General features: G+C 43.1%; 8 protein-coding genes across 9 annotated transcripts; 4 read left to right on the top strand and 4 right to left on the bottom strand.

Annotated features, from left to right (window-relative positions):
* The first annotated feature begins 7,076 nt into the window (after nt 1–7,076).
* Or2ab1 (olfactory receptor family 2 subfamily AB member 1) lies at nt 7,077–8,024 on the top strand. Its single transcript, NM_001000778.1, has one exon. The coding sequence runs from the start codon at nt 7,077–7,079 to the stop codon at nt 8,022–8,024; it is 948 nt and encodes a 315-aa protein (NP_001000778.1).
* Nucleotides 8,025–16,640: 8,616 nt separating this feature from the next.
* On the bottom strand, nt 16,641–21,689 carry Lypd8l2 (LY6/PLAUR domain containing 8 like 2). The gene is made up of 6 exons (NM_001109638.1): nt 21,619–21,689; nt 21,003–21,092; nt 20,694–20,807; nt 20,164–20,319; nt 19,273–19,404; nt 16,641–17,327 (listed from the first exon to the last, which is right to left on the bottom strand). Exons 2-6 carry the CDS (start codon nt 21,073–21,075, stop codon nt 17,140–17,142), a joined length of 663 nt encoding a protein of 220 aa, NP_001103108.1. The 5' UTR covers nt 21,076–21,092; nt 21,619–21,689; the 3' UTR covers nt 16,641–17,139.
* Nucleotides 21,690–34,729: 13,040 nt separating this feature from the next.
* On the bottom strand, nt 34,730–35,701 carry Or11l3 (olfactory receptor family 11 subfamily L member 3). The gene is given in 1 exon segment (NM_001000012.1): nt 34,730–35,701. A coding segment is annotated over 1 exon segment (972 nt).
* Nucleotides 35,702–49,867: 14,166 nt separating this feature from the next.
* Nucleotides 49,868–63,091, top strand: Trim58 (tripartite motif-containing 58). Of its 2 annotated transcripts, none has more exons than XM_087571743.1 (6): nt 49,868–50,491; nt 52,476–52,571; nt 55,567–55,797; nt 56,622–56,644; nt 56,738–56,838; nt 60,949–63,091. In XM_087571743.1, the coding sequence occupies exons 1-6, from the start codon at nt 50,075–50,077 to the stop codon at nt 60,996–60,998; spliced, it is 918 nt and encodes a 305-aa protein (XP_087427869.1). In that variant the 5' UTR covers nt 49,868–50,074; the 3' UTR covers nt 60,999–63,091.
* An 8,637-nt stretch (nt 63,092–71,728) lies between these two features.
* Olr1433 (olfactory receptor 1433) lies at nt 71,729–72,712 on the top strand. The gene is given in 1 exon segment (NM_001000525.2): nt 71,729–72,712. A coding segment is annotated over 1 exon segment (984 nt).
* A 14,656-nt stretch (nt 72,713–87,368) lies between these two features.
* On the top strand, nt 87,369–88,289 carry Or2ak6e (olfactory receptor family 2 subfamily AK member 6E). The gene is given in 1 exon segment (NM_001000013.1): nt 87,369–88,289. A coding segment is annotated over 1 exon segment (921 nt).
* Nucleotides 88,290–108,062: 19,773 nt separating this feature from the next.
* On the bottom strand, nt 108,063–108,980 carry Or2ak5e (olfactory receptor family 2 subfamily AK member 5E). The gene is given in 1 exon segment (NM_001000777.1): nt 108,063–108,980. A coding segment is annotated over 1 exon segment (918 nt).
* Nucleotides 108,981–134,794: 25,814 nt separating this feature from the next.
* Nucleotides 134,795–135,715, bottom strand: Or2ak4 (olfactory receptor family 2 subfamily AK member 4). The gene is given in 1 exon segment (NM_001000014.1): nt 134,795–135,715. A coding segment is annotated over 1 exon segment (921 nt).
* Between the last annotated feature and the right edge of the window lie 8,464 nt (nt 135,716–144,179).

Consider the following 144,179-nt stretch of genomic DNA (forward strand, 5'->3'; position numbering starts at 1 on the left):
CTTCAGCAAAGTGGCCAGATATAAAATTAACTCAAATAAATTTGTAGCCTTCTTTTATAAAAATGATAAACAGGCTGAGAAAGGAATTAGGGAAACAACTCCCTTCACAATAGTCACAAATAATATAAAATATCTTGAGGTAACTCTAACCAAACAAGTAAAAGATATGTGTGACAATAACTTTAAGTCTCTCAAGAAAGAAATTGAAGATCTCAGAAACTGAAGAGATCTCCCATGCTCATGAATTGGCAGAATTAACATAGTAAAAATGGCCATCCTACCAAAGTCAATCTACAGATTCAATGTAATCCCCATCAAAATCCCAACACAATTCTTCAAAGACATGAAAAGAGCAATTCTCCAATTCATCTGGAAAGGCAAAAAGTCCAGAATAGCAAAAACAATTCTTAACAATAAAAGAAAGGCTGGGGGAATCACCATCCCTGATCTCAAGCTCTACTATAGAGCAATAGTGATAAAACCTGCATGATTTCAGTACAGAGACAGACAGGTTGATCAATGGAATAGAATTGAAGACCCAGAAATAAAACCACATACTTGATCTTTGACAAAGAAGCCAAAAATATACAATGAAAAAAAAGCATCTTCAATAAACAGTGCTGGTCTAACTGGCTGTCCGTATGTAGACAAATGAAAATAGACTCATATTTGTTACCATGCACAAAGCTCAAATCTGAGTGCATCAATGACCTCAACATAAAACCAGATACACTCAATGTAATAGAAGAGAAAGTGGGAAAGAGCCTTGAACTCATTGGCGCAGGGGGAAATTCCCTTAACAAATTCCAATGGCTCAAGCTCTAAGATCAAGAATCAATAAATGGGACTTCATGAAACTGGAAAGCTTCTGTAAGGCAAAGGACATAGACAAGAGAAATTGCCAGCCTACAGATTGGCAAAAACATCTTCACTAACCCCACATCTGATAGAGGGCTAATATGTGAAATATATAAGGAACTCAAGAAGCTAACCACCAAAAACCCAAACAACCCAATCAAAAAATGGGGGTATAGAACTAAACAAAGAATTCACAACAGAGGAATGGCTGAGAAGCACCTAAAGAAATGTTCAAAGTCCTTAGTGATCAGAGAAATGCAAATCAAAATAATCCTGAGATTCCACCTTACACCAATCAGAATGACTAAGATCAAAACCTCAGGTGACAACACATGTTGGTGAGGTTGTGGAGAAAGAGGAACACTCCTCCATTGCTGGTGGAATTGTGAACTAGTACAACCACTCTGGAAATCAATTTGGATGTCCTTCAGAAAATTGGAAATAGGCCTACCTAAAGACCCTACCATGCCACAGGGGTACATGTTCCATTATGTTCATAGTGGCCTTATTTGTGATAGCCAGAAGCTGGAAACAACCCAGATGCCCCATGACAGAAGAATGGATACAGAAACTGTGGTTCATTTACACAATGGAATACTACACAGCTATGAAGAATGAGGACATCCTAAGTTTTGCAGGCAAATGGATGGAACTAGAAATACCATTCTGAGTGAGGTAACTCAGACCCAAAAGCACATGCATGCTATTTTCTCACTAATAAGTAGATAATTAGCCAAAAAAGAAAACAACAACAACAACAACAACAACAACAACAACAACAAAAGTACAAAGTACTCAAGATACAGTTCACGTAATTCAAAAAGGTCAACAAGCTGAAGGACCCAAGTGAGTACACCTCAGTCCCTCTTGGGAGGGAGAAGAAAGCAACCACAAGGGGCAGGGAGAGAGGGACTTGGAAGAGAAAGGGGACAGGTATTGTGGGAGAGGGGAACATGATCTAGTATTGAGTAGGGGAAAAGGACTGAAGCCTTGAGGGCCAGTAGAAAGAATGGAAACAGGCGACCTCAGGAGGTGGAAGGTTGGAGGACCCTCCAAAATGTACCAGAGACTTGGGAGGTGAGAGACTCTCAGGACTCAAAGGGGGTGAACCCTAGATGAAATGTCCTACAGTGGGGAAAGGGATCTTGTTGAGCCCACCTCCAGCAGAAAGACGGGGTATCAAGTGAAGGATGGGATTGCTATCCCATAGTCAAAATCTGACCCACAATTCTTCCTGTCTGAAAGAAATGCAGATTTGGAAATGGAGAAGAGCCTGAGGAAAAGAAGGTCCAGTGAAAGGCCCAAAGGGGGATCCAGCTCAAGGGGAGGCCCGAAGACCTGACACTATTACTGAGGCTATGGAGTGTTCACAAAAAGGGACCTACAATGACTGCTCTCCAAAAAAACCCAACAAGCAGCTGAAAGAGTCAGATGCAGATATGTGCATCTAATCAATGGACAGAAGCTGTTGACTCCTGTGGTTGAATTAGGGAAAAGGTGGAGTAAGCTGAGGAGGAGGGTGACCCTGTAGGAGGATCAGCAGTTTCAATGAGCCTGGACTCCCAAGATCTCTCAGACACTGGATCACCAACCAGGCAGCATACACCAGCTGAGATGAGACCCCCAACACATATACAGCAGAGGACTCTGGGTCTGGGTTCAGTCATAGAAGATACACCTACTCCTCAGGAGACTGGAGGTCCCAGGAAGTTTAGAGGTCTGGTGAGGTGGGTGGGTTGGGGACATCCACATGGAGGCAGGGGTTGCAGGGAAGAGGTATGGGATATGGAACAGTTGGAGGGTGGATTGGGAGGGGAATAAAATCTGGAGTGTAATAATAAACAAACAAACAAACAAACAAATAAATAGGGAGACTCCTTGATACAAAAGTACCCAAAACCTGGAAATAACAAAGCCAATAAATATGCAAACCATCACACAGGAAACAAATAAAGAAACAAACACCAAATAAGACAAAACAAAAACCAAGACAACAGGACTCCTCAAAAAGATCTCAACTTCTCCATTACTGATGTGTGTAAAATATCAGGTGATGAATCAAAAAATTACATGAAAGTGAAAAACTAGCCAGTTATTCCAAAGAGGATACAAAGAAAAGAAGAATGGAGTAAGGACATCAGTTCAGGGTCTAGAGAAGAAAGCTAGAAATGCATGAAAAAGATGTAACATTGATGATGAGAGTTGTCCATCAGAGAAGACATCAGTACCACAGATGATGAAGTCAATATAGCAGATGTTGAAGTCTATATGTACTGCAGATGATGGTGTCACCACTACAGATGATGAAGTCAGCACTACAGATGATGAAGTCAGCACTACAGATGATGAAGTCAGCACTACAGATGATGATGTCACCACTACAGATGATGATGTCACCACTACAGATGACGAACTAGGCACCAGAGATGATGAAGTCATCAATACAGATCATGAAGTCATCACTACAGATGATGAAGTCAACACTACAGATGATGAAGTCAGCACTATAGATGATGACTTCAGCACTGCAGAGGATGACGTCACAACTACAGATGATGAACTTGGCACTACAGATGATGAAGTCATCACTACAGATGATGAACTCAGTACTGTGGATGATGAACTCAGTACTACAGATGATGAACTCAGTACTACAGATGATGAAGTCTGCACCGTGGATGAAGTCAGCACCATGACTGGAAACAGAAAAAATAGAGATATAGGAAAATTAAAAAGTACAAATGAGATAATGAGTTAAATAAAACATAATGGGAGGCATTACTAGTCGCTAAGACCAAGCAAGTATCAAGGATAGAGGAAAAGGGCTGGAAATAGTACATTCAAACATCAATAAAGGATGAGGCGGGCGGAGAGACAGTCCAGTTACTAAGACCCTTGCTGCTCCTCCAGATGATCCTAGCTTTGTCCCAGCATCCACATTAGGCAGCTCACAACCACCTGTACCTCTAGTTCCAGATGATCTGATGCCTTCCTCTATTCTCCACAGGTGTGCACATGTGCGCATACACACACACACACACACACACACACACACACACACAACTGAATAGGTATTTGAAATACTAAAGTAAGTAAAATTTTATGGAAAGAAAATAGTGAGTGTGGCTGCCACTCTAAAGAACTCCAGGCAACCATGAAGTGACCAAATATTAAGAATCCACAAGGTAGAAGGAACCAGAGAAGCCATTATAGCAAGCAGTAAGGAAAAGCTTCCTCTAAACACTGAAGCTAGAACTACTATCTGATCCAGCTGTAGCTCTCCTGGGGACACACCTGCAGGCATGAAGGTGCACACATCCATGATTATTGCAGTTCTACTCACAATAGATATTTGGAACCAGACTAGAAGCCCATTGGCTGATGAATAGATAATGGCATGCAGTATACATAGTCTATGGCATGGGATATACATAGTTTATGGCATGCGGTATACATAGTCTATGGCATGTGGTATACATAGTCTATGGAGCACCACTCATGAAGAGTCAAATCTTACATGTAGAAATTTTGATGAAATTGAAGTTGTAACCTCGAGTGAAGTGAGCTATTTAGAAATATGGACCCACTGAATATAAAGAAGGATGGTTAAGTAAACGAAAGGGGACCAGAGAGGTGAAGGGAAGGGGAGGAGAAAGAGGGCAGGAGAGGATGTATGTGTTTACAGCAGAGTGTATGCACACTGGGGCTAAACACAGTGAAGGCCACAGATTCCCTGCAGTAAGTACAACTGAATAAATATAATAAGGACAAAACTATAGCTAAGCAACATAGGGTGTCACAAAAAGATTGCTTTTAGGTGTTTTCCATTTAAATCATCCAAGTTAAGATGCTTTTCTCACAGCAGAAAGGCAGCTTCATTGTGTCACCACGAGTGGGAAATTATAAGATGTGTTAATGAACCATTTGACACTGAGAGTAAGTGGGAAAATAATTAATTTTTTACTTTTGTTTTTCATGCACGAAGTTAACTGGGTCCCTTGGGACCCACCTAAAACTTTGCTTCCTTAATGGGTTTTTCAAAACTCAGTAAAGTCTCCAGTCTGGATTTATATCTAGACCCTAACATTATTCTTTTCATTTCAGGAAAATCCCGGTAATCGTTAAGTTGAGATGAGTATGGAAATGTTTAGAGAATGTGGGGAACCATCGTGACAAAAATCATGGGAGCTCTGGAACAAGATTTGTGTTCACAGCTGAGCAGCACACTGTGAAGAGAGAAGAGAGTCCGGGAACGTTACATGTGCATGCTCATGCTGGCAAATGGCTGTGGTCCTGATGCTGCCTCCTGTAAAGGAGGAGCCAAGATACTCCTCCTTTTTAGAAAAATCCACTGACAGTTTGCCAGTATTGAGCACAAGCTGACATGTTTCCCAGCATCAGGAAGCTGGGCAGGTTTGTCAACTGTCTTTGCTAAGCGCTCATTTCCTCCCTCAGCGGGCTCTCTGACTGCCTCTGTCTGTCTCTGTCTCTGTCTCTGTCTCTGTCTCTGTCTCTGTCTCTGTCTCTGTCTCTGTCTCTGTCTCTGTCTCTCTGTCTCTCTCTCTGGCTTTGTCTTTGTCTCTGGCTCTCACTCTCTCTCTCTTTCTCTCTCTCTTTGGCTTTTCCCTCTCTTTCTTTCTGTCTGTCTCTCTCTTTCTCTCTGTCTTTCTCTCTCTGGCTCTCTCTCCCTCTCTCTCTTTCTCTCTGTCTTTCTCTCTCTGGCTCTCTCTCCCTCTCTCTCTCCTCTCTGTCAGTCTCCCTGTCTGTCTGTTGTCTTCTTCCCTCCCTCTTCCTCCTCCTCTCCCTGTCTCTTATTGTTGCTATGTGTCATGCAGTCTATTTACTGACTGATACACTGATATAAAATGTTCAAAAGGGAAAAAAATCACCAAGGAGAGACTAGTTTAAAAAATCTAGAAAAGCATTTTATGTGGAATGAAAGAAGGAAGTGAGAAAACTGAGAAACTCTAACTGGACAAAGAGGGCAATGGTGCCCATGAATTAGTGGAGACAGAAGTCCTGTTAAGTTAGGAGGGATGTAACTAGGTGAAGACTGGGCTCCATGTGTTTTGTCTGACAGACCTCTATGTGGAAAACATCCTCAAAAGTATCATTTGGCTTTGTTTATTGTTGTGTTGCTATGCCAGCAAAAGCTAGTGTTTGCATCTATGATATTCTACATGTCATGGAGCCAGCTGAGACTGGCCACTTCAGAACATTCAAAAACGTAATTCATAATTTCTTAAAGACGTGTAGGCTTCTAGGTGTGTATTTGGGAGTCGGGGTGCTGTAAAGAGTGTCTCACACCTTGTTTAATATAATACAGAAAACCTTGGTATCGAGATTCTGAAAGACAAATGCCACATGAGTTCTTTCATATGCAGATCTTTGATTTAAATTTGTATATAGTATATAGATGTGGTTAGGAAACGAGAAAGGGGACCATGGACAGGGGAAGAAGAGATCTTCAGGCAGTGGGAACAAAAGAGAGGGTAACGGAATCCGTGTGACATAGGCAAAAGGAGGACTAAGAGGGGAAGAGGGAGAGGGGTGGGGAGTGAGCAAGGAAGATGACTAAGGGTAAAATGGGTGAAGATGCCTGGTGAAACACGTTGCACTGCAGGCTAACTTAAAAATAATAAGAAAATTCTGGCTTTGCAAACAGTTATATTCTCTGAGACTGTGACCAGAAACCTTAGTTGTATTGTTTTGAGAATGATAACTTGTTTAAGCAGTTTAAATACTTCCTGCCCCATTCCACCTGTAGAGATCAAGTCTGGGAGCATTAGGTACCTTGTTCAGTTAAATGAGCTTGGAAATATCCATTATCAGCCTGCCGAAGCAGAATGCAATTATTTCAACTTTTGAATTTTTACTTGTGACATCAAATTGGAGTTACAGCTCACTTTTAAGAGACAGATAATTAAAACATGCAGTTAGAGGAGTGCCATGTAGTCTGTTTGACATAAGTATCTCGAAGGTAAAATTATCCCTGTGAAATTATGAGACCTGGTGTCATTAGCCAAAAATAGTCCCTTAGAGTTAGGAGCTAAATTTGTGTCTGAAAAGGTCTCACAAAGAAACCTTCCTTTAAATTTAGGATACAGTTACCATCAACATTAAAACAAATGTGAAAAAAGGCCAAACTGACCTACGAGTTTTCATATGGGGTTCCTTTGATTTCTTCTCATCTGGACAGGTATGGATCAGTAGCAGGCATGAGACCCCAGAATTCTAGCACCATCACTGAGCTGATCCTTGTTGGGTTTTCTGATCACCCTGAGACTGAGGTTCCCCTCTTCCTCATCTTCTCTCTGGTCTACCTAGCCAACTGTTTGGGGAACACAGCTGTTGTCACATTAGTGGCTCTAGATGTCTCTCTGCAGACACCCATGTATTTCTTCCTCTGTCACCTGGCTTTCCTCAATGGCTTCTTCAGCACGGTTGTGGCACCAAAGATGCTCTTCAATTTTCTTGCAAGCAGGAAGGTCATATCTTACCCATTCTGCCTGGCTCAGACCTACCTCACCCTGTTCTTGGAGTCGACTGAGTGCTTTCTTCTTGCAGTGATGGCCATAGATCGCTATGTGGCAATCTGCTACCCACTGAGGTACCTTCTCATCATGAGCTGGGTGGTGTGCACAGCACTGTCCGTGGCAATCTGGGTCATAGGCTTTTGTGCCTCCGTTATACCTCTCTGCTTCACGATCCTCCCACTCTGTGGTCCTTACGTCGTTGATTATCTTTTCTGCGAGCTGCCCATCCTTCTGCACCTGTTCTGCACAGATACATCTCTGCTGGAGGCCATGATGGCCATTGGAGGGGCCGGCACTGTGCTGTTCCCCTTCCTCCTGATTGTTCTCTCCTACCTTCGCATCCTGGTGGCTGTGATAAGAATAGACTCAGCTGAGGGCAGAAAAAAGGCCTTTTCAACTTGTGCTTCACACTTGGCTGTGGTGACCATCTACTATGGAACAGGGCTGATCAGGTACTTGAGGCCCAAGTCCCTTTATTCCGCTGAGGGAGACAAACTGATCTCTGTGTTCTATGCAGTCATTGGCCCTGCACTGAACCCATTCATCTACAGCCTGAGGAACAAGGAAGTGCAGGGTGCCATGAGGAGAGTGATGGAGAGATACAAGAAAAGCACAAGAGTCACCTTCTAGAATCCTGAGGAACTGAGTACTGTATTTGTTTACCAAGATTTTAACAGGTTCAAGCCCTGAGTCTGTGATACTAAACCTCACTAGTCACAACTTCAACTTACCAGAACTCCCACCCCTGCCCTCAACACACAGACATTTTTCTTTCATGTTTGTCGACTTTATGAGTAAATACTGAAGTATGTTAATTAGCAGTCACCATGTTATATGTCAGCTCAGTCAAATATGGATAATAGAACCAAGAAAATATATGAACACACAGACTTCAAGTCAAGAATGTTGTTACTGGGTGCATTTTCTATTTTTCAGTTCTCTCTCTCTCTCTCTCTCTCTCTCTCTCTCTCTCTCTCTCATATTTTGGTTTTGTGAGACATTGTAGTCCTGTAGCTCAGGTTGTCCTTGAGGACTGGGACTGATGATGTGTGCCACCACACTTGGGGTTGTCTCAGCTTTCTATCCTAAGATCTAAGACCTCAGATCATGACAAACGCTGGGTTCCTGGTTCCTAGTCAGCTGCACTTTGTTGAGGAGCTCAAAGTAAAGGCAAACCTCAGCTCTATGAGAATAAAAGTCAGTGAACACTGCCATTGTCATTGGTTTTGCCATAGTAGTGGGCCCAGTACCCAGGTCCCGGCTACCTGCCCTTCACAGACTCCCCTTTGGAGAGTTGTACCACTTTGGCCGTTCCGGCTATACTAGAAAACTTCTGTTCTTGTTACAGGGATGACGATACCTGGAGACCCCTATCACTTTCTGAGTTCTGCCTCCCCTGAGCCTCCATAACATCTCCAGCAGACAGGCAGCCAGACAAAAAGAAACAACATCTTTTTAATTTTAATAACAATTTTATTAATTCATTGATATATACTTATATTAAAAAGCCTGTATTTTAGAAGCCCATAGAAAGACATTGTAATATTGTTAATTTTGGAGACAAAGTACACGTTTAACTCCAGGCTCATCTGCTCTTTGTGCAAAGATTTCTATTTGAAAATCCAGGAAAGATGAGCATATCATTTTAAACACGTGCTGTCATCATTCTACAGTCACCTTCTCGCAGTCTACCATCTTACTAATTGCTGTTAGCTGTTGATGCTCCCACACTAGTGAATAGTCCTTTTCACAGGCTGAAAGTGCGTTAATGAGACTTCTTATCACTCGATAGTTAAACATAAAGCCTAAAGAACTCAATATCTCCCACAAGGCTACTGTATGTCTGCACCAGTAGGTAACTGGCAGTATCTCCCTTCTGGATGGACTTTGACTTTCTGTGAAGAGATCAAGGGCTAAAATATCCAAGAGCCTTGCTTCATTTCTCCGTGAGAGTATTTATTATATTTTTATATACAGTGGCAGAAAAGCACGAAAAGAAGGCAACAGTGGAGTGAGGCAGACCCACTTCCCAGAACTCAGAGACAGAGGCAAGTGGACTTACATGAGCTCGAGGCTAGTCTAGTCCACATAGGGAGTTCCAGGACAACCAGGGCTATGCAGTAAGATCCTGTCTCAAAAGAATACACAGGTGCGTGCGCGCGCGCACACACACACACACACACACACACACACACACACACACACACACACACACGTTCATGTCCATCTTTTTTTTAAATTCCACAGTAGACATATCTATATCTTCATGTGCATTTATGGGTTACAGAATAAATACAATGTAAAGAGGCTGAAAGAGTTCAAGGGATTTCGGAAGTTGGCAGAGTCTGTGAAGGAGCTGCTGCTGGAGCTGCAGTCAGAGCTGAGGAAGAATCTGCCATGTTCAGCTTGAAGCCAAATCCTGAAGCTGGCCCCAGCAGGACACATGTCCGGAGCAGGGAACAGTAGATCAAGTCCAGGTGGACATCGGGTGGACTGGCAGGCAATTCAAGCAGACCTCATCAAGCAGGGAACTGAACCAACTGGAAGATGCGGGGACATTTGAGGAGTCCCCTGCTCCTGAACCACAGCAGGCATTGGTTGATAGGTTGATATGAGGCCATGCACAGCTGGAAAGGGTGGAGTCTCGCAGGGCAGTGCACAGCTGGAACGATCACTATTTTTACACAATGTCAAGCAATTTAGAATAGGGCACAGTCTGAGTTCAGCACACCTGATTCTTTTGGGGAGTTCTTCTAGGTTCCACTGGTTTTGTTTCAATTCTAGGGGAGTCAAACATTTAGCTGCTACAAAATAAAAGTCCCAAGAGCACTGATTCTTCTGCTTTCCAGTTCTTTGTGCCTCTTGGTTTCCTAATGTCACATAAAGAACAATTCAGATGTCCAATTCAAATTCTTTCTTTTCTAAAAGGTTTATTTAATTTTATTTTGTGGATATAGGTGTTTTACCTGCATATAAGTCTATATACCATGTGTGTCTAGTGCCAATGGAAACAAGAAGACACCAGATCTCCTGGGACTGGAGTCACAGACGGTTGTGAGCCACAGTGTGGGTGCTGAGAATTGAACCCAGGTCCTCTGCAGGAGCAACAGATGCCTAACCACTGAGCTACCCCTCCAGCCCCTAGATCAATTCAAATTCTTATATTGACTGCTAATGCGTCTAAGAAGGTACTGGAATTTGTACTTCACTCTGTAAAAATCAACTCATTATCACTTTCGTTTAGACCAAATAGTGTACCATGTAAAAAATAAGTTTTGGATTTAGCTAGAGATGAAATGTGGATACAAATTCTCGATCAGTTTAATAGACTGGTCGGTAATGGAAAACAAGGACCAGAATAGAAACCTAGGAGAGTCTTGATAGGAGAGGCACAGAGTCAACTCAGTCTCCTGAGGATTAATTAGGAGAAAGATTCTGCTCAAGTAATGACTGCATGGTCTTCCCAGAAATCTTAGTGGAATTTCACAAGAAAGACAGTAAGTTTTTTTAAGACTTATTTTTATTATTTTTTGAGAGAGAGAGAGAGCAAGAGAAAGTGACCAACTGCTATAGCATACATGTGGAGGTCTGCAGGCAACTTGCAGGAGTCAGTTCTCTTCTTCCACAATGTGGGCTCTGGGAATCAAATTCAAGTGGTCAGGCTTGAGAGAAAATGCTACCACCCACTGAGTCATCTCTCCAGTCTCAAGCACCGTTCCCAATCTCAATGTTGCAGAAGGCTGTTTCTGAGCCTAAGTCAGACATGAGGACCTTGCTGTTAAGGATGTCTTGTTTTAACAGCTCACATAGCCAGACTGAGAGAGACAGTATTCAAGAATGTCCCCACTCTGAGTGGTGCACACCTTTAAATATAGCACTAAGGAGGTAGAGTCAGGCAGATTTCTGTGTTTGAACCTAACTTAGTCTACACAGTAAGTTCTAGGTCAGCCAGGGATACATAGTGGGGCCCTGTCTCAAAGAACAAACTGGCAGCTGTGTGGGTTTTTGTTCAACTGGTAAACAAAGGTAACCAGAACTCACTGTTCAGTGTGAGTTTTGATACAAACAAGAAAGAACAAGATTCACAAGGCAGCTCAAACGGACGTTGATCCTGCTTGTTTCGATGTAACACCAGCATTTTTAATACAAATCCACACTATGTGGGCATGTCAGGAATGGACATGAGCTGAACGTGTTAAATGACTAAAAGCATCTGGGGAGAGAAAGAGAGAGAGAGAGAGAGAGAGAGAGAGAGAGAGAGAGAGAGAGAGAGAGAGAGAGGAAGAAGAAGAAGAAGAAGAAGAGGAAGAGGAAGAGGAAGAGGAAGAGGAAGAGGAAGAAGAAGAAGAAGAAGAAGAAAGAGAGGCTCTGTCTGACCTTAGGTGGGATCATGTTTACTGAAGGTGGGAGGATTTTGTCACCTGCAGGTGGAAATTGGCCAAAAATGCCTACAGGAGGAGGTGGAATGCTGTCTCTTACTGGGAGTGATGACTTTTGTGATCACAGGGGAAGCTGGGAAATGTAGTCTATTATCAGGAAACACTCAGAACTTATGAGTTCCCCCAAGTAAATTGTTTGAAGAGATTGGGTGCCAAAGACTTCTGAGCCAATAGAACAACTGGATTTGGATTAAACACTAGTTCTTTGAGAAAAAGATTTCTTTCAGAAATCTTGAGCTTCAGAGGAGTGTAGCGATGTAAACTTTTAATCCCAGTTTCAGGAGGCAGAGGCTGGTGGATGTCTGTGAGGCTGGTTTGGTCTACAGAGAGAGTTTCAGAACAGTTAGGTGTATGTAGAGATATCCTGCTGTTAATCCCAAAAATGGGAGGAGAAAGACCACCCAGCCAAATCATGACAGCCAAATTAACCAAAGCAAGCAATCAAGTAAAGCAAACTTTTTAATTTGTATACATGGGCTGCCTCCCCCTAACACAGGATTCAATAGGTCAGCATTGGATGTGAGGAAGACAAGGTTTTATAGCTCAGGGGTAAAGGATTTTTAAATGGAGAATTTGTAGGGCAAAATAGATAAGGTTACAGGAGCAGAACATAACAAGGTAGTCACAGCATTTTGTGATAAAAGTAGGGTTGCAAGACATGATTGTAAGGTAGACATAACAACAGGTCATTATAAAAGCTTTCTGAAACAAGATATTGTTGTTAGGTAGTCACAACAACAGGTGACCATAGTAACTTTTTGAGACAAAGGCATGGTTGCATTTCCTGGAGTAGGCAGTACAGAGCCATTTCCAGTTAAGGCAAGCTGGTTCATTGTCTGTCTTTAAAAAAAAAAGAAAAGAAAAAAGAAAACAGAAAGAAGGAAATGTGGAACTTCAGTTACCTTAATGGTCAGAGAGAGAGAATCACCTGAAAAGTCTCTTAAACAAAAGTGTATGGAGTGTACAGTTAAAGAAATGTTCCTGCTTCTTGAAGGCCAGGTACAGTCTCAATTCCAAAGTGAAGAAGCCAGCCGGCCTCCACTTAGGCTTAAAAGCCATCTTAAAATAAAGACGAACTAGGTTCATTCCTGTTTATGATTAAACCTCTGTTTCTCCAGGATGGGGCTGTTCCCCCCATCCCCTCACCTTCCTCCCGTAACCTTACCTCACATGGTCCTGTACTGTCTGTTCCAGGAAACCTTGACCATACTTTGTCTTTAGGAGGTTGTGATCCTGTTTACATAACATACATCCTTGTCTTCCTCTTTCACTATCATTTTCTCTCTTTAACAGCTAATTCTCTTGCCCCTTTAAACATGCTCACAGCTGATAATCTTCTATTTCTCCTCATTAAAAAGTGAATGAAAAATAAGAAATACAAAGGAAAGAACATGACGGCTTCTAGGTATGCAGGAACATAGCCAGAGAAAGAGACTTCGGAGAGAGTCCAGAGTGGGCATGACTCCAAACTGGGCATGTGAGGAGAGGTGGGAAGGGGGAGGGAAGTCACCAACCAAGAGGGGTGGCCTGTGCCTAGAGACTGGTCAGGAGAGCAGAAGGGTAAAGGGTAGACAAAAGGTCAGGTCACCATAATGTTTGGATTATATAGGGAAGGGTAGCTGGAGGAATGTCAGCCCAGCCCCTGAGCTAGAGACTCGTAGGGTAGCCAATGTTAGCCTGAAGGACCCTGTAACAGATAGAGACTGAGATGCTGGGAAACCTGAGGGCTAGGTTTATGTTGCTATGTTAAATAGGTGCTTCAGATATTCGATAGGTTTGAGATCTAACAAAAGGGACCGTGAAAAGCCAATGAAGGCTGCTCTCCAAAATCCCAATTTATGGTAAGCCAGCCCACAGATGGCTGGCTTGTCCCAGTGCACTTCTAAAATAAAGCTTGCTTCAATTAGACAATCATGGGTTTGGTCTTTCTCCTCACAATTCTTAGGTTTAACATTAATGTTCAGTCAAACACAAAAAAATTCTTTTTTTATTTCTTCATCTTAAAAATATTTTATGATTTCTATTTCCCTAATTTAGATTTGACAGGTGTCTTAGTTGGACTTTCCATTGCTGTGAACCAACACCATGACCAAAGCAACTCTTATAAAGGACAACATTAACTGGGCCTGGCTTATAGGTTCTGAGGTTTAGTCCATTACCATCAAGATGACAACAGGTTTTTTCTGACTCTTGAATGGCAGTGGGAGGGATAAAGTCTCAGCCCTTTAGTCACTGTGTGTAACATCGTGGTGGATAAACCACTTGAAGCTCCTGGTCACTTAGGGTAAGCCTCCTTTGGGGACATGAGAGTCAGATTCACAGGCAAACTGTATTCCTAGGGTCCCGCCATTTCGCTTTAGTGATGAGACAGAGAGGAGATGTGAGTGTGGCCTGAGTAGCCCAAACCGAACACTTTTGTTTTGCTGTTCTGAGGAGCTGCACTTGTTCTTTTCATAACATCTGAGTTATTTGCTTTCCCACCAACAGTTTGCACGAGTCCCCCTTTTGAAGGTTCTTGGTCCTGCCGGCCGTGTTATCTCCTCATGATAATCACACTTAGAGACCCGGGTTGGACTCTCACAGGGATTTGTCCACAGTTTCAGTTCACACTGGCGATATCGGTTAGTCTGTATTCCCATACTCCATCCCATTTGTTTGCTTGCTGAGGTGGAAAGATGCTCAGGCCTTTCACCCATGTCTAAGGGGAGACTGTCTCCTTCACACTGAGGTACTTGAGCTCTTTATATATAGGGATCCCCGAGCCTTTCACAGATCTACAGTTTGCAAGGATTTTCCTCTCACTGCCTAGAGTGCGTCTTAGTCTGTTCACTGCTTCCTCTTCTGTGTAGGACATCTAACCTTCAAAAGAACTCCCCTCCTGCTTCTGCTTTTTTTGTTGTTACCTCTGCTTTCTCAGTCAAAGAACAAAAGAAACAAGAAAAGTTAAAACTCAGTTCCCAGAGCAGACAGACCTGGGCTGCTCTCAACCATGGTCAAGGACACTTCTCTTTACCGTGGAGTGAAGCCAGCCTTCCCACCCTGTGGGAGTTCCCCTAGCACCCCAACACCACCCCACTTTCCTTCATGTCTTCTCCTAAGGTTCAAAGTCACAGTCCATGGCTGTACATTTCACGGATCTCTTATCTGCTCAGCTAACTAAACCATCTCACTTTGTACTATGGACCCTGCGATGAATTCCAAGGTGATTAATGACTTGGAGATAAGAAGAGTTTCTGGCAAAGAAGGTGCAAGAGTCCAGAGACCATATTTGTAGCAGAGTCTGGGGCAGGATTACCTCAGTAGCTCTTCTCTCAGATGACTCTGGCCCAGAGCCTGCAGACAGGTCAGAGTCACAGTGAGTGCAGGCTATGTCACTTTAGGAAGTGCAAAGTCATCTCTCACACAGTTCTGGTTCCCCAAAGCTGCTCAGTGAGGACCTCAACCTGCTCTGCCATGTTTACTTGTATGTTTCTCCCTCTTCTGAAGGATCCATCTCACTTCACAAAGGATCAGGGTGAAATCAGAGAGAAGCAAACCGATGAAACCCAGACCAGTCAGAGTATACAGCAAGGACAGTAGACCACTCTGCCTCTGACCTGAATCTATCATCTAGGCTCAATAAGAGGCTGGTACCCAGATCCTGAGGATCCTTAGGGCTTAGGGAACAAGTTCAACACAAAGGTGGGGCTTCTGGCCAGAGCATGTGCAGGCAGGTGAAAGTCAATGATGTCAGGTTAATTCTGGAGTTATCCTCACCCAACACCTGCCATCCAGACAGTCATCATACACTGCCAAGCTGTGTTGTGTCACAGATAAGGACTCTATGTCACATGGTCTTCTCAAGTTCCTTCTTCTTGGTCACATCTGGTATTGGGTGTCTCAGAGGGGCACTTGCAGGGCTGGTCAATTTTTAGGAGAAGCACCCTTGAGTTGTGCCTGATCTCATCTACTCCTGGCTACCATCAGTCACACAGTGTGAAAGTGAGGAGCTATGGGAGGTTCTGTTGCTCTTGGGAGCTCAGCTGCCCCACACCCCCGTGGGGCCTGCAGGTAGGTACTCTATGCCGGAACTCCATGACTGCCATCAAGCAGGATGAAGGCCCTAGTGTAGCACCTCCCCATTCCTGTACTTAACTGTGGCCTCTGTTCTCTAGTCATCTTTGGCACTGGCCCCTTCTGCTCCTTTGGAGAGGAAAAGGCTGAGAAGTGTTAGAGGCAGCAAAGGGGATCACTAGTTCCTAAGAGCACAGAGGCATTCATGTGAAAAGGCCAAGAGGATGGCCAGAGAACCAGAGGTGGCCTCTTTGGGTCAGTTTGACTTGGCCCTTTCTGCAATAATCTAGGGTGCTTTTAGAGACTTACTCACAGAAGCTCCATGTCTGCCTCCTGGCTGTGACATTGGTCATAGAGTGAAGCTGAATCAGCTGGATGGCTAGCACCAGGGCATGATTTTAAGAGTTCAGAGAACACTTGGGTATTCAGTATCACAGTTCATTGAAGGAAGTCAGGGCAAGAACTTTAGTGAGAACCCAAAGGCAAGAACTGAAGCAGAAGAATGTCACTTGCTCACATTCTCTCTGTGGCTTGTTCAGTCTGCTTTCTTACATCACCCATGACTACCTGCCAGGGCTGGTATTGTCCTCAGTAAGCTTGGCCTGTTCTCCTCATCAATCCTTATTCAAGGAAAATGACCCCACAAACCTGTCTACAGGCCAATCTGATAAAGATCATTCCTCATTGAAATTACCTTTCTCCACATATGCCTAGGCTTATGTCAAGTGGGAAATAAAAAACAACCAGCATGTTTCAGTTGACCAAATTTTTATTACAAATTATAAAAAAGCAATGGAACATGATGATCTGAGAGTTATAAGCTGAAATGAACCCTTTCCTCACCAAGCTGTTAGAAACACCAACTTAGGCAGAAAGAATACTTAGGTTAATGCCTAAAAGTTCTCTCCAATATCACATACATACATGTATATATGTGTGCACACATGTGCACACACATACACACAGATGTTTTCTTCTAGTATTTTTACCAATTTCTTTCTTCAGATTTAATTTCACTTGCTTACTGCTTTGATTGGTCTAATTACTCTGGCTAGGACTTCTAGTATTATATTAAGGAGAAGAGGGGACATTCAGACATAGTCATCTTTGTATGTTTCCTGGTATTACAAAAAAATGAACTTAAGTTTTTACATAAAGAACAGTTTTCATTTGTTCCATGTTTTGGAAATAGCCATCCAAGTATACCAATGGGTCTATTGCATAGTATTGTGGGATTGTCAGTGCCTGGATGATCAAAGCAAGATTTTCAGGAGGAGCAGAACAATTGGAAGTGATGCAATGGATTTGAAGGTGGGGCTTCCATTGGTTGCTGGGATGCACAAGGTTTTAATCTTTATGTTATTGAAGACATTCATATCCAGTGAGCAAGTATTTTCAGTTGCACACCCTTTTCCATAAAATATTAAATTAGAAGATTGATCTGGAAAAAGAAAGAGCCAGCAGTTAGTTGTCTCTCTCCTCTCCTCACCCAAGTTCTCTGGGGAAAGAAATGTGCCCAGGGTGATCTTAAATATGTAACCTCTGTCTCTGGGTGGTAAACATGCAAACAACTCCATGCATAGGTTGAGCCTCTGTTTAAGGCATGATTAACAACACCGGGGTTCAGAACTCTTTCATTACAAGGGAAGAACTTAATATACACAAGAAAGACACTAGCTGAAGGACGACAAGTGCTTGGCTAAATTTTAAATTGTGTTTGTGCTCCTTCCTAACTTAGCTTTAAAAATGGAGGGAAATGTTGTTGATATCCATGAGCTCAAATCCTTCTTTCAAGACCTCTGAGTCCCATGGGAGACCAATACCATGGAAACATATGTATCAGTTTCCCACGGAAATTGAACTAGAAATTTGTCCTGTCATGGTTGGCTTCAACCACCCTCTGTATCCTGTGTGACATTAATGTTCATCTCAACTATTCTCCACAAAGGTTCTTTCCCTACCAATCCTAGACCCTCCTTCAGTATTATTGCCTTCAACTCATCAGTTCTCAGTTCTACAATCATGAAATATTTCACATCTTGATCAGAAAAGAGTTGCCACTGCCTCCTTCCTATTATATAGTGCAGAGAGAAAAATCCCACAGTTGTTTTTGTAGTTCCTACATAACAAACACAAAGTTTTGCTCACTGAGGAAAAAAATCATAAAACTTTTACTAAATTCTACTAAATTCTCAGTGGCTCTATGAAAACCTCAAGTGCTCACCTATGTGACATCTAGAAATGAAGTCACTTCCTGTGCTGCCAATTAACCAAAAGGCCCACTGCAGGATATCACAGCAAGGCAGGTGTGACCATTTATATTTCTTCCCCTTACAACCCCCATCAACTGCCACACACCTTCCCTTCAACTGCCAAAAATGGCTCCCTCCAGAGATAAATATCCAAGAGCTTGCTTGGTCCCATATTGCCCTTCTAAGAAAACTACGTTCTAAGAAAACCACCTCTCCCACTCTTTCCAACTCCTGGCAGAGTGGCTTTCTGTAGGCCGCACTCATGGTGTATCAGGGTTGTATTGAGATGGAAGTGGAGATGAGGGGAGAGATAGGACTCTTGAGAGGGGTCTGGTGATGAGGAAGGATGGGGTGGAGGTAATGGAGTCATGAGAGGATATGGAACTAATTGCAGTTTTAGTTTTGATTCTGCCCTGGTTTTTGTTGCTGTTGTTGTTGTTGTTGCTGTTGTTGTTTGCTTGCTTGCTGTGTCTGTATGTGGGTGCAAGTATATATGGAGGATGAGTACATAAAACTATAGTTGACAATGAAAGTGTAAAATTCAATCCCAATCTCCAGAACTTCAGAATTGCAACTCTTAACTGTATAGAAGGTCGTGGAGATGTATGATCTTTGGATCTGGATAATCTCACTACATGATGTTTTTAATTTGTAAGTTCTTTAAAATTTTAATTAAAAAATACAAAAAAGGAGCAAAAATGATTTCACTTCTGAGATTAGATATTAAAGCCTATAGCTCCCCTTATGAGTCTACCCTCTCCATCTCATTATTAGTGCTGAGAGAAGTCAGCTGATAGACCATGAGGCCACTTCATGAAGAGGAGTTAGCACTACCAAAATCAGGAGCGAAACAGAAAGCAGATCCTCCATCTGAAGGACCTCAGTCCCTGCTGACAACTCACACTGCCCCGGGAGACACCCCAAGCCAGAACCAGTGCCAAGGAGGTGCCCAGATTCTAGACCTGTAGAAAAATGGGCCTCGTATTTGCTATGTTTTAGCTGCTAAGCTTTGGGTACACAGAAGTAAATGACAAGTATACTATACTCCTGAGACCATCCACACCCTAAAGTAAGAAGTAAAACTAAGAAGAAGAAAACAACCATATGTACATCAGAATGAGGAAGTACTCATACCTGTACCGGTAACCTCAAGACACTTTCTCTCTGCCCCTGTGCACTTCAGGGTAGTTATTGTGCTGCATGTCTTGTTTTGCTCACTGTAGCAGGCAGTACATTCAACACCATTGATTTCTGATGATCGAGACACTGAATGGAGAGACAGGGGTTTTCATCATGGGGAACTGACAGAAGAAACAGCTGAGGACATGTCTATCCATGACTTATCTAATGCAGGGTTTTCCCATGATTCTACCAAAAAGCATTGCAGTGAGGATGAGCTGAGAGGAGGCGTGGAAGAAAGGCACTGGGGTGAGAGCACCATGGAGGACCTCATGGGAATTCAGAGCCATCCTCACCATCCTAGATAATGGGAAGGAGATGATCTGTTTTCTAAAATGATGCTGTTCATAGGGTGAGGGGTGACCCAGGTGTGGTACACACACATCTGTGCTCCCAGCTACTCTGACTTTGGAGGCTGAGGCAGGATTACTGAATCCCAGTAATACAGTGCAAGCCTAGATACATAGCAAGACTCCATCTCAACCATACAAAAATTCAAGGTGAGTAATAAAATAGGTGAGGAAAGTCTCTCCACTAGAGGAGCAGAGCAGAGCAGAGCAGAGCAGAGCAGAACATTTAAAGCTACAGATTCATAGAACTTAGTAGATCCTGCTGCGTAGCTGTCTCTCAGTCTGCATATGCAAGTGCGTGCACACATACCTCAAGAGAGGGGCTTGTTTCCAAACCAGTTCCTTACAAATAAAGGTTTCAATCAAAAGCAGAAGGGCAAGCATTACTGCCGCAGTGAAATGGACCCATGGAAAGGTAGAGGAGCCCTGAACAGGCTGTAGAGCGCAGACACAGGTTGTATTCACATGCTGGGACATAGACAGGAGGTATACTCACGTGCTATGTTTTCTTTGTTGCATTTGTCAGTGGTGCAGCATTGGTTCTTGTATTTAAATGTCTGTTGACTCCCCAGCGTTGCTGAGAATTCCAATCCACATGTTTTTGTATCTGTATTACACCCTTTTTGCTCAAGTACTTGGTTTGAACCCGGAACTGCGGAAAATTGAACCACCAAGTAAACTTTCCTCTGGGGTAATGGTAAATAATCTGTTCCCTCATCCCCACTCTCTTGAGTGTTGCACCTCTCTGAGAGTCTCTCAGCGCTAGTCTATTGAGAAGGAACCAACAGAGGAACCACTTGCTATGAAGGGAGTGACTGGTGGTAAGGTACTTGCTTAGAAGCATGGTGCCCTGAGTTTGATCCCTGACACTGTAAAAGAGGGGAGTCACTCCCAAGTGGTCCTGATCATGTAGAATCTAAGGCCTACAACAAGCACATGCTCCATCTCCACCAAGCTCCTAGTCTCATCCTGGAAAGGAGGCAAGGATAAATTAGAGGATGTTCAAGGTAGTGAGGGTTGGCTTACGTGGTGCTTCTAATTTCTGTATTTGGTTGAAGCAGCCAACAGTGGTGTCACAAGTAGTTAAAGGCTCAAAACAGTTTCCATTTCCACATGTAGCTTGTAGACACGTGTAACCCTCTGTAAGGAGGAAATGCACATCGGTTAAAAGGTAATCCCGAAGCCTTGTAGTTGATGTTGTTTAGGAGTCAAGAAGCCATGGGGGTCTAAACAGACTACTGGAGTCTCATGTGGTTGCCTACCTCTCCCAAGGCACTTGACTGGTTACCTCCCCTTTGCGTTTTTAGGATAAGGGAATGCTTTGTTCACTCTTACCTACAGAGCCGACAACCAAGATGCTAAAGACAAAAACTGTGAAGAGGCTCTTCAGGATGGAGGACCAGCCCATGGTGACACTTGTGAGCACTGCATGAAATGCAAGTAAGGACAGTGGGATCAGAGCAATGGGGCTCAGACCTGCAATCCAGCAATCCTCGTACTAGACTGTGCTGTTTGTCCACATGTTCATTCGTTTGTTCATTCATTCCTTCATTCATTCATTCACCCCTTCACTTGTCCTTTCTGAAAGCCCAACTTTATCCAACACTGGCTTTATGCTAGATGTGGCCATTTGGAAGGATGCAAAACTGGAAAAGATACCATATCTTTTGTCAAGGAATAGGGGATGAGGATGGGTTCTGGGAAAGGACTTTCACTCAAGAGAAATTCTTCTTTCATGCATCTGGAAGACACTAGATCTCCTTCCACAGTTGAAATGGCTGAGTCAAGAAACAACTCCTCTGGAGAACAGGTGGAGACTCTCTATGTGGTAGAAAGGTCTGGGCCATGGTGCTCAATAGCAATCAGATCCTTAGCTAATGTCATGGCTTCACCACTTCCTAAATCACCTTCCCCCTAATGGATGACCTCCATCCACACTGGAAATGCTCACCAAGAAGGACTCCTGATCTTCTGAAAGGACTGCTGTGAGCTGGAGAGGAAGCAATCTCGCCTAGAGAAAGGATGAAAGGAGCACTTTCTCTGCCTCCCTGTCACTTTTATAGTGCAGAGGACCATTACCTGGCAATTAAGGCACTGTAAATAGTCTCTCGGCATGAAGCCAAGTGCACTAAACTTCCTGATATTCTAGAGGTAGATACCGTGAGAACAGCTCTTCTTGAACTTCTTGTTGGTAAGGAAAGGAGGGAGGGGCAGGAGTTTAAAATGCTACTGTGATTGAGGTGAGCTACAGAAAAGTTTGGAGTACTTGAAAATTAAAAAGTACAGGAATTGGCTCACAGTGTGTAGATACCATCCTCCATTTTCCTTTCAGGCAAATCCCCAGCATTCTCTCTTCCATCCTTTCCCTTCTCCCTAGAGTCTGACCCTAGGATCTATTTATTCTCTGCTTAGAAGGGACTGGGTGTATCCCTCTGTAATTTCACTCCCCCCACCACACACACACACACACACACACACACACACACACACACACACACACACACACAATTTTTATATTTTTAATCTCAGTCTCTGGTTAGGGCATAGTTCACCAGCCTTCTTATTTGCAATGGACAGAAAGGCTAAGGTAGAGGGACTCACACTTCTTCTGGATTCTTCTAATCATTCAGATTTTAGACACATTCTGTCAAAATTCGGGCACCAAGTGCCTCCTCCCTGGGAAGTCCGTATGCAGAGTTGTGAAGACAGTGTGGGTTACAGGGAAGGGACAGGGTTATACATGTGCCTCAGACGCTGGAGTGTGGAAGAAATGAGGAGGCACACCCAGCAGTTACAGACATGAAGGATGGAGAAAGGACATCCTTAAGTTATGGAGACCAGCAGAGACTTAGCTGGAATTTCTACATAGGCCTGAAATGGTGGGAAGTGCTTCTAGGGTTCAAAGTAAGTTGGCAAAACGTTTCATGGGACACAGAAGCATGAGCTGGGAGTAGACTTGCCACACTTGCAGGGTCCCTAATGATGAAGCCTATCTCAGTTCCACTACTCAAGATGACAAGACAACAGCCAAGACATGCTGTACACTCTCCCCCAAATACAACGAAGACTTTTTTCAAAGAGTCAGCTTAAGTCTTGCCTTCCAAAGAAGAAATTTGGCATTGCCACCTTGTGGCATTTCACAATGTGCCCACCACCACCACCACTCCCATCCTATCACACACCTGTCCTGACATCTCCCAGGGTCAAAGTCATAGCTGGAGACTGTATTTTATGGTTCCCTATTAATTCAGCTTAATAAACTTCAAGTTGTGTAACCAGCACTGGACTGTGAGCTCCCAATTAGCTGAGAGTGGAGATAAGGATGATGACTGCAAATCGGCTTGGAGCCAAGAGGCCAGACTTGCAGGTTATGGCCGTGTCTCATTTATGCACTGACCTGGACACTGCTGAGCAGACAAGCCACAAGCTGAGGCCACTGTCATTCATCCATGGGGAATGGATTGTGGCCCCCATCTACCAAGCGTCAAAGAAACTCTGCCAACTTTCTTCTCCCAGGAAAAGGTCTCAAAGAGATTGCTTACATAGGCAGAACCTGGACATAAAACAACAGAAGTTGGATAGAAATGGTGGGATAAAAGGGCCAAGGAAGTAGCATCCTAATCCTGACTTGCCCCCAAGACCAGGGCCAAGGAAAAAAATACTCCAATCCCTGAGAAGAAAACCCCACCAATCCCTGAGCTTGCCACAGGATCAGGTCACAGAATGCCACCAGTCCCAGGCCACCCTGGAAAGCTCTGTCCTTCCCCCCCATCCCAAACCCTATATGAACCCTGCCTTCTGCTCAGTTCCTTCCTGCCAGAATAGAGGTAGCCACCCTCTTGTGTTTTTCCAAATTAATCTCTTGTGTGAGGCTTTTTGTGTGCAGTGTGATTTTGTGGTGTTCTTTGGTTCCTGACTGCCAGGGTAACTTTCCCCTCAGATCCATCACTTACAGATAACCTCCCTGGCTAAAGAAGAGCAGAGACAAGACATAGAAGAAGCCTAGAGGCCTCACTCTTTTTGATGTATTACCAGCAAACATTTAGCTCAGTCAGGTCCCACCTGCTCCATCGAGAGCTCAGTTCTGTGTTCATTCTTGGGACCATAAATGACAGTCTGTCTAATATTCCAGATAAAGACACTCCTCAGGAGAAAGTAGATGTCCTCCTGTGGTCTGCCTCCTGGGAGGGACCCATGCTGCCTGTTCTACAGGCTACTGTACTTCCCTTGGTCATACAACTCCAGCTCCCCAAAGCTCTTTTGTCAGTGAGAATCTGTTACCCATTTGTTAGTGTGTGGCCCAGTTATGCTGTTCGGCTTTAAATATCAATGCCACACATTTAGAATCACCTGGGGAGTGAGTTGTAATGAGGAATTATCCACATCAGATTGGCCTGTTGGCATGTCTGTGAGGGGATTGGTCTTGATTGTTAATTGATATAGCCCAGTGTGGGAGGCACCATTTCCTAGCCACTGGGTCCTGAATAGTCTACATATTGAGGAATTCAGCTAAACAGAAGCAAGTAAGAGTGAGTTTATTTTCTTTTTTTCTATGGCTGTGGTTGTACCGCTTGAGTCCTTGCCATGGCTTCCCTGCAGAGATGGACTATCACCTGGAATTATAAGGAAGGGAAACAAAACAAAAAGCCATGTCTTCGCCTATGCTGATTTCTATCAGGGTCCTTGTTACAGCAACAGAAATGAAACAAGCCATCAACCTCATCATCAATCCGGTTCGGTCACTTTTAAAGACCCCATAGCTCTCCGATGCTGATAGGTGTTTTGTTATTCACAACAGCCAAAGTGAGGGTTTGAAGGATCAGGAATCAGCCACACCCAGGACAGACAGACAGGAAGGGAGAAGGACCAAGATGGACAATAAAGATGGCAAACCGGCTTTTTCTTCACCATCCTATCCTGAGTCAAAAACCTAGTGGGCTTTTCTCTTAAATCGGGGCCCCTTTCAGCTTGTTGGTTCAAGGCTGGTCCTTGAGTTGGGGGCCTTTCAGATCTTCTTTCTTGGTTTAAGCCAACTAACCCAAAATTAGGGGAAGGAGATCCATCCCAGGCCACTCAAAACATGTAAAATCCCTAGCCCTCCATATGTGGGTTGTAGACGTCTTTCTCGCCATGTGCCTTACTGTGTGAACATATTCACTTTTAATAAAGTTTGACACCTCTTGTTGCCTACTTATGAGACTTTCCCCAACTTGTAATTCTTTAATTGGAGAAGAAAATAAACCCAAATGAAGCCACCTAAACAGCAACAGTCTCATCACCCAGTCTGGTTTAGCATGGGCTCTACTGAGCCGGCAACCCAGAATTCCCCTTTAATCTCACAGTTCCCATCCTTTGACTCTGCCTTCCTGCTCTAAATCTCCACTTGGCTATGCTAGATTTAGAACTCGCTGAATCTCAGCTACAGCAAGACACTTGATGCCACCGTGCCTCCTTTGAATGGAGTTCTCAATGTCTCCAGCTGCACCAAACAATATTTTTCCTTTAATATCACCCACAACTCTGAATCTCCTCTGTCCTATCTGTCAAGTGTGGAGGAGACCTGACTCAACCCTTAAGTCAGTGTGCAAATAATAGTGGTCCCTGGGCTCACCAAGGACTCACAGCTCTACTGCTGACTGCCTTCCTGTAAGTTCTCTCCTCTGAAAGATCAGGTAGTACTTCATGTAGAATTATTGCTTCCTGATAGATCCCTGGGATTTGTTTTATGAGTCAGATGCAGGTTGCCCACTAGACCAACAGCAACAACACAGGGCAGTAGCTGCCAAGACCCAGCTCTGCAGAAATGATAATCCTTTTATTAAGACCCATATTCTCTTGTGACCTTTAAATTGCAATGAGAGCTCTCGCCAATGCAGGCCTTGTGGAATGGCATGCTGGAGTGGGGTTCTTTTCCTCTCTAGTGGTCCTCTCTGGCTAGAATAATCTGGTATCTAGGCCATGAATCTATAGCAGCTTGAGCAGGAAGAGAGGAGCTCAGGACATCAGAACTAACCCTGTTTAAGACTGGAGTGCATTGTAGATATTCTTCTGTGTGTGTCTAGAGTCTGTTCCTTGTCTAGAACACAACTGTTCCTAGTAGACACTGTATCATGAGAGATGATTGGGGGAAGGCTTTGTGACCCAGCCCAGTCAGAGTGAGCAACAAAGACAGTATAAACCTCCATCTCCACCCTGACCTGACTCCATCCTTTGGAGGAGGAGTCCATCAGTAGGAGTCCAGCTCCTATCCCTTAGAGGACATTTCCAGGGAAGGGAGAACAAATCCAACATAAGGGTGGGGCTTCTGACAACACCAAGTGCAGACAGATGAAGGGATTAGTAACGGCAGGTTCACATTGGTACAAACATCTCCACCCAGTAACATGCCTTGAAGATGGTCACTGTGCACTGCCAAGCTGGATGGAGTCCATTGTTGAGGGCTCGCTGATCTCATTATCCTACTTTCCTTCCTTCTTGATGATGTTTTTGTATCTGGTATCTTGGAGAGGTGCTGGTAGCAGTAGGCAAACTTTCTTAGAAGAAACACCCCTGAGTCTTGACCAGTTGCCTTTATGACTGGCTCTGCAACCCGTGATAGCACAGCCAGGAAAGTGAAGGGCTCTAGAATGTTCCCCTGACCTTGGGAACTTATCTGTCAGTGCTCCATAGTGCTAAGCATGATATTACTCTATGCATAGGAAGTCATGGCTGCCATCAAGCAAGGTGAAGTGTTCTGGAGTTTGTGACCACCCCCTAGGAAAAAAACCATAGACTCAATCTAATTGTAATTAAAAGATTTATTAACTGCTAGCCAGACAACAATCTCTGAGCTAACTTTGAGATTGCCAAGAAGGAGGGGTATGAGAAAGGACTTTTAAAAGGGAAAATCACAGGAAGATCTTCAATATCTATGCAAGGAAGTAAAAAGTGTTCTGTTCTGCCAAGTTAAGTGACAAAAGCAACTCAAAAACACCCTTTGGGTATCTGTAAGAGTGGTACAGAAGTGAAACAAAGAAAAAGCAGTTAGTCATATCATCATCATAAATAGACAGCCATGGTGGTACATTTCGGGCAGGGGTCACTGAGTCAGGGTTACTGGGAGCTTATCTTCCAGGGACTGGAACCAGAGACAAACTGGTGGGTACCAAGATGGATGCCTAGCATAAAATGGCTAAAGTCATATCAGAAATTAGGGCTTAGGCCCTGGAAGAGAGCCTCTGTACGTCTCTTCTTTGCTTTCCCCTCTCTCCTTCCCTTTCATCGTTGGTCCTCCCACTCCTTTGGTGAGGAAAGGCATTTGGGAAGGTGGAGACAACCTGACAGTGTGAAGGATCAGGCCATGCCAGGTTTTCAGCATGGAGGTTCAAGCTGGCTGGAGGCTTACATGATAAGACAAGAAGAAGGTTGAAGCCTCTGAGGTGGCCCTTCAATGTTAGTTTGGCTTTGCCCTTCCTGGATTCATCCAGGATGCCTTGGAGGCATAGAGGTTTGTTCCCAGGAACTCTGTGTGTGCTCTTGGCTGAAGGGAAGAAAGCTTGAATGTGAGAGAGTCTTGCTGACAACTCCCTGAACACATGGTCTTAAGGCTTCAGAAAACACTTGACTTCCCAGCATGAGAATCTTTTGACCGAGACAACGTGGGTACAAATCCTAGTCCTGTTTTGTGGCCTTCATGCAGTGACTCAGGATCTCTGTGCCTCAGTTTCCTCAAAAGCTGAAAGTCTCTTGTGGGTGTTTATTAGGCTTATGCAGTTATAGGAGAAACACAGAGCAAAGGATGCCTGGCTGCCTGAAGCTTTCAGAGCGATGGCTGCCCTCATTGAGACAATTTATTTAGCATCTACTGTGTGCCTTCCCCATTAGGCAACAATGAAGGAATCCACCTTCATTTCAAAGAAAAGAAGTGAGAAGACAGAGGCAGGAACTTGAGTAGAAGTCTCCTGAACAGGCTTACCAGGAGGCATGAGAAGAGGACCTCATTTATCCTGGGCCAAGGACAGGAGAGGGAACCCAGGTGTTCCTGTCACTGCCCATCACTGACTAAGCTCCCATTTAAGAAGGATTTCACTGTACCAACTGATACAAGTCCTTGGAGGCCAGGTGGGGAGCCTGGAATGTTCTAGGAAGCAAGGCTGCTAGAAAGTGCAGAGAAGTCTGAGACACAAGGCCTCTGGACTAAAAACTCCCTGGAGGAGAAGTCAGTAGACCACTCTAAAGGCCAGAAGTCACTGAGACTTCTGAGAAGACTGTGTAATTCCTCCTTGAACAGAATGTTCCTCCTGAAGACATCTCAGACACTGGCTCCTCTCCATCTCTCCCATAATTTCAGTGCTCCCATAATTTCAAGTATATTTTTAGATGGTTCCAGTAACAGTTGCTATTAAAATGCTATACTTTCTGTATCTGCATGTTGTCAATGGTCAGGACAAAATGTACTCTTGATGCATGGCTAGACTTTCATGTAAGCAAGTATGAGTTGATATTTACAGAATTAAGTGGAAATTGTAATCAAAACCAGGCTACTTCTCAAAGATTGCTTTTGCTTTTCTCATGCCTGTGGGGCCGGAAGAGTAAGCAAGGCAGAGATGACTGCAGGACCTGAGTTATGTGGACAGCAAATGTTCATTTAGAGGTAGTGAGATATTGATATGAATGAAAAACAAAAGAACTCCATAAGGAAAGGAAATATTAAAAACATGTCTTTTGTCACAGGGTCACATTAGGTAGCCTTGGCTGGCCTGGAACTTACTCTGCAGTCCAGGCTCTGATACATAGGAATTGTGCGTCTTCATGAGAAGGAGTGTAAGAACTGGATGTGTTTACGTGTCAGTAATGACCAAGTAGGGGCTACACATTACTGTGTCCTTCAGCATTTTTCAGTGATTTGAGTTGAATCTTTCACTCATCATCCTTCTGGCTTGTTTTGTTTTTTAAGTGTGTACTTGAATGTTTTGTTTGTGTGTATGTCTATATACATGTGCACCTGTACACTCAGAGGACAGAAGAAGGCACTAGGTTCCTCAGAACTGGAGTTACAGGAGGTTTGTGAGCCACCATAAGGGTGCTGGGAACCTAACCCTAGTCCTCTGGGAGGGCAACAAGTGCTCTTAACTGCTAAGCCATCTCTCCAGGCTCTCAGATTTATCCTTAATATATTGCCAAAGCTATAAAGAATTTTGTCCACATGGGCAGTCTAAAAGACTGCAAAAGTTTACAAAGACCGTCTGGAAAGTTGTGCACTCGGATATATTGCTAGATATCTCTTTGCCTCAAATCGCAAAGCTCAGCATCCACTTTTTTCCCATTAAGAGATGAGAAATGATGGTTAGTTAATAAAGCAATTCTTGACTCACGAGCATGAGGAATCTGAGTTTGAGCCCTAGAACCCACACAGAAAAGCTGGCTCGGCTGTGAGCCTGAAATCTCAGCACTGGAAAGGCAGGGACGGGGATCGCTGAGGATTACTGGATAGACAGTCTAGGTGAACTGATGAGTTCCAGACTTGTGAGAGAGCTAGTCAGAGATCACTGCAGAAGACTGGGTGGGGGATGGAGAGAGTGTAACAGGCAAAGGTGGCAGATGACCCCAAGGAAACCACATAACCTTACACGGCAGGGCAGTTACACATAATGAACTCACAATGCTGTGCCGCCGGTCACCAGACCTGTGAGAGCCTAAACAAGACAGAATCTCTCGTGGAGGAGGGAGTCAGGCGTGAAGTTCCGTCCCTAGCAGAGGAGCTGTTGTTAGCTGCTGAGAGAGGGTCGGTTTTCTCTAAAAGTACAGCCATTGATAAGCCAAGCCACACACCCAAAAATGTGTGAATAGTACAGACTGGTACTGATGTGGGTGGCAGACACAATGCAGAGTGGGGAAGAAGAGATGGAGGAGGGAAAATACACATGATCAAAATACATTGGACCAAATTCTCACATAACAAATTAAATTAAGAAAAAGGAGAAGAGGAAGAAAAAGAAAGGAGGAAAAAGGAATAAAGAGGAAAGGTAGATGGAATCTGAGAATGACATTTGAGATTTCCTTCTGGCCTCCACACACATTCATGCACATGTATGTACACACACACACACACACACACATGTATGCACACACACACACACACACACACACACACACACACATGCATGCACACACAGAAACAAAACGGTGTGATCATTTTGGAAATGTCCAGCTGTATCGAGCTGTTTCGATGATAAATACGAAGCTACAAGTAGTCATCTACAACAGAGAAACTGGGTTGCTCTCATGTGGAGAGAGTGTAAACAGTCATGTTTACCCTCATTCCCTGAGACTCCATTTCTCACAGCAGAGCTAAGCCCTTTGGAACTTGGATGAAAATGCAGGTCAGCACACTCTACGGCCTTGTGTATCATGTATACAGACTTTACATGAAGAAACAAGAAAATAAGAGGCTTCGTGTGACATCTAAAACCCTCTTTAATCAATGTGTTCCTTTTAAGATTTAATGTTGTGGCTTTTTTTCATAATTTTGATTATTATAATGTTTTCTTTTTTACCATAGAAAAAGTTGATTCCCACCTTCAGGTTGACTGATATCTTCATAGAAGTGGTCAGATAGCCACCATCTTGGCTCACGCATGTCATCCCAGCACCCTGGAAATGGGGGCAGAATTTAATTAAATTTAAGGCCAGTGTGGGATACAAGGTGAGTTTCAGACTTTGCAATACAACATGAGATCTTGTCAATAAAAATCAATCAATCAATAAGTAGTAAAATGATGTTGACCAGACCTGTGTTTTATGGTTTTCAGAGCCCATTTCCCCATTCATCATTTAATTGTTGGTATGATAGAGTATTAACCAAAACACAAGGACAATCCCATAGTAGCAAGTGTACCGTGTTTTATTTATAGCCCATTCAATGGTTTCCATGGTTTAGTTTAGAAAACATGCATTTTGGGGTACACAGGAGTCCTTCATGGTAGTGAATGGGCTTTGTTCTGAACTAGTCCCTCCAACCTTTTCTTCTTTCTTGAGACAAAGTTTCTGTGAATCCCTGGCTTTTCCGGAATCTAGGCTGACCGCTGCCTCGTGAGTGCTAGGATTAAAGGTGTGTGCTCCCACTGCCTGGCTTCTCCAACATTTCTATGTGTTAGGGTTTAAATCTTGGACAGAACACACCAAACCAACATGGTTCCACATGGAGAGGTTTAATAAGAGAAGAGTAGAGGAGGGGAAAGGAGGTCCACCATGGGCATGTGGTGGGAAGGGGGAAGGGGGAAGGGGGAAGGGGGAAGGGGGAAGGGGGAAGGGGGAAGGGGGAAGGGGGAAGGGGGAAGGGGGAAGGGGGAAGGGGGAAGGGGGAAGGGGGAAGGGGGCAAGAACAGAGAAGAACAAAGAGCAAGAGGGAGAGCAGGGGGCAAGCAACCCCTTGTATAGTCAGGCTGTTGCTAGACAACTGTGGGGCGGAGCATGCCTAACTGCTGCCAGATAGCTGTGGGGGTGGAGCTTAGAAAGAATACCAACTTATGACCAAAAAACTTTCAGATGTCTGAAATCATTCTTTAAAAAGATAATAAATGCAAGGCACTGAAAAGCTCTCAGGGAGAACTTTCCCTCGGGATGGAGACCCTCCAACTCCAAAGACCAGACCGAGACACCACAGGATGCAATCAGCAAGAGGATTTGGTTTATTGTCGGGATACACAGGCACAGGCACCTGCGGGCGCTTCAGTCACTCGGGGGACTGGCGCGCCCCACGGAACCAAGGATGGGCTTTTATAGGATTTTGGGGAGCAGAAGCAAGCATACAGAAGCAGATGCATGGTTACAGGGATATAATTGGTGGATTCTAATATGGCAAGGGTTTAGCCCGGGGGCAAGTTTCCTAGCTACCTTCCTGAAACATAACGGCTGACTCGGCCCCCCAAGGGTTCAGCCCGGGGGCAAGTTTCTTAGCTACCTTCTTGGAACATAACGACTGACTCGGCCCCCCACCAGGGTGTGGGACCTCTCCCGGGGCTTTTTTTCATTGTCAGGTGCTCAACCGAAGTCGTCCTGTTGCCAGGCCTTCAACCAAACATATCTTGCTTGGCAGCCGCTGTGTACTCAGTGTTCTAACCTTTCCCTGAACCAGTCATCTTAAGTACAGCCTTGCAAAATGGCGTTACTGCTGTTAAGCTGGGGTCTTTCAGGCACACCTTTAATTTCAGCACTAAGAGACAGAGGAAGGCAGATCTCTGTGAGTTCAAGGCCAGCCTGGTCTTTTTCCAGCCAAGACTGCATAGTGAGGTGCCCCCCCCCAAAAAAAAAACCAAATTCAAAAAAAAAAAAAAGAGGACAGTACATGTAGAAGGAAAACCAATAGTATTTTTTTCTAATGTGATAATGGAGTGCTGGAGAGATGTCTCAGTACTTAAGAACATTTGTTGTTCTTACAAAGGGCATATAGGTTTGGTTCCCAGCATTTACATGATGGCTCACAACCAACCATAACTCTAGTTCTCGGGGGATTGGATGAGCTTTTCTGAGCTCTGTGGGTACCACGTTTCCATGTGGCACACATACATATGCACAGCCATAATAGTCATACACATAAAAAAATCTAAAAAGATTTAAAGTATGGTATTGGCTAATTTAGCCTGATAGCCCAGTCGTATGACGAAGGGAACTGAGATTTGTACTATATTCAGTCACTTTAAGTTCCTCTCTGTAAATCTGGGGGCACCGATATTCTCTTTGGAGTGGGCAGCCTCATTAGTGAGCTGGTGTTGGAAGGCACACACCCCAACTCTGCCTAGCAGAAGCTAAGTGAAAACTCTGCCCTGTGAAACCTGTGTCCACCGCCATTGCTTCAGATTATATTCCACACAGCTTAGAGCTTCGTTTAGGACATCCTCCTACACTAATCCCAGGCCCTTGGAAACCATTTTCTCTCAGCTGGTTCTGTCTTCCCACGTAGTTCTCTCTACCTTCAGGAGTATTAAGTGACCATCTACTGGTCCCTTCCTCTTACCTGATGTCACCACATTCTTCAAATTCAGACCACTACTTTTTACTGATCTCTCTTTAGACAAATAAGCAAATCCTATCCTCGCCTCTATAGAATGGCATCAAAATACACACACACCCCAAATCCTATAGTGAATAGAGTACTTCTTGTTCTGTGTTGGTGCTCACATCTGCTCACAGTTCCTTCCTGCCGTATCTTGGGCTCTGGTTAGCACTTCCAGTAATCATTTATATTTTTAATATACTAATTGATCTTCCCCACAACTGTTTCAATGTACCCAGATGCTTAAAACCTTACGGTTAACAAAAATACAACCGTCTCTGCAGTAAGATTTTCTCCCCCCTCACCTTTTGAAAGCACATTTCTCAGGACAGCTATATACTTACACTCTCGCTTTGGTTTCCCACTAGCCATTCCCCTCCTCCACTGTCACTCTCCAATAATGAGGCCACCACTCTGCAAAGGGAGGGCAGCAGTGTCTGTTCTGAGATGCTTGTCTCCATCCCTGTCTTGCCTGCCGACAGCCTCTTCATCCATAGCAGGAGTCCCCCAGCTCCTACCCCTGCCACCACCACCGTGGTTGCTCACAGACTGGACTTCTCTTCCTCATGCCTCATATCATGAAACTCCTCCATGAGTGACCTTTTCTCCACTGGTTCGAGCTCTCCACCAGCACACTTCCTTTGGTGGATTATACTGCTAAACCTAAAATCAAGCCGGTTTCCTTCACAGCACCAGCTGCTGCGGTGGCCTTCGTGGTTGTGGGGGGTCATTGTCTTGTTTTCTCCACATCACTGAGGTTTTTAACAAATCACTCCACTGCCTATACACTACCCTTTGATGATCATCATTTACAGAGTTTTAAAATTCTGCAGGGCTTTTAACCTATACCATCCTTCCCTGCTCCTCAACAAACTATCCTCTGCACTTGCCTGGTGCCTCCATGTCTTCTGTCCTCAGTGTCTGTCTTCTGACTCACTGCTCTGCTCAGTTTTCTTCTCACTGAGAAGTGGAGGCTGAACACGCCCCCATCCCCTGCCCCACACAACGTGTGATCTGCTGTGCTAAACTCATAGGCTGATTCCTTCTCCAAGTCTCAACCCCAGCTTGTGTGACTGTTTCGCAGTGGTCAGCTCTAGATGCTCGTCAGAGGTTGCGTTGTCCCCACTCCACCCCTGCCAGAGCATCAGCCATTAAGGTAAAGTCTTTCTTCCCTGGCTTTTTGTGTACCCTGTCAAACTGTAGCACTGACCTGGTACAAGTCAAGGGATCAAAAATATCTTCAGGGTTAATGAGTAGATCAGTGGACAAGACTAGCTCAGACCTCCTAAATATCGTCTGAATTAAGAAAATAGCTCCTAACTTTAATCCCAGCACTCAGGAGACAGGGGCAGGTAGAACTCTTTGAGTTCAAGGCAATACTTGTCTGTCTAGTGAGCTCTAGGCTAGCCAGGGCTCTTAGTCTAAATAAATAAATTCATTGCCACGCAACTGTGGTGGCACACGCCTTTAATCCCAGCACACAGGAGGCAGAGGCAGGTAGATCTCTGAGTTTGAGGCCAGCCTGGTCTACAGAGGGAGCTCCAGGACAGCCAGGGATGCACAGATAAAACTGTCTCAAAAAGAAAACAGATGAAGAAGAAGAGATAGAGGAGGAAGAGAAGGGGGAAAGGAGGGAAGACGGAAGGAAAGCAAACAAATGGGACAATAAGTGAAGCCTTGAATTTCAAGATATAAGGATCTCTGGATCTTTTTTCCTCCCTTTGTTTTTGTTGTTTGTTTGTTTGTTTGTTTGTTTTCCTTTTCTAGAAAATCATTAATTAAAACACCTTAAAATTTTTGGTTATAAAAAAAGAAATGCTTGGCACCACAGAAACTTTTACTTATTCTTTCTTACCGTGAGGGCATTTCAAAGTTTTATCTTTTCCCATTCATTTTTTGTACAGCTACTGAATAACACCAAACTTTGTGTTTAAGAAGCCAGTCTGACACCGCTTTAGAGCAACCATTTCCAAGCTCCACGGGGGGAGAAACAAATGCTAGTGCTTGAAGCACTGTGTGTTCAGGGTCCCTATTTAATGCTGACACTTCCTTTCCCTCTGGCTCTGTAGACACCACACTTTGTTCTCACGAGTTTTCTAACTGCCTCTTTGAAGTCTTTGTTCCTCAGGCTGTAGATAACTGGGTTCAGTAGTGGGGTGATCACAGTGTAGAAGACAGAAATGACCTTGTTGAGCTCCGGGGACAGATGCGCATTTGGGCGCACATACATGGAGATCATGGTCCCATAGTAGATGGTGACCACGGCCAGGTGGGAGCCACATGTAGAAAATGTCTTCATCCTGCCGGTAGTGGAAGGGATTCTCAGAATGGAGGACACTATGAAAATGTAGGACACGAGGGTTAGGAGGAAACAGATGCAGAGCACAGCGATGGACAGGACAAAGATGGCCATTTCTGTCACAAAGACGCTGGAGCAGGACAGCTGGATTAATGGAGGGAGGTCACAGAAGAAATGGTTGATGCGGTTGGGCCCACAGAAGTCCAACTTAGAAATCAGGAGGGAAGGCAGGAAGCCCGTGCCCACCCCTGTCACCCAGGAGACTGTTACCAGAGCAGCACAGTTGTCAGGACTCATGAGAAGAGAGTAGTGGAGCGGGTGGCAGATGGCCAGGTATCGGTCATAAGCCATTGCGGCAAGGAGGAAACACTCAGTAGCACCGAAAAACACAAAGAAGTACAGCTGGGTCATACAGGCAGGGAAAGATAGCATGTGGCCCCAGGTGGCCAAGTTGGACAGCAGCAGGGGCACCGTGGTGGATGTGTACCAGATCTCCAGGAAGGACAGATGTTGGAGGAACGTGTACATGGGAGCGCGCAGGCGCGGATCCTCACTCACCACAGCAATGATCACTATGTTGCCCGTGATGGTGAGGAGATAGAAGCACAGGAAAATGGCAAAGAGGAGGGACTGCCACTCAAGAAGATTCCGGAATCCTAAGAGCTGAAACTCAGTGACCTTGGATAGGTTTTGGGGCTCCATTTTCTGTGAAGGCAGAACACATTTTGAAAAACACTGCGTACAAGGCATAAGACATTCGCAACGTTTGATGTTTGGATTGCAAGAGTTGGTCCTCTAGTAGTTTGAAACTAGTGTGTAGTGTGTTGGGTACTTGTCTGACAAAATGCAACTTCTGGGAGGAAGGCTTTGTTTGGGATCACAGTTGGGAGGTAGTTTATCATGATGCTGTGGTAGTAGGAGCGGGAGGACCCATTGTCTCCACAGTCTGGGGTAAGGGAGGGGATTCACTGCTCTTCTTTCTCCTTTTATTTATCCAAGATCAGTGGATGGTGCTGTCAGTCAGTCTTCTCAGTTCAACTGACCTAATCTAGAGACTCGCTCCCAGACATGCCCATAGGTTTTGTCTGTTTGATGATCTAGATGTCAAACTGGCAATCAAATTGCATGCAAGTTTTCAGAGGGACAAATGTGTTAGTTCCAGCTTTCCTTTGCATAAACACATTTTGTTTATTTGCTTTTTTTTTTAATTTGGGGGCACAGAGTCTCGCTAAGTATCCAGGTTGGCCTGAAATTTACAGTCTGCCTGCCCCAATCAGCCATGTGCTGAGGTGTCCACTGCCACCCCCAACTTTTACAGCCACATTTAAGGCAACAAGCTGAACAGAGATATTAAATCCTGGAAAGATATTTATCAAGTTCTATTTCTTTGGAGTTTGTGAAATACTGAAGTCTCAGATCCAAAGACATAAGAAGACATATATGTAGTAGCACACACAGAGAAGGACAGGACAAAAGGACAGACAGAAGGAGGCAACTGCAATGGTCTGAGATGATGGGTGAGGTAGGCAGAGTGGGAGATGTGCTTTATAGCAACATATCAAAAATAAAAATGCATACCTTAAATGTACACTTTTATGTTTGACGTCAATAACATTGGAAAAATCTTAGAAACCGACAAACACAACAAAACTTGATTAAAACCATGTGGAAGAAAAGGGAGAGAGAATGCACTCTGAGGTCCTGGGAAAGTCTGTTCATTCTTCCTTTAATAACATTTTACTGACAGTATACTGTGTGTGTGTGCACGCATGTGTGTGTGTGTGTGTGTGTGAATATTAGTATGTATGCATGTGTGAGCATGTATGTGTATGCATATGTATGAGCATGTAAGCATATATGTATGTGTGTATATGGGTGAGCATGTGTGAGTGTATGTATATGTGAGTATATGTATATGTGTGAGTGTGTATATGTATGAGCATGTGTGAGTGTGTATATGTATGAATGTGTGTATGCATGAGCACGTATGAGTACATGTATGTATGTATGTATGTATGTATGTGTGAGCATGTATAAGTGAATGTATGTGTGTATGTGTGAGCATTGTGAATGTATGTATGAATGAGTGTGTTTATGTGTGAGCACATGTGAGTGTATATATGTGAGTGCGTGTGTGTGTGTGTGTGTGTGTGTGTATGTGTGTGTAGCTCACTGATCAGTTAATTTATTTCTCACTCCCACAAAGGCCCTTCTTTTTACCTATTAGGTAACACACTCATCACTCTGACCCTTCTTCTGTACCAACATCCAACATGGACAGACACCTTGTACTTTTATTTAAACTCATTGTCAAACACAGCAAAAAGTCCACACTCACCTGCCATACCTGAACTCTGTGCCTCTAATGGAGTGGGATCCAGCAAAAGTGTTAACTCGGTGGGAACCAACAAAAGCATTGCCACATTAAAATCGGTAAAGGAGGAGGGGCTAGGGAGGTAGCTCGGCAGTTAAGAGTGTGTAATGCTCTTGTAGAGGACTGGAGTTTAGTTCCCAGTACCAAGTCAAACAGCTCACAGTTGCCTATAACTCCAGCTCCAGGATATCCAGTGCAGGCACCTCTACACACGCACACACAGACACAGACACAGACACAGACACAAACACACACACACAGAGAGAGAGAGAGAGAGAGAGAGAGAGAGAGAGAGAGAGAGAGAGAGAGAGAGACTAGACACATAATCAACAATAAAATACATCTTTAAAATTCACACCAGAACCCAGTGTGCCTGGTGTGCAGAGCACCTCCCCCTTGTTTCTCCCCGCTCACCTGCTCTCCTTGAGGTCTCCCCAGGGATATTTCATTCTGCTCTCTCTTCTCCACTATCTAAGAAGCCTGTGTCTTTCTCTGTCCCCAGTGGAAGCCCTGCAGTGGGATGTCTGTGAACACTGGATCACTCTACTCTCAGGTCACCCCCACTTCCTGAGGAAGCAGCCTGCCCCACTTCAGGTCTCCTAGACTCTGAAAGGTCAGGCAGTGATCCCACTGACCTCCATGGACTCCGCACTGGCCACCTCTCTGCTGCATTTCTTCTTGTTGACCAAAACACCGATGTTTATTTCCCCTTTTCAAAACAGCAACACAGCAAAGAAGGGTCTTAAACTAAGTTTTCCAAACACTGCTTATGTTGCTCATTTTCCCAGCTGCCTTCTCCAGCTGGGCCTATTCCCTTATGAACAGCAGTCAGGGCTTTTCTGTCATCTCTGCTCCACAAGGACTCTGCCACATCCCTCCTGACCTGCCCCAAACTGCCCTCATTCCTAATCCTCTTCTGTCATTACCATCTCACAGCTCACTGACCTCTTCCTCTTTCTGACCCACTGGTCACTCAGTATCTATAACCCCACGCCCCAGACCTGCCTCTCCATTTGCATAGCCATGAGTCTGAGCACCTCCCAGGCTGCTCATCTTTCTGCTGCTTGCAACCTTTGACTATTATATGTGGTTCTAGGGAAAGAAGACTTCCCTTTGATTCTAAATCCTATGTTGGCTCTTGACTCTCAGGTTCATGCATGAGGCTAACCATGGGGTTTGTCATGACAACTGCTGTGTTTGGAACACACGCTAGTCTTGGAACACAGGTCAGGCTCATCAGCGTTAGGATCTGAGCCTTCACATAAACTGACTCTCCTCATTACCTTTGGCAGCACGCATGTCTCCCTCAGTGCCCAATGCCTTCCACCTCACCTCCCTCTGCCTTCTTATTCAGGGCAGGATTTGTGAAGTTGTGTATCTCAGACTCGGTACTGGATGCTTTTTGTTATATCAGCTAAGTCCAGATATTCCCAATTCCCGTCTACTTTCTGTTCTACAATGCTTGCCCTGTGAACAAAGCGCCACCCCCTCCCTCCTGCATCTGTGCAATGCTGTCTTTTGCAGTCCTCATGTCCAATCCACTGTACCCCAAAAGGTAACTGAGCTAAAAATTTAAGCCACAGGCAGATCATACCGAGAGCACGAAGGACATGGCCGCCAGTCAGCTTAGTCACCCCTGGGCACAAGCTCTTGTGCTAATTGGCCACATTGGTTCTTCGTCTCTGATGTGGTTTATATGTAGTTGGTTCTGTTTTCTCCTTACATGATTGGGCCACACATTGGAAACACCATGTTCACGTGGCCCTGCGTTTCTTACTATCTTTAAATGTTCACATCTGTTATCAGAAGTGTTCTGCCTGGTGTTGCATGTGTATGAAGCAAGACCTTGAATCCACACGGATGGCAGTGTCCTCAAGCAGGGGGATGTGACCAAAGAGCTGTTGAGTCGTGCCTATACTTACAAATTCTCTGGATGAATCAACCTCGTTATCTTTAAGAAAATGATCTTTTCTTACCTTAGCTTCCTCTTGCTTTCCAATAAGTGTGTCACTACTGAGCTAATTAAAATGAACACCAAACACATTTTAAAAGAATAATTTAGAGTTAAGGAGGGATGGTCTGCAGGCTGATGAGACCATAGAGGCACTGCACTAAAATGCACCAAGCTGCCAAAAGGTTAACTTGGGTTCTCATTCACTAAAGTCTGTTTACAATACACACACCAGTGCACAGTGTGCTTCTGATATAATCTGCTCATTGCCTATTAAAAGACAGGTCTCTTGAAAGGTGACTGCTCCCAAAAGGACTTTATTAACACTGAGCTGGAGAAACACTTCTGCTTTCCAAAGTGCTGAGTTCTGAAGCCCTGGAGTGAATGGTGTAACCTCAGCTTAACTACAGTGGAGGTCTCCTTTCTATCAAGTCAACACAATCAAGGACGTTACTGGTCTTTGCAGCGACCCTTTGATTTCCCGGGTCCTCTGCTGGAGTTACTTCTCTGCTATTATAGTTTAATTTTCTGGTCAGCTGAGGTACAACGATCTGTTCTTTCATACAAACAGAGAATGTGTCTGGGGTGGAAAGGCCATGGTCATGAGGAATGACACACTGGAGTCAGTGTAACTTTAAAAATCTAACATTCAGCCACCCCCTCAAATAATAGTAAGTATGTGCACTGAACAGACACATACCATGTTATCTCCAGAAGGCGATTTCACCTCCATGCCCAGGCTGCTCCCCCATACCTGCCCCTCTGAGCAGAGCCCAGAGGCCTGAGGACCAAGCTTCCCTTAGCTGGGATGAGTGCTGGGCTTCTATGGTGAGATCTGGGATCTGCCATCTCCTGCTGCTGTTGGATGCTGAGGGAACCAGACTTCTCTTTTCAATAGTCCTAGGTTTCCTGGAGACACGGTCCTTCTGAGACCCTTGTTCCCAGGACGGTTTTGCATAATTTCCCAATCAAGAGGGTAAACAATAAGACTCTCCTGCCAAGATCCAGCTCTGCCCAGGAGCCCTCAGTGGCAAAGCTCAAGAGAGAGAGAGGCCATTGTTACATTCTCTTTGGAAAGAACTTGTTCGAATTTTTAGATTAGGGTAGATCCCACTAATTTTGACCTAAGACTTTTGTCAACCAAACGGGTGTTTCATTTAAGCCCAGTGGTTTGGTTGTATGATTGTGATGAACTTTCTAAAGGCTGGTGTGAGTTCTACATTCTGTGGAGTGGTATCTCACTGTTCCACTATAATTGCAAATGAGGTTAAATATTTATACAACTACAGATGAATTAGCTCATCAGTTAAACAGATCTGTGCCAGAAATCATAAGGTCTGTGAATGTCAGTTTAACTAGGCTAATGTAGGAAGGACTTAGCCTGGGAAGTAATACTCATTTATGTTTTGGAAGAGGAATTGGAAAAAAGATGATCTTAAACTCATCTCTAATATAGCAGGACTTGAAATAAAAGCTGACTGGATGGAGAACTGAGTCATTGAGAAGAGCTAATTTAAGATGTCTGGGGCTCTTTCATACGTTAGGTACATCAGCACCCTGTGGTGGTATAGGCTGCCTTCCTTATGATTAAGATGGTGGTGTAGGCTACTTTCCTTACTATTAATGTGGTGGTGTGTGGTGCCTTTCTTATTGATTCATGCTTTATTAAATGAATATTTTCAAAATTGTTTGATCTGTGTGTATAGCCTTCATAAAATTCAGAGTGGCAAGTAAAATGTAGACAAATCTATATCCTCTTAAATACCCATAATTCCGGGCTCCAAAGCCAAGCATCTCTGTTCCACATATGAAGTTGTCAATTGGATTATAATATAACACCCATCTTAGTTCTTTTTGTGACCACTTTCACAGTCAATGTTTACCATAGAAGTCTCTCTCTCTCTCTCTCTCTCTCTCTCTCTCTCTCTCTCTCTCATGAAAAACTCTAACATGCTGAAATCTTGTAATTATTTACTGTGGGTATTAGTATGACTGCTCTAGACACAGTTATGGCTCATGTAGCATGTTAGGCTTTGCGGGCTTCTTCACACCTCTCTGCCAGGATACAGATCTTAGGCCTGGATGGCATCAGACACGAGAAGCCCACAAAGCCGACCGTGTACTTCTTTTCCTTGTCAGCTGTAGAAACAAACCAATAGAGCTTCTGTTTGGGTCGACAGCTGCTGGAGAAGCAGAGACAGGAGGGTCCTGGGGTTGATAAAGTCACAGTTTATCCCTGAGCCAGAGCCAGACAAAGGGCCCTAGAACTTGGCAATGTGTAGTCAGACATCAAGCCTCCCAGGCAGATGTGTGACAGGGAGAGAGGATGTCAAGGCACTGAGGGCCAGGTTGACACAGGGCTTCTCTTTCCTGGGGCAAGGAGAGTTTGGGTGGTCAAACATCACCTCTCAGAAGGAAGTGGATGGTTTTGAGTGGGGGGGGTGGGGAGTCATGGAGTCTGGTGAGATGGCTCAACAGGGACTTACTAATGACCTGAATTAAATCCCTGTGTGCCATGGTATTGAAGGAGAGAACTAACTCCCACAAGGAGTCCACCTGACCACCACAGCACCACATGCATGTATACAGAAACACACACACACACACACACACACATACACACACGCACACACACACACAGAGAGAGAGAAAGACAGAGAGACAGAGAGACAAAGAGAGAGACAGAGAGAAAGAGACAGAGTTTCATTTAAAAAAAAAACACCATAAGCTATCAGTCAGAGAATCAAGTCATCCTGGTCCCTACATCTTAAGCTCATGTGAAGGAAAGACACGCATGAAAAAGAGTGGTTGCCACGGGTTCTCATGACTATTAGTAACTCAATAGTAAACCTTGATCTAACAATGCATAACTATTGTTTTACTGCCCTGGGGTTCCTCTAATCTGTTTTACCATCACAGATCCAAAGCCACTGTACCAATGGACATGACCTTTGAAACCATTAGCCAAAATAAATATTTCCTCACCAACATAGTAATCTCTGGCATTTCATCACAACACTGAAAAGCTAACTCACTCACAGACATGCAGACTCCCTACAGTACCATAGTTCCGTCTAGATTTCGGAGGCCATATTGGTAAATGTAACTCTTCCTCCCCTCCTTAAATGCAGGACGTGGGAGAGTCGTGTTTGATGGAGTCATGAAACACTGACGAGTGAAGCCACTGCTGTGCCTCTCAGGCTGCCGTGCACTAGGCTGGGGGCACAGCGTCTCTCCTGCTGCAGTATTTTCCTTCAGTCTGTGCTCTGGAAGCTTCTAGATCATTAGTTTATGGTAATGAGAGAATGAGGCTTTAGAACTACATGAAAAGGAAAGGAAGAAGAGGTGTTTCATCCGATGCAGAAAAAGAGAGATAAACAGATGACTTAGAAAGAGGTACTGAAGCCTGACGGTGGTGGCAGCAGCGGTGACGGCAGTGGCAGAGGAGGTGGCACACATCTTTAATCCCAGCTCTAGGGAGGCAGAGGCATGCAGATTTTTTCCAGGACAGGACAGCCAGGCCTGTTACACAGAGAAATCCTGTCTTGTCCCCTCACCTCCCCCAAAAACATAAAGGAAAAGAAAGAGAAATTGAATTAAATGAGTTTACAAGAGCAATTAATTTGCTAGTTTCCTGCATGTTTGTAATACATTTTTTGACACTCTAAATATGTATTCCACACTGACTTGGTACTTTCTATGCAAACCAGGCGGACTTCAAACTCGCAGAGATCTGTTTGCTTCTGATTCTCCATTGTTGGGATTAAAGTTGTGTGTCGCCATGCAGAGCTAGACACAGGTTTGTAAATGTCACTAGCAGCTGGAGATTTTAGACACGTACATGTAGGTTTAGAGGGAAGGATGACCCAAAGCGTAGGCTCTGTTCAGAAGACCGCCATACTTACCCACCACACAGGGAACAATGATGTGACAGGCAGGAGATGGGCCACATGTTTTCTAGAATGTAATTTTATGATCTCATAGACAAAAGATATTTTATTTATTTATTTTCTTACTTATTTACTTATTTGTACTAATTGGATGCACACCGCATATGAGCTTTGCCAGTATGAGGACAGAGGGGGAGACTTTTCTAAAAGTCGGATTCTTTCCTGAAAGCCCCCCTGCCTCACGATCCACACCGGCCAACAATGTTCTTATTCTGACCCAGCCTGGGAAACCCAGGGTCAGAAACCGTGGCCGCTGGGAGATTTATCTTCAAGCGTCACCTCCTTGTCCTGCCTATAAGGGATGGGAGTGAGGGCCGAACCCGCATCGAGGGAGTGTGTCTGTAGTGTGGACGTGCTGGTGTGAGCACCGCCTGGCAGCATCTTCCGGGAAGAGCGATCGATAGCACTGTAATCTTATCAGTGTTTCTTAGTATTCCAGGGGAAGATTTGGGGCGCGGGCCTACTATTGATTTAGAACCATTGTCTGAAATCGAGCCAATGAACAGACCACCGATTGAATGAAAGCAAAGAGCCACGGGAGAAAAATGCCCAGTGTGGGGTCAGCAGTTATCACGAGATGATCGGCAGGTGATTTGTTACTGTCTTCTCGAGGCTCTTGGTGCCTAATTAGGAAGTCTCACGTTGGAGCATCCCGTGTTGAACCCACAACAGAGGAGAGAGAAATTCAGAACAATTAGACCCTGCAGACAATTGAGTGTGTTCCCCTGTGGTCTGTGCTTCCTTTTCTTCTCCCTCGTGGGTTATCTGGTTGTGGAGTCAGATCTGGAGGGGCCAGTATAGTTTAAAATCTGAAGGAAAAAAAAAGAATAAAAGAGGAAAGGAAAGGACATGATTCCCTAGGTACGGTGGAAATGAAAAGTTTACTGTAGATAAAAGGGAGACCTAATCAGAGGCAGGGACATCTGGGAGAGTCCAGGATAAATAGGACCAGGCTGTGTGGGGAAACAGGGAGGAGGATGGAGAGAGGAAAGGGGGAACCCAGGCACAGCAGCCAGGAGGACAAAGACACAAAAGTGTGGGAACCAAAATATAGGGAAGGGAGGCTCAACCCAGCACTGTAGCTGCAGAGTTTAGGGTAGAGGCAGGCTATACCAACCCTACTCTATAACAAGCAGGGAGGCCAGGTCTCCTTTAATACGTTAAATAGGTACCTTGGCTGTTTGTATTTGGAATCCACATCTCCATTCACAATAAACATGAGCAAGCCTCCTAAATGACCTGGTGTAGGTCAGAGGATGGAGGCAACAGGCTTGCATAACTCACCAGAGGCCCTGAAGGGGATTGGGATCGGCAGAGCACTGGGTATGAACCCAGGTCTATCTCAGCCCCCAAAACGAGAACTCTGAGGAAAATTATAGGACTTGCAGGTGCTACAATATGGTCTCAAACCTGCTCACCTACAAAAGTGAGTGCTACCTTAAGATACCGGGTTTCTGGCCCAGCCATGGAGTTCAGAGCTATGAGACCAGACACTCCCCAAATCAGAGTGGTGAATTGGTTCTAGAGAGCCACCTCCACATGGAGCTGGGGAGACTTGGGGTACAGCTCCTTGGTCTGGTACTTTCTATTGTTGTATTCATTGGAGGAGATCTACTTTTCTGACAAAATTGAAACAATTTTACTTCTAAACGGGAAAAGTTACTCTCTCTCTCTCTCTCTCTCTATATATATATATATATATATATATATATGTATATATATATATATATATATATTCTGTAATCTATTGTGGGGCTGAATTTTGTCTTGTTTCTCTGAGAATGCAGAATCTTATTAGACATCCTCCACGGTTTCAACTCCAAGGTTCAAACATCCTCCAAGGTTTCTCCCAATTTCAGTTTCACTCTTACATAAGGAGGGAAAGTCCTATGTTACACGGAATGACTTTCTTTTCCTGGTTTCTCTAAAGCAGAAAGGTTTTATAGAGTTTTATAAAGGACTTGTTATTCGGACTAGTTGGTGGAGGGTGGGCAGGACAGTCCAGTAGGTCACTTCCTGAATGATTGCTGAGGGCCTGAGCTAAGTGAAATAATTAGGCCACAAAATGACAATTACAGTCTGAGTCCCCTTATGCAACGTAAGCTAGTGTCATCATAAGCACGGGAAGAATGGGACGAGCGAGAAGCTTACTGTCTAGCAAGCACAGAGCTTCCACTGGCTAAGAGGGAAAGAGCTGTAGAGAAAACCAATACATTATCAATACCTTCAATGCCGCTGAACTTCATACTTAAATTTTAAACTGTATTCCTTTTAAAGGTTAACACATTTACATGTTTAAATGTTGAAAGATTAAAACGTTTAGCACATTTGAAGTTTTAAATTTTGTAAGGTCCATCTATCATTTTTTTTTAATTAAGAGAAAAATACCGTCGCTTAAATGAAAACTGGAGTCATAAAAGTAAAACAAGAGGGAAGGAACTTGCTGAGTTTGGTGGTGAGAGATGAGGGGCGGGGGGGGAGAGGGAGAGAGAGTAAAAGAGAAAAAGGCAGAAGGGAGGGAGGGAAGGAAGGAAGGAGGGAGAGAGAGAGAGAGCGGGGAGAGAAGAGGGGAGGGAGAGGGAGAAAGGAGAGAGAGAGAGAGAGAGAGAGAGAGAGAGAGAGAGAGAGAGAGAGAGAGAGAGAGAGAGAGAGAGAGAGCATACAAACTGCCCAGGAGCACACCCAAAGCTAGAGAACTGGACTGAGCACCAGGCGGTTGAGCATCGGGCTGTGGCTCCCCCTAGTGGCAACAAGGTGGGACTAACAAGCCTTGGGAGCTCATTGGAAAGAAGCACTGACTGATGTTCTGAAGTGATGGAAGCCAGACCACGGCCCCAAAGGAGCAAAGGTATTTGGGATAGAGGTGTGGTGAACTAATACAAGGTCAGAGAAGACAGAACAGAGATGGAAAGGAGGGGTAAAAAGAGAGGCATCTTAGAAAAAGACAAGCCCAAGCAGCCTGCCCATGAGCTGGGGAGAGGGGCGGGTCAGAATGGGTATCCGGGCACAGCTGGGCTGCATGGGCGCAAGCACACCAGAGAGAAAAGGTCCCGAGAAGGTATAAATTAGGCCCTCCTCTCCCTAGAAAGCTAGGAAGGGCCGCGGATGTTTTCCCACTTGCAGTTCCTCTCATTTCTGTTCACCACATACCTGGATGTGTGTCCTGTAAGAGAATCTCATGTAATTTCAAGAATAGTAGGGCCAGTCTGATGGTTCAGTGGTAAATATACTTTCTGCCAAGCCTGACAACCTGAGTTTGATCCCCTAAACATACATGCTGGAAGGAGGGCACTCTGACGTGTTCTCCTCTGACCTCCATATGATATATGTGACATGCTATGCGCGCGCGCACGCACACAGCACACACACACACACACACACGCACGCACGCACACACGCACACGCACACATGCACACACACACGGCACACACACAACACGGCACACGCACACACACATGGCACACACGCACACACACGGCACACACACACACGCTCACACGCACACGCACACACACGCACACATGCACACACACACGCACACACGCACACACACACGCACACACACGCACACATGCACACACACACACGGCACACACACGGCACACACACGGCACACACACAAACACAATATAACTTTTTTTTTTAAAGAGAGTAATGTTTCAGCTCTCATCCTAGCCTACAAGTCTGTGAGGGAAAACAGTTTAAGTCCAGCAAGTGATAAATTAGTAGTGAGCTCACCCATCCGGATGCCCCCTGCCACCAAAGCATGCTGTCTCTCACTTCTCATTAGCCTTTTATCTTCTTCTAGATAGAGAAGTCTGGCTTTAGGTAAGCCCCAAGGTCAGAGACCTGTGGGTCCAGACATTTGCCTGATACATTTTTCTGTCTCCAGATTGGGCAGGTACGTGCTGCGGCATCTGTTCGAGTGATGGAGACACACAGCTAGAATGTTTGTGAACCCTGTGAGAAGTAGACAGTCACCCTTGGACTCTCCATACAGGCTGTCTGGGATAACCTGTGTTGACTCTGTGTGTCCACTTTCTTCTTTATTCTGCTCGTATTTGTCGAGTGGCCATATGCTCCACTGCTCAATCTGCAAAGTTTCAGGGATACAGTGGTAAACAAGATTGAGGTGAATTCCCTCAGGACTAACACAGCTAGATTCTGATTCATCCTTTTATTTGTGTTCCGATTTCTTTGATCTTTCTTCAGTTGCATACAGTTGCTATGTGGCAAAACCTCTAGTAAGTGCGTGGTGCCTATGTAATACCCCAAGGAACTTCAGATAGAATACTTTAAGACTGACATCCTTGTATGCGAGAGGAAATGCAGCAGTGACCCCAAGCCACTCAGCAAGATCTGTTCTCCGTCTGGAGCTAGGCTTTACTTTGCTCCCTCCAAGCCTTTCACCCTCCTTTCTTCTCTGATGTCACATCTTTAATGTTTTCTGCATTTAGATCTGAAGACTCTGTTTCAATTATTCACTTAACCCCTAGACAGATGGCCTCAGGAACACTTGACCCTGCACACCATCAAAGCTCCAAGCCAAGATTGCCTCATAGAAAAGCTCTGCAAACCTCAGAGGAGTTTGCCAGGTCCTGAGTCACAGTATGGCCACCCTAGCAAACTTCTATGCTATTTTTTGTCAGGGTCAGCCTTTCTGGAGGCTTCTTAGCCATTTGGATGTAGCCAGCCCCTCTGCCCAGGACCCTTTGGGGTCACACAGTCTGGAACAGGTGCTTCCTCCTTTCCAGGTTGTCACTGCTCTTCTGTAAGCTCATAGGCGTTTGAGGTCCAACCTCTGGCACTGCTTGCTAGACTCCTGTGCTATGCTCCTGCGGGACTAGTAAGGGGCATTTCTCCTGGTTAGTACTTGCCAGTATGTTTGTCTGATTAAGAGATGGTTTTCACCAGTCAAGCACAAGGCTCCTGGAGGGAGGAGGTCTAAACCCCCAAGCTCTTCCTTGCACCTTAGTATCCAAAACTACCCCTGAGACTCAAGACTCCCAACAAACACATGTATGCTGGTGACAGATGGATGAATTGCGCTAGAGGGGTGCCAGCCACCAAACAAACTGACCCTCATAGAGTCCTAAAGTGTTCGGGTGACAGATGTTAATATGTCACCATGCTCACCCCAATCCTGCCTCCTGATGGGGACAACACATCTTCTATGAAATCACCTCAGCCTCCCTGCATCAACATGTGCAATTTTCATGGACTGGACTCGAAATTGTTCCTCGCAGAGGCTGGAGACGTGGCTCAGTGGTCAAAGAGGACCTGCTCCTGCAGAGGACCTGGGCTCCGTTCCTGACACCCAAGGCAAGTGGCTCACGAGCACCTGTATCTCCAGGGGATCCCAGGCCTTCTCTGGCATCCTCAGGCAGAAGGGCACCTCTTAACTTGTTCTCATCCATGCTGGACTGCCCACCTGCCATTACCACACACCTCATCCCTTGCATCTGTCCTTCAAGTGGTAGTTTATTTCTGAAAGTAAAAAATCTCAAGTTTGGAGAAAGAAAGATTGAGAAAAATGAGTGGGTCTTTTTTTTTTTTACATTTTTAAATAGTGATTACAACAGGAGAAGTCCATGGTACCATTCAGTGAGTGTAGGGGAAGAAGGCAGGTGTGCCCCACATTGGCTGATGTGTATGAGGGGCTCCTAAGAGGCAGGTTATTTCTGGTTTTGCTCTATTAGCACAGTGACCACTCCAAGCCAACTTCATGTGTAATGTGTGCAGAGAGACTCAAGAGCTAACCCAGTTCTTATATGCTTCAGGAAAATTTGTGAACTTTTGTTAATCTTTAAGTTTAGTTTGTGTGCCTTTGTCTAATGTGAATGACACTGAACTTTCATTCTGTTCTGATTTTTATGGTACCTCATTGTATTTCTTGGATCTAATTCTACTCAAAATCCTCCTGGTCAACCAAGTTAAACCTTTTCAGAGAAACAGATGTGTACCCAAAACATAGTAAATGCTCAATATGTGAGTTGTGTGTGTGTGTGTGTGTGTGTGTGTGTGTGTGTGTGTGTGCTGTCACACCAACATGAAGGCCAGAAGACAACTTTTGCCTTTTCTTTCAGCCATGTGAGCCTGGAGACTCAAATTCAGGTCAGGTTTAATGGCAAGCATCTTTGCTACTAACCCATCTTATGGGCTTTAAATTACAGACAGACAGACGGACAGACAGACAGACACACACACACACACACACACACACACACACACACACACACATATATATGCAACTTTGTTGGCCTTGATGGTATAGTTCTTTGTTTCCAGTTATGTGGGAGACTGAGCCAGGAATTGGGTGTTCAGACAGAGTGAGTTCAAAGACAACCTGGACTACAGGTGACTTCAAGGCCAGCCTAGGCAAATTTGGTAGCTCCGCTGTCTCCAATTAAAAGGTAAAAAGAGACTGGGAATGTTCCTCAGTGGTAGAACTGGCTTGGCTTGTGGGAAGGAAGCCCTGGGTTCCATCCATACTACAAAACGCTACAAGCTTCAATCGCCTCTAAATGAGAATTAGGGTGGTGTAAATGCTGCATTCCGTCAGGCTCAAAATAAAGCTAGGGAAGGAAGAAGTGGAGAAAACGGAAGAGGAGCTGCTGGGTTTCTGAGGAGGTGACAATCATTGGACTTATTGCTGTCACCAGGAGTGGCTCTTTTTGGCTGCTGGATCCGAGCCAGCCCAGGAGATAACACCCTCAGGGCTTGCTCCCCTCCTTTTTTGGTTTCCTCCCTTCTATGCAGACAGCTAGGGCAATAGGAGCTGCTGTCACAAGCTAGGGCCATGGCCACAGCACCCGGGGAGCGGCTGCAGGAGGAGGCACGGTGCTCAGTGTGCCTGGACTTCCTGCAGGAGCCCATCAGCGTTGACTGTGGTCACAGCTTCTGTCTGCGGTGCATATCTGAGCTCTGCGAGAAATCGGACAGCGCTCAGGGAGTCTATGCTTGTCCCCAGTGCAGGGGTCCCTTCAGGCCCTCCAGCTTCAGACCCAACCGGCAGCTGGCCAGCCTGGTGGACACCGTGCGGCAGCTGGGGCTGGGCACCGGACACGCGGGGTCGCGTCAGTGTTCGAGGCACGGTGAGGACCTGAGCCACTTCTGTGAAGAGGACCAAGCGATGGTGTGCTGGGTCTGCGACACCAGCCCTGAGCACCGGAGCCACCGCACTGAGCCGCTGCAGGAGGCAGCCAGCCGCTACCAGGTGAGCCTTTGCTCAGGTTCTCATCTGGAAACTGGGCTGATGATCTCGGAATGTAAAGGGACATGTTCCAGACAAAGCCAAACCGTGCTACTGCATACTTAGTAACTAAACAACTCCCAAGCTCCTTCCTCCTCCGGTCTCCTCCCGGTTCTTACTAGCTCACACTCACAGAAGCTCTGGTGGCTTTCACTCCTGGGAACCCGGGGGGTGGGCATATGCTAAATCCAGCCTCCTATCTTAAAGGGCAGCGCTTGTGCGCGGCTCTCTCCCTGCCGAGCACAGACTCCACTCTCTAAGGAGTGGTTTCCTACCGCTTCTTGTGTGTGTTATCTTGGCAAAAGCAGAAGGCTGCTTGCTCCCTCTTCTTCCTCCGAAGTTACTGGACACGTTTTAAGAATCTTTACGTTTCCAACTTCCTGAGGAACGAACACAAGGGACACCAGCGTGGTTTTCCTTCCTTGACAAACTTGACCACCGCGTTGCACCGGGCACTAACTTTCTTAAGATGTTTGCTGGGTTGATTTCTCTAAAATTAAAAATTAGGGTGTTTTCCTCAACTCGTTGGGTCTCTCTCTCTCTCTCTCTCTCTCTCTCTCTCTCCCTCTCCCTCTCCCTCTCCCTCTCCCTCTCTCTCTCTCTCTCTCTCTCTCTCTCTCTCTCTCTCTCTCTCTTTTACTGCTTGCTTTCCTCCACCTTGTAAAAATTTAGGCATGAATTATTTTCTAGTCAGATTTTAGAACTATGATCCGCCCCCACTGTAGTCCCGAAAATGTCACTCAAAGCTTGGCTAGTGATACATTTCTGATACTGTTTTTTACATTTATTCTGTAGGGGTTTTTTTTCCTCAATTAAATGCCAAACAAACATCATCCCGACCTCTCAGCCAATCAGCTGTAGGCCCTGTGCTAACTGTGTACAGCTCTTATCCTAACCAAACAGATCTGTCAGAATCTGCTCTGTCACTGTTGTCCCTAGGTCGGCTGTGCTGTTTGTCACCTCCTTGGTGTGGCTCAGGCAGGGTTTCTTTGGGCCTGGTGGAGCTTTACCCCATCTGCTGAGCTAAATGTTTCAACAGCAAAGCAAATCCCACCCAGTCTTGTCAGGCACTACCATGAGTTCCAAGGCCATTTTGTATTCACATTCTACATAGCCCTATAGTGCCCTCCTTTCAAGTGTGAACTCTCTCTCTCTCTCTCTCTCTCTCTCTCTCTCTCTCTCTCTCTCTCTCTCTCTGTGTCTGTGTGTGTGTGTGTGTGTGTGTGTTTTATCGGGTAGCTTTTATGGTGAGGTTCAGACATTTTTCTTCCAAAAACATCTCTGTGCATGTGTCCTCTGCAATCAAGTATCCACATGTGCCTCCTGCAGGGCCCTGGTGCTGAAAAGAGAGATTTTCGTCCTCTCCACTCCTTAGGTAGGGCACTTGCTGCCAACCTGACAATCTGAGATTGATCCCCAAACCTATGTGATAGAAGGATATCTGGCTTCTGCACACCATATCTATCCTCCATATGTGTCTGGGGCACTCTTGTTGGTACACACACACACACACACACACACACACACACACACACACACGCTAAATAAATGTTCTAAAGCCCTTATATTAAATGATAAATAACCCTTTAGTCTGTCAATAGCAGACAGCTTTTCCTCTGCTGCAACATTGTTTTTATTAAACATTTTTTAAAATTAGCATTATGTTTTACAGATCACAACTATTTGTCATTACAATTGTATTTCTGACCACTAAATATTTTTCTTTTTTAACTCACACTTTAACATTTTGGTTATTATTGGAAAGAGTGACATAATGACAAATTTTAGGCACATCTTGGTGTTGGGCAGTGGAGGAGGTAGGTGTCTGCAGAATTTCGTGAGTCCAGAAATCTGTTGGCGACTCCCTGGCTTATCTTTGTACTTTACATCTGAGCAAAGTCTAAGGGCTGAGAGGGCACATCTACAAGGGTCTTGTCTTCCCAAACAGAGGATGCTCCAAGTGGCTTTGGAACTTGTGAAGAAGGAAATGGAGGAGGCTCTGACCCAGGAGGCCAACGTGGGAAAGAAGACCATCATCTGGAAGGTGAGACAGAGCTGTGGCTCCAGGGACCTTGCAGGTCAATAATGTGAGCCATTCCTCCATCCCGTTCAACTCTCTCCCACTCGTGTTCCAACTCATTATTCCCTCTAGAAAAGCATGATAGTGACTTTCTGGGCCAACCTGTCCCTTTTAAAATCCTCTTCATATGACCTGACTTAAGTAAGTAGTTTTGCTATCTGAATCTCATGGTCAGACTTACTACTGGAACCTGATCACCTCAGCCCACAATTCATAAGCAGATCTGTAAGATGAGTGAAAATAATCAATGTTACACAGCACGTATAACAGAGAGCAGAGAGCAGCAACCATCCTGTACACAGGAGAACCAGCTGTCTGCAGTCATCCACCCACGCATTCCTTTTCCGCACCTCAACAGCCCACTTTATTTCTTATGCATCTCATTTGCATACCGGCAGGCCCAGTGTTTCTAAACCTGGGTCACAACTTGGAGCACGCTGCTGCCACCTACTGGGCACAGCCGGGAATGGTGCTGAACACTGGTAGGAGGGTTGTCCCACCCTTTGATACTGAAACAAAACACTCACCTACAAATGCATTGGGCCGCACAGCTGCCCTAGCACACTAGCAGCTGGCCTGTGGGCCCTGGGCTGGACACACCCGCTACAGTGTTGAATATTCTACCCATACCTGAGACAGAGCTATTTGATCAGACTCTCAGTGGTATCAGACTGTGCAAGTTAGAAATAATGGGCATATTATATATACAACGTGTTGTATGATAGCCAAGACATATTCCAAGATACACTATTTTCATCCTTCTACAAATAACCTTTTCTATATCTCTCTGAATCTTCTCTTCTTGTTTTGATTGAAAGTCCTTTATATACAGATGATTCCTTTACCCTATAAGAACTAGTTTTTGTTTTTTGTTTCTCCCCTACATTTCTCTTCAGGGATAAATCTTATTCCACTCTAATCACAGTGTCCAATCTGAGTGAAGTTAAACATTTGTTCTCAAATTAATGATATCCAGGTTTATAATTCAAGTCACTTGCTCCTGATCTTGACCTCCCCATGGACTTAGGCAATCAGGTCAAGATCAGGAGCAAGCCCAGGGTCCCCACATCTAGACCCTCTAGTGGCTAGCTAGCTGACATAGATGTGAGGCCAAGATTTCTGTTTGAAGACAAGCGTCCCTGCGTGGTTTACAGTCAGTAAGGTGACCACAGGACTCACAAGTAACAAGAGAAGTTTGATAAATACCACCATGATCTTCCCATCTCAGCACCTGTAACTTTCACACACAGAAGGACGAAGTGAGGACAGATGGATTGCAGATGCCTCTCCTCACCTTCACGCTTCTGTCTCCCCACCCCCATTATAACCCTACAACTACATAGGCTCTCCGTCTGGCTCGACATTAGTAGTGTAGCCTCCCACAGGACAGAGTGTTACATATATGTGAAAGGAGCCTCGCCTTTAGGAAATAAAGGTGTGAAACTCCAATCTATCTGATTTTAGAAGGTGACCATGACCATAGGAAGGGAGGGATTTAGAAGATGGTGGAGGCAGGATGAAACATCTGAGGAAGGCACTGTCTCAAGAGATTGTTTTTTTTAAAGATTTATTTATTTATTATATATAAGTACACTGTAGCTGTCTCCAGACACACCAGAGGAGTGCATCGGATCTCATTATAGATGGTTGTGAGCCACCATGTGGTTGCTGAGAATTGAACTCAGGACCTCTGGAAGAGGAGTCATGCTCTTAACCATTGAGCCATTTCTCCAGCCCAAGAGATTGTTGATACAGCCAGTTCTAAGGGGAGAATAGCATCCCGTCCTTCAGTGAAACCAGGAAATTATAAACATTAGAAGCAGGAGGTAGATGCTCTGGGGGGTAATTTGCCTCTTACACTCAGTTAACAACTGGTTTCCTGAATACTAATTTGATGAGAATCAAATTGAGACACAGTAACCCGTAGCAAAATCTATTCCTCGGATCACTTCAGGAGTTGTAGATGTGAGATCTTTAGGTGAAGACCAAGACAACAATGTGAAGCTAATGCAAGCCAGTGCCAGAGGGACTCTTAGCACTTGCTTGGTCTGCAGGAAACGCTAACCACCATCACCATGTAGTGAAGAACGCTCAGGGCTGGGGAGGCAGCTCAGTGGGTAAAGTGCTTGTCGTGCAACCACGAGGACTTGAACTCAGATCTCCAGCACTCACATCTAAAGCTCAGTGTGGCAGTGCGTGCCTGAAACCTCCATGCTGGGGTTGGGTGTGCAAAGACAGGCAGATTCCTGGGGCTTGCTGGCCAGCCTGGCTTAAACAGTAAGGACTGGGTTCGAGGGGGAACCCTGTCATTCGGTAGAGAGCGATAGAGGAAGACACCTAAAGTAGATTTCTGGCTACCCCTCTACATTTCCTCTCACAGGTGAACACACCTGCGCGCGCGCGCGTGCGCGCGCGCACACACACACACACACACACACACACACACACACACATGCGCGCGCACAGGCACCTTTAAAAGAACATCTGTTCTTAATTACAAATCCAGGTCTCTTTAATCTTTCTGCTGTTGTTTCGAGTAGACACAGCGGCTAGTCCTAGTAGGACAAATAGTAACATAGTAAATAGTGAGCCTATGCTGGACACTGTTCACAGATGGTCACTGACCTCCCCTTGCTACTCCTCTCTCCTATTTTGCCTATTGATACTAAATCTTGTATCTAGAAATGCTTCAAAGCTGTGTCAGATTGGGATCCTGGGTCCAGCATCCTTTTCCAAACTGGTGCTTTGCCAGACTCCCCTCATACAAATGGTCTCCAGCTTCTTCATGCTGTTAGAATACAGCCATCAGGCAGAGTACAGCCCACAGTCAGTTCATGGATGGGAGAGCAGAGAGGCCTCTGGGCTTGTCTTCCCAGCTCCACTGCTCCACAAGTGAGAGCAGGAGGCCCCAGCTGCACCTCACTTCATCTCCATGCCCCTACCTGCTGTGTCCCCATAGGAGAAAGTGGAGATGCAGAGACAACGTTTCAGGCTGGAGTTTGAGAAACACCGGGGCTTTCTGGCCCAGGAGGAGCAGCTGCAGCTGAGGCGACTGGAAGAGGAGGAGCGAGCAACCCTGCAGAGACTGCGTGACAGTAGGAACAGGCTGGCCCAACAGAACAAAGCCCTGAAGGAACTGGCTGAAGAGCTGGAGGAGATGAGTCAGAGGCCAGCGGTAGCACTGCTGGAGGTGAGAAGAGCTCCAGGGGGGCAGAGGCAGGTGTGCAGCCAAGGGACAGAGGTGGATCTTATCACTAACACCTAGGCATGCTCACTCTAGTAAAAGCGTGTAGAAACTGGTACGCAAGGCTTGTGAGTCAGAGAGGACGTTAGAGGGTCAGATAGCTCACACTAATACAAAAACCTAAATGACTCACAGTAAACAAAAGAATGTTTGCAGGAAGTTATGTGCTGACTACCTTTAGATTACAGGTGACTCATATTCACATGCATATCTTAAATGAGAAAAATGCTCCCAGATATTAATGGCTTCCTTCCTTATCGGTGTAGATCAAATGATCAGCTTTAGTTTGATGCTTCAAAGACATTTAGTATTCTCTTAGAAAGGCATTAATGGTAACGTGTGTGTGTGTGTGTGTGTGTGTGTGTGTGTGTGTGTGTGTTTACCTCAAATGTGTGTGTTTACCTCAAATAATCTTCAAATGTTCGATACCCTTCCCCAATTCTATCTTCATTAGATAGAAGCTCCAACTCTACCAGAACAGCCGATTGGCAGAATGATCAATTCAGGAAATAGCTGCGGTGATGGGTTTAGAGGGAATGGAGAAAAACTTCATGCAGCTCGGTTCTGTCCCGACTGTGGCTGATTGATTATGTAAAGTCTTATTTATTTACTGTAAATAGCATTTGCAGTAAAGTTCATTGTCCCCTGAAGTTTCATCTTAGATGTTAGCAACTTTCAAATATTTCTAATGACGTCTTTTCTGTGTGTCCGGCCTGACTTCAGAAAGAAGTCGGAGATCCGACTCATCCTAGTATGTCTTTCATTTCCAGGGAGCGAGAGGAGTCTTGACGCGGTAAGTTTCGTTTCTGAATCAGTGTGGGGTGGTTGGTGCAGAGGGAGGTTCCTGGAGACCACACTGACACCTGTGGGCTCTGCATATTTCTAGAAGCGAAGCTATGACCAGGCTGGAACCAGAGGCTGTCCCTATGGAGCTGAAGACCGTGTGCCGCATCCCTGGGATGAGGGAGATGCTGAGGAAGTTCCAAGGTAGGTAGCCAGGCTCCCTGCGCGGTCCACTTTTCAAAAAGAATGGGAGACAAGAATAGGTCATAGGAAATTAGTTTGGGCCAGAGCTGGAGAAAGATAAACTCACAATTCCTCTCCACATTGCCTGTAAGTCTCTCAATGTGTTTAAAAGAAAAACTAAGACCAGGGTGTGCACATGCGCAGATTCAGCTGTAAGATCTGCCTCTTCCTCTCTGGCTCTGAGGCTTCTGTTCTATTCTTACCCGCAGCAGCCTTGGTAGACAGAGGCTTGATGCCTGGGCCAGGCTGTGAGTGCCGCTGACTGCGGACATCAGGCAGTGGTCACAGACCGAGCCCTAAATCCTAGAGGCAGAAGTCAGCAAAGGCTGCCTCGGTGCGTCATCAAGTTAAAGGGCAAATAAAACAGAACCCCCCCCCCCCCCATCTCTCAATGACTCCAGAGCCTTAGGTCACCAAAATGTGTTAGAGTCTTTCCTGCAACAGCTGATCAATGCCCCAGTGGGTTCTCCAGCTGAGAATCTAACTCAGTTCACTTTATGGTAAGATCAGCCCAGAAATGGAATCAGGCTAAAAGACCGACCACCTTACAGGACCGACACTCTTCCCATGTCAGTAGCAAGCAGGCTGAGGGCTGTGGGCTGTGTTGCCCGAGGGTTGCCGGTAGCTCCATTTAAAAGTTTGTTTTTTGTTTGTTCGTTTGTTTGTTTTGGTAAGCATGCAAAATAATGAATTTTTTCTTTAAATTTTTTTCTCTAGTTTTATTTTATACGTGAGTGTGTTTTGCCTCACTATGTATGTACAGTCCCTTCTAGGGCCAGAAGAGGGCTCTTCTGAAACTGGAGTTACAGATAGTTATCAGCCACTATGTGGGTGTTGGGAGCCAAACCCCAGAGACACCTTCCCATACCCAGAAATGTGTTCTTTATGACATTTTCATGTACATGCGACATTGCACTTTGCTCATTCTCAACCCCATCACCCGCTGTGGCCTTAACCCCGGTTGGTTTTTGTCCCTCACTCAAATATCCCCCCTTCTGCTTTCATACACTAAATCTGCACGAAGGTTACATATTTCCCACTACCAGCTTCAGAGCTCCAGGGCTTCAGCTCAGGTCTGATTTATATTGAGTTGATTTGTATGTCAGGTGAAAGGTTGCTGCATTCTCCTGCATGTGGATATCCAGTTTCCTCTGCTCCATTTGCTGACAGACTACCTTCCCCAGTGCAGGACTCTGGCCTTTGTGCTGACACTCATTTGGCTGTAGCTGTGTGAGTTTACAGCTGGGTCCTCTCTTGTATTCCGCTGTTCCACTCGTCTCTCTTTGTATTAACACCACACCGACTGTGTCACTATGGCTCTGTGGTATAATTTGAGATCAGGTACTGTGGTGCCTTTTGCATTGCTCTTTCTGTTCAGGATTGCTTTCTGTCCCGTATGCTTTCTATGAATTTTAGGCTCGTTTTCCCTATGTCTAAGATGCCCACTGGGATTTTGATTGGGATCACTGTAATCTGTAGAGTGTTTTAAGCAACCTTACCATTTTCATAACGATTCTGCCAATCTATGGGCAGGGCCGGCTTTCCATCTTTGACTGATTCCTTCAGCTTCTTCCTTCTCTGTTTCAAAGTTTCCTTTGTAGAAGCTCTCCCATTCCTTGGATAGGTTCATTCCCAGAATTTTGAGGAGGGCTTTTATTATTATTTTTGTCTTATTTTGACTTTTTAGAAGCTATCGTGAATAGTATTCTTCTTCTTCATCCAGATCAATTTGTAGACAGAACAGATACTGATGTTTATATGCAAGTTGCTCATTCCACTGCTTTGCTGAAAATGTTGATCAGATCTAAAGTTCCCCAGTAAAATCCTTTAATGTATGCGATTGTACCATGTGTAAGTAGGGATAATTTATTTTTTCCCCAAATTTGTTTATCTTGCCTTATTACTCTGGCTAAGACTTCAAGTCTTACACAGTGAGGACTGCGTGTATTCTTGTCTCAGCCTTAACTTTAAAAAAAATGCTATGCCTATCTTACAACCTTTATTATATTAACTTATATTGACATATATCTCTTCTGTTCCTAGTTTCTTCATGGCTTTTCTTTACTCCAGGAGGGCACTTTTAGCATTCTTAAATGTTTTTCCTGTATCCATTGAGATGATCTTGTGATTTCTGTCCTTAGGTCTGTTTATGTGCTGGTGTCTTAGTCAGGGTCACCGTAGCTGTGATGAAATGTCATGGCCAAAAATACTCTGGGGGTGGGGCAGTTATCCAGCTTATGTTTGCACACCACAGTCCACCAACAATGGAAGTCAGCACAGGAACTCAAGAAGGGCAGGAACCTGGAGTCAGGGGCTGATGCAGAGGCCATGGAGGGGTGCTGCTTTTGGCTTGCTTCACATGGCTTGCTCAGCCTGCTTTCTTATAGAACCCAGGACCTCAAGCTCAGGGGTAGCCCCACCCACAATGAACTGGGCCTTCCCACATCAATCACTAATTAAGAAAATGCTTGGGTTGGAAAGATGGCTCAGTCTCTAAAGGCTCGTAACCAAATATATAAGAACAATGCCTTACAGCTGGACCTTATGGCTGAATTTTCTCAATTGAAATCCCCTCCTTCCAGATAACTCCGGCTGTGTCAGACTGATGTAAGACTGGGCAGCATAGCTGGGTTGGGTATGTTGATTTGTGTTTTTTGAACCATCTCTTCCTATCTAGAATGAAACCAGCTTAACAATGGAATGGTCCTAATGTGTTCTAGAACTTGGCTTGGAAGTATTTTACCAACATTTTCTGCCTCTGTTTTCATAATGGATGTTTGCAGCTTTCTGTGGTGCCGCCCTTCTCTCGCTTTGGCTTCAGGGTGATCCTGGCTCCACAGAGAGTTTGGTGGCATCCTGAAGTAGTGCAGGTCACTGGCCCTGGCCTCTACTTCTGATCGAGCAGCTGTCAGTGGAGTTTCTTCAGACTCCCCTCCTCAGGAGCTATTAATACAATTAATTTGCTAGGCCAGCTTACAGAACACAGGAGAGTTCCCTTGTCCATTTAATGTGAAGGTGTCACAGAGCATGCAGAGGGACAGGCAGACAGAAAAGGTGAGTAGGGAGCAAGGAGAAGAGGTTCAGCTTCTGTCCCACCCTGACTCCTATACACCCCCAATTCTGTCTACTCCTTCCAGGAACCTCTGTGGGGTTAGCTGTCTGGAGGCCACATTCTGACATTTTCCTTTTTAATTTTTATTTATTTTTTTGTTCACACACAAGGTTTAACTATGACATTTGGGGGACTCTGGAAGTCCCATTGTGTACATCAGAGTTCTGTGAGGTGGAAATCAAGGCGTTTGCCAGGCTCCGCTTTTCTGAATGAGAGAAATAAGAAACCTTGAGGGTTCTTAGTAGTGCCTAAGGTTTCAAAGGCTGGAACTGATGCTCAAGGATACTACACAGGCCCTAGGGCACATCCTCAGCACAGCAGTGGAAGGAAGGAAGGAAGGAAGGAAGAAGGAAGAAGGAAGGAGAAAGGAGGAAGGAAGGAAGGGAAGGAGGGAGGGAGGGGAGGAGGGAGGGAGGGAGGAAGGGAAGAAGGGAAGAGGTAAGGTTTTACTATGCATTTCTGTTTATTCTCATGCTCTGTAAAACCCTTTCCACAGTGGACGTGAAACTCGATCCCGCCACTGCCCACCCAAGCTTGCTCTTAACGACGGATCTGCGCAGTGTGCAGGATGCGGAGGTCTGGAGGGATGTCCCGAGCAACCCTGAGCGCTTTGACACCTGGCCCTGCATCCTGGGCCTGCAGGGCTTCTCCTCCGGGAGGCATTACTGGGAAGTCATCGTGGGGGAAAGAGCAGAGTGGGGGCTAGGGGTCTGCCAAGACTCAGTGCTTAGAAAAGGGGAGACCACACCGTCCCCAGAGAATGGTGTCTGGGCCATGTGGCTCCTGAGGGGGAGCGAGTACATGGTCCTGTCCTCTCCCTCGGTGCCTGTGTTCCAAGATGAGCCACCTCGTCGCATCGGGATCTTTTTGGACTACGAAGCCGGCCAAATCTCCTTCTACAATGTCACAAATGGGTCTTACATCTACACATTTAACCATCTCTTCTCCGGTGTTCTCAGGCCCTATTTCTTCGTCTGTGACACAACTCCTCTTATCTTGCCACCCATGACAGAAGCAGGACCTGGAAACTGGACTTCCAGGGGTCTCCTTGATTTTGCTGTTGCTGCCAGAAGTGAGGAATACTAAATCCACCCAGAAGTGCTGCTCTTCAGAGAGGCTCTGGATAGATTGGGGGGGGGGGGCTGTGCCCGCTTCCACAAACCACGTCAATGCCCACTCTGCAGGACTAATGAGTGGATCCAGGGTGGTTCGCATACTGAGGAACTACACGGAGTGGATGACTCAGGAAAGGCAGCCTGCTCATCAAACACTGTTGCCAGAGGTTTCAAATTTTCTCGGTGCCTCTTCTCAGTGAAAAGCTAGAATTAAATGTTATTCTCCTTGCGTCTACAACCCTCCATACGGGGAGATTTGGGAATATTAATTCTATTCATTTCTGTTTATGTTTACTTTTGAGACACAGGCTCCCTTTATAGCCAAGGTTATCCCTAAAACTCAGTGTCCTGGGTGCAGGTGTGTGCCACAAGGCTTGGCTTAGAAATAAGGTTGCTTCAGAATAACCTTATTCTACTGAGGTCCATAATTATTCAGAATCTTTACTTCCTTTATTTCTCTCTCTCTCTCTCTCTCTCTCTCTCTCTCTCTCTCTCTCTCTCTCTTCCCTTCCCTCTTCTCCCTCCTTCCCTCCCTTCTCTCACTGTTTTGTGTTGTTTCTAGTTAGTCTTGTTTCTACTTAGTCTTACAGTACTTGTAGATTAATACATTTGGAATCACTCCAAATGTAGGTTTGTATTTCCAGGCACTGTGTTCAATAATCTTTCCTGTTGTTGCTTATTTAAAGATTTTATCCTTTTTATGTGTACAAGTGCACATGTCCGTGTGTATGCTATGTCACAGCTGTGCTGGCAGAGGTCAGAAGAGAGTGTCAGCTCCCTTCGAGATGGAGTTACAGGTGTCTGTGAGCTGCCCAAAATGTGCTGGGAATGGAACAGAAGGCAGTTTTAATCACTGAGCCATCTCTCCAGTCCCAAACCCCTTTATTCTGGATCAGTTCTCAACGACTTTGAAATCCATTACTCTAAACCCAGTATCCCCAATTCTTAGATCTTTTCTTTTTTCTTTAGAGTCATTGTTTGTTTTAAACTATTTTTTAAAGAGATTTATGTGTATAAGTGTTTTGCTCCCATGTATGTTAATTCATCACGTGTGTGCAATGCCCCAGGTGGTCAGACTGGAGCATCGGCTTCCCTTGAACTGGAGTTCTAAACAGTGAGTGGCAAGCCACCATGTGGGTGCTGGGAACCAAACCCTGGTCCTTTGTAGGAGCAGCAAGTGCTGTTTGATACTGAGCAATCTCTCTATCCTGGGTTAAATTTTTAAAGGAAGCCCGTGCTCTCACATTAGTGGTGGTGCCTCCTTGTCATCCTCGCATCAGGAAGACAGAGGCAGGACTTTGAGGGTGATGTGGACACTCTAGCAAAATCCTACCTCAAACAAACAAACAAACAAACAATAAAACAAAAAACAAAATAAAAATCAAAAAACAAAACAAAACAGAAGACAAAAAGAAAAAGAAAGAAAGAAAGAAACAAAGAAGTCAGGGAATGTAGCTTAGTTGTAAAAGCATTTGGTTATCTTATTCGTCATCCTGAATTTAATCTTCAACACCTAAACAGGCGAAAATCTCTCATTCTCTTAAACTTTTTTTCAGGATTTAATGGCTAAGTAACTGGCTTGAAGTCAGACTTCCATTTACACTCTATTCACTCACAGTGGTACATCTTCTTGGTGTGGGGACAATACGTGCTTGCTTTCTGCCTCTGCACATGGTACTGGTTGTTAAGACCTCAATCAAATCACCCAGGCTGGACGTGGATCCTAGGCAGGAAACACAGATGACCTGTTGTAGTGTAATGGAGACATTCGAGGTTATCACTGATGAGAGGCCAGAACTTATTTAAATACTATGTACATAAATGATATTGATGTCTGATTTATTTCTACAGTAAAGTGTTCTGTGTTCTTTTTTAATGAAACCCCTAAAGGTCACTGAAAGCCACTTCCTGTCACCTCTCTGTATCTGTGTCTGCTAAATAAGTCTTAAGCAAATAAATGTTAAAACGCCAAGTTCTGAACCTCCAACCCTATAGGAATTATTGACAAATTTAGTTATCTGTGTCTTTGATATTCTACAAAAATTTTTTATCTTCCTCTCTAACTCTACTTTAAAGTTCAAGTATTTTTTTCCTTTCCCATGGATAATTTTAATGCTGACATTGTTACTTCTAATCATGTTATTGACACAGCTTCCTGCTGATTAGGGAGGCTGAGTTCCTTAGGGCAAGTTGAGCTTCAATGTCAGGGTATCTAATTTCTTCTTTTCATCCCTTTGTACATGGCTACTTGACAAACTGCAAGGGACTGCGACCAACCACCAGCTGGCCAAGCAGCTATTGGGGCCCTAGCATTTACATACCGTCTGAAAAATTCCCAGAATTCCAAGCTGTAGAAACTGTCTGCAGCTGGCAAAACCATGCCTCTGCTAGAGCACGAGGCAGACCATAGTGAGCTGCTGCTGTGAAGCAGCCCTGTGTCCCCTCACACCTGATTGAAACAAAACCAGAGGCCCACAGCATTTCTGTGTTTTTCAAAGAAGCCAAAATTCTCACTATACCCCCCAACATTAGAACCCATTGTCCTAAGCTACAAATCTCAAGTTGTGTCTATGAATACCAACGCCTGCATTTCCAGGAGACTAGATGAGTTCTTTACAGAACTAATTTCATAAATATTTTCCTCTCCTCCAGCCCTACTCTCCTGAATCAAGTCACAAGTTTTTACCTAAATAGACCAGTAAATTACTGGTCCGTTACCAATGAATTATGTGAACTACATAAATAGACCAGTTTTCCCAGCACACTGGAAGATGGCGGGTGGCACTGGCCCTATCCACTAGTCTCACTCAGAGTGGCAGCCCCTACTCACAGCATCCCACAGGGCAGAGAAACTTGAGGCAGTAGAATTTGTTAAATTTGTCCTCTATCCCACGTCAGCCCCTCGGTTTGTGACTGGGTGTCTGACGCTCTGTTCTACTGCATGTGAAGGAGGAAAGAAAGGGTGTAGACACCAGCATGTGTGCAGATTCTCACCTGGGGACTCACCTAGGCACACGGTTGCTAGCAGGGGATATTCTATGTAGCTGAAGCTACATTTAGTCAAGAGGGCCTCTTCCGCCATCTTGGTGCCTTCCTTAGCCAATCGCCCCATTCCATCTGTTGGTCTCCAGCATGGCCTTGATGACTTGAAGGATTCAGCTTCTATTAATTTTTCTATTTATTTTTCCCTCCACAGTAATATTAAAAACAGGGACACAAGTCTGTGGAGGTCGTTCAGTGGCCAACATTTGCCTGGCTATATGAGGTCCTAGAGTCTATTCACAATACCAGAGAGAAGCAATAAATATATGTGTATTTACAAGGAAATCAGGGAGCTCAAGATAATGATCAGTTCCTGAAGCTAAAATATAAATCCATGTATGCCAACCCTTCCCCAAATTCAATAGTAAAATTGAAGAGATAGAAGAAAGCCTGACAACTCATTAACTGAGTCTTTCTGCTAAACCATTTACTTATGACATCCTTCCAATGTCTAGAAAACCAGGATCTTTCTTCACATAAAATTATTGATTAAAGATTTTTTTAAAAAAAATGACTGATTTTCAATGGATCTTGGGTTTTAAAAGGTGTGTGATCCTGGTCTGGTTGAATTGGTCTAGTTGTTCCTCAGATGATTTTTTTTTTAATTTACTTTAAAGCTACCCAGCAATTCTTGTGAACAAGAGAAAGAAGAAAAGCAGTCCCTATGTATCTCTGTCCTTTGAACAACAGATTTAGTGCCCACATTTTACTTGCATGCTATATTAAATTATTTTCTATCAAGGGACAAATTCTCATGGCTCTCATTTCCTGGTTGGATCTGTGGGGACTGGAGCACCGAGGTGGCACAGGACAACAACAAAATGAACGTGCTAATGACCCTGGTGGGTTCAGAAGATTGCCTAGAGCGTGGGGATACCGAGGGATGCTGGCCTTGCCTCCCTCATGGATGCTGATGGGCTCAGAGTCTCGTGGAACTCTCTCCAGGCTCCTCTGGGGAACACCGTCTTTGCAACTACAGCTTTCTGATCTGCAAACATCAGGACCTTCAGACAGAGGGTGATGTCATGGCAGGAATATCACCTTGATTTTCTCCACAGTGACTCCAGCTGCATCTATGTGCATCTAATGGGGAAGGCACTGCACATCTGTGGGGCCACACCTTCTGCACTGAGGCGTGTAGTACACTAGCCACACCCAGGTACCATGGCATGTAGGTCCTGAATGTGGGAGCTGATCTCATAGATTTGCACTTCTCAGCTGGTTTGTTAAACAAAGACAAGCTGTGGGCTTAGCTCAGCAGTAAAGTGCTCAGCTACCTCATGCCAGTTCCTGGTGAGGGGGAAGGTAACTCCGGGGTACTGAGGCAGGACAGCAGCAGAAGCACAGGACACACATTGTGTTGCTTAACTGTAAGTGATGCGCCATTTTTACAGGATTAGGTCAAAAAGTGCTGAACAAACACAGAAAATATGGGCTTACTTGTGCCTTAATATTGAAACTAGAGTTTGTAGGAAAATGAAAAACTGATTTTTGTCAGATGAAAAAAAGAAAAGAAAAGAAAAGAAAATGAAATCTGAGGACCGAGTTTTATTTGGGTTACCCAACCCCACAACAGAAATGAAAGGTATATCGGCTCCTTGTTGGATGACCCAGGTTCCTTGCTCTGAAAGGGTAATTCAGTATCCTGCACACCATTGTTATAGTCAAACTTGGGGTGGTGGTGGGTCAGAACTTTAGTCTTTAAATGATAAAATAATTTTGTTTAAATTTTTTTTAATTTTCAAGTAAGTGGGAGTATATCCTTTTGAATACTGCCAGCCCCTTAGGATCTGGCCAAAGTTCACAGCTTTGACTCCAATCAACTACCGACATTTCTGAGATGAAGCTGCACACATGGGGACAGGAGACCTCCACTGTCTGACCCATCAGCACCCACAGGTAACATCAATGTGACACACTGTCTGCTCATGCTCTCAAACACACAAGCTATAGAGATGCTTCATAGGAAAAGGACCTCTCTGTGCAGGTGAACAGCTCTGCTGTTTCCAACACCATCTTCAGTCTCCTCTTGGCCTTTCTACCTGTCACCTCAACCCGTGTAGGGAGAACTCAGGGCTCCAATTTAGTGTGTGGTCCTATCCATGTTTCCCTCAGAGCAAAGAAGAGAAAGAGGAATTATTTCTCCAAGAAAACCCACCCTGCTGTGAGGCCAAGTTAAGCCATGAGTAACTGCTTGCTCTGTGTTCAGGTGTGAACCATGCAACCTCAGGCTAGCCAGCACAGGGAGCTCTGCTTGTTGCATGCAAAGGGATCTCATTTGGTTTAATGTCTCTGAGACACTCAGGGTCCTTTTTGTTGATCATTAGCCTTGTAGATAAGGTGATTTAAAAATGGACCCAGAAGAAAACTCAAGGACAGTTTTATTTTATTGTAGTTTAAGAAACCAAGGGGCAGGAAAGATGGAGATCTCAGCAGCTGCTGGGAAGGACAGGAATGGAGGGAGAGTGGGAGGGACAGAAGAAGGGTGGAAAGGAGGGAAGGAGGGAGGGAGGGAGGGGAGAGGGAGGGAAAGGGAGACAGGTTTCTTTACATTAGAGGTTATCAGAACAGCAGGCTCAATAGTGATTCTCAGCAGCTGCTTGAGTTGGGTGAGCGCTTGGTTAAAGAGCAAGAATGGATTTTGGCAAGTACCTGGAAAGAAGAAATAGAGACAAAGAAAAAAAAATCTACTCTTTCTGAGTAGGCAGGCTTAGCAGGGAGGGCCTGTAAGCAGCTGTCCTGGGAGAGGGCTCTAGGGTCTGGAAACCCATTTCTCACTGAGGGACAACCCATTTCTCATGTCCTCTGAGGAGTCTTGTTTCCTTTCAATTTCTGGCTTGTCTCCCTAAGGGCGAAATAAGATTTCCCCCCTAGTCTAAGGAGGTTTCAGCTTTGTCTAGACAAGCAAAGCCCCTGGTGTCTAAATGAAAGGGTGTTATTGACAAATAACTAAGTCATTTGTAAAGTGACTTGCTGACTGAGAATGCTATTTGTCTCAGAGGAGGTCCCTGTGTTAGTGTTCATATCTCTCAGGGAGGTGACCAGATGTCCAAGGCACCCATGTTTACATCAGAAAGGATCTGGTCAGCTATGGCTCAGAAAATTTTGACCATGAAACTGGCACACATAGGCATATACCTCTAATTGGTCTGGGAAGAGTTGGCTTTGAACGGCTCTTTTAATTCTTTTTTTCTCTCCATCAAGTTCTATCAATACAACAACAATTACGCTGCTCTGGACAAGAAGTACTTGCACAGAGAGCTGAAATCTTGGACCTAAGGTAAAGTGCTGGGAGCAGCAGGGGAAAGAATATCCCTTCAGAGTCTGATTCAGAAAGAATAAGGGGTGTGCCCTTTCAGACAGCAAAGGTGTCCTGTACCTGTTAAATGCCGGTTCCTCACAAAGGCCAGCGCTAGTGGGACAGCCCTGTGGAGTTGCTGGCAGGATGGTGCTCTGTCTTGATTTGAGGTCTAATGTTTTCTTGTGCTTTAATATTGTTTTGGCTTCATGGAGAAAGAAAAAAAAAACTCATGTTAGAGAAATCAACAGCTCAGTAGAATCAAATTTGACATAGTGCATTATGTGAAATCTAGGTACTCTGGTAATGTCTTCAGGCCTCACAGAGACCCAAGCCTGAGGGTATGAGAGCCAGCTGATTTATTTTAAAAGAGTGTCAGCAAAGCAGCCTTTTATGATCTGATGGCACAGAAGGCACTAGTGTAAACATTCCCGTTAGACATGAACATAGAAAGTCACCAATTCTTCCCAGGGGAAAGTCGTTCTTGGCTGTGTCAGTCAGGAGAATAAACAGTCAGGGAAGGAAATCTGAACTCACGCTGTCCTGAAAAATCAGACCCAAACCATTCATCCATTCACTCACTCATTCATTCATTCATTCATTCATTCATTCATTCACTTTTTTAATTGTGCTAGGATGTGTTTCTTAGTTCCCAGGACCCTGTTGGAAGCACAGCTTGTTGCTACAGTGACTGGAGACCCATCACAGCGGCTTGTGTGTTCAGCCCTCTTTCATCTTCCTCCCTCGTCTCCATGTTTAGGAGAATGCTACGGAGAGTTGGGGTCCTGATCCCTGAGAAGGTAATGACAAAGATAAAAAAATAGGCTGGCATTTGTTCACCACTCCTGGGTCTGGAGGGCTGGCTTGGTGGTTCAGAACTCTCATGGCTCCTGCAGAGGACCTGTGTTGGGTTCCCAGCACCCATGTCAGGAGGCTCACAACCACCTATAGCTCCAGCTCCAGTGGATCCCATGTCCTTTTCTGGCCTTTGCAGGCACCTGCACAGAGACAGACAGACAGATAGACAGACAGACAAACAGATGCTTATACTCTTGAACTAGAAAGTATCTGGAAGGACACACTTGTAAAGTGAAGTGTGAAGTAAGAGAATCCATTTTTACATCTTTTCAAAAAACTATAACAGAATAAGAAATGAAATAAAATGACTTGTTTATAAAAGGTTTATAAACAAGTGATTTTTAAACATGAGAACTGTTCTTTTTTAAAAAATTTTTATTAGATATATTTTTTATTTACATTTCAAATGTTATTCCCTTTCCCTGTATCCTGTCCATAAGCCTCCATCCCCTTCCCGTCCTCCCATACTGGTATTTCCTCCCACACACCCCCTTACCCCCACCCCTGGACATTCCTCTGCACTGGGGGTCCAACCTTGGCAGGACCAAGGGCTTCCCCTTCCCCTGGTACCCCAACAAGGCCATTCACTGCTACCTATGCAGTTGGAGCTCTGGGTCAGTCCATGTATAGTCTTTTGGTAGTAGTTTAGTCCCTGGCAGCTCTGGTTGGTTGGCATTGTTTTTCTTATGGGGTTGCAAGCTCCTTCAGCTCTTCCAATCCTTCCTCTAATTCCCCCAAAGGGGGTCCCGTTATGAGAACTGTTCTTATTGATGACCGAGGGCTTGAAATTTAAAACATGAAGGCACTGACTTATAATCACCAATAACAATGAGTTATATATTTAAGAGAAATCTGAAAATTGCATAAAATACTTAGAAAATATGCCAATGGATGATTTTGGAAAAAAATATTTATTTGCAGACATAGTGGTACATACCTTTAATTCTAGTGCTTGGAAGGTAGAGGCAGGAGGATCTCTGTGAATCTGAGATCACCCTTATCTCCATAGTGAATTCTAGGCAAAGTGGGGCTACAAAGTAACTCTGTCTCAGAAAAAGAGAGAAGGAAGGAGGGAAGGAAGAAGGGAGGGAGAGAGGGAGAGAGAGAAAAAGAGACAGAGACAGAGAGAGACAGAGATAATATTTACTATTTAGTTATTCAGTTATGTGTGTGTTCTCATAATACATTTTGCTTTGTTGGGTAGCTCAGGATAGCTCTGAGCTTGATGTGTAGCCAAAGACGGCCTTGAATCTGCCTGCCTGTTTCCTGACCACTAGGATACACCACATTTTATTTACATGGTGCTGGATGGTGCTGAGGATGAAACTTGGACTTCATGCATGCTAGACAAAAGTGAACCCCAAGCCCTATATTTTGTTTTCTACATATTTGAACTTACAATATCTGGGTGGTGAACGTTTCAAGTGATATCACCTGCCTATGCTCATCTGAATTTAGCAATTGCTTGTTTCCCATTTATAATACCATTGTCTGTTAAATAACTACTGTTATTAACTAGAAGTTATTAACTACATACACACACTCGTTCTGCAAACCATCTGTCTTTTGATGCGGTGAAGATGCTCTGGAAGGTGTGTACCCTTTGACTAGGGGGTCAAAAAGTTCAGGACTGATTCCTACACATGAGATTAATGGTGGCAAAGAGAAAAACACTCAATTCTCAATTCTGTAACAGAAACATGTTTCTTTTATTAAAACAACATACACAGCCTTGAGGTGTATACAGAGAAGTGGGGATCTCTTAAGAACTATGATATCAACTTAAACCCTCATCAAGCATCCACGAAAAGGTTAATGTCTCATGCCTTTCAGTGATCCATGCAGCACTGGTGCAGGGCATACAGGCCACCTCAGCTTTCCTGTATGCCAAAGAGATTAGGGGGTGGAAATTGGTAGAGAAATTGGGTTTATTTACACTTTGACCAAGCTTGGGTGGGAAAGAACCTCCATTTCTCTCTGCCTTTCCAGTAACGTGCTACAGAAGCAAGGGACTATGCATGTGCTATTTAGCTGTGGGGGTGGGTTGACCAATCTTCTCCCAGCAGGATCTGAACCTGGATCCTGGGCCTTCCCCATTTCTTGTTCTAGTAAGAAGACTCAGTGGGAAAGGGACTTTCCCTGCCAAGCCTGATGACCTGAATTTGATCCCCAGAGCTCATATGATGAAGGGGGAAAACTGATTCCTAAAGGTTTTCCTTGTATTTGCTAAGGTAAGCTAACACACACACACACACATACACACACACACACACACACACACGCACGCACGCACGCACACACGCACGCACGCACGCACGCACGCGCGCACACACACACACACACACACAGACACACACACACACAGACACACACACGCACACACACACACACACACAGACACACACACACACACGCACGCACGCACGCACGCACACACACACACACACATACACACACACACACACACACACAAATGTAATTAAAACAAAACTTTAATTGGGATCTAATTTTTCTTTAAGCAATATTTCCTATGTCCTTTGGGAAAAAAAAGCAAGCACCATGGTGCCAAGACAGCAGGCCCAGAAAGAGGTCTCATGCACATGGTTTCACTGATAACCCATTGTCTCCTACGCCATTTTCCTATCCAGAAATCCAAAATTCACTAAAAATAACAATCAAAAGAACAGAATGTGTCCCATGTATCCCAAGCAAATGACAGTTCGTTTGATCCAGATGAGGATGGTGCTTCACCTCCACATTTAAGTTCCTCTCTGCTGGGAACATGGCTCTAGATGCTTTTGCTCTTGTCAGTCTTGATAAACTTTAATGGTTTATGGTAGATTTCCTTACATTTTTCAGTAGATTATAAAATGCATTATATATATATTTCATACATTTGTAAAAAATTTAAACATATTTCTAGGTAGCACCAGTCTGTCCTTGAATTACCAAATTATCAAAAATCTCAAGAAAAAACCCCAGAAATTTAACTTAAAATACATCTCTGTGGGAGTCAACCCATATGGGCTCACATGGGTGAAGTCCCCATTTCCCATCATCTGTGCTGGGCAACTTCAAATGCGCTTGGTTGATTATGCTGGACTGAATTTTGTGTTCTTTGCCTTTGGACAGCTTGGGGCTGTGAGTCTGGAGAGAATAAAAATCTAGACCATAGAATGGTTCACTTTATGGAATTAGAGGCGAGAGTAGAGGGAGTGTGGCAGATACACTAAGGAGCAATTGCTGGGGTCAAAGCCAACCCTGTCACATTCTACTCAAAACAACTGGCTTCCCACATACATGGCGCAGTTTGCTGGTCTGTCAGCATTACTACATCCTTATTGGAATTAAACAAGTAATAAATAACTGAAGCTCTGTCCGCTCCGATCACTGTTGTCATTGATGTCTTCCTCAGGTGCGCTAAAGATGGGCGCAGACAACGACAGCACCTTCAGCCATTTCATCCTTATAGGCTTCTCTGACAGGCCCCAGCTGGAGAGGGTCCTCTTTGCCATCATCCTGCCTGCCTACCTCCTGACCCTGCTAGGCAACAGCACCATCATCCTGGTGTCCAGGCTGGACCCGCATCTGCACACCCCCATGTACTTCTTCCTCACACACCTGTCCTTCCTGGACCTCAGCTTCACCAGTAGCTCCATCCCACAGCTGCTCTATAACCTCAGCGGGCCGGACAAGACCATCAGCTATGTGGGCTGTGCTCTGCAGCTGGTCCTGTTCCTGGGCCTGGGGGGTGTGGAGTGCCTGCTGCTGGCTGTCATGGCCTATGACCGCTTTGTGGCAGTCTGCAAGCCCCTGCACTACATGGTCATCATGAGCCCCAGACTCTGTATGGGCCTGGTCTCAGTGGCCTGGAGCTGCGGGGTGGCCAACTCCTTGGCTATGTCTCCGGTGACCCTCAGCCTACCCCGCTGCGGGCACCGCAGGGTAGACCACTTCCTCTGCGAGATGCCAGCTCTCATCAGGACAGCTTGTGTCAACACCGTCGCAGTGGAAGGCACTGTCTTCGTCCTGGCAATAGGTATCGTGCTGTCACCTCTGGTGTTCATCTTGGTCTCCTATGGCTACATCGTGAGAGCAGTGTTGCGAATCCGCTCCGCTGCAGGGCGGCAGAAGGCTTTCAATACCTGCGGCTCGCATCTCACTGTGGTCTCGCTTTTCTATGGGAATATCATCTACATGTACATGCAGCCAGGGAACAGCTCCTCCCAGGACCAGGGCAAGTTCCTCACCCTCTTCTACAACATTGTCACTCCTCTCCTCAACCCTCTGATCTACACCCTCAGGAACAAGGAGGTGAAAGGAGCGCTCAGGAGGCTGCTGCTGGGTAGCCGAGAGATAGGGGAAATAAGGGCTGGTTCCAGACAGACCAGAGGCAAGCTGTCTTGGTGAGGTTGGCAGTGAATACTGAGAGAACGCAAACTCTCAGGCAAACGTTTTAATAAAAAAGAAGGGGGCGGGGAGAGAAAATGTTCTGTAGTGACTTGGTTAAAATTCAGGCTGTCCTGGGACACACGCATGTTACTGGATTCTTAAAGGGTTCTGGTATTTGGTGGTCATGAGGAAGGTGTGTGTTTTAAATTTCTTCCTTGTGATTAAAACAGACTTTCCATGAAAGATACATATCTGAGAGTTTGTCCCTAAATTGGTGTAGTGTTATCCTGTACATGGTGAAATGTGTTCTCCCGTTAAGGGATGGGGGACAACAGTTGCCTCTGTGCACTTTTTACATTAGGGGGATTAGGGTAGTGTGACTGTGGATAGCTGGTCTTACAGTTACAGACATAAGCATCTAAGCTCTCTTGTCCCCACGTATGTCCCTATTTTGCTATCAGGGGTATGGGAGGGCCAGGCATCCCGGGCCTGGATGTCACTACATGTAAGGCTTTGAGTAGTCTTGGCAGAACTGGATCTGATCAACTCTAGTGGGCAGCTCTCCACTGATTGGCATCTTCTGGGCTCTCTAAAATCCTGTGTAAGGTCCCAAACCATTTGCTTTGTGAATGAACTGAACATTAAGTTTCCCAACTGTTCTACCCCATGATGAGCCATGAATCGATAAAGAGTATTCTCACTCATCCCTCTTGTGAGCATGACTAGGTTTAGAATCTAGGAGACCCTCAGAGTGCGTCTGTGAGGGTGTTTGTAGAGCATTAACTGAGGGGGGGGAACCCATCCTGAATGTGGTTCTGCACCCAGATGGTTAATAAGACTAAGAAAGAAACAAGGAGGAAGCCACATCTCCCTGCTGTTCCCAGGCTGCCATGAGGTAAAGAGCAGCTCGGCCCGGCCAGCCACGTCTTCTCCACAAGATGGACAGAACCATTGGAACCCGAGCCTCAGGGTGTTACTTCTTTATCAAAGCTAAGTGACTTAGTCATGGCAATGAAATGGCAACTAATGTAACCATAAAGGTAACTAATGTAACAGTAAAGCTAATTAATGAACCCATAAATGAACCCTACCAACTCGTATCCTGGTGCCAAGTAGGACACAACTTTTCTTAGAAATTTATTCCATTTATTTGTTTTAAACTTCTTTTTGATTACTGTGTGTGTGTGTGTGTGTGTGTGTGTGTGTGTGTGTGTGTGTAGGCTGGCATGTTTCACAGTGCACATGTGGACATCAGAGGACAACTTGCAGAGTCACTTCTCTCTAATTGTACAGGTCCTGAAGAGCCAAACCAAGTCAAGAGGCTTGGCAGCAAGCACCTTTACCCACTGAGCCATCTTGCCAACCCTGTTTTTTAACTTTGTAATCACATGCTAGGTGTTTTATTCCCATGAACAAGATGACTCTTTAGGACCACCATTCAGCATTGACTTCTGCATAGTCTGGTGGTTTATGTTTCCAATATTCCCACCAAAGCATTTTCTGGCTTGCCCATCACTGTCATTGCTAGTCTCTCCTGCAAGCTGGTCTAATGGTTGTTGCAAATGTATGAAATATCTTTCTGGGATACAAGGGCTCCTTCTGGCCAGCCCCAAGCTTCAGCCTATCTCTTCCCCATGTGTAGAATTCCTGGGGAAATTCCAATTTTTTACATTTATTGTTTCAGTAGTCTGACAGCCAAAGTGAGGACCACAGTGTCTCTCTTTGGAATACTTTCACATCTACCAGAATGCTTTCAGGAGCATCAGGAGAAGTGAGGATAAACCAGTGTCCCTAAACTCGGCTGTCACGTCAATCAAGAAGAGAACAGGTATTATGCAAATGGAAATAAAGTGCAGAAATAAGTCCACGCTTTGGGCTTCACAAGATGGTAAAAGCACTTGCTGTCCAAGCCTGCGGACCTGAGTTCAATTTCCAGAACCCATAAAGAAAAGAATCCCAGAGTGGTGGCACACATCTGTAATCCCAGCACTCTTACAGCTAGATGGCAGGCAGAGACAGAAGAGCCATCCAGAAACTCATGGGCCAGCAAGGGCAAATATACAACGTGATAAAAGCAAGAGAGCTGGATTCAACAAAGCAGATGGAGATCCTGCTCCTGAGAGCTGTCCTTTTATCTCCACATAGGCTCTGTGGCATTCACTCTTACACAACACCTCTCTCATACACACACACACACACACACACACACACACACACACACACACACACACACACGCGCGCGCGCGCGCAACAGAAAATAAAATGATAGCTCTTTGTTTATTGTTCCAAATAACTAACTCATTCACTGTGTCTCAGTACACAAAACCCAGTGTGCAGAGACCTGATAGGTGCGGCAGGATAGTAGAGGTGGTAGTGGTGGTTGTACTGCTGCTCCTGCTGGTGGTGGTGGTGATGATGGTGGTGGGAGAGAATGCTTTGGCATGCTATGGTATGGATCTATATGGAGAGAGAGAGAACAAAGCAAAGTGCAAGCTGTGAATTTACTCCAGTTTCCAGGGGAAGAACTGTCAGCTCCGGGACTCAATACACAGCATGTTTCTTCCCTGTCTCCATCAGGTAATTAGTGTGTTTTTCTTCTTATGTGCTCCACCTCTGTCTGTCATACTAGGAGGAAAGAACAAAGATCTTAGTTTGCAAGCACAGGATCAGTAAACTGATGTTCTTAACTAATTTTCCCATCTAGCTTAAGACTCTATATTCATAAAGTTATTGGGCTAGTCAATACAGTCAAGGTATTAAATTATTTCTTGTATCACTAACTGTTAAAGGTTAAGCTATGTTTACATAAACATCTTACTATACAAAAGTTAGTTTGCTCATTCAGATTTACCCAGGGAAATTTCAAAGGCAAAATACCAATGTATTGAAATGGTGGTGTATGTACCAACACTTCCAGGTACAAAAGAAACCACCCATTGTAGTTCCCATTGCTTAATGTGGACCATGACTCAAGCTCTTCCATAAGATGCTCAGTGGATCTCAGGAATAGAAAACTCGGATGAAGCACAATAGAACTCCTAGTATGAGACAGTGACCTTTCTGTGATGTAAGATGAAAAAATACTCCTTAGAAAAGGTCTCACTGGGACACAGCCTGCAAAATAGGGTCCACATAGGGCATGAATAAATCCCTTAAAGAAATATAGGAAAACACATTCAAACAGCTAGAAACATTAAAAGAGGAAACAAATAAATATAAAGAAATACAGGAAAACACAATCAAACAGGTGAAGGATATGAATAAAACTGTTCAAGCAATAAAGAAAACACAAACGGAGGCAATCCCGGAGATGGAAAACCTAGGGAAGAGAAGAAGAACTACAAACACAATCGTCACCAACAGAATACAAGAGATGGAAGAGAGAATCTCAGGTTTAGAAGATATGATAACTGAAATCAATACATCAGTCAGAAAAAAATGCAAAATCTAAAAAGTTCATGACACAAACATCCAGGAAATCTGGGACACTATGAAAGGACCAAACCTAATGATAATAGGAATCAAAGAAGGAGAAGAATAAAAGGAGGAGGAGGAGGAGAAGGAGGAGGAGGAGGAGGAGGAGGAGGAGGTGGAGGTGGAGGCATCAGCCTAGTTAAAAGGCCTCAAAAACATCTTCAACAAAACAGCAGAAGAAAAATTTCCTAAGATAAAGAAAAAGTTGGCTACAAAGGTACAAGCTTACAGAAAATCCTCCCACTGCATAATCATTAAAACACTAAATATATAGAATAAAGAACGAATTTTAAAAGCTGCAAGGGAAAAGGGCCAAGTAACATATAAAGGCAGACCTATCAGAATTGCACCCAATTTCTCATCTGAGACACTAGAAGCAAGAAGAGCCTTGGCAGAGGTCTTGTAAATGCAAAGAGAACACAAATGCTAACCCAGGCTGCTATACTATACTAGCAAAACTTTCAATCACTGTAGATGGAGAAACCAAGATATTTCATAACAAAATCAAATTTAAACAGTACCTTTCCACTAACCCGCCTCTACAGAAGGAAAACTCCAACCCAATGTACACATGCGTGCACACGCACACACACACACACACACACACACACACACACACACACAACCACCACCAATATAAAAATAACAGGAACTAACAATCATTGGTCATTATTGTCTCTCAACATCAATGGACTCAACTCCCCAATAGAAAGACACAGGCTAACAGAATGGATGTGAAAACACAATCCATTTTTCTGCTGCATACAAGAAACGTATTTCAGTAACAAAGGTAGTAATTTTCTTCATATAAAGTGCTAGAAAGAGATTTTCCAAGCAAATGGGCCCAAGAAACAGGCTGAAGTCGTCATTCTAATATTTAATAAAATAAGCTTTCAACCAATAGTGATCAAAAGACACAGGGAAGGACACTTCATACTCAAAGGAAAAATCCAACAAGCAGACATCTCAGTTCTCAACATCTATGCCCCAGATGGAAGGGCATCCACATTTGTGTAAAAAACAGACAAACAAATGAACCTAAAGCTTAAACCATAGTGAAAGCAGCCAACTTGCCAAAAGCAATCTACAGATTTCATGAAGTCCGCATTAAAATTCCAACACAATGTTTACAGACCTTGAAAGAATAATTTTCAAGTTCATATGGAAAAACAAAAACCTAGTGTAGCATGTAATATTAGAAAACAATCCATGCTATGACCTGCTGGGCACCAGTCCGTGGTCTTAGTCTGTTCCCAGCCCAGCACATGGGCTGAGACTTCATTTTTTCCTTTTGCCAAAGCCTGTACCACCAAAGTTGGCTCTGTCTCTCCACAGCCCCAAAATAGCTTCCTTCCCTGAGGCTGGCTTCTGCAAAATCTGCTCAGCATTCCAGAGGCTAGCTGAGGTGCACTCTCACAAACCCACACTCTGCCAGGATTACCTTCCCTGGAGCTCAGTTGGATATCCATGAGAAGGAAAACACCAGGTAATCCTGGTTTAGAATCAACTAACACAATTGGTGGGCCAGAAATCTAGAAACCTAGTTTCACCAAATGTTCTATGTTAGAAATTTTCTGGTGGCAGATCCACCTGAACTAACACCCTCCAGCCTACATTGTGTCTGCCTTGCTCCTGCAGTCCAAAAGGAAGTCCCCTCCTTCTGCCTTCCCTTTTCCTCTCTCTACCCGGAAGTTCCACCTCCTTCTTGCTCAGTGATTGGCTTCTTGTATTTATTATTTTAATCAATTAGGGGAAAATTTCTCTGCAACCCAACAATAAAAGATCTTCTAGGGGAATCACCATCCGTAACTTCAAACTGTACTAAAAAGCAATTGTGATATACCGAATGGAATTGGTATAGAGACCGACAAGTTGATTAATGGGATAGAATCAAAGACCCAGAAATAAACTCACACACCTATGGATACTTGATTTTTGATAAAGAAGCCAAAACCATACAGTGGAAATAAAGAAAGCACCTTCAATCAATGGTACTGGTCTAAGCTGGCAGTCAGAACGTAGAAGAATGCAACTTGGTTCGTATTTATCACCCTGCAAAGAGCTAAAGTCCAAATGTATCAAGAACCTCAGCATAAAATCAGACACACTGAATCTAATAGAAGAAAATGTGGGGAAATAGCCTTGAATGAATTGGCACAGGACAAAATTTCCTGAACAGAACACCAATGGTGCATGCTCTAAGATCAGCAATTGATAAATGGGACCTCTTGAAACTTCTGTAAGGCAAAATTCACTGCCAATAGGACAAAACAGCAGCCTACAAATTGTGAAAAGATCTTCATTCACCTTACATCTGATTGAGAGCTAACATTCAAAATATAAAGTTAGACCCCCAAAACCCAAATAATGCAATTTAAAAATGGGGGTACAGAGCTAAACAAATAGTTCTCAACAGGGGAATGTCATCAGGGACATGCAAATCAAAATGGCCCTGAGATTACATACCTTACATCAACCAGAATGCCTAAGATCAAAAACTCAAGGGATAGCACATGCTGGTAAGGATGTGGGGAAAGGGGAATGCTCCTTCATCGCTACTGGGATTGTACAACCACTCTGTTAATCAACCTGTTGGTTTCTCAGAAAATTAGAAATTGCTCTATCTGAAGACCAAGCTATACTAGACTTTGGCATATACCCAAAAGATGCACCACCATATGACAAGGACACATGCTACACTATTTTCATAGCAGCTTTATTTGTGATAGCCAGAAACTGGAAACAACCCAGATGTCCCTCAACCAATGACTGAATAATGAAGTACTATTCAGATATTAAAAACAAGGACATATTGAAATTTGCAGGCAAATGGATGAAACTAGAAAAATATCCTGAGTGAGGTAACTCAGACTGCAAAAGGACATGCATGGTGGTATACTCTCCCTGATAAGAAGATATTAGCTATAAAGAACAGAATAGCCATGATAGCCCCCACAGACCCAAAGAAGTTAGACAAGAAGAAGGCACAAGCAAGGATATTTTAATCACATAGAAAGGGAAACAAAATGGTCATAGGAGGCAGAGGGAGGGAGGGAACTGGGTGTGTGTGTGTGCCTAGGGAATGAGAAGGCAGGATCGGGTACGGGGAGAGAAGGGAAATAGGCTCAGAGGGGCTGGAGAATGAACAGAAATCTGCAGCTGTAGTGTGTGTGTGTGTGTGTGTGTGTGTGTGTGTGTGTGTGTGTGTGTGTGTGTGGTGAGGAAAATCCCTAGGAAGAAGTCTCAGAGACCTGGAATAGAGGAGGCTTCCAGGAGTCAGTGCAAGTGAACTTAGCCTAACTATGGGGACATGGAATCTGAAGAGGCCACCTGCAGTAGCCAAGCATGATCCCCAAGGACACCAATTCACCTAAAATACTCTTGACCTGAGGAAATTCAAAAAACATCATCAGATCCTGCTACAAAAGCCTATACTGAACAAAACTGAAAAATCTGGATGAAATAGGCAATTTTCTAGACAGATACCAGGTACGAAAATTAAACCAGAATCAGATAAACCATCTAATTAGTCCCATAACTTCCAAAGAAATAGAAGCAGTCATTAAAAAATCTCCAAACAAAACAAACAAACATACAAAAAACAGGACAGAAGGGTTTAGTGAGGAATTCTATCAGATATTCATAGAAAACATAAAACCAATACTGTCCAAACCATTCCACAAAATAGAAATAAAAGGAACCCTACCCAATTCCTTCTATGAAGCTACAATCATGCTTACACCTAAACCACACAAAGACCCAACAAAGAATGAGAGCTTCAGATCAATTTCCCTTATGAATATCAATGTACAAACTCTCAATAAAATTCGCACAAACTGAATCCAAGAACACATCAAAATGATCATCCATCATGATCAAGTAGGTTTTATCCAAGGGATGCAGGGATGGTTTGATATATGGAAACAAACTTAAAGAACAAAAACACATGATCATCTCAGTACAGGCTGAGAAAGCATTTGACAAAATTCAAAACTCCTTCTTGTTAAAAGTCTTGGAAAGATTAGGAATTCAAGGCCCATACCTAAACATAGTAAAAGCAATATACAGCAAACCAGTAGCCAACATCAAACTAAATGGAGAGAAACTTGTAGCAATTCCACTAAAATCAGAGATTAGACATGTCTCTCCCTACTTATTCAATATAGTACTTGAAGTCCTATCCAGAGCATTCAGAAAAGAAAAGGAGGTCACAGGAATACAAATCAGAAAGGAAGAAGTCAAAATATCACTATTTGCAGATGATATGATAGTATACTTAAATGACCCCAAAAGTTCCACCAGAGAACTAATAAGCCTGATAAACAACTTCAGTAAAGTGGCTGGGTATAAAATTAACTCAAACAAATCAGTAGCCTTCTTCTACTCAAAGGATAAATGGGCTGAGAAAGAAATGAGGGAAACTCCACCCTTCACAATAGTCCCAAATAATATAAAATACCACGATGTGATTCTAACCAAGCAAGTGAAAGATCTGTATGACAAGAACTTCAAGTCTCTGAAGAAAGAAATTGAAGAAGATCTCAGAAGATGGAAAGATCTCCCATGCTTGTGGATTGGCAGGATTAATATAGTAAAAATGGCCATCTTGCCAAAAGAAATCTGCAGATTCAATGCAATTCTCATCAAAATTCCAACTCACTTATTCATAGTTACAAAGAGCAATTTGAAAATTCATTTGGAATAACAAAAACCCAGGAGAGTGAAAACTATTCTTAACAATGAAAGAACTTCTGGAGGAATCACTAACCCTGACCTCAAGCTGTATTAGAGAGCAAAGGTGATAACAACTGTGTGGTATTTGTACATAGACCAGCAGGTAGATCAATGGAATAGAATTGAAGACCCAGAAATGAACCCACTTATCTATGGTCAAATCTATCTATGATCTTTGACAAAGGAGCTAAAACTATTCAATGGAAGAAAGACAGCATTTTCAACAAGTGGTGCTGGTTCAACTGGAGGTCAGCATGTAGAAGAATGCAAATCAATCCATTCTTATCACCCTGTACAAAGCTCAAGTCCAAGTAAATCAAGGACCTCCACATCAAACCAAATAAATTCAAACTAATAGAAGAAAAAGTGGGGAAGGTTATAGTACACGTGGGCACTGGGGAAAATTTCCTGAACAGAACATCAATGGCTTATGCTCTAAGACCAAGACAAATGGGACCTCATAAAATTACAAAGCATCTGTAAGGCAAAAGACACTGTCATTAGGACAAAATGGTAACCAACAGATTAGGAAAAGATCTTTACAATGCTACATCTGATAGAGGGTTAATATCCAAAATATACAAAGAACTGAAGAAGTCAGAATCCAGAGAATCAATAAACCTGTTAAAATGGGGTACAGAACTAAACAAAGAATTCTCCACTGAGAAATATTCAATGGCTGAGAAGCACCCCCCCCCCAAAATGGTCAACATCTTTAATCATCAGGGAAATGCAAATCAAAACAACCCTGAGATTCCACCTCACACCAGTCACAATGGCTAAGATAAAAAACTCAAGTGACAGCAGTTGCTGGTGAGGATGTGGAGAAAGAGGAACACTCCTCCACTGTTGTGGGATTATAAGCTGGTATAACCATTCTGGATATCAGTCTGGTGGTTCCTCAGAAAATTGGACATAGTACTACCTGAGGACCCAGCTATACCACACCTGGGCATATACTACAATGATATTACAACACATAACAAGGCCACATGCTCCACTATGTTCATAGCAGCCTTACTCATAATGCCAGAAGGTGGCTAGATCCCCGATGTCCTTTCACAGAGGAATGGATGCAGAAAATGTAGTACATTTACACAATGTAATACTAGTTGGCTATTAAAAAACAATGTCTTCATGAAATTTATAGGCAAATGGATAGAAGTAGAAAATATCATCCTGATGGAGGTTACTCAATCACGAAAGAACACACATGCTATGTATTCACTGATAATTGGATATTAGCCAAAAAGCTCAGGATACCCAAGATTCAATTCACAGACCACATGAATCTCAAGAAGAAGGAAGACCAAAATGCAGATGCTTCAGACCTTTTTAGAAGGGAGAACAAAAATACACACAGGAGGAAATATTGAGACAAAATGTAGAGCAGAGACTAAAGGAAAAGTCATGCAGAGACTGCCCCAACTGGTCATCCATCCCATATACAGTCACCAAACCCAGACAATATTGTGGATGCTAAGAAGTACATGCTGACAGGAACCTGATATAGCTGTCTCCTGAGAGGCTCTGCCAGAGCATGACAAATACAGATGCAGATGATTGCAGCCAACCATTAAACTGAGAACAGGGTCCCTAATGGAACAGTTAGAAAAAGGAATGAAGGAGCTGAAAGGGCTTGGCACCTCATAAGAAGAACAACAATATCAACCAACCAGACACCACAGAGCTGCCAAGGACTAAACTATCATCCCAAGAGTACACAGGGAAGGACCTATGGATCTAGCTGCATATGTAGCAGAGGACGGCCTTGGGCATCAGTGGGAGGAGATGTCCTTGGTCCTATCAAGGCTCAATGCCCCAGGGTAGGGGCATGTCAGAGCAGGGAGATGGGAGGGAGTGGCTGGGTGGCTGGGAGAGCACCCTAATAGAAGCAGGGGGTGGGGGATGTGATAATGGGTTTCTGGAGAGGAAACTGGAGAGGGGGATAACAATTTGAAATGTAAAAAATAATAGCCAATAGAAAAAAGAGAAGAAAATTTATTTGGAGTATTTGCAAGAAAGGCAAGCGACTCAGGCTACCCTTCATTTCTTTGGAAACAGTATTTTTTCCAAGTGGTTTCATTTTACTTTAGGGATGTTGTTTATTGTCACAATAGGTTATTGTTTGTGGAGGTATAACTTACTTTTGTGTGTGTGTGTGTGTGTGTGTGTGTGTGTGTGTGTGTTGTGTGTGTGTATGAATGTAGACATGTTGGGGAAGAGGCATGTGGAACCATAAACACACACACACACATACACACACACACACACACACACACACACACACACACACACACACAGGCACAGAGATACAAATACAACCCCCCACACACCTGCACAGACATGGAGGACAGAAGAGGTGCGTGTCTTCTTTTCTATCACTTTCCTCTTCTGCCTTTGAGGCAGGGACTCTCCCAGACCCTGGGCATCATATTTTCTCAGGTACACAGGAACCTTGCAAGCACCAGTTATCCTCCTGTCTCTCACAGATAGGAGCCAGGGTACAGGTACAAGCAGGATACCAGGCTTGGTACATGGGTGGTGAGATGACAGTGTTGGTCCTTGTGATTGCCCTCACTCTGCTAATCCACCTCACCAGTCCATGGCTTTGTTACTGAACATTGTCGTCTGTAGCATTACCAGGCCCCTCTGCAATCCCTAGGGCTTCTCACATGGATTAAGGTGCTTCTCAGAATGTACCTGACTTTGTTTTCTGCTTCTTAAGATAAGACCCAAAATTATCTATTGTTTTTTTCCCACATTCTAAACAGATCTTCAACATGGATTTCCTACCCAAACCCTTCATTAGCACTGACTGAAAATGAAAATTCCTGCCATGGGCACTGTTGTAAAGTGTTGTATAGAGAATAAAGAGACAAATAGTCCAAACTAATTAGTAGTATATGTCATAGTGAAGGAAAGGAGATTAAAATCACGTGTATTTTCTAGGAACATAGGAGCCAGCTGCCTATGAATCAGGCTGAACCCACAATGGCTTCCTCTTGATCCCAACAGCAGTCATCACTCTGCCAAGGCCCTGCTTCAATCTCTTTCCACCTGAGTAAGGGTCACTGCTTGACATCAGTGTGCAAGGACATTCATGTTATTCAGTCTTAAAATAACTACCTTCAATTAAACAACCTGTTCAGTGGGGAGAGATTAAGTGGACCCTTAGAAATAACCCAACTCATTCTCCATGGGATGCAATGAAGTATCAGCACCAGGAACTCTGGGAAGTTTGAGTCTACTTCAGTTATCAAGATAGTTTTAGGGATAGATTCTGTGATAGCTGGAACATACAATAGCCTGGGTTATTCAACTCATAAAATATCATACAGTTGCTTTGGGTTATCTATACATTTCAGTTAATTGCTTATGAGTAATCGTGTGTCTCTCACATGAACCTTAGAATCAGAGTTTTCAAACTTCCAATTGTGGCTAATTTGAACAAAATTTTGAGCATTGATTCTGAACTCTATTTTAAATGCTTTTCTGAAATGGAATGCTGACATGAGCTCTAATGAAACACATGTTCTATGGAGGGTGTTTAATTGTGAATGAGAGACTAGTTTTCCCAAAGGGAACAAGATAGAATCCGTGTGAGTCAAACTTTCATCAGGTAGCCAGATCCTTAGAGACATTCTAAGCGTTTGCCAGGATGAAAAAAAAAACCGTGTTTTTATTTCAAATCTACTTTCCACTCAAGTTTGTAGTGCTGACTGAAGGTCTGTTTATATAAGGCAAAAGCAATAACTTCCAAGTTCATAGTGTGTTGGGCCCTACCTTGAGTTCCCTCCCCACTCACTGAGCCTTTTTAGCCTGCTATAGCAAGAAATTGTTTACACCCTTGGCAGCTGCTCTTAGCCCCTGTTTTGGGGCTGGGATTCTCCATGGCCCTTCCTCCCCACCGAGCCTTCCTGCTTGTTGTTGTTAAGAAGTTGTTTATGCCCTTGATTGGGCCGGAACTTTTACCACACAGACTTTTCCTGTTTTCCTGGTTGGGGATTTTCACCTGGTATATAAGGAGATCTCAGTAAAGCCTTGCTGGCACTCGCTGAAAACTGGTGATCCATGTACTTGATTTATTTCAATCTGGCAGACCTACGCCCGATATTCATACACTGGCGGCGCAGGCGCCAACAATAGTGTAGACATAGTTCCTAAAATACAGTGGAGATTGGTGGCCATGGGAGTGTAGCCTTCCTACATCAGATGACCTACCTCGAGGGGATTCATTCCTCAGATCACATTGCAGCACTTTTGCTTTTCAATCTCTCTTTTAAAAAAATTTAAAAAATGACCACAAACACGGTAATTTCATTTAAAAGGCCATTGAGGAAGGCATAAGTGTACTATCTACTCACCGTCTCTCATTGGGGGTGAACTGTCAGTCAGTCAGCCTTTGCAGGTCTGCTTCCTGCAAACTTTCTAGAGAGATTTTTCTGCAACAAAACGTCTGTATAGACTACAGTCACTATTGAATGACTAATGATAACCCATTATTGAATGGGTTATCCTAGGTAAAACACAAAACCCCATATCCCTAGACATCTAGAGGGAAGTACCCATCATTCTCTGCCATGTGCAAGGCTGAGGTGGGTGGAGAAAAGAAGGTTGGTTTCCAGCTCCTTTCTTCAGCTGCCAAGGCATCCTGCAGCCAGTGAAGCACTCAAGTGAAGAGAACTGAGTGAGAATTGATGAGAGGACACAAGTCGCACCACCCTGCTGGATCAGGTATGTCTGACTGGCATCACCTTGTACAGCACACTGTACCCTTTTCTTGTTGCCTCCTGTTCTGATTTAGATTTGTTCCAGGCTAGAATCATTTCCAGGTATTGCTTTAAAAACATGTGCATTGTGAAAGTGAGATAGCCAAGTTACCCAGGCTCTGCAGAATGTAACTGTCTCACAGTTTTGGGGATTAGAGCTGGGTCTCAGTGTTCTGGCATGGGAGCACAGGTGTGGTAGTCTAGCAAAATCTCCCCCTGAAGGAGCAGGACCTGGCAGATTCACAGGGTTCCTTCTTGGGTATGGAAACACATATGTCTTGTTTTGACTTCAGTTTTTAAAACTAAAGTTATTCTACAATTAGAGTCTGTCATATTCCTGATATGCAAGAGATCCTATTGAATTTCTAAAATACAATAAATATTTGTATAATACATGATACATTTAATTCTACTGTTGACTCATTTTCCTTTAACTTTTCTTGGGAGAAAATTGCTATTTCCATGTCCCTGGTTGCATCAGTTGTTTAGATCTTGGGTGCACTGGTAAGTTACTGTACATGGTTAAACCTTTCCATGGTGGAATGACTGACACATCTGTGTTCAAATTCATACTAAACATACAGGTGAGTGGTGCAGACCTGTATCCCAGTGAGGCTGTGAGAAAAGGCAGTGCTGCAGTGGGGACATCTCCAAGCTGCTGCTCAGTAGGTTGATAGTGGAATCCATGCTGAGTCTGTGATAGTCAGGAAAAATGCTGCATTACCTCACTCTCTCTGTAAGGTCTGGGATTGACTAGCAGTGAAGATCAAATGGACAGGACTATGTATGTGTGGCTGAACTTATGCTGTTGGTCTTAGCTGTGACCTCACAGGCAGATAGATCTGGATCACCACCCTAGAGCTGTGGGGCCTGGACATTGCAATGGGCTTAGCATGACATTTAATGTGGTGTGAGAAGCTGCTTCTCAGTTTTGTTTTTGTTTTTTACAAAACTCATTTTGATTATAATTTACTTATCATTGAAGTAGAGTGTGTTGACTTGTTGCATGGCAAATGTCAAGTTGTTAATTTATTCTATGTTGTATTCAAGTTATCTATGCAGGACTAGGATTTAGTTTAGCTAGAAGAGTGTTTATCTATCCTGCAGCAACCTATGTTTGATCCAGTATTGGATAAACTGTGTGTGATGATGCACACTCATAATCCTAACATGTGGGGCAAAGGCAGGAGGATAACAAGATTGTGATTTTTATGCTTGGTTACACAACCAACATGACCTACACATAACTGTGTCAAAACATTAAACTAAGCCCTTTTCAAGAACTTCCTCTGGTTAAAAAATAAAGGTGATTGTGACATGAATCCCTTAGAAAGAGGCCAGAGTGTTGGTATTTATGAAGACCTTGATCTGGAAGTGTTAGCAGACATCAAGCAGGGAACATAGCCAGGAGAAATGAAGGGGATAGAGAAGAGGATCCCATGATTTCATGCATGCATTCTTCATGCACCCTCTGAAACAGAAAAGTCTTACATTAGAATGTGTAGCTCTTAGCCACTTTGTCACTTTAGAAAAAGTAAGAATAACTAAAAGAACTATTTTTTAATAGATTAAAGTCTAAAACAAGCATAGAAGAGAGTGCTCTACAGCTAGTCCAGAAATGTATCCTCAAGGACAGTCCTCACCAGGCCATGTCCTTTCCAGATTTTATCTGCTTTGATGGTTCTTTCTAAGTCATGGAGACAGGAAACCACAGCTGTGGGACAGACTTCACCTTGTTTGGTCTTTTCCAGTATGGACACATGGACACTTTCCTCTTCACAGTCATCACCCTCCTCTTTGCAGTGGCTCTCATAGGAAACATCACACTGGTCCATCTCATCAGGCTGGACCGAACACTCCACACCCCCATGTACTTCCTCCTCAGCCAGCTCTCAGTCATCGACATGATGTACATCTCCACCACTGTGCCCAAGATGGCAGCTAACTTCCTGTCAGACACCAAGACCATTTCCTTTCTGGGATGCCTGATCCAAGTCTTTGTGTTTTTGACTCTTGCTGGCTGTGAAGCCCTCCTGCTGGGTTTCATGTCCTTTGACAGGTATATAGCCATCTTCCAGCCCTTGCACTACCCTGTGTTCATGAGCAGAAAGATCTGCTGCTCCATGGTTGCCAGTGCCTGGAGTAGCAGTTCCATCAATGCTTTAGTGCACACAGTGTATGTATTTCAACTTCCATTCTGTGGATCTAGGATTGTTAACCACTTTTTCTGTGAGATTCCATCTCTCCTGCCACTGGTGTATGAAGACACGTCCCAATATGAGCATTTGATTGTCATGAGTGTCCTTGTCCTTGTGCTGATACCCTTCCTGGCCATCCTAGCTTCCTATGCTCGGGTGTTGGTTGTTGTATACCAGATGGGTTCAGGGAAGGGACAGAGTAGAGCTGTGTCCACCTGCTCCTCCCACCTGACTGTGGCCAGCCTGTTCTATGTCACTGGTCTCTGCACCTACACCCAGCCACACTCCTTGCATTCTCCTGGGAGGGACAAAGTGGTGGCTTTGCTCTACTCTATCATCACCCCTGTTCTGAACCCGTTCATCTACAGCCTGAGAAACAAGGAGGTCATGGGGGCCCTGAGGAGACATATGGGATGATGCATATAGATACTGAAAGTGGGTCTTTGGGTCACCTTGTGGACTGATCTAAAGGCTGGTCTTGACACTCTCTCGGATGATTTCAGGATTGATATTCTGGTGGATGCTCATTACCTTGTCTCATTGACTGAAAAGGAACATGAACCTTTGCCCACACAGTATCACACTGAGCCGATGGGTTGAAGATGTATGTTGGCTCCTCAGGAGATGGATGGATTTTGTTCCTGAACCTAGCATCTCTGGCTGCCTGTCAAGATGGGTTGACTTTCCACAGAGCTTTCTGCCCTGATGCAAGGCTCCATGCTTCTCAGACTGTGGAAGTCAGCACAGGTGCTTGGTCTGCACTTGCCTCCCTCTTGCTCTGGAAGCTCTTTTGACTGTTTATGAGTACAGCTGTATCTGTGTAAATATTTTACATAAATCCGACTATTTCATTGGTTTTTCTTTTTAGGCACATCAGTTATATAAGAATGTTGGTCTGTTTTTATAATGTGACATAATTTAATGACAATTTTGAAATAGGGAGGGAACCAATTTAATGCTTGCTTTGATGCTTGTGTGACTATTGTCACCTCAATAAGATTTCCAAGCTCTTGAAGGGGTTTTCAACCCCATAGGAAGAACAACAATATCAATCAACCAGGCCCCTCACAGCTCCCAGGGACTAAACCACCATCTAAAGATTACACATGGAGGAACCCATGGCTCTACTCACATATGCACCACAGGATGACATTATCTGGCATCAATACAAGGAGAGACCATTGATCCTGTGAAGGTACAATTTCCCAGTGTGTGGAAATGCCAGGGCGGTAAGGTGGGAGTGGGAAGGTTGGAAGGGAGAACCCTTATAGACACAGTGGGAGGAGAATGTAATGTGGGTTTTCCGGAGGGGAAACTTGAAAAGGGGATAACATTTAAAATGTAAATACATAAAATATCCAATAAAAGAGATTTCCAAGCTATTCTAAGCTATTTAAAGATGTCTTGCTGTCTCCCCTTATTAATACCTTTCCCCAAAATTCAGTAATGACTTTGTAATAAACCTCAATGGATCTGTCTGTCAGTATGCACCCTGTCTCCATGAACACATTTATGTTGATCTCCCCTGTTTCAATTTACGTTGATCACCCATGCTAAGTTTTATGATAAGGGCATTTAGAGCAACAGACCTAGAATGGTTTTGCTTTGGAAATCTACACACAGTGTCTGTGTTTTATTCATAGCTAATATACAATAAATTCTGAGAGCAATAATGTTTTTTAAACATTTTGAATATCTTTTTAAGATCAAGATTATATCTGTGTGTGCATGTGTGTGACAGTGTATGTATGCATGTATGTATTTATGTCTGTCTGTCTGTCTGTAGGTATGAAGGAATGAATATAGAAATTTTATGTGGTTCTGGCTAGCCTGGAGCTCCCTATGTGTCCCAGAAGGGTTTCAAACTCACTTAGGCTCTCTTCCCTCTGCCTCCCAAGTGTCAGGATTAAAGTTGTGTGACAACATGCACAGATTTTTTAAATGCAGTTACTAGCTTTTGTTTTTGTTGTAATTTGGAGTCACAGATGTTTTTGAGCAACCATGTGGATGCTGGGAATCAAACACAGGTCCTGTGGAGGAGCAGTCGGTGCTCTTAACTGTTAAACCAGCTTTCCAGTGCCCCTGCATTCTCAAAATAATGAATCATTGTCATGTAGTCCAACAACCAATGAATGAAAACCTCTATGCACCTAAGAGTTGTGTAAGTAACATGATACGTAATTCTCAGTATTAAAATATAAATGTTGTTTGAACTACCTGAGGACCCAGCTATACCTCTCTTAGTCATATACCCAAAAGATGCCCCAACATATAAAAAAGACACGTGCTCCACAATGTTCATAGCAGTCTTATTTATAATAGCCAGAAGCTGGAAAGAACCCAGATGCCCTTCAACAGAGGAATTGATACAGAAAATGTGGTACATCTACACAATGGAATATTACTCAGCTATCAAAAACAATGACTTTATGAAATTCATAGGCAAATGGATGGATCTGGAAAATATCATCCTGAGTGAGGTAACCCAATCTCAGAAGAACACACATGGTATGCACTCATTGATAAGTGGCTATTAGCCCAAATGCTTGAATTGCCCTAGATGCACAGAACACATGAAACTCAAGACGGATGATCAAAATGCGAATGCTTCACTCCTTCTTTAGAAGGGGAACAAGAATACCCTTGGCAGGGAATAGGGAGGCAAAGATTAAAACAGAGGCAGAAGGAACACCCATTCAGGACCTGTCCCACATGTGGCCCATACATATACAGCCACCCAATTAGACAAGATGGATGAAGCAAAGAAGTGCAGGGCAACAGGAACCGGATGTAGATCTCTCCTGAGAGACACAGCAAGAATACAGCAAATACATAGGCGAATGCCAGCAGCAATCCACTGAACTGAGAATGGGACCACCTTTGAAGGAATCAGAGAAAGGACTGAAAGAGCTTGAAGGGGTTCGAGACCCCATACGAACAACAATGTCAACCAACCAGAGCTTCCAGGGACTAAGCCACTATCCAAAGACTATACATGGACTGACCCTGGGCTCCAACCTCATAGGTAGCAATGAATGTCCCAGTAAGAGCACCAGTGGAAGGGGAAGCCCTTGGTCCTGCCAAGACTGAACCCCGAGTGAACGTAATTGCTGGGGTGAGGGGAGTAATGGGGGAGGGTAGGGAGGGGAACACCCATATACAGGGGGAGGGGGAGGGGTTAGGGGGATGTTTGCCTGGAAACCAGGAAAGGGAATAACATTCGAAATGTAAATAAGATATACTCAAGTTAATTGAAAAAAATATAAATGTTGTGAGGGCAAGAGTAGTGGCATGTCATTACTCGCACTACTGCATATATCCACATCCATATCCACACTTATACATAAATAAAATAATAATAATAAGTGTTGTGGAATATTTTATAGATGCCTTGTTGCTTATTTGTAATTGGTACCAATAATTAGAGTGATAAATTTAGGAACACATAGAAACACCTGTTCTGGCACTAATAAAAATGTGTTTCATCTGTTGCCTGCCTGTGGTATTCCATTTCCCTAGCTGGGCTACCTTGTCCTGCCTCAGTGGGGAAGGAAAAACCTATCCCTGCATAGAGTTTGTACACCAGGATGATAACCAGGGAACCCTCACACTCTCAGGAGAGAGGAAGGGAATGTTGGATTGATTTTTGAGGTGGAACAAAGAGGGAGGAATAGTCTGGATGTAAAATGAATAAATAAATGGAAAAAAGAATGTATGTTACCTGTTGTGTGTGCACATAATAGTGTATGTAATTTATTACATATATTTTATATGCTAGATATGAATGCATATACATCTGTAACAATAATAACAGAAGGAGGCCATTAAACGGAACATGAGAAATGTGGATGTAGTCTGGGGGAGTAAAGGGAAATACAGTAAAATACAGTAAAAATTTATAGTGAAAGGGAACATAGCCAGGGATACCCTACAGAGGAGAAAAATCATGCTTGCAAAAGGCATGAGTTATTTAATAGAAATCTAAGTGTCAGGCATAGGATTCCTCCCTCAAACTGTCTTAGTCTGTGAGAAAACACCATGTCTGTCACTAGAGAGAAGCTCAGTGGTTAACAGCACTATCCGTTGTTCCAAAGGATCTGGGTTCAATATCCAGCATCAAATCACAGCTCACAATTGCCTGTAACTTTACTTGAAAGATATTTGCACACTCACACCAACACAGATAAAATAAAAGTAAAAAAATAACAATTGCATCCTGCACAAATGGCTTGCTTTTGCTGTTTTATATTTTTCCATTAATCCATAAACTTACTCTAAATTGAAAGACTGAGGTTGTTAAGTGTTTTCAATACTCTTACCTCAATGGGCCCCCCCATTTCTGTGATTTGAGAATGATCTGTCCCTACAGATCTTGTATTTGAATCCTCAGTCCCCAGTGGCAATGGTGTTTGGGAAGATTTTGAACCTTCATGGTATGGAGCCATAGTGATGTGGGTACCTAGGGTGGGTCTTGAGGTTGTGGACCCTGGCCTGACTTCCTGTCCTGTGGTCTACTTCTATAGTGCATCTAGAATGTGATGAACCAGTCTCCCTTTTCAATCCACCATGTCTACTGCCACCTCTCCACGATCTTTATGGCCATATTCCTCTGGGACTGCAAACCAAGGATGTTTCTCAAGGTGCTTTCTTTGAGGTAGTTTATCACAGCACCAAAAAACAGCCTAGTCCAGAAATTGGTACCCACTAGCAAATCCATTGCTGGGAAAAACCTGACCATGCTGTTGTAAAATGAATGTGTTTCATATCATTACAAAAGTGATTTATGGTTAGAATAGAATTTATTCTTTTAGAATAGAAAATCTCCAATGTGTTAGAAGCAAAACCTAGTGCACCACTTCTTAGAAGCTCAGAGAAAGGAACATTGAGAGAAATGTGGGCAGTGGACACCTAGCTTATGACATGTCAGAGGAAAACAACTTGGAAGTAGATAGAACCCAGCCATTTGCGTGGTATTTGGACCGAGAACCTTGCTTCATTATACCCATGTCCTGAGATCTTGAGAGATGTCAGATGTAGGATAGTGGACTACTTGGCTTGACAGAGTATAGGGGTGAGAGCAAGTTTAAAGTTTAGACAGTGTATACACAGGGAAACACCTGTAGTTGTTGAAGAGGTTAGTGCCATGAAACTTAGTGCTTGGTACTGTGACAATGGAGAAAGCAACTTGATGTCAAAACCCTACCTACCCATCAAAGGCTCCAATGTGTAAACATGCAAGTTTACAGGAAACAAGAAAGGCTGGACTGAGTCTTTGCTCCTTGACAGCAACTACCTAGGAGATGCTTCCCCAGGGTCAGAACTGATCCATCTCTGGTCAGGTGGGAGACCCAGTGGGCAGGCTCCTTGCCAAGCTGGCATCAGACTTTGGCAGAATTATCCACTCTATCTGAAGGCCTGAAAGATGAAGGACTGGGGGTGGAGCATGGAGAGCAGCTGAGGTCAGGCAGTGTGTGGTGGGGTCCAAGTCCCTGCAGGAAGCTGTGAAGGTGAAGCCTAGATTGCAGTGGAGACTCCAGGATGTTGGGGATGCAGGACTGTGGGACATCTGCTAAGGAAAACTGTGCACGTGGTGAGGAGCAGTCCAAGGCAGAGTCTATGTGTGCTACAGGCAGCCAAGCTGGAGCAGTGGGGCTGCCTATGCCTTTGGAGCTTAGAATCTTTCAAGTCTTAGATGCCAGACATGGACTGTCAGAAATCTACAGGTTCTGGACCTTGCTATGACTTGATCCCTCCTTACTATGCCTTCATTCCTGTCCTTTTGATGGAGAATATATATTATATTCCTTCTTATATTGAATATTTTTAAAAATTATTTATTTATTCACTTTACATCCCAATCAAAGTTATCCTCTTCATTCCCTTCTTACCCTGGGTATCAATCTACCCAGATATACCAAGTCACTGACAGACTGGGCACATCCTTTCTGACTGGGGTCAGACAAGACATCCCAAGCAGGCAACAGAGTTAGATACAACACCCTATCCAGTTCTTAGTGGACCTACATGAAGACCAATTGGCATATTGCTACATTTGTTGGGAGCCAAGTCCAGTCCATAGATGGTCTTTGGTTGTTGGTTCAGTCTTTGGGAGTCCCCAGGTATCCAGGTTTGTTGATTCTGTTGGTCTTATTATGCAGTTCCTTTGCCCTCCAGGTTCCTATATCGTTCCTCCAACTCTACCATGAGACTTCCTGAGCTTTCAATATTTTACTGTGGATGTCTTCATTTGTTTCAGTAAGCTACTGGGTGGAGCCTCACAGAGGGTGTTGTGCTAGGCTCCTGCCTGCAAGCATAACAGAGTATGATTAATATTCTCACAGATGGTTTCTTATTCATGGGCTATGTCTCAATTGGGCCAATTATTGGTAGACAATTCCCCCAGTCTCTACCCAGTCTTTGTCCTTGCACCTCCTGTAGGCAGGACACATTTTGGATCAAAGGTTTTGTGGGTGACACTGTGTCCTGAATATCCCTCCACTGAGATGCCTCCTGCCTGATTACAGGAGATGCCACTTCAGGCTCCATAGCCAACAATGCTAGGGCTCTCAGCTAGAGTCACCCTTAGAGATTCCCTGCAGCACCCCCCCCAGGCCTCTGGCAATTCCTAGACATAGTTCTGCTACCCTCAGCTGACTATTTCCATTTATTTTCCTGGCCCTCTTGCCACACACCTGATGTCTCCTCATTCCTATCTCCTTCTCCTTTCTCACCAAGTTCTAGCCTTGGATCCACTCCAATGACTATTTTATTTCCCCTTCTGTGTGAGATTATAGCATCCTTCGTTGGCCCTTCCTTGTTATTTAGGTTCTTTGGGTTTGTGGACTATACCAAGGGTATCCTGCACTTTATGACTAATATACACATGTAAGTCAATACGCACCATTCATCTCCTTTTTGCCCTGGGTTACCTCACTCAGGATGATGGTTTCTTGTTCTATCCATTTGTCTGAAAATTTTATGATATCCTCATTTTTTATAGCATTCCATTGTGTAAATGAACCATATTTTCTTTATCCATTCTTCAATTGAGAGACATTGAGGTTGTTTCAAGTTCTGGCTATTACCAATAAAGCTGCTATGATAATGGTGGAGCAGGTGTCATTGTCGTATTTCAGAGAATCTTTTGGGCATATGCCCAGGAGTATTATACTTGGGTCATAGGTAGACCTATTTGTATTTTTTTTGAGAAACTGCCTGCTTGATTTCCTTATCGGTTGCACAAGTTTGATATTTCACTCGCAATGAAGTAGTGTTCCCTTTGCTCCACATCCTTTTCAGCATGTGCTGTCGTTTGAGGTTTTGATCTGAGCCATTAAGAGTTTCTCGTCCATTAGAGAATCCTGTGTTGAGAATTATCTGTACCCAATTTTAATTGGGTTATTTGATTTGTTGGTGTCTAGATTCTAGAGTTGTTTATATATTCTTGATATTAGTCCTCAGTTAGATGTAGCTATGGTGAAGATCTTTCCCATTCTGTAGGCTGCCATTTTGTCCTACTGATGGTGTCCTTCGCCTTGTAGAATTTTTCAGTTTACTGAGATCCCATTTGCTCATTGTTGGTCTCTGAGCCTGAGTTATAGGTGTTTTGTTGAGAAAGTTGTATCATGTAACAATGAGTTCAAGAATATTCCATAATTTCTGTTCTATTAGATGTAGGGTATCTGGTTTTACTTTGAGGTCTTTGATCCACTTGGATGTGAGTTTTGCACAGGGTGATAAATAGGTACCTGTTTGCATCCTTCTACATACAGAAATCCAGTTAGATCAGCAACATTTGTTGAAGATACTTTTTTTCCAGTGTTTGGGTTTTGGATCTTTTGTTTGTTGGTATGTGGGCTTATGTCTGGATCTTCAATTCAAATCTAATTTGAATTCAATTTGAATCTATTCCAATAGAATGCAGATTTTTATTACTATTTCTCTGTAGTACAGCCTGAAATCAGCTGTGGTGATATTTTTAGATGTTCTTTTATTGTATAGGCTGTTTTTATCTATTCTCTCTTTTTTATTTTTCCACATAAGTTGAGGATTGCTCTTTTAAAGCCTGTGAAGAATTGTGTTGGAATATTGATGGGAATTGCATTAAATATTTAGATTGCTTTTGATAAGATGACCATTTTTACTGTTAGCCAGACCAATACATGAGCATGGGAGGCCTTTCCCTCTTCTTGTATCTTCTTCAATTTCTTATTTTTTTTTTTATTAACTTGAGTATTTCTTATATACATTTCAAGTGTTATTCCCTTTCCCGGTTTCCGGGCAAACATCCCCCTCCCCCCTCCCCTTCGTTATGGGTGTTCCCCTCCCAACCCTCCCCCCATTGCCGCCCTCCCCCCATAGTCTAGTTCACTGGGGGTTCAGTCTTAGCAGGACCCAGGGCTTCCCCTTCCACTGGTGCTCTTACTAGGATATTCATTGCTACCTATGGGGTCAGAGTCCAGGGTCAGTCCATGTATAGTATTTAGGTAGTGGCTTAGTCCCTGGAAGCTCTGGTTGCTTGACATTGTTGTACTTTTGGGGTCTCGAGCCCCTTCAAGCTCTTCCAGTTCTTTCTCTGATTCCTTCAACGGGGGACCTATTCTCAGTTCAGTGGTTTGCTGCTGGCATTCGCCTCTGTATTTGCTGTATTCTGGCTGTGTCTCTCAGGAGCGATCTACAGCCAGCTCCTGTCGGTCTGCACTTCTTTGCTTCATCCATCTTGTCTAATTGGGTGGCTGTATATGTATGGGCCACATGTGGGGCAGGCTCCGAATGGGTGTTCCTTCAGTCTCTGTTTTAATCTTTGCCTCTCCCTTCCCTGCCAAGGGTATTCTTTTTCCTCATTTAAAGAAGGAGTGAAGCATTCACATTTTGATCATCCGTCTTGAGTTTCGTTTGTTCTAGGGATCTAGGGTAATTCAAGCATTTGGGCTAAAAGCCACTTATCAATGAGTGCATACCATGTATGTCTTTCTGTGATTGGGTTAGCTCACTCAGGATGATATTTTCCAGTTCCAACCATTTGCCTATGAATTTCATAAAGTCATTGTTTTTGATAGCTGAGTAATATTCCATTGTGTAGATGTACCACATTTTCTGTATCCATTCCTCTGTTGAAGGGCATCTGGGTTCTTTCCAGTTTCTGGCTATTATAAATAAGGCTGCGATGAACATAGTGGAGCACGTGTCTCTTTTATATGTTGAGGCATCTTTTGGGTATATGCCCAAGAGAGGTATAGCTGGATCCTCAGGCAGTTCAATGTCCAATTTTCTGAGGAACCTCCAGACTGATTTCCAGAATGGTTTTACCAGTCTGCAATCCCACCAACAATGGAGGAGTGTTCCTCTTTCTCCACATCCTCGCCAGCATCTGCTGTCACCTGAGTTTTTGATCTTAGCCATTCTCACTGGTGTGAGGTGAAATCTCAGGGTTGTTTTGATTTGCATTTCCCTTATGACTAAAGATGTTGAACATTTCTTTAGGTGTTTCTCAGCCATTCGGCATTCCTCAGCTGTGAATTCTTTGTTTAGCTCTGAACCCCATTTTTAATAGGGTTATTTGTTTCCCTGCGGTCTAACTTCTTGAGTTCTTTGTATATTTTGGATATAAGGCCTCTATCTGTTGTAGGATTGGTAAAGATCTTTTCCCAATCTGTTGGTTGCCGTTTTGTCCTAACCACCGTGTCCTTTGCCTTACAGAAGCTTTGCAGTTTTATGAGATCCCATTTGTCGATTCTTGATCTTAGAGCATAAGCCATTGGTGTTTTGTTCAGGAAATTTTTTCCAGTGCCCATGTGTTCCAGATGCTTCCCTAGTTTTTCTTCTATTGGTTTGAGTGTGTCTGGTTTGATGTGGAGGTCCTTGATCCACTTGGACTTAAGCTTTGTACAGGGTGATAAGGATGGATCGATCTGCATTCTTCTACATGTTGCCCTCCAGTTGAACCAGCACCATTTGCTGAAAATGCTATCTTTTTTCCATTTGATGGTTTTGGCTCCTTTGTCAAAAATCAAGTGACCATAGGTGTGTGGGTTCATTTCTGGGTCTTCAATTCTATTCCATTGGTCTATCTGTCTGTCTCTGTACCAATACCATGCAGTTTTTATCACTATTGCTCTGTAATACTGCTTGAGTTCAGGGATAGTGATTCCCCCTGAAGTCCTTTTATTGTTGAGGATAGCTTTAGCTTTCCTGGGTTTTTTGTTATTCAAGATGAATTTGCAAATTGTTCTGTCTAACTCTTTGAAGAATTGGATTGGTATTTTGATGGGGATTGCATTGAATCTGTAGATTGCTTTTGGTATAATGGCCATTTTTACTATATTAATCCTGACAATCCATGAGCATGGGAGATCTTTCCATCTTCTGAGGTCTTCTTCAATTTCTTTCCTCAGTGTCTTGAAGTTCTTATTGTACAGATCTTTTACTTGCTTGGTTAAAGTCACACCGAGGTACTTTATATTATTTGGGTCTATTATGAAGGGTGTCGTTTCCCTAATTTCTTTCTTGGCTTGTTTCTCTTTTGTATAGAGGAAGGCAACTGATTTATTTGAGTTAATTTTATACCCAGCCACTTTGCTGAAGTTGTTTATCAGCTTTAGTAGTTCTCTGGTGGAACTTTTGGGATCACTTAAATATACTATCATGTCATCTGCAAATAGTGATATTTTGACTTCTTCTTTTCCGATCTGTATCCCCTTGATCTCCTTTTGTTGTCTGATTGCTCTGGCTAGAACTTCAAGAACTATATTAAATAAGTAGGGAGAGAGTGGGCAGCCTGGTCTAGTCCCTGATTTTAGTGGGATTGCTTCAAGTTTCTCTCCACTTAGTTTAATGTTAGCAACTGGTTTGCTGTATATGGCTTTTACTATGTTTAGGTATGGGCCTTGAATTCCTAATCTTTCCAGGACTTTTATCATGAAGGGGTGTTGAATTTTGTCAAATGCTTTCTCAGCATCTAATGAAATGATCATGTGGTTCTGTTCTTTCAGTTTGTTTATATAATGGATCACGTTGATGGTTTTCCGTATATTAAACCATCCCTGCATGCCTGGGATGAAGCCTACTTGATCATGGTGGATGATTGTTTTGATGTGCTCTTGGATTCGGTTTGCCAGAATTTTATTGAGTATTTTTGCGTCGATATTCATAAGGGAAATTGGTCTGAAGTTCTCTTTCTTTGTTGTGTCTTTGTGTGGTTTAGGTATAAGAGTAATTGTGGCTTCGTAGAAGGAATTCGGTAGTGCTCCATCTGTTTCAATTTTGTGGAATAGTTTGGATAATATTGGTATGAGGTCTTCTATGAAGGTTTGATAGAATTCTGCACTAAACCCGTCTGGACCTGGGCTCTTTTTGGTTGGGAGACCTTTAATGACTGCTTCTATTTCCTTAGGAGTTATGGGGTTGTTTAACTGGTTTATCTGTTCCTGATTTAACTTCGATACCTGGTATCTGTCTAGGAAATTGTCCATTTCCTGAAGATTTTCAAGTTTTGTTGAATATAGGTTTTTATAGTAAGATCTGATGATTTTTTGAATTTCCTCTGAATCTGTTGTTATGTCTCCCTTTTCATTTCTGATTTTGTTAATTTGGACGCACTCTCTGTGTCCTCTCGTTAGTCTGGCTAAGGGTTTATCTATCTTGTTGATTTTCTCAAAGAACCAACTTTTGGTTCTGTTGATTCTTTCTATGGTCCTTTTTGTTTCTACCTGGTTGATTTCAGCTCTGAGTTTGATTATTTCCTGCCTTCTACTCCTCCTGGGTGTATTTGCTTCTTTTTGTTCTAGAGCTTTTAGGTGTGCTGTCAAGCTGCTGACATATGCTCTTTCCTGTTTCTTTCTGCAGGCACTCAGAGCTGAGTTTTCCTCTTAGCACAGCTTTCATTGTGTCCCATAAGTTTGGGTATGTTGTATCTTCATTTTCATTAAATTCTAAAAAGTTTTTAATTTCTTTCTTTATTTCTTCCTTGACCAGGTTATCATTGAGTAGAGCATTGTTCAATTTCCACGTATATGTGGGCATTCTTCCCTTATTGTTATTGAAGACCAGTTTTAGGCCGTGGTGTTCCGATAGCACGCATGGGATTATTTCTATCTTTCTGTACCTGTTGAGGCCCGTTTTTTGACCAATTATATGGTCAATTTTGGAGAAAGTACCATGAGGAGCTGAGAAGAAGGTATATCCTTTTGCTTTAGGATAGAATGTTCTATAAATATCCGTTAAGTCCATTTGGCTCATGACTTCTCTTAGTCTGTCGACATCACTGTTTAATTTCTGTTTCCATGATCTGTCCATTGATGAGAGTGGGGTATTGAAATCTCCCACTATTATTGTGTGAGGTGCAATATGTGTTTTGAGCTTTAGTAAGGTTTCTTTTACGTATGTAGGTGCCCTTGTATTTGGGCCATAGATATTTAGGATTGAGAGTTCATCTTGGTGGATTTTTCCTTTGATGAATATGAAGTGTCCTTCCTTATCTTTTTTGATGACTTTCAGTTGGAAATTGATTTTATTTGATATAAGAATGGCTACTCCAGCTTGCTTCTTCTGACCATTTGCTTGGAAAGTTGTTTTCCAGCCTTTCACTCTGAGGTAGTGTCTGTCTTTGTCTCTGAGGTGTGTTTCCTGTAGGCAGCAGAATGCAGGGTCCTCGTTGCGTATCCAGTTTGTTAATCTATGTCTTTTTATTGGGGAGTTGAGGCCATTGATATTGAGAGATATTAAGGAATAGTGATTATTGCTTCCCGTTATATTCATATTTGGATGTGAGGTTATGTTTGTGTGCTTTCATTCTCTTTGTTTTGTTGCCAAGACGATTAGTTTCTTGCTTCTTCTAGGGTATAGCATGCCTCCTTATGTTGGGCTTTACTATTTATTATCCTTTGTAGTGCTGGATTTGTAGAAAGATATTGTGTAAATTTGGTTTTGTCATAGAATATCTTGGTTTCTCCATCAATGTTAATTGAGAGTTTTGCTGGATACAGTAACCTGGGCTGGCATTTGTGTTCTCTTAGGGTCTGTATGACATCAGTCCAGGATCTTCTGGCCTTCATAGTTTCTGGCGAGAAGTCTGGTGTGATTCTGATAGGTCTCCCTTTATATGTTACTTGACCTTTTTCCCTTACTGCTTTTAATATTCTTTCTTTATTTTGTGTGTTTGGTGTTTTGACAATTATGTGACGGGAGGTGTTTCTTTTCTGGTCCAATCTATTTGGAGTTCTGTAGGCTTCTTGTATGTCTATGGGTATCTCTTTTTTTAGGTTAGGGAAGTTTTCTTCTATGATTTTGTTGAAGATATTTACTGGTCCTTTGAGCTGGGAGTCTTCACTCTCTTCTATACCTATTATGCTTAGGTTTGATCTTCTCATTGAGTCCTGGATTTCCTGTATGTTTTGGACCAGTAGCTTTTTCCGCTTTACATTATCTTTGACAGTTGAGTCAGTGATTTCTATGGAATCTTCTGCTCCTGAGATTCTCTCTTCCATCTCTTGTATTCTGTTGGTGAAGCTTGTATCTACAGCTCCTTGTCTCTTCTTTTGGTTTTCTATATCCAGGGTTGTTTCCATGTGTTCTTTCTTGATTGCTTCTATTTCCATTTTTAATTCCTTCAACTGTTTGATTGTGTTTTCCTGGAATTCTTTCAGGGATTTTTGTGTCTCCTCTCTATGGGCTTCTACTTGTTTATTTATGTTTTCCTGGAATTCTTTCAGGGATTTTTGTGTCTCCTCTCTATGGGCTTCTACTTGTTTATTTATGTTTTCCTGGAATTCTTTCAGGGATTTTTGCGATTCTTTCAGGCATTTTTGCGATTCCTCTCTGTAGGCTTCTACTTGTTCTCTAAGGGAGTTCTTCACATCTTTCTTGAAGTCCTCCAGCATCATGATCAAAAATGATTTTGAAACTAAATCTTGCTTTTCTGGTGTGTTTGGATATTCCATGTTTGTTTTAATGGGAGAATTGGGCTCCGATGGTGCCATGTAGTCTTGGTTTCTGTTGCTTGGGTTCCTGCGCTTGCCTCTCGCCATCAGATTATCCTAGTGTTACTTTGTTCTGCTATTTCTGACAGTGGCTAGACTGTCCTATAAGCCTGTGTGTCAGGAGTGCTGTAGACCTGTTTTCCTCTCTTTCAGTCAGTTATGGGGACAGAGTGTTCTGCTTTCCGGCGTGTAGTTTTTCCTCTCTACAGGTCTTCAGCCATTCCTGTGGGCCTGTGTCTTGAGTTCACCAGGCAGCTTTCTTGCAGCAGAAAAGTTGGTCCTACCTGTGGTCCCGAGGCTCAAGTTCGCTCGTGGGGTGCTGCTCACGGGCTCTCTGCAGCGGCAGCAACCAGGAAGACTTGTGCCGCCGTTTCCGGGAGCTTCAGTGTACTAGGGTTCCAGATGGTCTTTGGCTTTTTCCTCTGGCGTCCAAGATGTGTGTGCAGAGAGCAGTCTCTTCTGGTTTCCCAGGCTTGTCTGCCTCTCTGAAGGTTCAGCTCTCCCTCCCAAGGGATTTGGGTGCAGAGAACTGTTTATCTGGTCTGTTTCCTTCAGGTTCTGGTGGTGTCTCAGGCAGGGGTCCTGCCGCTCCTGGGCCCTCCCCCACGGGAGCCCAGAGGCCTTATACAGTTTCCTCTTGGGCCAGGGATGTGGGCAGGGGTGAGCAGTGTTGGTGGTCTCTTCCGCTCTGCAGCCTCAAGAGTGCCCACCTGACCAGGCGGTTGGGTCTCTCTCTCACAGGGTCTGGGGGCAGAGAGCTGCTGCGGGCCGGGATCCACGGGTGTGGGACTTTTCTTCAATTTCTTATATCAGAGAATTGAATTTCTTGTTGTGCAAGTCTTTCAATTGCTTAGGTAGAGTTAGACTAGAACTTGCTTTGGCTAGAACTTCAAGTACCATATTGAACAGATAGGGAGAGAGTGGACAGCCTTGTCTTGACCCTGATATTAGAGAAAATGCTTTTAAATTCTCTCTGTTTAATTCAATATTGGCTATTGACTTTTTATACATTGCCTTCATTGTGTTTACATATGTAGAAGGCTTGTGATAAAATGGTGTTGAAGTTTGTCAGAGGCTTTTTCAGCATATAATGAGATGATCGTGTGGGTTTTTTTTCTTTCACTTTGTTTATATGGTGGATTTAGTTGATGAAATATAATATACTGAAGCATCCCTGAATCCCTAGGATGAAGCCTATTTGATCACGGTGGATGTTACATTTGATGTGTTCTTGTATTTGGTTTGTGAGTATTTTGTTGAGTACTTTTGCATCAATGATCATAAGAAAAATTAGTCTGAAATTCTCTTTATTTGCCAATTCTATGTGTAGTTTATGTACCACAGTGACTGTGGCCTCACAAAATGAGTTTGGTAAAATTTCTTCTGTTTCTATATTGTGGAATAGATTGAGTAGTATTGGTATTAGCTCTTCTTTGAAAGTCTGGTAGTATTCTATGTAAAAAAAAACCATCTGTACCTGGGCATTTTTGCTGTTGCTGTGGAAATTTTAGTGACTGCTTGTATTTCCTTAGGAGTTATAGGGTTGTTTAGGTAGTTTGTCTACTCTTAATTTAACTTTGCTAAGTGGAATATACCCAGAAAATCATCATTTCATGTAGACTTTCTAATTTTGTTAAGAACATGTTTTTTAAGTAAGAGCTAAAGTTTTATTAGATATAGTAGTCTGTGATGACAGCTGTGGTATCTCAGAGTCTGCAAAACATCCTCCTAGAACCTTCTGGATTTTATAGAGTCTCTGCTGAGAAATCAGGTGTGATTGTGATAGGTCTGTCTTTATATGTTACTTGGCATTTTCCCCTTGCAGCTTTTAAAAGTCTTTCTTCATTCTGGATATTTACTCTTTTGATTAGTATACAGAGAGAAGAATATCTTTTGTGGTCCAATATATGTGGTGGTCTGTAACCTTCTTGAAGCATTCATGGGCTGGATCTAGGCCTTCCACACATATGTAGCACATGGGGAGCAGGGTTTTCATGTGTGTCTCCTATTGAGCAGAATGGGTAGTCCCTGACTCTGTTGCCTGCCTGGGGATCCTATTTCCTTAATTGGCCTGTCTTGGTCTGAACTCAGTGGGAGAGGATGAGCCCAGTCTGTTAGTGACTTGATGCATCAGGGTGGATTGGTACTCAGCCAGTGCTCTCCCTTCTCAGAGATGGGGAGAAGGAATGGGGGGGAGGAACTGTGTGAGGAGGGAAATGGGAGGACAGGGTTTGATTGGGATGTAAAGTGAATAAGCACATAACTTTTAAATTTTCAATATATAAAGGAATATCATATATATATTCTCCATCAAAAGGACAGGAATGAAGGCATAGTAAAACAAAATCAAGTCACAGCAAGATCTAAACTCCATAGTTCCATGTGTGGCATCTAGGACTTGAAAGACTCTAAGTTCCAAAGGCGTAGGTAGCCCCACTTCTCCAGCTTGGCTGCCTGTAGCACACATAGACTCTGCCTTGGGCTGCTCCTCACCACGTGCACAGTTTTCCTTGGCAGATGTCCCACAGTCCTGAATCCCCAACATCCTGGGGTCTCCACTGCAATCTAGGCTTCACCTTCACAGCTTCCTGCAGGGACTTGGACCCCACCACACACTGCCTGACCTCAGCTGCTCTCCATGCTCCACCCCCAGTCCTTCATCTTTCAGGCCTTCAGATAGAGTGGATAATTCTGCCAAAGTCTGATGCCAGCTTGGCAAGGAGCCTGCCCACTGGGTCTCCCACCTGACCAGTGATGGATCAGTTCTGACCCTGGGGAAGCATCTCCTAGGTGGTTGCTGTCAAGGAGCAAAGACTCAGTCCAGCCTTTCTTGTTTCCTGTAAACTTGCATGTTTACACATTGGAGCCTTTGATGGGTAGGTAGGGTTTTGACATCAAGTTGCTTTCTCCATTGTCACAGTACCAAGCACCAAGTTTCATTGCACTAACCTCTTCAACAACTACAGTTGCTTCCCTGTGTATACACTGTCTAAACTTTAGACTTGCTCTCACACCTATCTTCTGCCAATCCAATTAGTCCACTATCCTTACATCCAATATCACTCAAGTCCTCAGGACATGGGTATAATGAAGCCAGATTCTTGATTCACATATCACATGAATGGCTGGAATATATCTACTTCCTGGTAGATGTTTTGCTCTCCTCTGAAATGTCACAAGCTAGGTGTCTACTGACCACAATTTTCTCAAAGGTCTTGTTTCTCAGCTTCTAACAAATGTTACACTAAGTTCCTAAGGACTTAAATTCTTCACTGCAACCAGAAGTCTCTTCCAGAGTCCCAACTATCACATGGTCAGTTTTTTTTTTCATAACAATGGCTCTACTTCTTAGTACCAATTTCTGTACTAATTTATTTTACTGGTACTGTGATAAATTACCCTGCTGAAAACAGCTAAAAGTTTATTTGTCTCACAGTCCCAGAGGAATAATACCACAAAGATGTCAAGGACATGAGAGCAGGCAGGGATAGTATGGTGGTTCAGACAGGAGGCTGGCTGGTCACATTGCAGCTGCACTCAGGAAATGGAACACAGGATAGGAGAAAAGGCTGAGGTCCACAATCTCAAGGCCCACCCTAGTGACACACATCACTAAGGCTCCATGTCATAAAGGTTCCAACCCCCACCCCAATCAAAACCATTGCAACTGGGGACCAAGGATTCAAATGCAGGATCTGTAGGGACAGTTCACCCTCAATCACATGAGGTCAGAGTATTGAAGATACTTAGCAACCTCAGCCTTTCCATTTAGAGTGAGTTTATGGATTACATTAATGACAAGAAAATAAATCAGCAAAGGCGAGCTGTTCATGGAGGGTGCGATTCTTATTTTATGACTTTATTTTATTTGCATTGGTAGGAAGGAATCAGATACCCTCAAAATAAAGTTACAGGCAGTTGTGTGCTGTGATTTGGTGCTGCAAATTCAACCCAGACACTGTGGAAGAAGAGATAGTGCTCTGAGCTATCTCTCCAGTGAGTGCTGTGTCACAGAAATAGAAAATCAAGCAAATTTGAGGGAGATATCCTGTGCCTGACACTTAAATTTCTATTAAATAGCCCATGTCTTTTGAGAGCACTTTTTTTTCTCCTTTGTAGGGTATCTCTGGCTATGTTCCCTTTCAGTTTAAAATTATACTATATATTTAAGTAAAATACAGTAACAATATTTTGCTCCTTTCTTCCCTTAAATTCTATCCACATTCACAAAGTTCAATTTGATAGCTTCCTTTTATTGATAATTATTGTCACATACATTTATGTATTCATATATAGTATAGTATAATAGGCAAATTATATACACACATATTTGCACATGGAAATTGTGCAGTACATTCTTTATTTGCACTAATTATTTATTCAATTTACATCTGATTGCTTCCCCCTCCTGGTTCCCACTCACAAAATTCTTCCACTATTCCCTTTCCCCTTCTCCTCTGAGCAGGTTAGGAACCCCTTGGTTATCCCCTCACCCTGGCCCATCAAGTCTGAGCAGGGCAGGGTGGATCCTCTTCCCACTGAGGCCAGACAAGTCAGCCCAGATAGGGGAATGGGATCCCACACACTGAAAACAGATGCAATTCATTTTCATTAGTGCCATGAAGAGGTGTTTCCACCTGTCCTTATAATTATTACTGTAATTATTGGCACCAATTATAAGGAATCTCATATGCACGTATCCACATCTACACCCGCATCATCATCATCATCATCATCATCATCATCATCATCGTCATCGTCGTCATTGTCATCATCATCATCATCGTTATAATTATTATTATAACAATATATATGGTATGAAATATTTTAAAGTGCTCCTCACGTACCCAGAGGCCTCACATACCCTGGAGATGGAGCCACAGACAGTTGTGAGCTACCTTACAAAAGTGCTGGGATTTGAACTCAATTCCTCTGGAAGAGCAGCCAGTGCTATTAACTGCTACACCATCACTCTAGCTCCACAACATATGTATTTTAATACTGAGAATTACTTGTCATGTTACTTACACCAGTTCACAGGTGAACACAAGTTTTTTTTTTTAAATTGGGTCTTGGATTACATGACAAGGATTGAACTATTTAAAGCATGCAGGGGCACTAGAAAGCTGGATCAACACTAAGAGCACTGACTGCTCCTCCAGAGGACCCAGGTTTGATTCCCAGCATCTTCACGTGGCTCACAATCATCTGTAAATTTAAATTAAAACAAAAACAGTAGATTGTTTTTTTTTAAATCTGCCTGCTGCCATACAACTTTCTGCCCAAAAGTAGTCTGAGGCTATTCTGGTCCACATAGGGAACTCCAGGATAGTCACTACTTATAAAGGAAATTAATTTGAAATAACATTATTGCTGTTGACCCGTATTGTATATTAGTCATGGACAAAATACAGAAATTGTCTATGGATTTTTAAAGCAGAATCATTCTGTGTCTTTTTGTCTAAATGTACTTATCTTAAGCTAGTATGACTGCAGAAAATCAACATAAAGTTGGTCATGGAAAGACACAGAGTGCATTCTGTCAGACAGATCCATTGATGATGTTTATTGCAAAGCCATTAGTGAATTTTTGGGAAGGTATTGATAAAGGGAGTCAGAAAGATGTCATTGAGGGATATCTTAGAACTCTTACTCAGGAGGTAATAGTCACACAAGCATTAAAGCAAGCATTGAATTATCTCCTTCCATATATCTTTTAGAACTGTCCTTAAAACACTCACAGTATAAAAACACAAACTCTCTATAATAATTGTATATGCAAAGAAAATCAGTAAAACATTACAGATTTATGTAAAATGTCTGCAAACGTCCATCTGTACTCATGAACTGCAGAAAGAGCGTTGAGAGAAAGAGATAGCAGATACCTGTACTGACTCCCACAGTCTGAGAATCCACAGTTCCATGCACCAGGACAGAAGGTTCTGTGAAAAGCCAATCCAGCCTCACAGGCAGTCAGAGATGGCAGGTCCAGGGACAAAGCTCTTGCATATCCTTCAGAGACAACATTCAAATAAAAGTCAGTGTGTCACTGTGGAGTGGGGGGCAAAGGTTCATGCTCTTGTTCAGTCAGTAAGACAATCTGATACGCTTTCACCGGAATTTCAATCCTGAAATCATCCCAGAAATTGTCAAGATCAGCCTTTGCATCGGTCCACAGGCCAACCCAAAGACCCACTTTCTTTGTCTATAACCATCATCCCATATGTCTCCTCAGGGCCCCCATGACCTCCTTGTTCCTCAGGCTGTAGATGAAAGGGTTCAGAACAGGGGTGATGATCGAGTAGAGCACAGCCACCACTTTGTCCCTCCCAGGAGAATGCAAGGAGTGTGGCTGGGTGTAGGTGGAGAGAGTAGTGATGTAGAACAGGCTGGCCACGGTCAGGTGGGAAGAGCAGGTGGACACTGCTCTACTCTGTCCCTTCCCTGAACCCATCTGGAATACAACAACCAACACCCGAGCATAGGAAGCTAGGATGGCCAGGAAGGGTAACAACAGAATGACAAGGCCACTCAGGAGGACTGTATGCTCATATTGGGACGTGTCTTCACACACCAATGGCAGGAGAGATGGAACCTCACAGAAAAAGTGGTTAATCCTAGATCCACAGAATGGAAGTTGAAATACATACACTGTGTGCACTAAAGCATTGATGGAGCTGCTGCTCCAGGCACCAGCGGCCAAAGAGCAGCAGATCTTTCTGCTCATGAGCACAGGGTAGTGCAAGGGCTGGCAGACGGCTATGTACCTGTCATAGGACATGAAACCCAGCAGGAGGGCTTCAGACCCACCCAGGGTCAGAAACAAAAAGGTTTGAATTGCACATCCCAGAAAGGAAATGGTCTTGGTGTCTGACAGGAAGTTAGCTGCCATCTTGGGCACAGTGGTGGAGATGTACATCATGTCAATGATGGAGAGCTGGCTGAGGAGGAAGTACATGGGGGTGTGGAGTGTTCGGTCCAGCCTGATGATATGGACCAGTGTGATGTTGCCTATGAGGGCCACTGCAAAGAGGAGGACAATGATTGTGAAGAGGAAGGTGTCCGTGTGTCCACATTGGAAAAGACCAACCAAGGTGAAGTCTGTCCCACAGCTGTGGTTTCCTGTCTCCATGACTTAGAAGGAACAATCAAAGCAGATATAATGTGGAAAGGGCATGGCCTGATGACATCTGTCCTTGAGGAGAAAATGACAACTTTTACATTTGATAGTTTTCCTTCCCTGTACAATAAGCTTTCATATATATATATATATATATATATATATATATATATATATATATACATTTTTTTATTTTTAATGCTTTTAGTTTTGCTTACCGTGTTGTTTCATGTGCATCAATGGAAGACTTTGCTGTTTCCATTCATGCTTGACACAGTCAGCTTTAAAACATGATTTGGATTCTCTGTCCTTACCATTTGTACACGGATGGAGTCGTCCATCTCTTTTGATTCAATGTTGTTCATAAGTTATAACTGGGGAAATAAGAATAAACATTTTTGAGATCACAGAATGAAATTTCAATAATCATAAAATCAACAGTTATATAATTTTCAGCAAATTTTCTATACGTGCTGCAGATCCTTTCTGGTGACAGACTGGAGTTGGGTCTCTTTCTTGACAGTGTTCACTCACTCCCTTCTGTTATCTGTGTGAACATAATATGTACAGGAGAGTCTTAGGAAATCAAAACACAGAATGTGTCCAGGAAATGAACAAAACACTGAGATCATTGTACAATGTAAAAAATAAGAAGACGCTATATGCCCTCAACAGGATTACGTAATGCAAGAGAACATCATGTGAAACCATACTAAGCATTTTATTACATTATACATGAAATATTCACCTGTTGCATAAAGCAAGTAGAGTATTTTAAAGTAGCAGAGCAGAAGGCAACAATTTTTCAAAATCTCAAAATATGACTTATGAAGGAGAATTTAGCAGAAATTAGAAGTGCAAGGTAGGAAATGATTACCACCTTTCATATAAAGACTTCAGTTAACCCACCCCACCCCACTATTGCTTAAGTCAATAAAATGCCAGATTGTCCACAGTTTCTGCTTTTTCTTCAATTACCCCAAGTGTCAGATATTATCAGGACCCTGCTGAAAGTGTGGCATTACATGCTGATTTCCATGGTGTATGTGCGTGTGCCTGCGCATGTGCTACTGGGATCAAATACCTGACCTTGGCATGCACTGTGCCCTGCGATACAACCTTAGTAATTGACTTTCAAGACTCAGTCTCATTCATCTTGCTCCGTACCTCAGATTTGCTATCAACTCTAATCCTGTCCTGACCTTTCTGAAAGCTGGGATAGGAACTAGGCCACTAAGACCAGCCCTGTCCTCACTTCTCAGCATTAAAAGCATTGGTCAGTGTCTGCTGAATCCTTACACCTGATAAAGTCAGTTTTAAATGCTCAGAATTTGGAAAAGATAAATTTTTCTTTCTCTTCATTACAGTAAGAGCAGAATTTTTGCTTTTGTTCAATATGTTAGAAATCCCCTAGTCTGGTTTCTTATCCTCTAAAGACAAAACTTAGTCTATGGCAGCAGCAGCAACAGCAGCAGCTCTGGTTCTATAAACCTCCCCAGGCCATCCCTAACACAATGTGTTTTAGATGTGGCTGCTTCCCTTTGGAGGACAGAGTGTGCTGTGGCAGCCCAGAGCAGTGGACACATTTGAACTCCTTACTCCTGCGAATCCCTGTCAAAATCACATCTATTACCCAATGAGAGTCAGTATAAGGGTCACTTGGAATCAGTGTAAAACGTGTACACTAGCCTGATGTTTATCCATGCACACTATGCACTGTTCATGTGTGTCAAATTATCGCATCTCACCTCTGTGATTAATAAATTAGCCACAATTGTCAAATCAGAAATATTCTAAATATGTTGAGAAATGGCATATTTGGTGGCAATCTTGCCCCTGGAACTGGAACAGCCCTAGCCCCTTTCTCCTTGTAAGAAGGGTTCTATGCTCAAGAATAGCAATGGGCAGCATTCCTAAATGTTGATATTACAGGTATTTTTTTAAAGCAGTAGCTGGAGTGTGCATCTCTCCAAGAGTTGATTCAATTCAAGAGTATGGGTTACAGGTAGAACAACGCACTTTACCCAGTAATCCCAATGCATAACTCACCAGCAACAGCCCCACTGCTATAGCAAACTCATCAGAGAATCCGGCTTCCCTTCAGTAACTTGTTGACTGCCACACTCCTTTGTCAGCTAAGGGGCTGTGCAGTGACCAAGCCAGAATTCCATCTTCCATCAATCTGAGCTCTTTAATAAGAGGACCATGGCGAGCTTTTCCTCCAGATGACTCAATGTGTGGACTGCCGGTCTTTTTATAAATGTAACTCTAACAAAATTTAACTACATCATAAGTGACTGTATATTAGAGATATACATCCCACTTTCTTAGGGTTTCTCCTCAACAATGGAATATTAAATAAGAACAGAAAATGAACCTGCCCAAAAATATAAGAAAGATGAGACACCTAGAATAGCAGGTAGAAAGTCACAACTATGCTTCCGAATAATTTTTAAATATAGTGTCAATTTCCAGTGAATCAAGCTATTTAATCTGTATATCCAAAAGGAAATCCTGGCTTTAAAACCTCTGATACTCAGCACATTTTCGAAACTTTTATCCCACTGTGAATTTGTAAGGTAGTTGGTTTTTTGCTTTAAAAAATAATCCTCACTTAACGTTGAAGACATAGGTAGAAAAGAAATATCATTTTGGCATCTATTGAAGGCCTTTAAGTCTTAAATGCTCTGGCTGCCTGTGCAAGATTGGACCTCATTGGCATTCTTTCAGAATCCTTCTGGGAAAACCTGGTCTCTGTCCACAATTAAATAAACACATGACATACAAGAGATACCATTTTATTAGAATTCATGTTTTCACTGCACAGTAGAAGTTAAAAGAGGTCAGAACTAATGTTCAAAGCATATTTTCATCATAACTGAAACTGATGTTTTAAAAAACTCATTTCATTACATACTCTTAACATGCACATCTGCACAGAAGCACAGTAATAACCTGTGAAACGTAGATACTAGGAACATCATAAGTATGGTATTTCAAAGAACTATATAATCTAGGTTCTGGCTTGTGTCACATATTCCTGAGGACAATGTTCAAATTTCAGCATGATCACTGACATAGGAGAGTCATGTTTATGAAAGCCACGGCCCCACTTGATGTCAGAATAAAAAAAATCGTTCACTGTGTCCCAGCTTGGACAAGAAGTTGGATCGATGGTGAAGTGCAATCTTTACCTGTGGCAAAAATGTTTCTGCCAATCTGAAGAGGCTATAGTTTGGATTAGAAGAGAAAAATGAATGAATCTGTTTAATATTGACTGTATACTGGAGTCTGTACTATTTTATAATAAGTAGCAACATCATATCAGCATTTTATAAACTGAATCACTGAAATATTTTATCCCAAACATATTCCTAGTTTGTTAGGTAGCATATTTGGTTTTGAATCTATTAATACAAATGTCTGTTTTTTCTTTTGTTCTTTTACCTAAAGACTATATTAAGCTTCCAAGAAGCTTCACTACCAATTTAGCCTTTGATAATATTTACTGGGTCGACCCAATCAATTCTAGATACATCTTTACATGGTACACTGAACCATTTTTTTAGTACTGATACATTTTTCAATGAGATGTTTTTCTTGATAACATAGTAAACTCAAGAAAAAAGATTTTTACATTTTATTTTTCCTGTAGATTCCTTATTGTTATTTATCTGTAGAATAAAGAGTGAAAAGTGAGCTTCATTTTTCTTGAGATGAATATTTTTTACATTTACAAAGTGTTTTCTTGTATCTTTCTACTGCTTACACATTCTTTTTTTTTTTTGTTTGTTCTTTTTTTCCGGAGCTGGGGACCGAACCCAGGGCCTTGCGCTTCCTAGGTAAGTGCTCTACCACTGAGCTAAATCCCCAGCCCCTGCTTACACATTCTTATTAGACATTTATGTTTTTCTTTCCATTAGTCCCGGATTTAATGGTTTAATCCATATTCAATGGCGTCTTAACTTTATGAATGCATTACACATTGACTGATTACTACTTATGAGAAGACCGATACCACCACCACACATGTGATGCTCTCATTTATACAAATTTTACTCTGTAAATGTAGCCTTAGAAAATCTTTCATTCCACTCTTTATTTCATATTTTCTCTTAATTTTACAACTAGTTCTTTTCCTTCTGTGTTTAAATTAAAATGTCAAGTTCAGGGAATAACTAAGGTATAATATTTATGTGTATAGATAGTCCTCTGTGATACCATTTCTATGCTGGGCAATGGACAGTCTTATCCAAGAAAACTGTTAGTTATACACAAAGTTCCCAAGTGTATCTGGCTTACAAGGCAATAAAAATAATTGCAACACCCAGATTGTCACGAATGCCATCTTCATCCATTTTTGTATAAGGTAGATGTGTTCTAATAGATGGTATCACTTTCCTGATAATTTTTTTGTTTATTTATCCTTTTATTATACACGTATGATGCATGTGTTTCCATATATGGTGTACATTTATGGTGCCTGAAGAGGTCTGAAAAGCACGTCAGATCCCCATTATCAGATGGTTGTGTGCTGTCATGTGGGTGCTTGGGATTGAACTTGGTTCCTCTGTAGGAGTGATCAGCAATCACTCTTAACTGCTGAACTCCTCCATTTATTCTTTAAATGCTCTTGATAGCTTTATAATTTCATGGTAATTACATTAAGGAAAATAAATGTTATGCACAAGAATCAAATTTTGCTGAGAAGATAAGGAAGAACACAGAACCACTTTCTGAGATATAATAGCTTCTTTAAGTGTTGAGTCTCCTCTTTTCTTTTTAAAAGTCTACAACTGTTATTGGCAGTACCTAGAGTCTTTATTTTTAGTCAGGCATGAAGACATACACTGTAATCTCAATCTTGGGAGGTAAAAGTGGAAAGATCAGAATTTCAGGGTCATTCTCCGCTACTTAGTGGGGTTGAGTTCATTCTGGGTTACATAAAACTTTGCCCCCAAATAAATGAACTTATAGGTAAACAAATGCCAAACTAAACAAAATAAAATATTTATGGATTTGATCCTTCAAGATAAATATAACTATAACTTGCTGTCTTGCAGGACAAACTGCCTGCTCCATTTCTCTATTATGATGTCAGAAGCTACAAATGTGTACCTTTCAAAATATTTTGTATATGTATGGCTGTTTGTCCTGCATGTGTGCCTATATATCACTTATGTGTCTTATGCCTGTAGAGTCTAGAAGAGGGCACTAAATCCCTTGCAACTGGAGCTATACACCATTGGGGACTACTATATGGGTGGTGGGAATTGAACACAAGCCTTTTGCAAGAGCAGTAAATACTCTTAACTCTTGAGCTATCTCTCTATTCTCCCCCCCCTTTTTGAGGGAGGGTCTCATGTGTGCTGGGCTAGTTTTGAATTCATTATGGAGCTGGTCGACTCCCTGCCTCCACCTCTCCAGTGATAGAAAGACAGACATTTACTACCACATTAGGTCTGCACATGCTAACTGAGCTACATATCTGGTCTCTGCTTGGGCCCTCACTTTAAACATCTGACTGCCCAGGGTACTTGAATGCCCTGCTACAGCTATGTCATTTGCAAACCACACCAACACAATCTCTTTGTCCATGTGTTCTGCCTTATGCATTTGTAAATCTCATGACTCCAAAGATTTCCTTGTTCATCCTCCCAGAGGGAAATTGGCAAGGCACACGGAAAGGTTTCCTTTGAGTCCATTTCCCCAAAGGCTGAAAGAACAGAGAAAAGTGGCAAAAAAGAAAAAAAATCAGTACAAAACTAGGCAAAAATAAATGAAACAGTTTTGTTCTGGGTGAAGAACATGTTGGGCTTTCCTACCATTCTTCACACCCCCAACCTACCCCATGTCATGACTCAGCTTCTCCCAAACTTCAGCTAGTAACCAGTTCCTACAATGTAGAGAGGAAACAGAAGCAGCCAAGAGAGCAAGGCACAATCTCCACGAATACAAATACCCTTTCACACCTCTTACATCATTTTCTTTATACCTTAAGGGTCTGTACTTGTAAATACCGGATGTTGAGCACATTCTCCTCATAGGCCCCTTCTCTCCCTTTTCTCTCCCCTTCCTGAGTAACCTGTTTGTTTATAACTTTGACCTGCAGTATCCACTGAATTCCCACACAAGCTGCAGGGAGAGCTCTGGAAAACATGACTTGAATTATGGAACTTATTTTTCTTTCTTTTTTTGTTTTTGCTTTTTTATTGGATATATTTCCTTATTTACATTTCAAATGTTATTCCCTTTCCTGGTTTCCTGTCCATAAGCCCCATATTCCTTCCACATTCCCCTCTATATGGGTGTTCCCCTCCCCATCCAAGGCCATTAACACCCACCAACAATCACCTACCCTGGGGATCCAACCTTGGCAGGACCAAGGGCTTCCCATCCCATTGATGCCCCAACAAGGCTTTTCACTGCTACCTATGCAGTTGGAACCCAGGGTCAGTCCATGTATAGTCTTTCGGTAGTGGTTTAGTCCTGGTGGGTTTTGCTCTGGTGGGTAGGCATTGTTGTTCTTATGGTGTTGCAAGCCCCTTCAGCTCTTTCAGTCTTTTCTCTAATTCCTCCAACGGGGGACCCATTCTCACTTCAGTGGTTTGCTGCTGGCATTTGCCTCTTTATTTGACATGTTCTTGCCATGTATCTCAGGAGAGATCTACATCTGCTTCCTGTCAGCATGCACTTCTTACCTTCTTCCATCTTATCTAGTTTTGGTGGCTGTATATATATATATGTATGTATATATATATATATATATATATATATATATATGCCACATGTGGGGCAGGTTTGAATGGCTGTTCCTTCAGTCTGTGCACTAAACTTTGCCTCCCTGTCTTCTCTTATGAATATTTTAGTTCCCCTTTTAAAGAAGAAGTGAAACATCCACATTTTGATCAACCTTCTTGAGTTTCATGTGGTCTGTGGATTGCATCTTGAGTAATTCGAGCTTTTGCACTAATATCCACATATCAGTGAGTGCATACCATGTTTTTTTTTTCTGTGATTGGGTTAGCTCACTCAGGATGATATTATCTAGTTCCATCCATTTGCCTATGAATTTCATGAATTCATTGTTTTTGATAGCTGAGTAGTACTCCATTGTGTAGATGTACCACATTTTCTATATCCATACCTCTGTTGAAGGGCATCTGGGTTCTTTCCAGCTTCTGGCTATTATATATAAGGCTGTTACGAACATAGGGGAGCATATGTCTTTGTTGTATGTTGGAACATCTTTTGGGTATATGGTCAGGAGATATATAGCTGGGTCCTCAGGTAGTGCAATGTCCAATTTTCTGAGGAAGTTCCAGACTGATTTCCAGAAAGGTTGTACCAGTTTGCAATCCCACCAAAAATGGAGGAGTGTTTCACTTTCTCCACATCCTCACCAGCATCTGTTGTCGCCTGAGATTTTGTTCTTAGCCATTCTGAGATGTGTAAGGTGAAATCTCAGGGTTGTTTTGATTTGCATTTCCTGATGACTAAGAGTGTTGAACGTTTCTTTAGGTGCTTCTCAGTCATTCTATATTCCTCCGCTGTGAATTCTTTGTTTAGCTCTGAACCCCATTTTTAGTAGGGTTATTTGGCTGTCTGGAGTCTAACTTTGTGAGCTGTTTTTATATTTTGGATATTAACCTCCTATCAGTTGTAGGATAGATAAAGATCTTTTCCCAATCTTTTGGTTGCCATTTTATCCTAAGGATAGTGTCCTTTGCTTTACAGAAACTTTGCAGCTTTATGAGATCCCATTTGTCAATTCTTGATCTTAGAGCCATTGGTGTTCTGTTCAGGAAATTTTCCCCAGTGCCCATGTGTTTGAGAATCTTGCCCAGTTTTTCTTCTATTAGTTTGAGTGTATCTGGTTTGATGTGGAGGTCCTTGATCCACTTGGACTTAAGCTGTGTACAGGGCAATAAGAATGGATCGATTTGCATTCTTCTACATGCTGACCTCCAATTGAACCAGCACCATTTGTTGAAAATGCCATCTTATTTCCATGGGATGGTTTTGGTTCCTTTGTCAAAAATCAAATGAACATCATTGCATGAGTTCATTTCTGGGTCTTTAATTCTATTCCACTGATCTATCTGCCAGTCTCTGAACCAATTCCTTACAGTATTTATGACTATTACTCTGTAATACTGATTGAAGTCAGGGACGGTGATTCCCCAGAAGTTCTTTTATTGGTGAGTATAGTTTTCGATATCCTGGGTTTTTTGTTACTCCAAATGAATTTTCAAATTGCTCTTTCTATCTCTATAAAGAATTGAGTTGGAATTTTGATGGGGGTTGCATTGATTCTGTAGATTGCTTTTGGAAAAATGGCCATTTTTACTACATTAATTGTGCCAATCCATGAGCATGGGAGATCTTTCCATCTTCTGAGATCTTCAATTTCTTTCTTCAAAGCCTGGAAGTTCTTGTCATACAGATTTTTCACTTGCTTGGTTAGAGTCACACCAAGGTTTTTTTTATTATTTGTGACTATTATGAAGGGTATCATTTCCCTAATTTCTTTCTCAGCCTGTTTATCCTTTGAGTAGAGGAAGGATACTGATATATTTGAGTTAATTTTATACCCCCACACTTTGTTGAAGTTGTTTATCAGATTTATTCGTTCTCTGGTGGAACTTTTGGGGTCACTTAAATACTATCATATCATCTGCAAATGGTGATATTTTGACTTCTTCTACTTTCTTTATTGTTTCTATTTCCATTTTAAATCCTGGATGGTTTTGTTCAATTCATTCACCTGTTTGGTTGTATTTTCCTGTAATTCTTTCATGGATTTTTGTGTCTCCTTTTTAAGGGCTTCTGCTTGTTTATTTATGTTGTCCTGCATTTCTTTAATTAAGTTATTTATGTCCTTCTTAAAGTCCTCCATCATGATCATAAAATGTGATTTTAAATTGAAACCTTGCTTTTCTGGTGTGTTTGGATATCTAGTACTTTCTTTGGTGAGAGAACTCAGCTCTGATAATGCCAATTAGTCTTGGTTTCTGTTGCTTAGGGTCCTGCAACTGCCTCTTGCCATCCGGATGTCTCTGGTGTTAGCTTGTCTAGTTGTTTCTGACAGTGGTTTGACCCTCCTGTAGGCCTCTGAGTCAGCAATCCTGTATAACTGTTTTCCTGTTTCTTTCAGCCATTTCTGGGAACAGGTACTCTGTTCTCAGGTATGTAGCTATCATGGTGACTGGCTTTCAGCTCTTGGTGCAGGCAGGAATCAGAAGTGTCCTGCCCCTGACTGCTCCTAGGTCCCTGTGCCCAGGGGGGCACAGCTAGCACTTGGCGATTACCACTTGAGTCAGGAATGTGAGCAGAGTGTAGTCTCTTCAGATTTCTCAGGACTATCCACACTTCTGGAGTTCTGGCTCTCTCCCCCACGGGATTTGGTTTAGGGAGTTGTGGGATGGGATCAGTTCAGTTCTGGGCACAGTCAGAAACCGGAAGTGCACTGTCCCAAAGGACTTCTGCCTCTGTGTGTCCTAAGTCCACCAGGCAGGTCACTTGGAGCAGAAAAGTTGGTCTTACTTCTGTTTTCAGGTGTGTAAGTGCTCCTGGTGACTGTCTTTCAGCTCTTGGAGCAGGCAGAAATCAGAAGGGTCCTATTCCTGACTGCTCCTAGGTTCCTACACCCAGAGTACACAGCAGGCACTAGGCAATTCCCTCTTGGGTTTGGAATGTGGGCAGAAGGTAGTTTCCTGTGATTTCTCAGGAGTATCCCCACATCTGAAGGTTAAGCTCTCTCCCCCATGGGATTTGGGTGCCAAGAGCTGTTTGAATGGTTTAGCTCAGTTCTGGGCACAGAATAAAACCACAGGTACCTGCAGCTGACTGTTGCTATATTCCTGTGTCCAGAGACACTATGCAGTTTCCTGGGACCAGGGATGAGGGCAAAGTTGGGGAGAAGTGACAGTCTGTGCTGTGGTCTCAAGATGGTCTGTACTTCTGGGTGTTCAACTCTCTTCTCCACCTATTTTTCTCTTTAATGTTCTGTGTTTGTACTCGGAGTTCCAACTCTGCAGCCTTGCACACAAGACCCTCCTGTCTGGTAGGTGCAACCCTCTCTTAGAGTAATCCTTTTTTCTCCGTCTTCTAAAGTTTCCATGACCACTCTGGCATGAAGAAACATCAATTTCCCTAGTAAAAGAGAAATTACTGGTGTCTTCCTTTTAATCACACAGATGAAAGGCCACCTTAAAGCTGTCCTCTGGATATCCCAGTCAAGCCTTCCCTAACCCATGGTTACCCCCTTAATGTCTCTTTACTTGTCATGTATTGTTCAGTGGCACCTTATTCTTTACACCCATAGTCACCAGCACACAGCAGCAAACTCCCATTCAAGTTGTCTTCTGACCACCACACATGAGCCAAGTCATGTGCACCATAATAAATGAATACCTGTAATTAAAAGGAAAGGTTTTTCCATAATGCTGTTGCATGAGGAAGTGGGTGGGAAGGTATAATAGGCCCATCGTGCTAAGGAAAGATCTTGTGGTAGAGTATAGTGAAGGCTGAATGAAAGAAAGCTCTTGATCATGTTTGTAGCCTCTTCCCTGGAATATACATCCCAGGTCTTCATGCCAGGCTGCCTGTGAAGGCTAAATGCTGCTCAGAGAGTCTGTGTCAAGAAAATTCCATTCCTCTCAGTCAGTTACTCAATCTGATTCCCAAACTGACTTAAGAAAACAGCAGAGTCCTCATTCTTAGCCTTCCTTAGCAGAACTTGTTGGCATTTGAGCATCAGGAATGGTCTGCAGATTTGACATCCATACATATGGCTTTAGCCTCCAGGAACTCACATACTCTTTCAAAATTTTCACATAAGAAAGAAAACATTGGTTTCTGCCTGTGCCTGGAGCTGACCCTGTGTCATATCCCTCTGTACCAGAACCCACTGGAAAAAAAGCCAGGCTCAAAGGGTTCTGACACACAGGATTACAGAGAGTCAAGCCACTTTTACTGACAGCAAATGGTGAGAGGCAAGGACAAGAACATAAGCAATAGAATCTAAGGCCACTTAACATAATCAAAACCCAGCCCCCCCCAAGGAAGCCCTGGATACCTCAACACACTGGGAAGGCAAGATTTTCATTTAAAATCACAACTCATGATGATTTTACAGGACTTTAAGAAGGACATAAATAATTCCCTTAAAGAAACACAGGACAACATAGGTAAACAGGTAGGAGCCCTCAAAGAGGAAACACAAAAATCCCTTAAAAATTATGGAAAAAGAGAACTAATCAGGTAAAGGAATTGAACAAAACAATCCAGGATCTAAAAATGGAAATAGAAACAATAAAGGAATCACACAGAGAGACAAGCCAGAAAAAAGAAAACCTAGGAGAGAGATCAGGAGTCATAGACACAAGCATTACCAACAGAATACGAGAAATAGAAGAGAGAATCTCAGGGGCAGTAGATACTATAGAAAACATTGATACAAGTGTCAAAGAAAGTGCAAGTGCAAAAAGCCCCTAACTCAAAACATCCTGGAAATCTAGGACACAACGAGAAGATCAAACCTAAGAATAATAGGTATAGAAGAGAGCAAAGATTCCAAACATAAAGGGCCAGTAAATATCTTCAACAAAATTATAGAAGAAAATTTCCATTACTTAAGAAGAGATGTCCATAAGCATACAAGAAGCATACGGAACTCAAATAGATTGACTGAGAAAATAACACCAAATGCACAAAACAAAGAAAGTAAAAAGGTCAAGTAACATATATTGTTAGACTTACAAGAATTATACAAAACTTCTCATCAGAGATTATGAAAGCCAGAAGATCTTGAGCAGATGTCACACAGATCCTAAGAGAAGACAAATGCCAGCTCAGTCTACTATATCCAGCAAAACACTCAATTAACATAGATAGAGAAACCAAGATGTTCCATGACAAAACCAAATTTACACAAATATCTTTCTACAAATTCAGCCCTATAAAGAATAATAGATGGAAAACTCCAAAACTAGGAAGGAAACTACACCCTAGCAAAAGCAGGAAAGTAGTCTAATTTCAATGAACCAAAATGAAGTTACCCACATAAATATAGTTCCACCTCTAACAACAAAAATAACAGGAAACAACAATCATTGATCTCTCAACATCAATGGACTCAATTCCCCAATAAAAAGACAGACTAACAGACTGGGCACATAAAGAGGACCCAACATTTTGCTGCATACAGGAAACACATCTCAGAGACAAAGACAGACACTACCTTAGAGTAAAACTACCAAACCTGATAAACAACTTCAGCATAGTGGCTGGGTATAAAATTAAACAAATCAGTAGCCTTCTTTGACTCAAAGGATAAACAGGATGAGAAAGAAATGAGGGAAATGACATTCTTTGCAATAGTCACAAATAATATAAAATACCTCGATGTGACTCTAACCAAGCAAATGAAAGATCTGTAGGACAAGAACTTCAAGACTCTGAAGAAAGAAATTGGAGAAGATCTCAGAAAATGGAAAGATTTCCCATACTCATGGATTGGCAGGACTAATATTATAAAAATCATCATCTCACCAAAGAGCAATCTACAGATTCAATGAAATGCCCATGAAAATTCCAACTCAATTCTTCATAGATTAAGAAAGAGCAATTTACAAATTCATTTGGAATAACAAAATACCCAAGGTAGCTAAAACTATCTTCAAAAATAAAAGAACTTCTGGGGAAATCACCAACCTTGACCTCAAGCTCTATTACAGAGCAATTATGATAAAAACTGTATAGTATTGGTACAGAAACAGGCAGTTAGATCAATGGAATAGAATTGAAGATCCAGATATGAACCTACACTAATCAGAATGCCTAAGACCAAAAACTCAGGTGACAGCAGATATTCACAAGGAAGTGGAGAAGGAGGAGCACTCCTTTATTGTTGGTGGAATTGCAAACTGGTAAAACCACTCTGAAAATCAATATTGGTAAAACCACTCTGGAAATCAATCTGGACGCACCTCAGAAAATTGGACATAGTACTACCAGAGAACCTAGCTGTATCACTCCTGGGCATGTACCCAAATGATGCTCCAACATATAACAAAGACACATTCTTCACTATGTCCATACAGCCTTATTTATAATAGCCATAAGCTGGAAAGACCCAAGATGTCCTTCAACAGAGGAATGGATACAGAAATTTTGGTACATCCTCACAATGGTGTACTACTCAGATATCAAAAACAGTGACTTCATGAAATTCATAGTCAAATGGATTGAACTAGAAAATATCATCCTGACTGAGGTAACAGAATCACACACACACACACACACACACACACACACACACACACACACACACACACACCCTTACATGGTATGCACTCATTGATAAGTGGATATTAGCCCGAAAACTCAATTTATCCAAGATACAATCCACAGACCACATGAAGCTCAAGAAGGATGACCAAAGTGTAGAGTGGAGATATGGAGCCAAGTTTGGAGCAGAGAATGAAGCAATGGTTATTCAGAGCCTGCCCCACCTGGGGAGCCAGCCTATATACATACAGTCACCAAACCCAGACACTATTACTAATGCCAAGAAGTGCATGCTGACAGGAACCTGATGTAGCTGTCTCCTGAGAGGCTCTGCCAGAGCATGACAAGTGTAGAGGCAAATGCTAGTAGCCAACCATTGAACTGAGAATGGGTCCCCATTGGAGGAATCAGAAAAAGGATTGAAGGAGCTGAAGGGGTTTGCAATCCTCTAAGAATAAATTTATCAACACATAGAAACACCTGTTCTGGCACTAACAAAAATGAGTTTCATCTGTTGCCTGTCCGTGGCAGCCCATTTCCCTAGCTGGGCTGCCTTGCCCTGCCTCAGTGGGAAAGGAAACACATATCCCTGCATAGAGTTTGTACACCAGGATGATAACCAGGGAACCTGCACACTCTCAGGAGAGAAGAAGAAGGGAATATTGGAGGGATTTGTGAGGGGGAAAAAGAGGGGGGAATAGTCTGGATGTAAAATTAATAAATAAATGGAAAAAAGAATGTATCTCACCTGTGTGTGCACACAATAGTTTATGTAATTTATTATATATATTTTTATATACTAGACATGAATACATATACATCTGTAACAATAATAACAAAAGGAGGCTATTAAATGGAATGTGAGAAATGTGGATGCAGTTTGGGGGAGTAAAGGGAAATACAGTAAAATACAGTAAAATTTTAAAACAAAAGGGAACTGAGCCACAGATACACTACAGAGGAGAAAAATCACGCTTGTAAAAGGCATGGGTTATTTAATAGAAATCTTAGTGTCAGGAAAAGGATACCTCCCTCAAACTGTATTAGTTTTATATTTCTGTGACAAAACACCATGTCTGTCACTAGAGAAAAGCCTCAGTGGTTCACAGCACTATCCATTCTTCCAAAGGATCTGGGTTCAATATCCAGCATCAAATCACAGCTCACAACCACCTGTAACTTTACTTGAAAGATATTTGCACACTCACACCAACACAGATAAAATGAAAGTAAAAAAATAACAATTGCATCCTCCACAAATGACTTGCTTTTGCTCTTTAGTTTTTTCTGTCAATGTAATCCATAAACTTACTCTAAATTGAAAGACTGAGGTTGCTAAGTGTTTTCAATACTCTTACCTCATGTGCCCCCCATTTCTGTGACTTGAGAATGATCTGTCCCTACAGATCCTGTATTTGAATCCTCAGTCCCCAGTGGCAATGGTGTTTGGGAAGATTTTGAACCTTCATGGTATGGAGCCATAGTGATGTGGGTCACTAGGGTGGGTCTTGAGGTTGTGGACACTGGCCCGACTTCCTATCCTGTGGTCTGCTTATGGAGTGCAGCTAGTATATAATGAACCAGTCTCCCTCTTCAAACCGCCATGACTACTGCCACCTCTTCACAATCTTTCTGGTCATATTCCTCTGGGACTGCAAACCAAGGAAATTTCTCAAGGTGCTTTCTTCGAGGTAGTTTATGACAGCACCAAAAAAAGCCTAGTTCAGAAATTGGTACCAACTAGCAAATCCATTGCTGGGAAAAACCTGACCATGCTGTTGTAAAATGAATGTAGTTCATATGACTGTGGAAGTGACTTAAGCCTAGAATAGAGAATCCCATTTCTTAGAAATTCAGAGACAAGAACATTGAGAGAAATGTGGTCAGTGGACACCTTGCTTATGACATTTCAAAGAACAACTAGGAATTAGAAAGAACCTTGCCATTAATGTGATATTTGGACCAAGAAACTCGATTCATTATACCTATGTGCTGAGAACTTGAGTGATGTCAGATGTAGGATAGTGGACTAATTGGCTTGGGAGAGGCAAGTTTAAAGTTTAGACAGTGTATACACAGGGAAGCAGCTGTAGTTGTTGAAGAGGTTAGTGCCATGAAACTTAGTGCTTGGTACTGTGACAATGGAGAAAGCATCTTGATGTCAAAACCCTACCTACCCATCAAAGGCTCCAATGTGTAAACATGCAAGTTTACAGGAAACAAGAAAGGCTGGACTGAGTCTTTGCTCCTTGACAGCAACCACCAGGAGATGCTTCCCCAGGGTCAGAACTGATCCGTCTCTGGTCAGGTGGGAGACCCAGTGGGCAGGCTCCTTGCCAAGCTGGCATCAGACTTTGGCAGAATTATCCACTCTATCTGAAGACCTGAAAGATGAAGGACTGGGGGTGGGGGATGGAGAGCAGCTGAGGTCAGGCAAGATGTGATGGGGTTCAAGTCCCTGCAGAAGCTGTGAAGGTGAAGCCTAGATTGCAGTGGAGACCCCAGGATGTTGGGGATGCAGGACTGTGGGACATCTGCTAAGGAAAACTATGCACGTGGTGAGGAGCAGTCCAAGGCAGAGTCTATGTGTTCTACAGGCAGCCAAGCTGGAGCAGTGGGGCTGCCTATGCCTTTGGAGCTTAGAATCTTTCAAGTCCTAGATGCCAGACATGGACTGGCTGAAATCTACATGTTCCGGATCTTTCTGTGGCTTGATCTCTCCTTACTATGCCTTCATTCCTGTCCTTCAGATGGCGAATATACATCATATTCCTTTATATATTGAAGATTTTAAAAGGTTACTTATTTATTTACTTTACATCCCAATCAGAGTTATCCTCCCCCTTCCCTTCTCACACAGTTCCTTCCTCCCTCCCATTCCTTCTCCCACTCTCCTCTGAGGAAGGGGCATATGCCCTGGGTATCAATATGCCCAGATACACCAATTCACTGACAGACTGGGCACATCCTCTCTGAATGGGGTCAGACAAGACATTCCAGGCAGGCAACAGAGTTAGGTACAAGACCCTATCCAGTTCATAGGGGATCAAAATGAAGACCAAGTGGCATATTGCTACATTTGTTGGGAGCCTAGGTCCAGCCCATAGATGCTTTTTGGTTGTTGGTTCAGTTTTTGGGAGTCCACAAATGTCCAAGTTTGTTGATTCTGTTGGTCTTATTATGTAGCTCCTTTTCCCTCCAGATCCATATATTTTTCCTCCAACTCTACCACAAGACTTCCTGAGCTTTCAATATTTTACTGTGGATGTCTTCATTTGTTTCAACAAGCTACTGGGTGGAGCCTCACAGAGGGTTGTTGCACTAAGCTCCTGCCTGCAAGCATAACAGAATGTGATTAATATTCTTACAGATTGGTTCTTATTCATGGGCTGGGTCTCAATTGGACCAATTTTTGGTAGACAATTCCCTCAGTCTCTACCCAGTCTTTGTCCTTGCACCTCCTGTAGGCAGGACACATTTTGGATCGAAGGTTTTGTGGGTGATACTGTATCCTGAACATCCCTCCACTGAGAGTCCTGCCTGACTACAGGAGATGCTACTTCAGGCTCCATAGCCAACAATGCTTGGTCTCTCAGCTAGAGTCACCCTCATAGATTCCCTGCAGGATCCCCCACACAGGTCTCTGGCAAGTCCTAGACATAATTCTGCCACCCTCAGCTGACTATTTATTCTGGCCCTCTCTCCACACACCTGATGCATCTTCATTCTTATCCCCTTCTCCTTTCTCACCAAGTTCTATCCTGGATCCACTCCAATGACTATTTTTTTTTCTCCTTCTGTGTGAGATTACACCATCCATCATTGGGCCTTCCTTGTTATTTAGGTTTTTTGGGTTTATGGATTGTAGCAAGGGTATCCTGCACTTTAGGACTAATAGGCACATGTAAGTCAATACGCACCATTCATCTCCTTTTTGCCATCACTCAGGATGATGGCTTCTAGTTCTATCCATTTGCCTGAAAATTTCATGATATCCTCCTTTTTTATAGCATTCCATTGTATAAATGAACCATATTTTCTTTATCCATTCTTCAATTGAGAGACATTGAGGTTGTTTCCATTTCTGGCTATTACCAATAAAGCTGCTATGAAAATGGTGGAACAGGTTTCATTGTGGTATTTCAGAGAATCTTTTGAGCATATGCCCAGGAGTATTATATCTGGGTCATGAGGTAGAGCTATTCCTAATTTTTTGAGAAAATGCCTGCTTGATTTCCTTAGTGTTTGCACAAGTTTGATATATCACCAGCAATGAAGTGGTGGTCCCCTTGCTCCACATCCTTTTCAGCATGTGTTGTCACTTGAGGTTTTGATCTGAGTCATTAAGGGTTTCATGTCCATAAGAGAATCCTCAGTTGAGAATATATCTGTACCCCATTTTAATTGGGTTATTTGATTTGTTGGTGTCTAGATTCTTGATTTATTTATATATGCTTGATATTAGTCCCCAGTTGGATGTAGCTATGGTGAATATCTTTCCCAATTCTGTATGCTGACATTGTGTCCTACTGATGGTGTCCTTTGCCTTGCAGAAATGTTTATGAGATTGCATTTGTTCATTGTTGGTCTCTGAGCCTGAGCTATAAGTGTTTTGTTCAAAAAGTTGCATCTTGTAACAATGAGTTCAAGGATATTCCACAATTCCTGTTCTATTAGGTTTTGTGTATCTGGTTTTACTTTGAGGTCTTTGATCCACTTGGATGTGAGTTTTGCACGGGGTGATAAATATGTATCTATTTGCATCCTTCTACACACAGAAATCCAGTTAGATCAGCAACATTTGTTGAGGATACTTTCTTTTTTCAGTGTTTGGGTTTTGGATCTTTTGTTTGTTGGTATGTGGGCTTATTTCTGGATCTTCAATTTTAATCTAATTGGAATTTAATTGGAATCTATTCCAATAGAATTCAGATTTTTATTACTACTGCTCTGTAGTACAGCCTGAAATTAGGTATGGTGATACCTTCAGATGTTCTTTTATTGTATAGGCTGTTTTTAATATAGCCTCTATTTTTTTTTTATTTTTCCATATAAAGTTGAGGATTGCTCTTTTAAATTCTATGAAGAATTGTGTTGGAATATTGATGGGAATTGCATTAAATATGTAGATTGCTTTTGATAAGATGACTATTTTTACTGTTAACCAGACTAATAAATGAGCATGGGAGACCTTTCCCCTTCTTGTATCTTCTTCAATTTCTTTCTTCAGAGAATTGAATTTCTTGTCATGCAAGACTTTCAATTGCTTAGATAGAGTTAGACTAGAACTTGCTTTGGCTAGAACTTCAAGTACCATATCAAACAGATAGGGAGAGACTGGACAGCCTTCTCTTGTGCAGCTCCTCACAATGTGCATAGTTTTCTTGATAGTAGAAAAATTGCTTTAAAATTCCCTCTATTTAATTCAATGATGGCTATTGGCTTGTTATACATTGCCTTCATTGTGTTTATATATGTACAGTGAATCCCTGATATCTCCAAGGCTTGTGATAAAATGGTGTTGAAGTTTGTCAAAGGCTTTTTCACCATGTAATAAGATGATCGTGTGGGTTTTTTTCCTCTTTCACTTTGTTTATATGGTGGATTTAGTTGATGGAATTTGATATATTGAACTATCCCTGAATCCCTAGGATGAAGCCTACTTGATCATGATGGATGTTACATTTGATGTGTTCTTGGATTTGGTTTGTGAGTATTTTGTTGAGTACTTTTGTATCAATGATCATAAGAGAAATTGGTCTGAAATTCTCTTTATTTGCCAAGTCTATGTGTAGTTTATGTACTACAGTGACTGTGGCCTCGTAAAATGAGTTTGGTAAAATTTCTTCTGTTTCTATTTTGTGGAATAGATTGAGAAGTATTGGTATTAGCTCTTCTTTGAAAATCTGGTAGTATTCTATGCAAAAAACTATCTGGACCTGGGCATTTTCACTGTTGTTGTGGAAAGCTTCGTGGCTGCTTGTATTTGCTTAGGGATTATAGGACTATTTAGGTAGTTTGTGTGGTCTTTATTTAACTTTAGTAAGTGGAATCTATCCAGAAAATTGTCTTTTCACTTAGACTTTCTAATTTTGTTGAGAATATGCTTTTGAATAATACCTAATGTTTTATTGGATATAGTAGTTGGGATGACAGCTGTGATATCTCAGAGTCTGCAAAACATCTTGTTAGGACCTTCTGGACTTTACAGAGTCTCTGCTGAGAAATCAGCTGTAATTGTCATAGGTCTGTCTTCATATGTTACTTGGCATTTTCCCCTCGCAACTTTTATTAGTCTTTCTTCATTATGAACATTACTGCTTTGATTAGTATACAGAAAGAGGATTTTCTTTTATGCTCCAATCATTTTTGTGGTCTGTAACCTTTTTGAATCATTCATGGCCTGAATCTTGGCCTCCCACACGTATGTAGCACATGGGGAGCTGGGTTTTCATGTGTGTCTCCTAACGAGCAGAATGGGCAGTCCCTGACTCTGTTGCCTTCTTGGGGATCCTATTTCCTTAATTGGGCTGTCTTGTCTAAACTCAGTGGGAGAGGATGAGCCCAATCTGTTAGTGACTTGATGCATCAGGGTGGATTGGTACTCAGCCGGTGCTCCCCCATCTCAGTGATGGGGAGAAGGAATGGGGGCCGGAACTGTGTGAGGAGGGAAATGGGAGGACAGGGTTCGATTGGGATGTAAAGTGAATAAGCACATATTTTAAAATTTTCAATATATAAAGGAATATCATATATATTCTCCATCTAAAGGACAGGAATGAAGACAAAGTAAAAAACAAAAAAAGGATCAAGTCACAGCAAGATCCAAACCCTGAAGTTCCATGTGTGGCATCTAGGACTTGAAAGACCTAAGCTCCAAAGGCATAAGTAGCCTCACTGCTCCAGTTTGCCTGCCTGTAGAACACATAGATTCTGCCTTGGGCTGCTCCTCACCACGTGCACAGTTTTCCTTAGCAGATGTCCCACAGTCCTGCGTCCCCAGCATCCTGGGGTCTCCACTGCAATCTAGGCTTCACCTTCACAGCTTCCTGCAGGGACTTGGACCCTGCCACACACTGCCTGACCTCAGCTGCTCTCCATGCTCCACCCCCAGTCCTTCATCTTTCAGGCCTTCAGATAGAGTGGATAATTCTGCCAAAGTCTGATGCCAGCTTGGCAAGGAGCCTGCCCACTGGGTCTCCCACCTGACCAGAGATGCATCAGTTCTGACCCTGGGGAAGCATCTCCTAGGTGGTTGCTGTCAAGGAGCAAAGACTCAGTCCAGCCTTTCTTGTTTCCTGTAAACTTGCATGTTTACACATTGGAGCCTTTGATGGGTAGGTAGGGTTTTGACATCAAGTTGCTTTCTCCATTGTCACAGTACCAAGCACTAAGTTTCATTGCACTAACCTCTTCAACAACTACAGTTGCTTCCCTGTGTATACACTGTCTAAACTTTAGACTTGCTCTCACACTTATACTCTGCCAGGCTATTAGTCCACTATCCTATATCTGACATCTCTCAAGTTCTCAGGACATGGATATAATGAAGCCAGATTTTTGGTCCACATATAACATAAATAGCTGGGGTCTATCTACCTGGGTAGATAGCTGGGTAGATGTTTTGCTGTCCTCTGAAATGTCACAAGCTAGGTATCTACTGGCCACATTTTTCTGAAAGGTCTTGTTTCTGAGCTTCTAACTAATGTTGCACTAAGTTCTGCTTCCAAAACAGTGGGACTCTCTTAAGGACTCAAATTCTTCACTCCAAACAGAAACCACTTCCAGAGTCCCAAGTATCACATGATCATTTTTTTTCATAGCAATGGCTCTGGTACTTAGTACCAATTTCTTACTAATTTATCTTCATGGTACTGTGATAAACTACCCTGATGAAAACAACTTAAGAAAGTTTATTTGTCTCACAGTTCAGAGGAATACCACAAAGATGCCGAGGACATGAAAGCAGGCAGGGATAGCATGGTGGTTCAGACAGGAGGCTGGCTGGTCACATTGCACCTAAACTTAGGAAGTGGAGAACAAGATAGGAGGAAAGGCTAAGGTTCACAATCTCAAGTCCCACCCTAGTGACACATGTCACTAGGTTTCCATATCATAAAAGTTCCAACCCCCACCCCAACCAAAATCATTGCAACTGGGGACCAAGGATTCAAATGCAGGATCTGTAGGGACAGATCACCCTCAGTCACAGCAATGGAGGACACATGAGGTCAGAGAATTGAAGATACTTAGCAACCTCAGCCTTACAGTTTAGAGTGAGTTTATGGATTACATTAACGACAAGAAAACATCTTCAACAAAGTGGCTGGGTATAAAATTAACTCAAATAAATCAGTAGTAGCCTTCCTCTACAAAAAAGAGAAACAAGCCGAGCAAGAAATTAGGGAAACGACACCCTTCATAATAGTCCCAAATAATATAAAATACCTCGCTGTGACTTTAACAAATCAAGTTAAAGATCTGTATGATAAAAACTTCAAGCCTCTGAAGAAAGAAATTGAAGAAGACCTCAGAAGATGGAAAGATCTCCCATGCTCATGGATTGGCAGAATTAATATAGTAAAAATGGCCATTTTTCCAAAAGCAATCTACAGATTCAATGCAATCCCCATCAAAAATCCAACTCAATTGTTTAAAGAGATAGAAAGAGCAATTTGCAGATTCATTTGGAATAACAAAAAACACAGGATAGCAAAATCTATACTCAACAATGAAAGAACTTCTGGGGGGGATCACCATTCCTGACTTCAAGCAGTATTACAGAGCAATAGTCATAAAAACTGCAAGGCATTGGTACAGAGACTGGCAGATAGATCAGTGGAGTAGAATTAAAGACCCAGAAATGAACCCAAATACGTAAGTTCACTTGACTTTTGATGAAGGAGCCAAAACCATCCAATGGAAAAAAGATAGCATTTTCAGCATATGGTGCTGGTTCAACTGGAGGTCAGCATGTAGAAGAATGCAGATCGATCCATGCTTATCACCCTGTACAAAGCTTAAGTCCAAGTAGATCAAGGACCTCCACATCAAACCAGATACACTCAAACTAATAGAAGAAAAGGTGGGGAAGCATCTCGAACACATGGGCAGTGGAGAAAATTTCCTGAACAAAACACCAATGGCTTATGCTCTAAGATCTAGAATCGACAAATGGGATCTCATAAAACTGCAAAGCTTCTGTAAGGCAAAGGACACTGTGGTTAGGAGAAAATGGCAACCACCAGATTGGGAAAAGATCTTTACCAATCCTACAACAGATAGAGGGCTTATACCCAAAACAGACAAAGAACTCAAGAAGTTAGACCACAGGGAGACAAATAACCCTACTAAAAATGGGGTTCAGAGCTAAACAAAAAATAAACAGCTGAGGAATGCCGAATGGCTGAGAAACACCTAAAGAAATGTTCAACATCTTTAGTCATAAGGGAAATGCAAATCAAAAACAACCCTGAGATTTCACTTCACACCAGTGAGAATGGCTAAGATCAAAAACTCATGTGACAGCAAATGCTGGCAAGGATGTGGAGAGAGGAACACTCCTCCATTGTTGGTTGGACTGCAAACTGATACAACCATTCTGGAAATCAGTCTGGAGGTTCCTCAGAAAATTGGACATTGAACTACCTGAGGACCCAGCTATACTTCTCTTGGGCCTATACCCAAAAGATGCCCCAACATATAACATATATCATACAGCATATAACATATATCATCCTGAGTGAGGTAACCCAATCCCAGAAAAACACACATGGTATGCACTCATTGATAAGTGGCTATTAGCCCAAATGCTTGAATTACCCTAGATGCACAGAACACATGAAACTCAAGAAGGATGACCAAAATGTGAATGCTTCACTCCTTCTTTAAAAGGAGAACAAGAAAACCCTTGGCAGGGAATAGGGAGGCAAAGTTTAGAACAGAGGCAGAAGGAACATCCATTCAGAGTCTGCCCCACATGTGGCCCATACATATACAGCCACCCAATTAGACAAGATGGATGAAGCAAAGAAGTGCAGGCCGACAGGAGCTGGATGTAGATCGCTCCTGAGAGACACAGTCAGAATACAGAAAATACATAGGCCAATGCCAGCAGCAAACCACTGAACTGAGATCGGGACCCCTGTTAAAGGGACTAAGCCACTACCCAAAGACTATACATGGACTGACCCTGGGCTCCAACCTCATAGGTAGCAATGAATAGCCTAGTAAGAGCACCAAGGGAAGGGGAAGCCCTTGGTCCTGCCAAGACTGAACCCCCAGTGAACATGATTGTTTCAGGGAGGGGAAGCCCATATAGAAGGGGAGGGGAAGGGGTTAGGGGGATGTTAGCCCAGAAACCGGGAAGGGGAATAATAATCGAAATGTAAATAAGAAATACTCAAGTTAATAAAGATTAAAAAAAGAAAATAAAAGAGCAAAGGCAAGCTGTTCATGGAGGGTGCGATTCTTATTTTATGACTTTATTTTATTTGCATTGTTAGGAAGGAGCCAGATATGCTCAAAATAAAGTTACAGGCAGTTGTGTGCTGTGATTTGGTGCTGCAAATTCAACCCAGACACTGTGGAAGAAGAGATAGTGCTCTGAGCTATGTCTCCAGTGACAGAGTGCTGTGTCACAGAAATAGAAAATCAAGCAAATTTGAGGGAGGTATCCTGTGCCTGACACTTAGATTTCTATTAAATAGCCCATGTCTTTTGAGAGCACAATTTTTCTCTTCTCTAGGGTATCTCTGGCTATGTTCCCTTTCAGTTTAAAATTATATTACATATTTAAGTGAAATACTGGGTGAAGATGTGGATATGTGCATATAAGCACTCCTCAAGGCCAGAGGTCTCACATACCTTGCAGTTTGAGCTACAGACAGTTGTGAGCTACCTTACAAAAGTGCTGGAACTTGAACTCAATTGCTCTGGAAGAGCAGCCAGTGCTATTAACACCTACACCATCACTCTATCCCCACAACATATGTATTTTGATACTGAGAATTTCTTGTCATGTTACTTACACCAGTTCACAGGTGAACACAAGGTTTTTCAGTTGGGTCTTGGATTACATGACAATGGTTGGACCATTTTAAACATGCAGGGGCTCTAGAAAATTGGATCAACACTAAGAGCACTGACTGCTCCTCCAGAGGCCCCAGGTTTCATTCCAAGCTTCATCGTGGCTCACAATCATTTGTAAATTTAAATTAAAACAAAACAATTGATTGTTTTTTAAAATCTGTGCATGCTGGAATAGAACTTTCTTCCCAAATGTACTCTGAGGCCATTCTGGTCCACATAAGGAGCTCCATAATATACAGTATATATACTGGAAATTTGCTTGAAATAATATTATTGCTGTTGGCCTTTATGATATATTAGCCTTGGACAAAATACAGAAATTGTTTATGGATTTTTTAAAGCAGAATCATTCTGTTTCGTTTAGTCTAAAGGTCCTTATCATAAGCTAGTATTGCTGCAGAAAAATCAACATAAAATTGTTCATGGAAAGACACAGAGTGCATACTGTCAGACAGATCCATTGATGAGATTTATTGCAAAGCCATTAGTGAATTTTGGGGAAGCTGTTGATGAAGGGAGTAAGAATGATATCATTGAACAGCTTAGGAGATCTTAGAAATCTTACTCAGTTGGTAATAGTCACACAAGCATCAAAGCAAGCATTAAATTATCTCCGTTCCAACAATGCTGACCAACCAGAGCCTCCAGGGTCTAAACCACTACCAAAAGACTATACATGGACTGGCCCAGGGCTCTAACTGCATGTGTAGCAGAGAATAGCTGGTTGGCGCACCAGTGGAAGGGGAAGCCCTTGGTCCTGCCAAGGTTGGACCCATAGTGCAGGGGAATATGGGAGGGGAGTAAAAGGGATGGATGGGGGGGGAATACCCATATGGGGGAGGGGGAGGGGATGGAGATTTATGGACAGGAAATAGGGAAATGGAATAATATTTGAAATGTAAGTAAAGAAATATATCTAATATAAAAAATTATCTCCTTCCATAGTTCTTTTAGAACTGTCCTTAAAACACATGAGAGTGTAAAAACACAAACTCTTATATAATAACTGTACCTGCAAAGAAAACCAGTAAAACATTCCCAATTTGTGTAAAATATCTGCAAATGTACATCTATATTCATGAACTGCAGAGTGTCCAGAGAAAGAGATAGTAGGCACCTTTACTGACTCCCACAGTCTGAGAATCCACAGTTCCTTGCATCAGGACAGAAGGTTTTGTGGAAAGCGAATCCAGCCTCACAGGCAGCCAGAGATGCCAGGTCCAGGGACAAAGCCCTTCCATCTCCTTCAGAGACAACATTCAAATGAACGGCAGTGTGTCACTGGGGAGGGGCAAAGGTTCATGCTCTTGTTCAGTCAGTAAGACAATCTGATGAGTTTCCACCATAATATCAATCCTGAAATCATCCCAGAAATTGCCAAGACCAGGCTTTACATCAGTCCACAGGCCAACCCAAAGACCCACTTTCTTTGTCTATAACCATCATCCCATATGTCTCCTCAGGGCCCCCATGACCTACTTGTTCCTCAGGCTGTAGAAGAAAGGGTTCAGAACAGGGGTGATGATAGAGTAGAGCACAGCCACAACTTTGTCCCTCCCAGGAGAATGCAAGGAGTGTGGCTGGGTGTAGGTGGAGAGAGTAGTGACATAGAACAGGCTGGCCACAGTCAGGTGGGAAGAGCAGGAGGAGACAGCTCTACTCTGTCCCTTCCCTGAACCCATCCGGAATACAACAACCAACACCCGAGCATAGGAAGCTAGGATGGCCAGGAAGGGTAACAACAGAATGACAAGGCCACTCAGGAGGACTGCATGCTCATATTGGGACGTGTCTTCACACACCAGTGGCAGGAGAGATGGAACCTCACAGAAAAAGTGGTTAACAATCCTAGATCCACAGAATGGAAGTTGAAATACATACACTGTGTGCACTAAAGCATTGATGGAGCTGCTGTTCCAGGCACTGGCAACCATGCAGCAGCAGATCTTTCTGCTCATGAGCACAGGGTAGTGTAAGGGCTGGCAGATGGCTATGTACCTGTCATAGGACATGAAACCCAGCAAGAGGGCTTCAGATGCACCCAGAGTCAGAAACACAAAGGCTTGGATCACACATCCCAGAAAGGAAATGGTCTTAGTGTCTGACAGGAAGTTAGCTGCCATCTTGGGCACAGTAGTGGAGATGTACATCATGTCAATGATGGAGAGCTGACTGAGGAGGAAGTACATGGGGGTGTGGAGGGTTCGGTCCAGCCTGATGAGGTGGACCAGTGTGATGTTGCCTATGAGAGTCACTGCAAAAAGCAGGATGATAACTGTGAAGAGAAAGGTGTCCGTGTGTCCATACTGGAAAAGGCCAACCAAGGTGAAGACTGTTCCACAGCTGTGGTTTCCTTTCTCCATGGCTTTGAAGGAACCATCAAACTGATACATTCTGGAGAGGGCATTGCCTGGTGATGACAATCCTTGAGGAGAAAATGACAGCTATTACACTGGATAGTTTTCCTGTTTAGGGCACCTTGTCTTCTACCCTGCGTATTAAACTTTCATACATATGAAAAAGAACACACACACACACACACACACACACACACACACACACACACACACACACACACATATATATATATATACATGCTTTTTTGTTATTTTTAGCACTCTTAGTTTTGCTTAACCTGTTGTTTCATGCGAATCAATGCAAGACTTTCTATTTCCCTTCATGCCTGACACACTCAGCCTTGAAACACGGTTTGGGTTCTCTGTCCTTACCATTTGTACATGGATGGAGTCATCCATCTCTCTTTTGAATCAATGTTGTTCATAAGTTATAACTGAGGAAATAAGAATAAACATTTTTGAGATCACAGAATGAAATTTCAATAACCATAAAATCAACTGTTATATAGTTCTCAGAAAATGTTCTATAAATCCTGCAGATCCTTTCTGGTGAGAGACTGGAGTTGGGTCTTTTTCTTTACAGCATTCACTCACTCTGTTCTGTTATCCATGTGAACGTAATATTGACAGGGAAGTCTTAGGAAATCAAAATGCAGAATGAGTCCAGGAAATGAACAAAATACTGAGATCATTGTACAATGTAAAAAATAAGAAGACAGTATAAGCCCTCAACAGGATTACATTATGCAAGAGAACATCATGTGAAATCATACTAAGCATTTTATTACACTATACATATGTTACTCGCCTGTTGTCTAAAGCAAGTATAGTACTTTAAAGTAGCAGAGGAGAAGGCAACATTTTTTAAACTCTCAAAATATTTCTAAAGATGGAGAATTAAGCAGAAATTAATAGTGCAAGGTAGGAAATGATTATCACCTTTCATGTAAAGACTTCAGTTAACCCACACCTCCCCACTATTCCTTAACAGAATAAAATGCCAGACTGTCCACAGTTTCTGTTTGTTCCTCAATTACCCCCAGTGTCAGATGTTATCAGGACCCTGTTAGTAGCCACTGCTGAAAGTGTGACATTGCCTCCTGATTTAAATGGTGCCTGTGCATGTGCATATGTGTATTCCTGTGCCTGTGCATGTGCATGTGTTACTGGAACCAAATGCCAGACCTTGGCATGCACTGTGCCCTGAGTTACAGCCTTAGTAATTGGCTTTTGAGGTTCAGTCTCACTCACCTTGGTCAGTAGCTCAGATGTTATCAACTCCAATCCTGCTCTGACCTTCCTGAGAGCTGGGATAGGAACTGGGCCACTGAGACCAGCCCTGTCCTCGCTTCTCAGCATTAGAAGCATTGGTCAGTGTCTGTTGAATCCTTAAGCCCAATTTTTGTCATTAAGAAAAAATCTGACAAATGGAGGCTCTTACAGGATCTTCGCACAGTAAATAAAGTTATGGTACCCATGGGAGCACTACAACCTGGTCTTCCTTCCCCTGCTGCCATTCCTGCTGAGCTTTTTAAAATTATTATCGATTTAAAGGATTGCTTCTTTACCATACCTCTTCACCCAGAAGATTGTCACCATTTTGCATTCAACATTCCCCAAGTTAATTTCCAGGGTCCTATGGACCGCTTTCATTGGCGTGTCCTTCCTCAGGGCATGGCCAACAGCCCTACCCTGGCTCAAAAATACGTAGCCCAGGTAATCCAGCCCATCAGGAGAGCTTGGCCTCAAATTTATCTTCTTCATTACATGGATGATATATTATTGGGTGGTCCTGATAAGCAACAGGCCTTTTCATGCTTCCAACAACTCCAAGAGGCCCTTAGCTCCCGGGGGCTTAAAATTGCCCCTGAAAAGATTCAAGTACGAGACCCATATTTCTATCTGGGATATGAACTCGAGTTCGAACAGATCCGTACCCTCAAAGTTGAACTCCAGCTTTCATCCCTTAAAACTCTACATGATTTTCAACAATTACTTGGAAACCTTCAATTTATCCGCCCCTATTTAAAGATTCCCCCCGAGGCTTTAGTCCCTCTTAATGAACTTCTTTCAGGAGATTCTCATCCCTTGTCCCCCCGAGTCCTCACACCCCAGGCCACCTTGGCACTACAACAGATAGGTCAGGCTATCTCCTCTCAGGTCTCATTCCAGATACATTATGCTTCCCCCCTATATTTTATTGTCTGTGCTACTACACATACCCCAGTGGGAGTCTTTTGGCAACAACCCCGGGCTCCAAAAGAAAAAGGACGCCCTCTATTTTGGGTATATCTTCCCTCCAATCCAAACAAGGTTTTGGCCACCTATTACTCCCTATCTGCTGCCTTAATTAAAAAAGGAAGAAAAATGTCTAGACAATATTTTGGAAAAGATCCTGACATTATTATTGTTCCCTATACTTCAGTACAAGTTGATTGGCTACTTCAGTCTAATGACGATTGGGCCATAGCTTGCGCCTCCTTTGCAGGAATTATAGATAATCATTACCCAAATGACCCCCTTATACAATTCATAAAAATACATTCCTTGACCTTTCCTAAAGTTACCTCCAAGACCCTGTTACATGAAGGTGCCTTGGTATTTACAGATGGCTCCTCAACTGGCAAAGCTGCCTATGTTATACAGGAACAAGTCACCACAATACAGTCCCCATACTCCTCTGCCCAGCTTGTTGAGTTGTTTGCCGTACTTCAGGTCTTTAAAAAATTAACAACAACCCCATTTAATCTATATACTGATAGTGCCTATGTGGCTCACTCTATTCCAGTATTAGAAACGGTCCCATATATTAAGCCTGCTTCTACTGCTTCCAAGTTGTTTGTAGAAATTCAATCCCTTATTATTAAGAGAACAGAGCCATTTTTCGTGGGACACTTAAGGGCCCACTCTGGTCTAGGTGGCCCTCTGTCAAAAGGGAACACCTTGGCTGATGAGGCCACTCGTGCTATATTCCCTGCCCTTATAGACCCCATAGATCAGACAAGGCGGGCTCATGCACTACACCATCTAAATGCCTCCACCTTGCGTCAGATGTTTAAGATCTCCAGAGATCAAACAAGAGAAATAGTTAAGTCCTGTGGAGGATGCGCCACATTATTGCCAGTTCCCCACTTAGGAGTCAACCCCCGGGGACTGGTCCCCAACGAACGATGGCAAATGGATGTCACCCACCTTCCCTCCTTCGGAAGGCTAAAATACCTTCATGTCACCATAGACACTTATAGTGGGTTCATTCATGCGTCCCCCCTTTCAGGAGAAGCGTCGCGTGATGTGATCACCCACACTTTACAGTGTATGGCTACCATGGGAAAGCCACAGATTATCAAAACTGACAATGGTCCTAGATACACGGGGGCTAAATTTCAACAATTTTGTGCCCAGTTTGGTATTAAACATATTACAGGTATTCCATATAATCCTCAGGGCCAGGGCATAGTAGAACGGGCCCATCAAACCTTAAAGAACATGCTTCAACGTCTAACAACAGTCACAGATGCTTATTCTCCTCTGACACCTCGAAATAGGCTCAATCATGCCCTTTTCGTACTTAATTTCCTATCTCTTGATATTGAGGGCAGGTCAGCTGCTGACCGTTTGTGGCACCCTAAGTCACAAGATTCCCATGCGTTAGTACGATGGAAATATCCCCTCACGGGACACTGGAAAGGACCGGACCCCATCCTCATTTGGGGACGAGGATCTGCTTGTATATATGACAAAGAGAATGCTGGCCCAAGGTGGTTGCCAGAAAGACTCATAAGAACTGTTAACCCACCAATGTCCAGAATAGAGCTGTCGTCTCCTCCTGAGACTTATCCCTTTTCTCTTCCAGATGCTGCTCCAGAAAAAGATCCTTTTGATCCTGCTACTGACAGAGGTGATCTCCATCCCTCCTCGCCAACAGCCCAAGTACTCTAACAATAGACATATGCCTTGGAACTACACCTGGATAGTTCTTACAGGAAGACAAGATGTGGCTTGGTCAATTTCACAAATCTCTACTGCTATCTGGTGGCCTACTTCACTCCACCCAGACCTCTGTAAATTAGCCCTCGGGGCCGGGGCCCCTTGGGGCCTTAAACATCAGCTTGAGTTACAAGTAGCCCCAGAGGATAACATGCCCCACACTCAGAGCCATCAAACCCACAATTTGTTCATTTCGACCCACAGATCTGCCCAGCCTGGCTGCGATAATGCAATCAGACGCACCTTGCTTCAGGCCACTGACTTTTATGTATGCCCTGGATATCACAGAGGTCGTACATTCCACAATAAGTGTGGTGGCGAGTCAGATCACTATTGTGCCTCCTGGGGATGTGAGACCACTGGAACAACTTATTAGAAACCAACTTCTTCCTGGGATTACATCACAGTATCTAGAAATTTTTCTCCCCCCTCTAACTATCTCCATCGCAACCCCCTCTGTAAGAGCAGTGAACCATCCACCCGAGGTTGGTGTCTTCCCCTAGATATTAAATTTACCAATCACACAAAGGGCAAGGATTGGGCACATGGCTTCTCATGGGGCCTCCGTCTATATCAGGTTGGGTCAGACACAGGTCTCACTTTCACCATAAAACTTCTCAAAGAACCTGTCCATGCTTCCAAGCCAATACCAATTGGGCCTAATCCCATTTTAGTACCTCCACTCCAATCTCCTTCAGAACCACAGTCCCCTACCTCTGCTAGTCATATTCCCACATTGTTAGTTTCTTCTCCCCAGAACCTCGTCCTTACCCTAATAAATCAAACCTTTCTTACGCTTAATGCTACTTCCCCCGATCTTATGGATAATTGCTGGCTATGTTATCACTCTCAGCCACCCTTTTATGAGGGAATTGCTATTCCTGGCACGTTTTTTCCCACCAATGATTCTAGACATTGCCGCTGGCAACCTGGAGAATGGAATGGTTTGTCCCTCTCCCAGGTCTCTGGATTGGGCCTTTGTGTTACCCTTATAACTCCCCCCTTACAGTATGCCCACCTTTGTAATCTCACCCTTGCCCCTGATAAAAACAGTCAATACCTGTTGCCCCCTAATGATGCCTGGTGGGTTTGCCTCGATGGCCTTACTCCCTGCCTTTCAACTGAGGCCTTTGCCCCCATGAAGTCAGATTTTTGTATTCTTGTACAATTAGTTCCTCGATTAATTTATTATCGTTCAGAGGAATTTTTTCATCTCTGGGATCAGTCTTCTGACCTATCCCCCACCTTGGTCCGTCAGCGACGAGAACCTATTTCTGCCATCACCATATCAGTACTCCTTGGCCTTGGTGCCGTGGGAGCAGAAACAGGTATCTCTTCACTCGTTCTCTCTAAATCCAGGTACCAAGAACTCAGCGCTACCATCGATGCTGACGTCCAAAGACTCCAACAAGGGGTTGACGACCTGTCTGACTCTCTGTCTTCCCTCGCAGAAGTGGTCCTTCAGAATCGCAGAGGACTTGATCTTCTCTTTTTACAACAAGGAGGACTCTGTGCAGCACTCAAAGAAGAGTGTTGCTTCTATGTAGACAAAACAGGCATGGTAAAAGAGAGTATGAAAAAGGTTAGAGAAGGCTTAGAAAAGAGAAAGAAAGAGAGAGAAAAAGATAAAAGCTGGTATCAGAACTGGTTTTCAACCTCCCCATGGCTTACCACCTTACTGCCCTCCATTTTAGGACCACTGGTAGGATTAATTTTGCTTATTTCATTTGGCCCTTGGGCTCTCAGTAGACTTACAGGCTTTATAAAGCGACAAATAGATGATTTAATGGCTAAACCTATACAGATTCATTATCATAGGTTGGCTATGGAGGATCAACAAACACAAGACAAAAATATTATCCCACCTCGGGCACTTCCCACTCCCATCTCCACCCAACCTAAGAAAGGGCATTTCTGCCCCAGGACCTAATAAGGGGAGGTGTCCCAGGCCCTCCACCCTCTTGGTGACAAAGTTCCTTCTACCTTTGCTAAGGGAGGCGAGATGAGACACTACAAGGGGATGCCTTTATTCAAAGCTCCTGGGCCCCCTGAGAGACAAGCCTGGCTCTTTTGATGCTCTTTATAAGATCCCTAATTAATACTTTGTCTGTGGTTACGGGGACCCGTGATTTTCAACACGCTCATGGCATGTAAGCAACAACCCGAAACCACTCAAGCTAGGCATATGCAGGTCCATTGTCATCACCATGAGATGAATGATCGAGGTGTGTGCCTTGCTATCAACCACCTCCCCCTGTGAGCTGAACTGGACAGTCAATGACGGATAAGAGAGCAACATTCTCTGACCATTTGAGGCCTAAGACAGGAGGGCCGCCATAAGCTGCTGCCTTATCCAATGACGGGCCTAGAGACCTAAGAATGGTTTGCTCCAACCTAAGACAGGCGCAGTTCCCGAGGGGCTCTCTCATGGCTTAAAGTCCTGCCCGAGACCACCCTGCCTGCTTGTGCCTTCCCTTGCCTGAGCTAAGTGTTGTTCGCCTCATGGGCCTCTGTATCCAGACAACATACATGAGAGTTAACACCAGCCAAAAATACCAGAAGTCAGGCCTCTATCCCTACCTTAGCAAAAAGAAAGAAAAAAGAAAAATTGTTACCACCATGGTCCTTCTAAGTAAAGAAAAGGGGGAGATGTTGGGAGCAGCCTTGAGATGGCGAAAGCAGCCTTCAAGTTAAAAAGCAATTGTGTTCTAACCTTATGCTGGAATAATAAGCAATATTCTTCAGGTTAAAAAGCAATTATATTTTAGCCTTATGATAGAACAAAAAACAATAGCCTTAGGTTAGATCAAAGCAGCACCTGCAGCTCTACATAAATTCAATAGCATAAATCTAGGTGTCAGATCACTGAGTACTGGTGGTCAGGCACTGACGGTCAGGTCACTAAGCAACCCACCCTGCTGTTCCCCCACTTGGCTGATTTACCTGGCCAATATCCTGGTTATCAAGCCAGGCCCATTCTTTGTGGTCACCCAACCCCTCCCCACATTTTGCTTCTACCAGTATATCTTCAGCCTGAGAAAAATTAAAAATTGTCAGCTTGATCAGACTTCTTGACTTGCTGTCCGTTCTTTGCGTCTCTTGGCCCCCATTCTCTCCTAGGTGTACCCCAGACCCTGGTCGACTGCCCTGCGGGTCGGGGCAGGTTTTGGCTTGTGTTACCTATTCCTGAAGACAATATTCACATGTTTAGCATGATCACTGAGGTAGGAGAGTCATGTTTTTGAAAGTCACAGTTCCATTTGATGTCAGAATAAAAAAAATTCTTCACTGTGTCCCAGCTTGGACAAGAAGTTGGATCCATGGTGAAGTGCAATCTTTACCTGCTGCAAAAATGTTTCTGTCAATCTAAAGAAGATATAGTTTGGATTAGAAGAGAAAATTGAATGAATCTGTTTAATATTGACTGTATACTGGGTCTGTACTATTTTTTTTAATAAGCAGCAACATATCAGCATTTTGTAAACTGAATCGCTGAAATATTTTATCTCAAACACATTCCTAGTTTGTTAGGTAGCATATTTAGTTTTGAATCTATTAATACAAATGTCTGTTTTTCCTTTTGTTCTTTAACCTAAAGACAATATTAAGCTTCCAAGAAGCTTCACTATAGATTTAGCCTTTGATAATATTTACTGGATCGACCCAATCAATTCTAGATAAATCTTTACATGCTACACTGAACCATTTTTTTTTAGTACTGATACATTTTTCAATGAGATGTTTTTCTTGATAACATAGTAAACTCAAGAAAAATGATGTTTACATTTTATTCTTCCTGTAGATTACTTATTGTTATTTACATGTAGAGTAATGCGTGAAAAGTGTGCGTCATTTTTCTTCAGATGAATATTTTTTTACAATTACAAAGTATTTTTCTGTATCTTTCTACTGCTTATACATTCTTATTAGACATGTTATTTATGTTTTTCTTTCCATTAATCCTAGATTTAATGGTTTCTTCCACATTCAATGGTGTTTTAACCTTATGAATGCATTACACATTGACTGATTACTACTTATGAGAAGACTGATACCACCACAACATATGTGATTCTAGCATTTATACAAACTTCACTCTGTAAATGTAGCCTTAGAAAATCTTTCACTCCACTCTTCTTATTTCATATTTTCTCTTAATTTTACAACTAGTTCTTTTCCTTCTGTGTTTAAACTAAAATTTCAGGTGCAGCCAATAACTAAGATGTAATATTTATGTGTCTAGATAGTCCTCTGTGACACCATTTCTATGCTGGGTAATGAACAGTCTTATCCAAGAAAACTGTTAGTTGCACACAAAGTTCCCAAGTGTAGCTGGCTTACAAGGCAATAAAAATAATCGCAACACCCAGATTGTCATGAATGCCATCTTCATCCATTTTTGTAGGGGGAAGATGTGTTCGAATAGATGGTATCACTTTCCTCATAATGTTTTATTTATTCTTTTATTATTCATGTATGGGTG

The sequence above is a fragment of the Rattus norvegicus genome, chromosome 10 (genome assembly GCF_021556685.1).
Source record: "Rattus norvegicus strain SHRSP/BbbUtx chromosome 10, alternate assembly SHRSP_T2T, whole genome shotgun sequence".
Classification (NCBI taxonomy): Eukaryota; Metazoa; Chordata; class Mammalia; order Rodentia; family Muridae; genus Rattus; species Rattus norvegicus.

Coding starts and splice junctions, on each gene's coding strand:
- Or2ab1 (NM_001000778.1), top strand. CDS start 7,077: ATGAGACCCCAGAATTCTAGCACCATCACTGAGCTGATCCTTGTTGGG.
- Lypd8l2 (NM_001109638.1), bottom strand. CDS start 21,075: ATGGGCTGGTCCTCCATCCTGAAGAGCCTCTTCACAGTTTTTGTCTTT. Junction 20,808..21,002: donor CTTGGTTGTCGGCTCTGTAG/GTAAGAGTGAAC, acceptor TCCTCCTTACAG/AGGGTTACACGTGTCTACAA. Junction 20,320..20,693: donor ACAGAAATTAGAAGCACCAC/GTAAGCCAACCC, acceptor AATTTTCCGCAG/TTCCGGGTTCAAACCAAGTA.
- Trim58 (XM_087571743.1), top strand. CDS start 50,075: ATGGCCACAGCACCCGGGGAGCGGCTGCAGGAGGAGGCACGGTGCTCA. Junction 55,798..56,621: donor CAGCGGTAGCACTGCTGGAG/GTGAGAAGAGCT, acceptor TTTCATTTCCAG/GGAGCGAGAGGAGTCTTGAC. Junction 56,839..60,948: donor GATGCTGAGGAAGTTCCAAG/GTAGGTAGCCAG, acceptor CGGTGTTCTCAG/GCCCTATTTCTTCGTCTGTG.